Genomic DNA, 144179 nt, shown 5'->3' on the forward strand with positions numbered 1-144179 from the left:
AATGGCCTGGGCAGGAAGGGGGTTAAACAGTCTGTTCTTCAAGTAGGTAATGAATATTACACATATAAACCTGTTGAATGGAGCTGTAGCGCCCTTCTAGGTAGCTAGGAGGAGCTAGACACCAATGGCTAGATAGGGGCTGAGCAGCAGCCCAGGTATAATAGCCAGACTGGGATCAAATTATGGTAAGGGCTGAAAGGCTCTGCTGGTCAGCCCCTCTGGAGTTTCACCCTGCTTTGGATCTTTAGAGGAAGGCTCTAGAGGCAGCGGGTGGATCTGAGGAGTGGCTGGCTGCACTCTTGAGGGACCCCCGCCAATCCCCAACAGAAGGCTTGGCAAGGGACTGGGACACCCTTAAAGGTGTTGGAGCCTTCTTAGTAGCAGGAGGGTTGGAGGAGAAATGTGGGTGGAAGATGGAGAAGCGAGACTGAGATGCAGGGGCCTGGGAGGGAGCCCATGCTGGAAGGGGCTGGAGCAGGAGGGTTGGAGGAGAAGTGCGGGTGGAAGATGGAAAAGCAAGGCTGAGATGCAGGGCCCTGGGAGGGAGCCCAGGCTGGGATGGACTCACCTCTAGGCAGAGGGACCTTGAAAGGAAGAAAGCTGTGGACTTCATTGGCCCCCTGAGAGAGGACCACTTGGTGGCAGGGAAGAAGTGGCCCAGCTGATAGACCTGGTAGCAGCTACCTACCCAACAGCAGCACAAGAGAAGGACTCAGTGAGTACTCCTACACCCTGTTGTCCAGGAAGGGGAGAAAGCATTTGGGAGAGGAACCTGACTAGCTCTACACCTGGGACTGTTACATTTTAGGCTGATGTGGACTCCTTTGCCCAGGGATTACTCCAGAAATTTTAGTTAGGTCCACAGTATACAGTATTTTTTTGTGTAGTTGGCTAATTTGGATGCAGGGACACACGGACACACTGGATGCCTTTGCTGTCATTTTGGTATAGCTGGGCGTCATGTACGTCCCTGTACCTTTAAGGAAGGATGGGCTCCTCCAGGCACATCTGCCCTTAACATATCCATTGATACATGTGCTCCTACTATGGAAGCTTTGAAAATTTTAGTTAGGTCCACAGTATACAGAGGACCCTTGATGTGGGACTGTGGCTTACACATGTATTTGCAAATGCGTGCAAACAAAACCCTCTGATTTTAACGCAAACTGTTAGACAGGACCAAATTGGTTGTTTTGCAGGCTGGCTGGTAAGTGTTGCTGGGAAATCCTTTGTTTGTTTGCAATGTGTCCCTTACTGCTAAGGCTGATTAGAGGTTGGGATGGTTGCCATTTTTGTTTGTGCAGTTGGCTAATTTGGATGCAGGGATGCACTGGATGCCTTTGCTGTCATTTTGGTATAGCTGGGCGTCACGTGCGTCCCTGTACCTTTAAGGAAGCATGGGCTTCTCCAGGTACACCTGCCCTTAACCTATCCATTGATGCATGTGCTCCTACTATGGAGGCTTTGGAAATTTTAGTTAGGAAACACAGTATACAGAGGACCCTTGACGTAGGACTGTGGCTTACGCATGTACAGTTGCAAGAAAAAGGATGTGAACACCTTGGGATTACGTGGAGTTTTGCATGAATTGGGCATAAAATGTGCTCTGAACGTCAACTAGGTCACAACAATAGAAGAACACAGTCTGCTGAACATAATACTACACAAACATTAGATGTTGCCATGGTTTAATTGCACATAACATGTAAACATCCACATAGCAGGGAGGAAAAAGTATGTGAGGTCCTAGCTTAATGACTTCTCCCAGAGCTAATTGGAGCCAGGAGTGAGCTAACCTTGACTTCAATCAGTGTGATGATATTGGATGTGTTGCTGACAGCTGTCCTGCCCTTAAAAAACACTCACCTATTTTGGGTTTACTGGTTTCAAGAAGCACTGTCTGATGTGAACCATGCCTCGCAGAAAAGAGCTTTCAGAAGACCTACGATCAAGAATTGTTGACTTGCATGAAGCTGGAAAGTGTTACAAAAGTATCTCCAAAAAGCCTTGTTGTTCATGTGTCCACGGTAAGACAGACTGTCTACAAATGGAGAAAGTTTAGCACTGTTGCTACTCTCCCTAGGCGTGGTCGTCCTGTAAAAATGACTGCAAGAGCACAGCGCAGAATGCTGCATGAGGTAAAGAAAAATCCCAGAGTGTCAGCTAAAGACCTACAGAAATCTCTGGCACATGCTAACATTTTTGTTGACACATCTACAATAAGGAAAACAGTAAACAAGAATGGAGTACATGGGAGGACACCACAGAGGAAGCCATTGCTGTCCAAAAAGAATATTGCAGCACGTTTGAAGTTTGCAAAAGAGCACCTGGATGTTCCACAGCACTACTGGCAAAATATACTGTGGACAGATGAAACCAAGATTGAGTTGTTTGGGAAGAACACACAACACTGTGTGTGGAGAAAAAAAGGCACAGCACACCAACATCAAAACCTCATCCCCACTGTAAAACATCGCGGAGGGAGCATCATGGTTTGGGGCTGCTTTGCTGCCTCAGGGCCTGGACGGATTGTTGTCATTGATGGGAAAATGAATTCCAGAGTTTATCAAGACATTTTACAGGAAAACGTACGACCATCTGCCTGCCAACTGAAGCTCCGCAGAGGATGGGTGATGCAACAGGACAATGACCCAGAGCATACAAGTAATTCAACAAACAATGGCTGCAACAGCACAGAATACGCCTTCTGGAGTGACCCAGTCAGAGTCCTGACCTCAACCCGATTGAAATGCTGTGGCATGACCTTAAGAGAGCGATTCACACCAGACATCCCAAGAATATTGCTACACTGAAACAGTTTTGTGAAGAGGAGTGGTCCAAAATGACTCCAGATCGTTGTGCAGGTCTGATCTGCAACTACAGGAAACGTTTGGTTGCGGTTATTTCTGCCAAAAGGAGGGTCAACCAGTTATTAAGTCCAAAGGTTCACGTACATTTTCCTCCCTGCACTGTAAATATTTACATGTTATGTGCAATTAAACCATGGCAACATCTAATGTTTGTGTAGTATTATGTTCAGCAGACTGTGTTCTTCTAATGTTGTGACTTTGATGACGTTCAGAGCACATTTTATACCCAATTCATGCAAAACTCCACGTAATCCCAAGGGGTTCACATACTTTTTCTTGCAACTGTATTTGCAAATGTGTGCAAACAAAACCCATCGTTTTGAATGCATATTGACAGACAGGACCAAATTGAATGTTTCGCAGGCTGGCTTGCAAGTGTTGCTGGCAAATCCTTTGTTTGCGATCTATAATGTATAAACTTAACTCTCTATATTTACAGTAATTCAAGCATTTATTGTATATAGTGCCATCAGTTTACACAGTGCTGTACATTCTATTCATTCTCATCAGTACCTGTCCTTATGGAACTTACAACCTAAGGAAATCAATCCTAAAATGTCTTCTTTAGCATTAGATAAGATTTTTTACTGAAACATTGTCTTCTAATGAAGTTATTTATCAGCATGACTGCAAAACACATGGTCAATGTACAACTTTACTAGAGCTTTGCAGTATCATGTTATATGTCACCTAGCATGCAAGATGCAACCTAGCTTTTATTGGATGGAAGAGCTTGCCAATGAATCCTATTTCTGGCATCATCACGCAGAAGTCGTGCAGGTTGGGACCAATGAGTGCTGCATCCATGATGCTAGCTCCTCCTGCAGCCTCCAATCCTTACTCAATGGGAATTCTTGAATGAACTCGGGAGGGGGTAAAGCTGCTGTACCAGCTCAGAGCAGCAGAGAGAGTGAGTCTTTAGGCGGTCTGTTGCTATAGTGACAGGAGCTGCCCAGTCTGCTATGTAGTACTAACAAAGCTTCACTTCTCAGATGCTGATGGGGACAACACAGGGAGAAAAGGAGGAGCAGAGGCATCTGTGTGCAATTATCCTGCCGCTGCCCCAGGTAAAATAACCTTTTATGTTAATACCTGTAGCTTTTTTTTAGCGCGCTCTATTGTGGTACCTTATTACCGCTGCATACCGGCTACAAGTAAGTGGTTCCCTGTCAATACAATCTTTGTCATTGCAAGCATCTCTTGCTGCAGCCCTGGTATGCATTATATAGAGAGAATAGCTCAGTGCAGGCAGGTTTATGAATCAGATCAGATGGAACTGTCACCTGCCATAGTACACAAACATTCATCTGTTAGGAAATATTGATCAGTTCAGTCTTGAATTTGCATTAACAGAGGGCCAAGCTGTCCAGGTGTCAGTGATAGATATGCAATAACAAGGACGTATACTCTGGTAATGGTGTAAAGGTGTTAATATTGTGTAGAGATGGTTATTACTTGTGCTCCTGGGATGTAAGCTGTTTATAGAAATTGGAATTTAGAAAAGACTCCTTTTAGAGGTTCTTAATACTACCTTGAACAAAGGAAGCTCTGTATTCTTGCTGCCGCCACACTCCCTGAATGATTATTGCATTCATTATGATGTACACAAAGGGAGGTTTATATGAATTGCAATGCCAGATGTATGTCACTGTGCTTGTGCAATAAACCTAACAGAAAGTCACAATAGTCATTGTTCTGTGCCTGTAAATGTAATAACCTGTCATTTAAAAAAAATCCTCCTGTTTGGTGAGATAAGGAGGGATACTTGTGACCTGATGTGGTGCTGAAAGGAAAGCATCACTGCAATGTATGCAAAAGCTATTGACCTGTCAGGAGAGAAACACCAAGGCAAGCTGTTGATGACCGTTTCCTCTGAAAATGCTAAATGCCCGGCTGTCATGCTTAATGATCCACAACAAGTTTGCAGATGTAGACTGATGACTTTTCTCCAACATCTGACCTGCAAATCAGTAAATATTGAAGGGTCAGCATAGCAGTGCATTAAGTAGCATGTTCAAATTGAGGTCAGCAATGGCAGCCCCGTACTTCTCTCGTGATAGGTATGCTTTAAAGTTTAAAGCTTCATATTACACAGGGTGATAATGATCGGAATGATTTTCAGCAATTTTCATGGCCATCAGGTAAGTGAACTCCACAGCAGGTCCACATGTTGTATTAGACTTATTGGACATTATCATGATTTAAAAGCTAACCTGCCTAAAGTAACTGAACTGATAAGACTGATTTGTCCACCTTGTCAAGTGCAGTCAACCAGCAATGTTATATTTTGTAAAATATTTGTATAACAATAAAATGACAACCATGTGAATTTTCAAGAATACTGTATGTAAACTCATCATTACATATTCCTAATATGTACCTGATCTACCATGTACTTATATGAAAAAGTACCCTGTTCTCTTTGTATTGCTTTCTTTGTGGGAAATCCCTGGTGTTCCTCACAGTCTCCATGCTTTACTCTTAAAAACTGACTACCAGGGCCATCATTAATGCAGGGCAAAAGGGGCAGCTGCCCCGGGCCCAGTCATTGTTGTGGGGCCCAAAGCAGCTGACCCTTGAGCCCTGGACTGCCCGCAGTTTTCCTTGTGTAGCGGGTGCAGCTGATCCCCCCCCCCTTGCTCTCTCAGCCGAGATAATACAAGGGGCCACTTTGTGACAGGGGAGAGGCACAACTGTGGGCTGCATGTGCTGGAGCCTGCTCATCCCGCTTCTCCGTCTGTCAGGAGCGGCAGGACAGGTTAGCAGCATGGAGATCAAAGGCACACAGAGCGGGCCTTATGTGTATATTCTACTCCCTCATCCTTTTCCTGTCAATAGTGGGGGGGAGAGTAATAAAGCAGCAGCAGGACTGGAGCAGCTTGCAGAGGGAGGGACTGTGAGTTACAGCCAATCAGTGAGCGGTAATAAAGTGCAGTAACCTCTAGCAACCAATCAGTGAGTGGTAATGATGTGCAGTAACCTCTACCAATCAATGGATGATCAGTAATGATGTTTGGGAACCTCTAGCAACCAGTGAGCAGTAATAATGTGCAGTAACCTCTAGCAACTAATCAGTGAGTGGTAAGAATATGCAGTAACTTCTAGTAACCAATCAGTGATCAGTAATAATGTGCAGTAACCTTTAGCAACCAGTGAGTGGTAATGATGTGCAGTAACCTCTAGCAACCAATGGATTATCAGTAATGATGTTTGGGAACCTCTAGCAACCAGTGAGCAGTAATAATGTGCAGTAACCTCTAGCAACCAGTCAGTGAGCGGTAAGAATATGCAGTAACCTCTAGTAACCAATCAGTGAGCAGTAATAATGTGCAGTAACCTCTAGCAAACCAATCAGTGAGCAGTAATGATGCACAGTAACCTCTAGCAACCAATCAGTGAGCGTTAAGGATGTGCAGTAACCTCTGGCAACAAATCAGTGAGCGGTAATGATGCACAGTAACCTCTAGCAACCAATCAATGAGCCTGGACCAATCAGTGAGTATGGTCCAGTTCTTTTTGTTTACATTATTAAAGTTTTTTTTAGATAAGACTATGTGTGTGTTTGTTTTTTGGGAGAGCGAAATTGCAAGGGGAAAATGTTTGCCCAGGGTCCAATCATAATTAAAGATGGCCTTGCTGACTACACTAGGCAGGATAAGACACTCTGGTCAGTTCTCTAGCTATGCTGGGAACTCAGCCTGCTCTGCTCCAGTGATGAGACTTGTCCTGACACCCCTCCCCCCTGCACAGACTTTCGCTAGAAGGTTTAGTGTGCTGCTGTTTATTCTCCCCTAGCCTTTATGCAGCTGAGAACAGATGGAATGTGATCACTTATAAAAAAGGGGAAAAAAGGTACGTATCATTTTTTTTTATATCTAAGCACAAAGGTTTTGCCTTTCATTTTCCTTTTCTATTTTAAACTAAATTGATTGTTTTACAACATGAGGATTTTCAATCACTTAAATGTATTATGATCAGTTATGATTTGTAGCAGCTAATACTTGTCATTTAATAATATGAAAACAGTGTCTTACTTTTGTTCCTTGAAGTCAAGAGGAGCATTTTTAATCCATCTCCATTTGCTCTCACTGTAATAAAGTCATGAAAGAAAGCATCTTGGTTATCATGATGTAGAGTGCATTTGCTATTTGCAGTGCTTTCTTAAATAACCCACAAATCTTATTTTCTAAGAGTAGAAAGGCAGGATGACATTTGCTGCTGTTTTCTTACAAGGAGCAGAGGGAATTAGCAAGTGAAAAAACAGCCACATCTGTGATAGTCCCTATATAGAGCATGTCTCATAACTCTTGTTGTGTAAATGAAATCTCTACAGATTAGATGAGAATTTTGCTTGGATACAGATGCAACACACAGTATCGTAACACACCGAGGTGTGATGTGTTACTCCTGCTGTGCATAATCAGTCCTCAACACTTTTTTTCCATTTACTGAAATGGGAATCGGCAAGTGTCAAACATAGAAGCATACGGAGAGAACAGGGCACAGGAAAGATTGGGGGCACTATATTGTAACAGTAAACAGAAAAATTAATTTCTAGTGCCTGTGAGCTTTGTGTATGTGCCTGGCAGCTAAATCTGATAATTAAAATATATGTAAAACCCCATTCAAATATCCTATACTCTTAAAAAGCGAAAAAAAATTTGGCCAAGTTACCGTTGTCCCTGTCTGAAAATTAAAAAAAAAAAAGGCATACCCTCCAGTTCATGATGTCCAGTATTGTCTTTCTTGCTACTGAATTTTCCATGCATCCCTCTCCTAGAATGTCACCATCTTGAAATTTCTGTTTGCACATGCGCAAATGTGCTGTAGATCTCTGACAGATATTTGGAGCCTAGCAGAGAACTGTGGGGTGTCTGTGCTTACACATGGGATTTTGCGTATATATGCAGACACACTGCAGGTCCGCCATGTATTTGGGACCTGGTAGACCTGCAGTGTTTACCCATGCGCATGACCCCACAAATCATCCAGGTCCCATGATACTTTGTCTCCAAGTCAAACACTGCTTCCTGGGATGTGTGACGCGGACATCCCAGGAGGCAGTGAGGGCCGATGTTTACATCATCCTTACCTAGGTGACAAATTAGAAAAAAGTAGCAGCACAATCAAAATAAAGGTATATAGACAGCCAAACTGAAAAAAATAACCACTAAGAGGGAGGGGGCAGACATATCAGAGGAAGTCCATTTTACAAGTGAAGGTCCACTTTAGAGTAATGTTAAAGCCCCATGCAGGGGCGGACTGACCATTTGGGCACTCAGGTGCTGCCCGAGGGCCCGAGGTCAGTAGGGGGCCCCATGAGATGCATGCTAAAGATAGTTATTAAGAGGTTGTTAAATAAATTATCGTGTCACCCAATATTTGGTCTCCATTCAGTAGCCAAAAGAGGCATACAAAAAGGGGGATTTGTGAAAAGAGATTCACAGAAAAGCGGCTACATAGTGAACAGAACGTGACACTCAGAAAAATTTCCAAAAATGATGCTTTATTACACATATATAAATATGACATATGGGCAATCGCCCTGGTTTACCATCACCACAGTATGAGACAATACACACAGACCTAAAACCATATAAAATGACACCAAAACTGGTCTGAATGCATGTGCAGCAGAAAAAATGACTACAAGAGTCTAATGTCCCTGTAGCACAGACACATAGGTGAACACTTCCCAAAGGAGGTGTATCCAAAAATTATACCATAGGCATACCATAATATAAGATATAATAGATTAAGCTATTACCATGATGGTAAATCCCAATCAGGGAATCCAAAAATTATACTATGGATATGAATATCACATGTATGCAATGCAGCAAGCACAATATGCGTCAAAAAGAGAACATCAAGCCTCAGGCCTGTATGAAGGAAGACATAAATGTCAAAAATATAGTGCAATACATTCCTGTGCCGGCACAAGTGGTTGGGGCCCATTCATCTGTAATATAAACAGCTGTTTCCTAGAGCTCTTGAATGAGAATATGCCCCATTAATTCCCAGGATGGAAGAAAAGATGCACAAAGCAGCACTCTGCTTGAAATGGTTTCTTCACCACTATATGTGGACTACACACCACTTTTCGTAGGAACAACAAGACACATCCCAATAGATCTTCTGCCTGTTGAAATATATGTGGTATATCTTGTTTCCTATACAAAGCACCATGATGTCCCCATCCTGTAGTGAAACAAACAATATGTGGGAAGTCACTGACAGAGCTTACACTCTATATAGGATATATAGGTCATATAGATCACAGAGGACCATATATCTAATGTCCTGTAACAGTCCACTCACCACCTGTGCTGTGGATAATAGGAATGAAAGAGAAGTCCTTCATAGGTACTGCCATACAGGGCCAAAGAGGCCAAGGAACCACCGCTGACATCCGCCGATATACCGCGGGTTCCAGCCCCTTCTTGGCGCTTGTGCTGCTTAAGCTTGCCTCATGGCATGTGAAGATGGCTTCCTCCTTATGGGTCAGCGTGCGTTCCACCTAGTGCGCATGACCGGAAGTGACGTATCTGACATAGGACTGTTACAGGACATTAGATATATGGTCCTCTGTGATCTATATGACCTATATATCCTATATAGAGTGTAAGCTCTGTCAGTGACTTCCCACATATTGTTTGTTTCACTACAGGATGGGGACATCATGGTGCTTTGTATAGGAAACAAGATATACCACATATATTTCAACAGGCAGAAGATCTATTGGGATGTGTCTTGTTGTTCCTACGAAAAGTGGTGTGTAGTCCACATATAGTGGTGAAGAAACCATTTCAAGCAGAGTGCTGCTTTGTGCATCTTTTCTTCCATCCTGGGAATTAATGGGGCATATTCTCATTCAAGAGCTCTAGGAAACAGCTGTTTATATTACAGATGAATAGGCCCCAACCACTTGTGCCGGCACAGGAATGTATTGCACTATATTTTTGACATTTATGTCTTCCTTCATACAGGCCTGAGGCTTGATGTTCTCTTTTTGACGCATATTGTGCTTGCTGCATTGCATACATGTGATATTCATATCCATAGTATAATTTTTGGATTCCCTGATTGGGATTTACCATCATGGTAATAGCTTAATCTATTATATCTTATATTATGGTATGCCTATGGTATAATTTTTGGATACACCTCCTTTGGGAAGTGTTCACCTATGTGTCTGTGCTACAGGGACATTAGACTCTTGTAGTCATTTTTTCTGCTGCACATGCATTCAGACCAGTTTTGGTGTCATTTTATATGGTTTTAGGTCTGTGTGTATTGTCTCATACTGTGGTGATGGTAAACCAGGGCGATTGCCCATATGTCATATTTATATATGTGTAATAAAGCATCATTTTTGGAAATTTTTCTGAGTGTCACGTTCTGTTCACTATGTAGCCGCTTTTCTGTGAATCTCTTTTCACAAATCCCCCTTTTTGTAGGCCCCATGAGATGCCCCTGGTACCTTTTATTGGCTTTTTCATAAGCTTTTTTGGGTATGGTCGAGGACACAGGGGCCCCATGATCCCCTATTGCCCGGGGGCCCCATGAGTTGTCAGTCCGCCCCTGGCCGCATGTACACAGGACGTTTCTGAACGATGGAAACTGACTGCTGGAAAACGTAGGTTAAAAAATGTCTGTTTAGTAGCGTTTGCATAAGGCGTTTATGTGCGATTATGCATTTTTATGTGTTTGCATTTAGAAGCGTTTTTTAAAGATAAGCACAGGAGAACCTCCCAAATGCCTAGAATGTACTGAAACGTGGTAAATCATTAACTATTTCAGAGAAATACAGAGAGTAGAAGCAGAGACAGCAGTATGTGTTGAGATAATTAGGTGTGAGTTGCTCATTAACATTTCTTTTGTTTCCAAGGGTGGGAAAGGTGTCTGCTGGAGTGAGTCATTAAGGTCACCTGGCAGGGGGTCTTCATGAGGAATTTGAGGTGTGAAATGCATTAACATATCTTTTGTTTCCAAGGGTGGGAGAGGTCTGAGGTGTGAATTGTTCATTACAATGTGTGACAAGCTTGGTAGGAACATCCTGTTTTCAGTGTTTTGTCCATCTGAGCACCTTGAAAACTCTTTGCATACATTTTTCATGATGAAAAAGGCTCTGGACAGCATTGGGAACTGTAAGAGTTAAAAAAAAAATTTCAAATGCAAACGCTTATAAACGTGATTTGCCACTTTTACAAGCGTTTCTCATTTGAAACGCTGATAAAATTGACGTCTGAACGCAAGTTTGTTGTGTTCAAAAAAATGACTTTAAACTCAACTGCCTGTAAACAAAGATGTGTACATGAACACATAGGAAAACATTAGGGTGAGTTCAGGAGCTGCTGAAAAAAATGCTGAACAGCTCCTAAACGTGAGTTTAGTAGCTGTAGTGTACATGAGCCCTAAGTGTAATTTTCAATGTTTTAACATAGAATATTAAAAGCTTTCAATAAAATAATACTTGGTGATCCTGTCAAGTCCTTTTTCAGATACTTCCTGTTATAGAGTGACAACAGACTGCCCCATCTCCCAACTATGTTCCAGTGTTGTCACCCTGTCACAAGCTTTCCCAATGGAGATTAAAATCAGTCATACTGACATACATTGCACAGGCATAGGCTTAGGCTCCATTCACACTGAGCTGAGAGTTTTTCAGGCATTTTTTCAAGTGTTTTTTTCAGTCGTTTTTGAGCATTTTTTTCTAGCAGATTTGCAATTATAGGCATTTTTCAGGCATTTTTTCATTTAGGCAGTTTTTCTGAGGCCAATAGAATTAGAAATTAGCTGCTGTTTGAGCTGAAAACGCCAGAAAAAATGCTTGAAAATATGCTCATTCCCACTATTCAGGCGTTTTCCATTCAAGTCTATGGGGACAAAATGCGTAGATCTGCCTGAAAAGCAGTGGAAATACTTTTTTGAGCAACAGGCATTTTGCTACAGGCGACAGAACACTCAAGTGTGAACAGGGGCCATTGGAAATAATAGGATTTTACTTGTTGAGAGTTCCTGAGTGTTGAGCTTTGAGCTGAAAAATGCTCAAGGCTTCATTCACACTAGGTTTTTTCAAATCACAAGCGGAATTGCCGATTTGAAAATGTCCTGTAAAAGGCTGAAAACGTGTGATCGCGTTTTCAGATGCCATTCATTTCAATGGCACCTGAAAAATGTAAGGTGTTTCTACCACAATCGCAGCACATTTTTCCGTGCGTTTTCACACTTTTACAGCACGTTTTCAAATCACAGGCAGGATCGCAGTGATTCCGCATGCAATTTGAGAAAACCTAGCGTGAACGGAGCCTTAATCAACCCAACAGTGCTTTAGCAAACTAAACGCAGTTCAGTTAGTGTTTCCATCTACTTTAACATTATAATTTGTATTTTACAGTAATGCTTCAGTCTTATTAAATTCCAAAAGAAAGGGTGTTGGGTCCAAAGCTAAAATGGCCTGAACTTTCTGAGGGAGGGTTTATACCAAACTCTACCCAGTGAATAAAGGATCATTAGTTAGAGCTTCAACCAGGGGTAGGCAACCTAGTGCCAGTGGTGGCACACAACAGCATCAAGGACGGCACCCAAGGGGAGTCCTGGGACACCCATCTCCCAAACAAAGCTGGCCAGCGGCTGTATACAGAAGAAGCAGCATGGCTGGTGCCCGCCCACTTCTATTCCCACTGTTGTCGGTTCCTGCGATGCACACTGAAGCTGTGTCAAGTCAGATTCCCCAGGCTGCTTGTTACTTTGAAAGGGTAATTAAGTGTTCTTGCATGGCAAGACCACTTACTGTTATCTCACATATATATTCTTATTAGCCAAATTTACCACCCTAACTCCTCCCACAGTTTTTACACTACATAGATAGTAATATACCGAAACGTGCGGATTGTTCCCGATTGGTATGCTATTACTTTGTGGAACGTTTCGCTGAACAATTCACAAAATATCACTTGAATGAGGTATGAAGGTGCAGAAATTGGGGGTGATATGAGGCTTGGAGGTGCAGGGATTGGGGCTGATCTGAGGTGTGATGTGCAGGAATTGGGGTTGCTCTGAGGCCTGCAGGCACAGGAATTGTTGTTGGAGAATGGGGTGTGAAGGTGCAGAAATTCGGGATGATCTGAGGCCTGGAGGTGCAGGGATTGGGGCTGATCTGAGGTGTGATGTGCAGGAATTGGGGCTGCACTGAGGCCTGAAGGCACAGGAATTGTCCCTGTAGAATGAGGTGTGAAGTTGCAGGAATTGGGGTGAGCTGAGGTGTGAACGTGCAGGAATTGGGGCTGATCTGAGGCCTGGAGGTGCAGGGATTGGGGCTGATCTGAGGTGTGATGTGCAGGAATTGGGGATGATCTGAGGCCTGTAGGTGCAGGGATTGGGGCTGATCTGAGGTGTGATGTGCAGGAATTGGGGCTGCTCTGAGGCCTGAAGGCACAGGAATTGTCCCTGTAGAATGAGGTGTGAAGTTGCAGGAATTGGGGTGAGCTGAGGTGTGAACGTGCAGGAATTGGGGCTGATCTGAGGTGCGAAGGTGTAGGATTTGGGGTGAGCTGAAGTGTGAAGGTGCAGTAATTGGGGTGATATGAGCTGTAAGGGTGCAGGAATTGAAGATGATCAGAGGTGTAAAGATACAGGTATGTGCATTATCTAAGGTGTGAAAATACTGGAATTGGGGTGAACTGAGGTCCAGAGGTGCACAAATTGGGGTAACCTGAAGTGTGAAGGTGCAGATATTGGGACTGAACTGAGATGTGAAAGTGCAGAAATTGGGACTGATCTGAGGTGTGAAGGTGCAGGAATTGGGGTGATCTGAGGTGTAAAGGTGCAGGGATTGGGATGATCTGAGGTGTGAAGGTGCAGGATATGGGGCTGATCTGAGGTCTGGAGTTGCAGGAATTGGGGTTGATCTGAGGTCTGGAGGTGCAGGAACTGGGGTGATCTGAAGTTGGAAGGTGCAGGAATTGGGGTGATTTGAGGTGTGAAGGTGCAGAAATTGTGATCAGAGTTTTAGGGGTTCAGGAATTGGGGCTTATTTTAAACCTGAAGGCACAGGAGATATCGCTGGGGACTATGGTGTGAAGTTGCAGTAATTGGGGTGAGCTGAGGTGTGAAGGTGCAGAAATTGTGGCTGATCTAAGGTGTGAAGGAGCAGGGTTTTAGGGCCAATCTGGGTGTGAAGGTGCAGGAAATGGGGCTGATCTGGTGTGTAAAAGTACAGGAATTGGGGTGATCTGGGGTGTAAAAGTGCAGGCTGATCGGAGACATGTACAGACATGTACAGATGGGTGAAGGTGCAGGCATTGGTGTGAGCTGAGATGTGAAGCTGCAGGAATTGATGCTGATCTGAGGCCCGGAGATGCAGGAACTGGAGCTGATATGAGGTTTTGAGATGCAGGAATTGGGGTGATCTGAGGTGTAAAAGTGAAGGAATTGAAGCTAATCTGATGTGTAAAGATGAAGGAATTGGGGCTGAGCTGAGGCCTGAAGAAATAGGAGTTGAGGCTGTCTGGGGTGTGAAAATGCAGGAATTGGAGTGTCCTAAGTTGTGAAGGTGCAGGAATTGATCTGGGGCGTGAAAGTGCAAAAACTGAAGTTTATCTGAGGCCTGGAGAAACATGAATTGGGCCTGACCTGGGGTGCAAAATTGCAGGCTGATCGGAGGTGTGAAGGTGCAGAAATTGGGCTAATTTGAGGTATGAAGGTGCGGGAACCCAGGCTGATCTGGGGTATGAAGTGCAGGTATTGGGGTGATCTGAGGTGTAGAGGTGCAGAAATTGGGGCTGATCTGAGGTCTATTGGTGCAGGAATGGGGATGATCTGAGGTCTATTGGTACAGGAATTGAGATGTTCTGAGGTGTGAAGGTACAGGAATCAGGGCTGATTTAGGATCTGAAGGTACAGAGATTGGGTTTGATCTGAGAGAACTTTATTTGTGTGGCCACTATCACCTCATACTTCATTTCCAACTGTGCATTTCACAGAAGTCCTCGGTTGACATATTAATTTCAACTTTACCATACTTGCCTCATAGCACATGTGTTCTAAAAAAAAGGGTAAGTTACCATTTACCATCCTTGAAAGCTCAATGTTTTCTTACTATTATTCAAATAGTTTACAGCATTTACTGGATAAAAATTCCTTTTTGTGATTGAGTGTGTAAAGTTGACATTTTTTATATAACTGGCACTCTCAGTTTCTTCATAAACATTTTTCGGCACACCATGCTCAAAAGGTTGCTTACCCCTGGTGTACGCACTTGTTGCATATTGACAAGATGTGCAGCAGGCTACAGAAGGATAGAATAGATTCCATGTACACATCAGAAAATTGCTGTGCTAGGGGGATGAACACCTCCTCCCATTATGTTACTCTCATTACATTAATGCTTTAAATTGACTAATTCCATTTCACTCCACACAGTTGCCATTGAGCATGTGTATAAATACTGGAGGTGGAGAAGTGTAGTGGAGTTTGATATCCACAAAACAACAGTTAAATATGTCCTTTATTTTCTAGGCTGTAGTTGCATCATTGGTTGCATTGAGCAACATGGACTTTTTCACCTTCCTATTTGCTTTACATTAGTGTTAGAGATAAGAAAATTGACAGATTCACTTAAAGTGAAAATAATAGCAAAACTTTTCAGTTTTGGATAGAGTTAAGTAGGGTTAGGACCTCTGTTAAGATTGTATTGCAGTCTGTGTCCCAGCTGCAGAGATTCCCCCTCTTTATGTCCTGGTGACCACCGAGACAGAAAGTATCTGGAAATCCTACATTTTAGACTTGTCATGAGAGGGAAGAAATATTCCAATTGGGAGAAAGACCTAGTGGCAATTGTCTATGATGGGAATTCACCTTACTTTTGGGAAAATCTTTTTCACTTCCAGTTGCACCCTCACGACATTTTCCATCAGAATCCATCACATTCATCATGGAAGGAAAGGTTTTAAACAGAAGAAGAAAACTTCATAGTGTGACCCAGTAAACCAACAAAAAATGTATGAAAGCATTGCACTTACATAGATAAGGCATAAAGGCAGTGTAAGCATTTAAAATTCCTGCGGTGTCAGACCACCAGCCAGAACAAGGTTATGTCACAGAAAGCTCTGCCCAACGCGCATTTCTCCAAAAATGGCGTCCTCTGGGATTGGAGAATGTGATGGATTTGTTCAAGTGAACCTGCAGTTCATCTCCTTGATATGGCTACCTAGGGTGTCAGTGTGGGATCTGAACACAATCTGCTTGTTGATCTCTTGACTGGAGATCAAAGTGTCTGGTAAGAGGCTGATTTTTTTTTCTTTTGTGTCAAGCATTTGTGGACACCTATGCACTTTCCGTTGGAGGGTTATTGGATTTTTAATTATTTAATAAATGAATGTGGACTTATATAATATCAATTAATTTATGCATATTTTGTATGCAGCAGTATTTATTTGATTTATTATTGTTTATGACCGTTTAGTGTACAGTGCACTTGTATTTTCTGGTGATCAGGGAAGCGTAGCAGCAGTTCACTAACTGTTTCACTATTGTTTCAGAATATGTATTTTTTTCACATATTGTATTGTCTGGGGTGTTTTTCTCCTTTTTTTTCTGTCCTACACTTTAAAATCAGGCACAAGCTCAAGGAACCCCATTCTAAAATATAAAAAAACAAAATGAATAGTTTTATATATTGCAGCAGCATTCATACACATGGGCCACCCCACATAAGAGGTGATTTGTTCCCCCACATTTGCAAACTGGTACTGACTAGTTTTCTAGCTTTTCTCTCCTTTATGTCAGTTTCTCTCCCTTGCTCAGCTAACGTGACCCCAGTGCTGACAGAGAGGGGCAAACAAGGATGATGTACAGGCACCCACATCCTAGCTATTAACCAATGACTACATTGGTTGTTAAGATGCCAGTGACTGAACTGCATGGCATCCAAATTGTAGTACTGCAGAATAAAAACCTGTGTAAAAAAAAGGCAGGCTTGATCCATTTGCTGGTTTGTTGACAATTTTTGAGCAATTCGTGGCAATTTTTAGGCATTTTTCCAAGGCATCTTGAAGAACCCAGAAGGCACCCCAGGACTGAAATAGGTTGAACTACAAGCAGTCATTTCCACGTGCATGAGAGACAACTCTAATCAAAATGCCAACGTTTTATATTATATACGAATTTCACAAATTACTTGTGAAATTAGTATATTATTTCACATGCAAATAGAATTTCAGATATTCCAAAGTTGTGTTTGCTTTGATTCGGGAACACTGCCTTAATTGGTTAAACCTTCTTAGGCCGGTCATACATGATTAATTTTTTTTTTTTCAACCAGTGGGTTGAACGAAAGAAAAATCAACCAATTTGCATCTGCCTGCAGGATACAATGATCATTGCTTCAGATGGACCAGTGAATATTCTTAATCTGGTCTCTCCATCTGCCTTTTTGGCAAGGGTAGCCTTTCCAGGAGCCCATACCCCAGTCATCAGAGCTCTATGATTCACAGAGACACTCAAGCTCCTCCAACCTAAAGAGACAGTGATAACACAGGCCATAACAGTCAGCCCTGGTTCACACTGATGCAGTGCATTCGCACAGGAACCGCACTGCATTGCTGTGCAAATCACATGCGATTTATGTGCAGTGCGATTGGAGCCATGCTGCAAATCCCTTGCAGCAAATCCCTTGCAGCATTTTCAGTGCAATTTCTGCACCGCATCAGAATTGCACCCCATTCATGTGAACCGCTGCGGGTGTGTATATAAAGTTAACAACACCCCGAAAGCGGTCCGCAAAACACGGTGCGATAAGCAGAATCGGATCACATAGGTGTGAATACCCATGCAATCCGATTCTAGTGCGGACCAAAAAAAGGGTCCTGCACGTTTTTGGTGAAGGTGCGGTGCAATTAGAGCCATTCAAAATTATGGCTCCAATCGCACTGCACATAAATCGCATGTGATTTGCACAGCAATGCAGTGCGGTTCCTGTGCGAATCAGATTCAGTATATTGCACTGCATATATGTGAACCCAAGCTCAAGCAGATACTAGCTGTCTCTTACTAGTGTAGTAGGAGGTATTAGCGGATACAATTCCCTTAACCAACTCCTATTATAAACATAGAGTGCCATGGCCGGATCTAGGGGGGTGCTGGGGAGGCGTATGCCCCCCCCAGATTTTAGTTGTGTCCCCCCAAAGCCATCCCTAATCTGCCACAATACTGCCCTAACCTGCCACTATGGTGCCCTAATCTGACACTGTACCACCCAGGGGCGGACTGACCATTTGAGCACTCGGGCACTGTCCGAGGGCCCGGGGTCAGTAGGGGGCCCCATGAAATGCCCCTGGTACCTTTTGTATAGGCTTTTTTGAGTGTGGGCAAGGACACAGGGGCCCCATGATCCCCTATTGCCCGGGGGCCCCATGAGTTGTCAGTCCGTCCCTGATACCACCCTAATCTGATACTTTTCAGCCCTAGTTTGACACTATACTGCCCTAGCCGGACATTAAACTGTCCTTGACTGACATTATACTGATCTTAGTTATGCTTTGTGTGGGGAGGAGAAACTCTGCTGCTTGTGCCCAGGCTGTGTGCAGTGCAGGGATGGGAGAAGGAGCTGTGCCCCTGTCCTCTGCCCTGCCAGCAGTGACCCCTGTCCTCTGGCCTGCTAACCTCTGATCCTCTGCCCCCCTGAGAAATTTTTTAATGCACCCCCACAACGGACAGGCTGGATCCAGCCCTGTAGAGTGCTAACTTGAAAATCCTTGTCCATACAGGTGCTGGATGTAAAAGTTAAAGTTCATAAAGGAATTGAGCCACATAAGTGCATTAATGGGAGCGCACAGTGAAAGGAAGATGAAAAAAAATCACAACTGTGATCATGTCCTTTGCTTTCTCTAGTGGCTTTCTGACCCTCGAGACGCAGCTCCAGCTTTTATGGCTATTTAGTCTAGCATGATAATAATGTTTTTACACTGTATAGGTTCTCGCATGGCTTGTTTTGTCAACATAATATTTATTGTAATGGAGTGCACATAATAGACATTGAGCAATGGCAGAGCCCAGAAAGCAGCTGGGAAAGTGAAACACTGCATAATACACTGTATGATAATGGTGGATTACATGCAGTCATACAGTACTAGAATGTTCCCATCTGCCTCAATCTACACATTACCCTTTCTTTTTCTTTGCTCACTCCATAGGGAGTCCCACAACTGTTACTGAACTGTTCATAATGAGCTTATACATCTCTTGGGGTAATTTGTAATGATTACACAATTGTGAATGATGTAACCTACAGCCAAGTGTCAACCGACCATATTCAGTTTAACTTTACTTGGCTTGCAAGGAATTTTCAAATCTACAGTATATTCCTGGTGGACGGTATGTACTGTGGTTATTGTAGGGACCAGTAGTACATGTGACATGGCCATTGTGAGGACTAGCTGCATAACGTGTGCTGTGGACAGAGTAGGAACCAGCTGGACTCAGTGTAGCATGGACATTGCAAGGACCATGGATTCCTTTAGAATTTTAACCACTTGCCCTCCAGAGGATTTACCCCCCTTCCTGACCAGGCCATTTTTTGTGATACGGCGCTGCGTTACTTTAACTGCCAATTGCGCGGTCATGTAACGCTGCAACGAAATGAAATTTGCGTACTTTTTTCCCCACAAATAGAGCTTTCTCTTGTTGGTATTTGATCACCTGTGTGTTTTTTATTTTTTGGCTATAAACAAAAAAAGACCAACAATTTTGAGAAAAAAAACAATATTTTTGACTTTTTGCTATTAAACATGTCCAGTAAAAAAATTTTAAAAATCAAATGCCCTTATAAATTTAGGCCAAAATGTATTCTGCCACGTCTTTGCTAAAAAAATCCCAATACATGTAAATTAATTGGCTTAGGTGAAAGTTAAAGCGTTTACAAATGGCGATATATATATATATATATATATATATATATATATATATATACTAGAATTTCTTTTCTACTAGTAACGGCAGCAATCAGCGACTTATAACGAGACTGCGGCAGGCATTCTGATACTGGGGGGAACTGACTTGGTGTCACTGACATCCCCAGTGACACCAATACAGTGATCAGTGCTAATAAAAAGTACTGACACTCTACTAATGGCACTAGGCAGGAAAGGTTAAACATCTGGGGCAATCAAAGGGTTAACTGTGCTGTTCTACTATGGGGGCTGTGTGTGTGCTTCACTGTAAGCACACTACTTTGTACAGCTCTGCTACACAGAGCCATAAAAAGCAGTGTGCAGGAGCTGACGGGAGAGATCTGTGTTGTTTATACACAGGTCTCTCCCAGTGGTGTATTTAGGTTTTGTGCTGCCCTAGGCAACACAAAAATGGCCGCCCAACTCCCTCCGCGCAGAGAGAGCCTGACACCGACCAACACCACATCACCCTGCACCCCCTGTGGAGAGAGACTGACAACAACCACCACCAATCAACCCCCCAGCCAAGAGAGCCTTCTACTGCCCCCATACACCTGCCACCACGCCACCCCCCCTCCCCCCACCACCCACTCGGCAAGAGAGAAAGACAGCTTCACAGCTCTGGGCATTCCCACCTGGTCCCCATGCCATGTGTGTCCCTTCTTCTGTCCCTTCTTCCGCCACCCCTCTGAAAAATGCCGCCCTAAGAAAATGCCTTGTGGTGAATACACCTCTGGTCTCTCCCCTGTCGGTAATACTCGGCGATAATCGGGTGCTGGCGAGTAATCACCGGCCATGACCCGGTGATTGACAGCGGAGGCCGCAAATGACTGCACAGGTAGGGCTCGCGTACGTCCCCTACACGGTAATGCAAAATCATGTACTGTATATAGATCAGTGATTTTGCGCACCCCTGCCACCCTGTAGCAGTATTTCTGCTATAGGGTAGAGGGGAAGTGCATTTATAGAATATTCATCATTTTAGTCAAATGTCAAACAACAATTCACAAAAACACACCATAAGAGAAACATATGATTGATCATTTGTTCTGTCTGCCAACCACATTCTGCCGATCTCTATTTTCTAATGATTGAGGCAAGTTTCTTCTAATGATTGGGGCAATTGTCACAAATAAAAAAAGGGATTTGCACAAAGAACACCTTAGATCAGCCTTTCTCAACATTTTCAACACAGAGGAAACCTTGAAATAACTTTCCATTCTCAGGGAATCCCTGCTAAAAATTATTATATCTACAACTCATGATACAGTAGTGTGATAGTCAGTGGGAAGAATGCTCCTTACACTTGTGGTCATTGGGAAGAATTCCCCCCTTACAGATAGCTAAAAAGATCATTGGTGTCAGTGTGAACCTATCTGAGAGGCAGGAATTGCTCATTGCTCAGGGAACCCCTAACAACCTCTGGTAGAACCCTGGTTGAGAAACCCTGCCTTAGATTAATGGATGGCACTATATTACTTCGCTAAAAACAATAGTTAGCAGGTAAGACTCCCAGGATGTAAGTAACAAACAGAAAGGCTTACTAAAATAATCATCTTGTTTAGAGGTAGTTTGGCAATGAAAGCTCCATTCTGGGTGGGATTATTCTATAAAGCTCAATTCAGATGGGTTGGAAACACTCTACAATGTTATGTTCCATACGTGAAGTGCTTCTAAAGGCTTAAATTAACAAAAAAAATGACAAACATACTTACCTGCTGTGTGTAGTGGTTTTGCACAGAGCAGCCCGAAACCTCCTCTTCTTTGGTCCCCCGCCAGTGCTCCTGGCAAGCAGCATGCTATGGGGGCACCAGAGCATGTGCACTCCCCAGACGCTGCTCCATGTGTTCATTTACACACAGAGCCACGGCTTGGTCCCGCCCCTTTATCTTCTCATTGGTTCATGGGCTGTGATTGATGGTAGTGGGAGCCAATGGCTCCTGCTGCTGTCTCATCCAACGAGGAGAGGGAGTCACAGGATAGCCAAGACTCCTGTGCACATCGCTGAATAAAAAGGGGGCTTAAGTGAGTATTAGGGCAAGGCTGGGGGGGATGCTGCACAGAGAAGGTTTTTTACCTTTATGCATAGAATGCATGAAGGCAAAAATCCTTGAGCCTTTACAACCACTTTAAATAATTAAGTGAGAATCATATTCATGTAAAGGTGAGCTAAACTATGTCACTGAATCAATAATATCAACAAGTGTTACCACTGGCTGTATGTTATTTACCAATGGTGATGAAAGTAGACCATGCCTTCAAAATGTATGTTGAAGCTGACGCTTGGGAGTTGATTTACTAAAACTCGAGAGTGCAAACTATGGTACAGCTGTGCATCATAGCCAATCAGCTTCTAACTTCATTTTCTTGAATTAAGCTTTGACTGTGCTTAAGCTACACCAGATTTTGCACTCTCCAGTCTTAGTAAATCAACTCCTTGGAGTCTACATTGTGAGGCTGAATGTTGTCCCCCTACATCAGGAAGTACCTGAATAAGGACCTTCATGTCAGAATCCTCAAGTATTATTTTAATGAAAAGGGACATTTGGAATTACCATATTATAGCTTATGTCTCTCCACTTCCTCCTTTCAAGGTTTCAAAGCCAATAACCCATGGACAGGAAGTGCATACATAATATATTTACAGGCATATACAAATTCAGACAGTAGAGGGTAGCAGAGCCATACAGAGAATCTTGTGAAAGAAGCAGCAATGCATCTAGTGGATGAATAATAACCAAAACAGAAATGGATAAAAATTTATATAATGGGAACTAAAATGTGTAAATAACAAATTGTGCAGTAATTTTAAGGGCCATCAAAGTAAGGCAAAAGGATCTCTTTATAGAAAAAGTATCAACTTATTATTATTTCCTTCAGAAAGGATTATGTAACCAAATGCCTAAACTCTTGCATATGTGGCCAGCATTGCAAAGAATTTCAAGCAGCATTTTCCCCACAATAGATACATATTTCAGCCCTGCGGTATAGATTATCTTTAACACAGACCTTCAGCAAATTCATTTTTTACAGAGGGGATGGAGAAAATCATGAAAACAAACGATCTTAACAGCGAAACCTCTGGGCATCAGTTTTTTGCCAAGACAAAAGATATAAAAGAAGTAACAAGAGCTCTCAGCATGTGATGAACACTAGGCACACTAAGCACATGGAACCCTCAGGCTTTTATTAAAGAAAAAGGTAATGCCTCCTTATAAAAAGCAGAGTATTATTTATCAGCATAGATTGTAAGAACAGAGGATTACAAAGGCCCCCAATGCCTTATAGGAATGAACTTGATTGCTACCCCTTTAGCACATATCCTACATAATGCAGGATAGATGGGTACAGCATATTATTTGATTTAATAATCTTTATAGTGTTCATTAATAAGAATCAAGTCAGAGTATACCTAAACCTAAAGAATAAAAATGTAATATTTTTTATCTTACTAGTCATTAGATGTGATAGCTGCTTCAATTTTTTTTTCCTAATTTTTATCTGGCAATTTTGCCAGTAGCACCCCTCCTGATATACGAACTTTTATTTACCAAAACTGCATGGTGCAAAATCTGGTGCAGCTCTGCATAGAAACCAATCAACTTCCAGATTTTATTGCCAAAGCTTAATTGAACAAGCTGATGTTAGAAGCTGATTGGCTACCATGCACAGCTGCACCAGATTCTGAGTGTTGCAGATTTAGTAAATAACCCCCATAGTGACAGCATTCACTCACTGCACTGTGCCTATGGAGGAGTAGCATTGTTCAATTAGTAAAGAACGTTTGTTCGCATAGTTCCCAACTGTCCCAGGTTCGGAGACACTGTCTCTGGTTTGGAACAAAGTCAATCTGTCCCTCTTTCTTTCTTCCTCATTTGTCCCTCATTTTGGTCTGATGGCACTGGTGTCAAACTGGTGGCCCTCCAGCTGTTGCCAAACTAAAAGTCCCATGAGGCATTGCAAGATTGACAGTTACAAGCATGACTCCAAAAGGCAGAGGCATGATGGGACTTGTAGTTTCGCAACAGCTGGAGGGCCACCAGTTTGACGTCCCTGCCTTACAGATTCACCTATACCCTTTTTTTATCGGCGAGTACGAGTATTGATACTGTCGGTTAAGTACTCGCTGATACAGAGTATTGACACTTTATAAAATGTATGGACGCAAATTGCACTGCAAAGAATAGCATGTGATTTGAACAGGAATGTTATTCCTGTCCAAATCGCATGCGGTTTTTCCACTGCTCCTGTGTGAACCCAGGTTGTCATAGCCTGAGTTCACACAGGAGCAGAGCAGGGAGGTTCCCCACAGCAGAGAGTGGGCGTGTGGGGATGTATACTATGGTGGCAGATACTCCATATTCTCAGTGGTAGGAGAGAAGAGAAAGCAGTGGGGATTTGAAATCTCCACTTCTTTCTCTTCACTCTTTGCAGAGATGAGAGTTCAGGCTAGAGGGCTTTTGATTGGTCAGCATCTTCACGTGGACAGTGACCAATCAGATGCCGTCTAGCCCGTACTGTCATCCCTGCAAGGAGAGGAGAGAAAGCACAGGTCTGGGAATCTGAAATCCTCACCGCTTTCTCTTCTCTCCTTGCAGCGATGACAGTATGGGCTAGACAGCATATGATTGGTCAGCACCATCCATGTGATGGTGCTGACCAATCAAAAGCCTTCTGGCCCGAACTGTCATCCCTGCAAGGAGAGGAGAGGAAGTGGTGGGGATTTCAAATCCCTGCTGCTTTCTATCCTCTCCTACTGCTGAGAATATGGAGCATCTGCCTCCATAGTATACATCCCCACATGCCCACTATCCGCTCAGCATGGGACTCCTGCAGGGAGGTTTCCTGCACTGCTCCTGTGTAATCTCAGGCTATGACAAGCCTGGGTTCACACAGGAGAAGTGGGGAAATTGCATGCGATTTGGATAGAATTTGCATCCCTGTTCAAATTGCATGCTTATCTTTGCATTAATGCAAAGTATCGGTTTCTGGTATCGGAAGCATTTTCACAAGTACGAGTATTTGTGAAAATACTCGGTATTGACACTGATATCAGTGCATTCCTAGTATACCTGTATATAAAATGCACTATTTATCTATCAAAAAGTGTTTTACAGTGCTAAACCTTTCATCCCATTTTCAAATTGCTGTTTTTGCAAATTTCAAAAGCCAGTATAAAGGAATAGTAGTGGCAGGGTAGTTGTGGGTTTAACCAATCAATTTTAATGTGTATTAATTCTGAATGTAACAGGGATATGGCAGGGGTGTGTCTCTTGGCTACATATGTTTTGCTAATAGATGTCCCTCTTTCCTATCTCAGAAAGTTGAGAGATATGTGTTAGCAATACAGAACACCTCACTCTCTCCTCATCACCATAACACGGGGGGGGGGGTTGAGTTCTGGAGGTCACAGTGTGAACCTGGCGGGATTGAAAAGATCCTTTGGAATTTCAGTTCAGCAGAAGCATTGCATTGTCATCTTTTTACAGGAAATTCTGAGCTCATTGGATTTCTGGGAGGATCAAAGGGTAGTTTTAGACAATTATTGAACAGATAGCAAAACACTTTCAATTTTATATTTAAAATACCCAAATGGAGCAAATAATAGAACTTCATTAAAATCTACATACATTTTAAGGGCTTGTTTACATCTGCTTTGTCTCTGAAGAGCGATCCACATTCAGATGTCTCTTCATTCTCTTCAGAGAGGCTTTGACAGGTGGTGAGGAGATGTTGTATAGCTTCCCCATCGCCATTTAACCACTTGCCTATTGGGCACTTTTACTCCCTTCCTACCCAGGCAAATTTTCAGCTTTTAGTGTTGTCGCATTTTGAATGACAATTGCACGGTCATGCAACACTGTACCCATATGACTGTTATCTTTTTTTCACACAAATAGAGCTTTCTTTTTGTGGTATTTAATCACTACTGGGGTTTTTTATGTTTTGCACTATAAACAGAACAAGAGTGAAACTTTTGAAAAAAAAAAGTTTTTCTTTCTATTATAAAATTTCGCAAACAGGTAATTTTTCTCCTTCACTGATGTGCGTTGATGAGGCTGCATTGACAGGCAGCACTGATGGGCACTGATTGGCAGCATTGATGAGCACTGATATGATGCACTGATGAGGCAGCACTGATGAGGTGCCCTGGTTGGCATTGATGAGGAAGTACTGATGTTGCTGCACTAATAGGCAGCATTGATGGGCACTGATAGGCAGCATTGATGAGGCAGCACTGATGAGGCGGCACTGGTGGGCATTGATGAAGAAGTACTGATGTTGCTGCACTGATATGCAGCACTGATGGGCACTGATAGGCAGCAATGATGGGACTGATAGGCGGCACTGCTGGGCACCAATAGGTAGCACTGAAGGGCACTGACTGGCAGCACTGACTAACAGCACCGACTGGCGGTACTGATAGGCTGCACTAACGGGCACAGATTGGCAGCACTGTTGGGCACTGATGGGCAGCACTGCAGGGCACTGATAGGCAGCACTGTTGAGCTCTTTTGGGGCTGCACTGATAATCAGTGCCCTGATTATCAGTGCAGATGTCTCCTTTGACAGTTACCGGGTGTCCATGCAGTACTTTCCTCATGCTGTGACAGCGTGAGGAAAGTACTGCCAATAACCAGCAAGTGTATTTACATGGTGATTAGCTGTGATTGGACACAGCTGATCACGTGGCAAAAAGCCGTTGTGATTGGCCTTTTACCGTAATGTGTGATCAACTGTGGCCAAAGGACACAGTGATCACAGACAGTGCCGGGTGCACGCCGCTGGGGGCGAGTGGGGGGCGTGATCTGGGAGGATGCCATATGACGCTCTCCCAGAACTGGACGACTGCACTGTATCCATCATTCTGTTATAGCACTGTCAAGAAGTGGTTAAACCTCCTAAATACTGGACAACCACACAAATTGTGTGCAGTTGTGGGGCAGTTGCAGCACGGTCCTATTCCCCTGAACGGGTCACGCTCAGTGGGTGATACCGGCACATCGGGAGGTATAATTCCTGCTGGGGCTACAGCATATGTACACACCCAGCCTCTGCCTCTGCAGCAAAAGGGGTGGTGGCTGAAGGGAAGTAAAAATGTGGCTCAACCAATGTGTTTTATGGCTCCCCACAATTGTGTGTAAAGTGTAAATGAGCCCTAAATACATTAATTAGTGTCTACCACAGCTAAACGTATGTAGGCTGAAATATTTAAAAGTAATTTATTCATCCCTTCCATCTTTCTCAAGCTAACCTTTGAATTTAGGTAGATCTCAGGACCAGGGGCGGACTGACAACTCATGGGGCCCCCGGGCAATAGGGGATTATGGGGCCCCTGTGTCCTTGCCCACACTCAAAGCACACCCAAAAAAGCATATAAAAAGGTACCAGAGGCATTTCATGGGGCCCCCTACTGACCCCGGGCCCTCGGGCAGTGCCCGAGTGCTCAAATGGTCAGTCCGCCCCTGCTCAGGACAGAACTGTAGGTAGCAAAAAATGCAACGTGAATTAAACTTTTCTAAGATTATCTTCCCACAACTCTAGTACAGCTGGCTGTTTTCTGATGAAGTTGCCACTAGAGCTTTAAAGGTACATCTGACTCAGAGGCAGATCCAGAACATACTGGAGGAATGATGTTTCTTGTGTTGCATGAGAATGCCTTGGAAACTCCTAGGAATAGTCTATAGCTATGCAAAGGCCAGTGTCAGCTTTTCTGCTTAGCCAGCTGTTCCTGTGATCCCCCATAGGGTAAGTAGATCAAGAATGAAAGCGACGATCATCATGGGCACAGTGTCTTCCAATTTAAACATGTTTTTAAATTGTAATGAAGTCCGAGAACAACTTTAATAAAATAGTGTGATGGAAGTAGCATAACAATTTATAATGTTTACAACAAGATTCTAAAGAAAGAGATTGTTACTAGGATAATCTCACTAATCCTTTAATGCGGGACATTCATTATAAATGCATAACCAAGCCGTGAATGTATTTTTAAAAAAATTGATAACATGGAATTCACAGCTCACAGGAATGGATTGTTTATCTTCACACCATTTCCACAAATATATACACAAAAAAAATAAATAATTAGACTTCACATTATTAATGACTATTCTATAAATTTTTCTGCTTTGTATTACAAAAGTAACACAAAGTAAGCTAACATTTAGGTGACTCTTTAGAAACAAAAGCTGATGATAGGCACAATATATAAAGGACAGACTATCTAGAGGAGTTTCAGTGCCCTAGACCATTCTAGTTGGAAAAAGCTCCAACACTTGCTAGTCTTAAACTGGCCATAGATGGATCATATTTTGTCAGGTTCTGCAGGGATCAGCCAAGATTTGATCCATGTATGGGCTGTTTGTACCCAAGTTGATCCATCAATCGATTTGGGTACAACCAGCATGTGGGATTTTTAGCATGTGATTATTGCTAGCGGCTAAAACCACCAGCAGTAATCACTGTATTCTCCTGGCAGGGATGGCTCCTAGTCCTCCCCTTACCAGGAGAATACAACAGCTCTACGGGAGGGATTCCCCCATCAAAAGGCCAATGGCCTGCCTTATAGGAACTTGCCTCTACCTCCAGATTCCCAAACATTCTTATTGGCCCTTCATTGGATATGGGCTGCATCTCTGGCTAATAGAAACGTGTATGAGGCAGGAGTGAACGGACAATCTTTCATACTATATGAAAGGGCAAAATCTTTGCATCATCAGAATAATCTGGCACTCATAGTCATTTTAAAGAGTATGTAAACCCTAACAACAGACGTCTCTTTGTTTCTCCTGTTTGGTCTGTTAAATATACCATTAAAAATGTTTTGTTTTATCTGTTTGATAAGTGCAAGAAATACCTGTTGATCCTGTCAGAAATTACTTCAACTGCACCGAAATCTGAAACAATGTTATTAGCTCTTCCTGATTCATTTTTGAACTATAGAGTACCTACCCCTATATTATGCAGATAAGGAGACGAGGAGGTACTCTGTATTCTAAATTAGGAGGCAGCAACCTAAGGTGACATTGCTGGTAAGCGGCAACATACATTTTTAGTCTTGGGTTTAGGTACACTTTAGTTATTTTCACTGTTTTGGGTAGTAACTTTAGGAGGTTGTGCAGGTTTCTTTAAAAGACCTTTATATATACTCCTCTTTAAAGAAGCATCAGACTATGTTCCTCTGACACATCATCCTTGTACACTGTTTAAGCCAACGGCACTCACACTTCTTGAGCAGTACTGTTGTGCAGGTGGTGCATCAGGCTGCTGGAGACTGAGGCCTCTGCATTGTGTGTGAGAGCAGTAGTCCAACTTTCCACCATGCTGCCAGAGGAGTATACTGTATATGCAAACGGACTGCAAAAATAAATACTGACTGCATCTTTTTTTTCCCTAAATTTTGCTATTGCTTGGGAGAATTTTCTTTTTAATAACTCCATGCATATTTTTAGTAATTACAAAGATTTTCACAGAATCATTGAATGGAAAAAAATATAAGATGTACCACATTTGCTACATCTTCTTAAACAGCTGAAATGTTTCCATTTTATGTCCAATCACTTACTTTTCAAAATAACCTCATGAATAGTGATTGAAAGTGATCAAACGATGCTCACAAATGGTTCCAATTTTTTTATACACATGATTGAGCATATTTTCTTACAACATGCATAGTCCCTTCAACGGGAAAAAAAACAAAAGCTAATGATGGAATTGGGGAAATGGAAGCTGATGATTGAGGGCTAGGAGCTGATGATGGTGGTGGTAGAAATGGTTGGTGGAGCAGGATATGGGAAGATATGGGATATGGGAAGAGATGGTGGAAAAGACCTGATGGTGGTGGAGACAAGAGCTTATGGCAATGGTATTAGATGGAGGCTTGTAGGGGACTTGTGATTAGGCAGATTTATCAGTCCTGCACAACTCGTTCTTGAATAGAGCACTCACTTGCCTTTGTAGACAGGTTTCTCTTGGCAAGATACCTCCTCACACATTCCCCAGCCTGAATCCTAACACTTGAAATATCCACACTTGAATGCATTTTCAGCATTTCATGTTTCTTTCATAACACATCAAATACTACCAGAACCTTCAACATGGAATGCTATTAGCATGAATGGACATTGTAGCAGTCTTTCTTGTTGAGAGCACAACTCGCAAATTTAATCCATCTTCCCTTTCATTTCATCCACCACCGAGTCACAGGACATACAAATGAGGGTCACAGGTGACAAGGTCCTTCAGATAGTATACCAGTCTCTTCCAAATGTCCCTTCTTATGTGGCGCTCCGCCCATAGGAGCCACTGGATAGGATAGATCCTCTGTTCTTTGCCTTGACCTTCTTAAGAAATTCAGCCCCTCTGACACACCAGGTTGAGTGTACAAACATACACTATCACAGGAAAGCACTAAAAGTAATACTTAGTACCCAATAGTAGTGCTATATCAAAGAAAATAGGCACCAAACCAGGCAGTAAAGGCAAACTTAATACATTGTCACCCAATATGGTTGGTATCTAGGCAAGCATAAAATGGACTAACAGTGGTAATAACACAATTTAGCATACAAAGTGATTAACAGTATGGACTAGATGACATTTAGCATCCAGATTAGCATAAACTGTAGCAAGGCTACCTAAAGTGTAGCAGTGAGCAGTAGTAAATTTTAATCCACAGAGTGCTGATACTATACTGCCAGAACACATTTATGGCAACGCTGCTAGTCGTACATTGATTGGGTATGCACTGTTTAAAAGAAAAGGAGGAGGGGAACAATGTGGACTTGCAGAATAATTATTATGGAAGAGGAAGTCCTTTGAGATATAATTCTGCCAAATATCGCTGGGACCATTTAAGAGCATCAGTGCACTTAATGACAGTCGCAGTTAACCTGCATGCAGTATTGGTGAGTTATAGGTATGGTGTAGTCTCGGCACAGGTGCAAGGTATATTTAGCTCACATGCAGTAAAGGTTCAGTATAATGTAGAATAGGGTTGGTCTATCCCCAAAAGCCTCTGGTGATCAGTGGTGGGAAGCAGGGGGTAAGTGGACACTCCAGTCTCCCAGCGGCAGCGGTACAGGTGGTGTGATGTGAGTGGTATTGCCGCTGCCCCTAAATGTCTTCACTCCCAGTCTCTGTTGGTATGGTCTCCCACTGATAGGTGAATATCCAGACAGGAGGTACTCAATCTAACCCCCTAGGTGCCAAGAGGAAGAACTCTCCCAAGTAGTTTAATAAAAATCATCTCTCCACTCCTCCTACTGCACAGTGCCTATTGGGATCTGTAGTGTAAGGAGTCTATTCGTCCCATTATATAGCTGCTGTCTCAGACTACAACTCCCTGCATAGAAGTCTATGGGTTTGCTTGGCTTGATCCTGAGGAAGCCACGTGGGCGTGACGTAGCGCGTAGAGGCGGCGTAGTGACGTACTTCCGGTTGGCGCCATCTTTTGAACTCCAGGGTGTATACAGCACACATATCTTAATGATGATGAGAAGCCTGTATATTTCTGCTACAATGTAAGTGAGCACTTGGCGTTTTATTCTATTAAACCTATGGTTTTACACTATGGAGGCATTCTGTTTTATGGTTTTACACTATGTACTGGCCTGAGCGGATTTATTACCTATCGTGGATGGAGGCATCAAAGAGAGAGAAGGAGGTACTGATAAGGATTGCGAAGCCTGACCTTACCCAGTGAATACTAGCAGGATCCGGGGGATCCAAAAAGTGTTGTGGTCCCTTTGGGGTCGCAGTGGGAAGGTGAGCGCGCATGCCTGCCATTTTTGGATATTACTGCACCTATCACCAAACGCATGATCACAATTGAAAATTGCATGATTGATGTGATTTTACAGCAAATTGAATTATTGATGGACATTTTATTTATTTTGTTGGATCTATGTTTTAATAAGGTCTGTATGCACACATCACCTGTATGATTATTATTGTCCCTATTTAGGGAAACACTAAATGTTTAATTCCCTGAAGGGAATATATATTCTAAATCACTTTGTTTAGGTTCCATTGAACCTTTTTTCTGCACGTATTGCACTAAGTGATTCACTATAGCAGATTCTGTTCGTTTTTTATTTATTTGCTTGTATTAAGGTTATATATGATCCTACTGATTATAATGCTCTAGCACTGCATCAATAATTTGCTTGGCTTTAGCCCACCCTGCTGGCTGGAGCAAAATGGTACAGTGTGACATTATCTCAGTAGTGGGGGAGAAGAATAAAAGGTAAAATCTCCTTCTCCATATTGCTGCAGCCCAGCACCTGGCTACATATAGCTTTGCCCAGCCAGACACACTCTATGCTGACATCTATTCCCTGTTTTGAGCTACTACTCACACAAAAGAACTCTGTCCAGGCCCCCAAGGCCATACGCAGCACTCTAAAGGATCTGCAGAAGAAGGTCAGGGGTAGACAGGGCAAATTGTCTTCACATAATTTGTACCACCTCACCTGGGATTTCAGCCCTGCAGAGGGTCCTTTATATCAGCTCAGTGTAGGTCTACATCTTGGCAGCTCTAGGGGTGTCCTGCTCCCATACTCCTTCTCAGGTTTGGGTCCCACCCACAGCTGATACACATAGTGCATATATATATATGCACTAACTCCATCCATGACATCATTACAGGAGGGTTTTTCATAAAATAGAAGCTTTCACCTGCTTATACTCTTCCTCTTAACATGCCATAATGGCAACAGAGTCACCCGTAGTAGGCAAAATGATTGCACCTGCTTACAGGTTGATGGTAGAGAGCAAGGGGGCATAGAAGCCATCTGAATCTTATCTTGGCGGTGGACAGTGGAGGCATGCACGGATGGTGGAGACATGCAATGAGGGTGAGAAATATGAGATGAAGAGCAAAGGAGATGTGGTTTTCTGCTAGAAAGTGCATGTCTAAGTGTTAATGGGAATGGATCATGGATGAGTAGGAAGAAAAGTTCAGTGTGGGGGAACAGATTGTGGACTTGAGGGAGAGAAGAGACCATTAAATTGCATTTACATAAATATAAGATGGAGAGCAACTAGCACCCATGAGCAAGTCACAAAAGCAACATTTTATACAGTATTTACACCCAAAAACAGTGAAAATATATTTTTAATCAAACAGATATTCAGTTATGAAAAAGCAACCACATCACTATATAGAAATGAACAGGCAACACATTGATGCCATCACCGTGATTACACATCACTTTGTAAATATAAAAATGTGTATACCCTTTACTATAATTACTATGTGAATTATTAGAACATACTTTTTCTACAAACAGTGGCATAGATATTTTTTCAAGACAAAATATGCTCTTGCATTTAAAGAGGAACTGTTATACCTGTTATACCTGTTATGGGTCAGTTTAAATTTTTTTAAAGTCTATATTGCAGTCTATTTTACATTCATTTTTATTATTTTTTTTTATTTAAATATTTAAGAATTTTTCAAAGTAATTACAAGCACTTCCATCATATTCACAATAAATATACATAACTATTTCTTATTACCTTTCTTTTCCCTCTTAAAACATTTCCCTCTTCCCCCATTTAGCTGTGCCGTGTTTCCCATCCCCCCGTGAATCCATCAACCTTTCAAACAAATTCCAATCCTTTTTCATTCTCAGAGGTTTTGGGATATTTCCCACAAAACATTTTAATTGATAACACCACTCATCAAACCTAGAAAACTCCTCTCCCTTTTCCCTTACCAGATCTTTAAATGGCTTCAATTTCCCCTCCCCCATTATATCTCTCAGTTGAACATCTTCCTTTTTAAACCATCTACTTGTTATCTCCTCTCTGCCTGGGGAAAAAAGTTCTGTATTTCTTAGTGGCATTAATATAGAATTAAACTCCCACTTCATATATTTGTGTACTTTATCCCATTCCCTTAATACATTTAAAGTGTATATGCTTAAGTCCTCTTTTAATCCTCTATATTGTGCAGGTAACCAAATGATTCTATTCAAATTAGTTCCACTAAGTGCATTTTCAATTTTTACCCAACTTTTCCCCTCTAAATTAAACGTCCAGTCAAAAATTCTCCCTAATATTACTGCTTTGTAATATCTCTTAATATCTGGAACTCCCAAACCACCCTTCTCTTTGTCTCTACTTAATATTTCATAAGACACTCTCGGTTTTTTATTCCTCCAAATGTATCTTGTTATCATTCTTTTTATTACCTTGAAAAAAGCTTCTGGGAGTTTAAATTGGGATCATTTGAAATCTATATAAGATTTTAGGTACAATTATCATTTTTACCAGGTGGAATTCCTCTTTCTAAAGTTTTTAATTCCTCCTTGACTTCATTTAATAATGAAATATAGTTTAGTTTATACAGATACTTATATGCAGCAGTTAGTCTTACTCCTAAATATTTTATATCTCTTTCTTTCCAGATGAAGGGGAATTCCTTTTGTATTTTCTCTTTTTCACTTTTTGGGATATTTATATTTAGGATCTCAGTTTTTGTTGGATTAATTTTTAAATTTGATAATTCCCCATATTTCTTCAGTGCCTTCATTAAGTTTGGGAGTGTTATCCTGGGATTCCCCACATAAAATAACAAATCATCTGCAAAGGCCGCCACTTTGTGCTCTATAGCTTCTATCTGAATTCCCTTTATATCTCTATTTTTCCTTATTGTGGACAACAAGGGCTCCAATGACATAACATACAACAAGGGGGACAGTGGGCAGCCCTGTCTTGTTCCATTTGACATCCCAATAGGCTCTGTTCTTTCCCCATTTACTACAATAACAGCAGAGGGCTACCTATACAACTTTCTAATCCATTCCCTCATTCTAACTCCAATTCCCAGGGCTTCTAAGGTGTCCATCATGAAGCCCCAGTCTACTCTATCAAAGGCCTTTTCAGCATCGATCGAATGAACCACCGCCGGTACCACCCCTTTTCTACTTTTATGAATAAGCATCAGGGATCTCAACCCATTTCCCAATCTTCTGGGCAATATCCTTATCCAGGAGAAGTGCCTCATTCAACCTCCATATTACACCACCTGTTTTCTCTCTTCCCCATCCCATCTTCAATACAACAGGGGCGTGATCCGAAAAAGTCATTGCTTCTATTTCTACTTCAACCATTGACTCAATAAATCGATGTTCTATCAATATGTAGTCCAACCTCAAATACATCTCATGTGCATTTGAGAAGAATGTATAGTCTCTATCCTTCATATGCATAATTCTCCATGTGTCCACCAATTGGAACTCATGGATCTCCTTCTTTAGTAATCTCAGAGACCTACTCCCATCTCGCTGCACAGAAGAGGTTGCATCTTTTTGTGGGTCCATACATAAATTAAAATCCTCCGCCAAAATCAAAGGGCCCTTTTTAAAGTAGATCAGTTTTTTTAGCACACCTTTCAAATATATCTCTGGCTTCTTGTTTGGACAATATATGTTAGCTACTGTACACTTCACCTCCTGCAGTTTACCCTTCAAAAACAAATATCTCCCCTCTGGGTCCACTTTTCTATCCTCCAACTCAAACCTTATATTTTTTGCAAATCCTATTGCCACCCCTTTTGCTCTCCTAATCGGGGAATCTGCATGATACCATGTTGGATAATATCTAGATTTTAACTTAACCTTAGATTCTATCTCAAAATGTGTCTCTTGCAAAAAAACCACTGAAGATGCTCTATGGTGAAATTCTTTAAATAACCTAAATCTCTTCCCAGGACAATTCAACCCCTTTACATTATACGTGATAACTTGTAGTTCTTCCATCCTTCTTATATCACTCCTCTTCCCCTCCAACCCTCCTCCTCTTTTCCGTTGCTTTTGTACCTCCCTCAATCTTGCAGAGTGTTAACCCTAATACCCCCCCCTCCCATCCCCCCAACCGTCCCCTCCCCCCTTCCCATTTTTAGGCTACTAATATACCTATTAATCATTTGTGGGCCAAGATCCCCACCTTTGATTTAATACTTAGGGTCAAACTCCGCCCATGGACAGCTCCTCCTCCCTCCCACCTCCCGAGTACCCTCTAACTTTTAATTAACTCTTTAAAATTTCACATGCCCCCTGAAACAGAACTCTAGGTAACATACTATAAGGAAGGAAAATGGGCAAAGAAGAGAAAGAGAGGAAGGAGGAGGGAGAGTGAAAAAAAAAAACCACACACCCTCTCCCCCTCCCCACCCTAATTCCTCCCTCTAACATACTGTCAGTCCTCTTGTCTTATCACTCCTATTTCTCTCTCCTCTTCCACCCATCCGGCAATCTCCATTCTTTGCAACTCAAGTTTTTCACAGAATCTCTCAAGTCTTCTGGAAATCTCAAATAAGCTGTAACTCCATCTTTCCATCCAATTAGGCACGCTGGGGTCCCCCATCTATAAAACACATTCTTTTTCCTCATCTGCTCTAAAAGGGGTTTCAGGGATCTCCTTCTCCACAAAGTCTCCGGTGTAAGATCTGCAAATATCTGAATATCAATTTCTCCATATCTGATTGATGCTTTTCCTTTGATCTTCCTCCTTATCCCCCTTCCTTATCCCCATGTTTGTTAAATTTAACAATTATGTCCCTTGGTTTTTCCTTCCCCGTGCCTTGTTGGCTCTTTCCTATTCTCACGATATCTTCCAGATCAATCAATTCTAGGGCAGGTCTGTCCATTATGGAGTTTAAGATTTTACCTACTAATTCTTGCAGTGTTTCCCCTTTAGCATTCTCTGGGACTCCTCTTATCCTAAGGTTACTCCTCCTGTCCCAATTTTCTTGTACCTCCATCTTATATATTACTTTTTTCTGAATTTTCCCCATATTCTTTATTTTCTTTTCTAATTCCGAAATGCTTTGGGCCTGATTTTTAACTTTCTCCTCCGTTTCTTCCACTCTCACCAACACCTGCCCCAAATCATTTCGGATAGTTGCCATTTCTTGCTTTATTGTCTTCTCTACTTCTCTAAACATCTCTGCCATTTCTTTTTTATTCGGTACTTGTAGTTCACTTTCTCTCTCTCTCATCTCCATGGTTCCTATTGTTTGTTGACTACTAACATTTAGACCCAACGATAGTCTAGGGCTGCTTTCCAGACTGATATCCCCTTCACCCCTTCCGTTTATGCCTTGGGATCTTTCTGGAGTCACTTTTCCCTGGGATGTATATTGTTTAATCGTTCCCGTTTGGGGCCCTTTAGGCCCACTTCCTTTACTACTTTTGTTCTTCATTGCTTCTATGGGCCTTATTCTCCTCTATACCCTCTTGTAGAGACAGATGATTCACACAAATATAACAGTCCCAGTTTAGCCCAAATAGTGACCAATTTTCTTCCTCTTTTAAGTTGCTTAATCTTCTTCTCTTCCTTTTCCTCCTCTTCTTCTATTTCAAAGCCCCTGGGACTCCCCCTCCTCTCCCCCTCACCCCCTGCTCTCCTTAACAGCACATTTAGGGTGTAAAAGTTCCAGTCAGTCTCACTCACCCATGTCTCTCGTCCCTTGCTGCAAGGCAGGTGGGGGCTTCAGGTGTCCAGCTCCTCTGTACGGTTCTTTCCCTGGGGGGGACTCCACAGGGCTAGTTCTCCTGCTTTCATATGGGTCTTCCAAAAAAAAAAAAAGCCAGTATCCACATCCTCACCACTATACACTGCCAGCCAGGGAGCAGACTAGGGAGCAGAAAGGCGGGAGCAGAAAGCCGCCTTCCTCTCTTCTCGGCACGACGGCCAGCTTCCTCCACTCCCAGTGCTCCTTTGAGGCTAGACACGTGGCCACGCCGCTCTCCCGTCTCCCGGCAACCCGGCTTTCTGATTCGCCGGACTCCAGGCGGGCCGGTCTCCCGTCCTCCCCCCTTCACTACTCGGGGTCTCCGCTCCCTCGCCAACACCCCTGGCACTCAGGTAGGTCTCGAAACGGCTCTCATTCCATATAGAGGGCCCCTGGGGAGGTTAGTAGAGGAGCTTAGTGGTGAGCTCCTACATCAAGCCCTCCGCCACCACCATGCTCAGGCTCCTCCCTCATGTGGCGCTCCTTACCTTCATTTTTAAATCTGAGTTTTTATATCTATATAAAATCTATGTTTTACAAATAAACATTTATTAAAGGATGCACCTATGATGAAGGAATCACAAAGCATTATGTTTTTCTAAAAAAAATAAATAAATCACAGCAAAATCTCTTGTGTGTGATTGGAGAAGACAGGAAGTGGGAGGGGAACTCTGACATCCACTTGTGTGTGTATTTTGGAGCTTGAGATATTGAGCTCTGTAAACAATAGGCTCCTTCAGCCAACCAATAAGACTAGTCTAGCAAGCTGTGTGAAATATAGCCTGGAGGATCACTTCTATATATTTAGGGGTGTATTTTGTTTTTAGTACTAACTATAAAGAAAGAAAATATCTACAAAACCAATATATATTTCCAGGATTGAATCTTTAATAAATAGAGTAAATGTTGATCCCAGGCAGGAAAAAGAGAAAGCTATTATCGTTGCTATTATCATTGTCAGTGGATGGTCAGGTGTGAATACTCTCATTCACGTCATTAACAAGTTTCTGAGAGGAGATGTCGCTGAGAATTAAAGGTCATCCTGGATCAGAGGACATCTATTATAGCACTAAAACAAAAATAGCTTTGCTAGGACACAGGATGCATCACCCGTTTCAGGAAGCTACTCTGTTCCTTGTTGTTTTATTAACATAAATCTGCATAATTTATATACGGCAGACCTTTTCCATGAATTGAAATAAAACCAAAAGTCTCATACATGTTTTATAAATTCCAGACTTCCTTTATATTTAGTTCGTGACTTGGAAGTGCAAGCTAATTAGAAGAGGCAGGACGTGATGTATGTCCTAAGGACAAATTCTCAGCACTGTTTCCTTAATTTGTCCATGGTATTAGACTTCATTACCAGAAGCCAAAGCCAATTATGTGCAACATATTTCAGAACGGCTAAAGAGATTATATAACAAAGGAACAGAGAAGAGGACAAGGGTGCAATGTGGCTCAGGTAAAGCTGGATGATATTTCACATGACTGATCTCTAGGTATGTCCTTAACTTGTCAAGAATTCTAAACCACATAAAAATGGAGAAGCCACAATAACAGGACAAGGTAATATAAAAGGGGTCTCTTTCTCTCAGCCTTTCAAATACTTGAAGTGGCTAATTCCTCGCTATTATATCATAATTGCAGCGCTAAAAATAATGATAATATATCAAATAGCAAAATAAAGTGATAAGTGAAAAAGCGCTAACAAAAAGCGCAATAAAGTGACAATAGTGTCTTGTCCTATATACAGTTGTGACCAAAATTATTCAACCCCCACTGAAATTGAGTGTTTTGGCCAGTTTGACATTGCTTTTGATCATTCAGTCATCTTGCTTACATTTACATTAAAGAGGCACTTGTAGGTCAGACAAATATAACATAACAGTTATAATGAAATAACCACAAATGTCTTTTCTGTGCTCACAGCATTATAAGTTTTATTCAACCCCCAAGTGACATTCAATCTTAGTACTTAGTACAGCATCCTTTTACAGTTATAACAGCTTTTAAACGTGAAGCATAGCTTGACACAAGTGTCTTGCAGCGATCTACGGGTATCTTCGCCCATTCTTCATGGGCAAAGGCCTCCAGTTCAGTCACATTCTTAGGCTTGCGCACTGCAACTGCTTTCTTTAAGTCCCACCAGAGGTTCTCAATCGGATTTAAGTCTGGTGACTGCGATGGCCACTCCAAAATGTTCCAGCCTTTCCTCTGCAACCATGCTCTAGTGGACTTGGAGGTATGCTTGGGATCATTGTCCTGTTGAAAGGTCCAACGTCTCCCAAGCCTCAGGTGTGTGACGGACTGCATCACGTTTCCATCCAATATCTCCTGGTACTGAAGAGAATTCATGGTACCTTGCACACGCTGAAGCTTCCCTGTACCTGCAGAAGCAAAACAGCCCCAAAGCATGATTGACCCTCCACCATGCTTCACAGTAGGCAAGGTGTTCTTTTCATCATAGGCCTTGTTCTTCCTCCTCCAAACATAGCGTTGATCCATGGGCCCAAACAGTTCTAATTTTGTTTCATCAGTCCACAGAACACTATCCCACAACTTTTGTGGTTTGTCCACATGGCTTTTGGCATACTGCAGTCGACTCTTCTTATTCTTTGGAGACAGCAAGGGGGTACGCCTGGGAGTTCTGGCACGGAGGCCTTCATTACGCAGTGTGCGTCTTATTGTCTGGGCTGAAACTTCTGTACCCACATCTGACAAATCTTTTCTCAGTTCCTCAGCAGTCACACGGGGACTTCTCTCCACTCTACGCTTCAGGTAGCGCACAGCAGTCGAAGTCAGCATCTTCTTTCTGCCACGACCAGGTAGCGTTTCAACAGTGCCCTTTGCCTTGAATTTGCGAATGATGCTTCCTAAGGTGTCTCTTGGTATGTTTAACATCTTTGCAATCTTCTTATAGCCATTGCCCTTCCTGTGAAGAGAAATCACCTCTTCTCTTGTCTTCCTGGACCATTCTCTTGCCTTCACCATGTTTGTAACCACACCAGTAAATGTCTAGAAGGAGCTGAGTATCACAGTCATTTTAAAGCTGCCTAATTGGTGCTTATTATGCTTGATTGCTGCTCGGTGACATCCACAGGTGTTTTCAATACCTGATGGAAAGCACCTGTATGAACCTCTGTTCTTCAGAGTGGTAGTCTTTAAGGGGTTGAATAATTGTGGCAATGAAGAAACCACATAAGAACCATTTACTACTGTATTACATAAACAATTGATGTCATTTTAGTTGCATTTGGGTAGTTACAACGTCCTTGTAGGATTTGATTCTGAATACAATTCCAAATGTACACTATAGTCCCTAAACCCCTTTACAGCATTGGGGGTTGAATAATTTTGGTCACAACTGTAGACGAAAACCAGTGACATAAACGCACAATATAAACGTATAGTAGTCCACACAAATTCTTCCTTAGACACGTGCTAATATCATCAACTGTGTGCGGGTATTAATAGCTTCTTTATAAAATTCAGACAAATAAGGTGCTCGTGACTCCTTGTGGTTAAGGAAAATGAGGTGTGATTGCACTCACCGGACGCACACTCAAAATGTGCATGTAAAAGGTATTCTGTAGGGCATCTAGAAACCGATGGGGATATAGTAGTTCTCGGGTACTTGTTACACCCTGAATCGAACTCCAGACCTCTCCGTGGGACCCTCACAGCAAAAAGGACTTTTCCACCAACTCTCTGGATGAACGTCTCCGACAAGCTACTCTCTTAACATGAGTTCTGTCAACAGCTCAAGGATCAGCGCTGCTCTGTCCCCATGTACCGCTCTGCTCGCTGCTTCTACCGCTGCTCTCAGCCAAATGCTGCGCAGGTGCGAAGTCCTCCCCTTCTCTGTCTCTGTTATTATTAGTATTATTATTATTATTATTATTATTATTAATACCTTGCTATTGTACACGGAATCTCTATCCTTTCTAAAGTTGCACCCAGACCCTTATATGTACCTAATACCGCTTTGTATTATATTTAGAACCTTAAATCTTTCTATTACAGGTAGCACTTTACATATCATTCTTAAATGCAGTGGCTATGCATCTGGATTACACCCAGTATTCCTTGCTGTGTGCTTCTGTGTTACATGCAGAGCTATGCCTCTGTGTAACATACAGTGCCTAATACCTGTTACATACAGTGCCTTACATCTCTCTGTTAGATTAGGCACCTCATTCCAGGGCCGTTTTAATAGCATTATGGGCCCCTGGGCAAAGTAATGCACTGGGGCCTGTACCAGGGAGATGGCGACCTGCGGCACATGCAAACACTGCGATTAAAAGTGTGTGTGGATAAATCATGCTAAATATTGGGCTTGGCTGTTTAGTCTGATTTGAAACAAATAAAACACAACCAGGGAATTAGCTCAAATGAAATTCAATTAAATTCACCCCCTGTACACACCTTCCAGCCCTCTCTACACCCTGCCCCCCTGTATACACTGACCCTCTTTTCCCTGGTACGTACTGCTCCAACCATCTACCTATACACACGCGCCCCCCCCCCCCCCCCCGTCATACATGCCTCTGCCACCCTGTCAACGGCCTGTATTTATGTAGGTCTGTCTGATACTGTCAGGTCTTGTTCATATTTAAGCGTACACCTTTGTGAGGGCCATGTTTGTCCGCATGGGCATGAGGATGCGCATGTGTGCAATGCATCCTCATGCAGGCAGTCCCAATCATGTCAAATAGAATGCAGTAGCTGAGCAGCTCACATACATACATGGCACATGTCCTTTTCCATCTTTATAAAGTTCCATTACCTTGTTACGCAGGACTTTTGACAGTTCTTTTCTGATACCCATGGATCAGTATCTAGGCTAGTCAGTGTTTCCACATAAGAGCTAACAAACTCATGGACTATTTATACACTGACACTAATTGCAATTTAAAAAGCCACAGATGTGGGACATTAACCTCTAATTGGCATTTTAACCCGTGTGTGTCACCTTGTGTGTCTGTACCAAGGCCAAACATTCCAGGGTATGTAAACGTTTGATCCGGGCCATTTGGGTGATTTCTGTTTTCATTATGATTTAAAAAGGAGCCAAAGAACTATTTGATAATAAATGGCTTCATATGATCATCATCCTTCAATAAAAGAGCATTTTTTGGCATGATCAGTCGTATTTTCAATATCAATGTCAAAGTTTCACAATTTCTACCAGGGTATGCAAACTTTTCAGCACAACTGTATGTACATACATAAACTCACACACATATATAAGCACAAATATACATACACATTCACTCATATACAAACATAGCCTTTTGAAAAAGCACAGCTTACTATACCTGGCTGACCAGCGTTTGGTACCTGCACCACCGAGTAAGATGCCTTTGTAAAGAGTACTGTGTGGAAGGGGCGCAGGGCAGGTCGGGACTCAGGACGCAACTTTCCCTGTGCAGAGCTGTGCCCATTACTGCCCGCTCCAGCCCTGCAGATCAGTGTTTAAAAACAGCTGTCGAGGCTGTGCTAGAATATTACAAAAATAGTGGCTGCCTTCCCCTGCGTGGCTGCACTTTTCAGGACTAGGTTACACTGCTGCGCTTCTCCTCCTCCCTGCTGACAGGAGTAGCGAGTGACACTGCTGTCATGTCTCCTGTCAGCCTATAGTGGCAGAGCCTAATGCAAGATTATCATGGGGCTCAATCATGGCCTTGGGGCCCCTGAGCACTGCCCAGGTGGACCTATTCAATAAGATGGCCGTGCCTCATGCATCTGTTCCAGGCAGTTAGCGAAACCTTTAAGAATTGAGACACAAGGGGGTTCCCTACTGAGGCCTTGCTCCACCACCTACAGACTTTTTGTTAAACTATAGTACAGCAGCTGATACATTTTTTTGTTTATAGCTTTACTGTAGACATACACTAAAGAAAGAATAAAGAAAATGAATGCTTCTGGGGCTGATTTCCTGTAGGAGGTGACAATGTCCATGTGGCAATGTCAATTTTCACTTAGCGTAGCAAGTAAAGTGAATAAATGTTCAACTTAAATGCTCAGCAGTGTGGCAGGGTTTTGCCCTACACATAATTAGATAATCACAGTGAACAGAAGTTCACATTACTCACTAATATAAATGCACATTCATTGTTAAACAATCAAATTCTTTACTCTTTAAAGTGGAACTTTTTGTGTGTGTGGAGGGGGGATACGGGATGGTTTGTGAACAGTTGACATAGCATGCCCTCCTGCAATACTAACAATTCAGTTCTCTTACTAGCTACTCCGTTGCAGTTATCTTCTCTGTCATTTCTTCAGCATTCAGAATATACTTAACGTGACATTGGTTGGCAACAGATGAGCTAACCCCTCACACTGCACTGGACATATATGATCCAAGCTTTCCACTCTTAAGCTGAGCAAGTTTAAGTTTGAACAATAAAAATCTAATGGACTCCTTCATCCACACTGTACAGTGCACTTGAAAAATCTCCCACTGCAGCTATTGTATTTTGACAGCTTGCCCCACTGACTGCCAAAATACCCAAAAAACAAATTGCATCTAATTGGATGCAACCACTGTTCAGCTGACAATTTTTTGCCCAGCTTCTTTAATTCTTCAGTTGAGGAATGTTGAGCAGGATGCGGCCTACAGAGCCATCTGATCAAATCTCAGCTGGTTCATCAGGAACTGGCCAAAATTCATACAGTGTATGACCAGCTTTACTCCCAGCATCTTACATACACTGCAACAAAAGTTCCACAGACAATGCACATGAAAAGAAATTCTTAATAGAAAGGGAAGTAGTTTTTCTTTTTTTTTTTTTTTTTTAGCAAAGATATACATACAGAGATAAAAAAAAAAAAATAATTATCTCAGCTTTAGCATAAAATCATGTTGCTAGCTACAAACTAATGCAGAGGTACATTTAAAGTCACTTTTTGGTCACTATACATGGACACATCCATATTTGGTCAATGATGTTGCCAGGTTGCCCTGTCCCCTTGTGAGGTCATTGATCAAACATGGATGTGTCTTTGTATGGTCAACAATGTTGGATGGCCCCCGCCCACTCATGATGTAGTTGACCCCCTCCCCTTCTTTACTTAAATGGTGGGGGGACGCGGCCTGTCAGTTGGCGGGAGCCAAGCAACAGGGCAGTTGTCAGGCAGCATAATTTTTTTGTGCACGCAGCATTCATCGTAGTTGATTATTTAAATTTTTTTTTAAATAAAGGGCTTGTCAAAAACTGTGTGGTGTTTTTATTTACACTTGTAATTTTTTGCTGACGTTGGCTCCAGGCCGTCTGACTGATCCGCTGGCTTGACAGTTCTTAAATATGTATCACCCATGTGACCCTGCCCCCGTGTGAGATCATCGACCGGGGCATGCTGGGTCAATGATGTTACACGGGGCAGGGTCACATGCGTAATGTCACTGGGTGGCCCCTCCCCTTACATATTTAAGAACTGTCAAGCCAGCGGTGCGGTCAGACGGCCAGGAGCCAGCGTCAGGAGCACAGCCTTTCACATATGGGGAAGGCTGGAATCTGGGGCCCCCTTGTTAAAGGGCGGCTTCCAGAATCCCATAAGTCACCCCACATACCCCCAAAACCACCGGGCGAGGGTTGTGGGGAAGAGGCCCTTGTCCTCACCAATGGCACCACCACCCCGGCATGTTTTGTGCTAAACACTTACTCATTAGGCAGCCTTATGTGTAAGTTCTGTAGCATGAAACATGAAAAGATGTTCTCACTGCTGTATCTGGGGAATTCAATAAAGCATGTATGACAATTATCTAGTGATGGTTTCCTTTAAAACTACCTGTAAGAGTCAGACAAACATTTCTGCCAGATTCAGTAACAGTACCAACACGTGTGACATGTGTGAGAAAATCAGATTGTTCTGCCTCTCCAACCCAAGCACAGACGTGGGATCTCTATAACTGATCCAGTTGTGGCAAGAGAGCTGTAACGTACAGTCTCAGTAGAATTGGCAGACAGTTACTTGATCCAAATGACATCTTGCAGATCACAGAAATCTTTAATTCAAAACTTGTGCAGATCATAGATAAACATCAGGTCAAAAAATCATATGTCTAGACCTGGTAGTACATGTGGTTAGAACAAGAACTAGAATCTCACTAAAAAGACAGTGGAACTAACCATACAGAGCATCCCCTAACTACAAAGTGCCTTTATTTAAAGGCAAACAAACAAAAATGCATGTATAACATAATACAGATAGTTCTCATTACTGCCACTCTAAGAACCTGTCGCTATGACTGCAGTCAGAATCTTAGAAAGTTACCACCAGTTTGCAGATTATTAAACAGGCAGTAATTAAGATCATTTTTGAGCTGGCGTACAGAGACACATTTGAGTATGCGGTAGGACACCGCACAGCATTTTTTAAAAAGAAGTTTGAATTCACTAAAAAATGCTACTAAAATACCACGAGTTATTTTATCAAATCCCATCCAGATCCTTATCCGAGCATTCAGTCCGACAAGTCAGGAAAGGGGAGGGAGGGGCGGGCAAGCTCCCCCCCCCCATGTTGATGTCCAATGTCATCCGAAGTAGATCCAACATCAATCATGATGCCCTCCGCCGCTGACCCAAAAAATTAAAAAAAGGGTTCTGCTCTCAATGCTGGCTCTCGGCTGTCTGACTGCTCCGCTGGCTTGACCGTTCTTAACCCATGTGATCCTTCCCGTGTGACATAATCGGGGCATGCTGGGTCAATGATGTCACACGGGGCATGGTCACATGCGTGATGTCACTGGGTGGCCCCTCCCCTTACATATTTAAGAACTGTCAAGTCAGCAGAACAGTCAGACGGCCGGAAGCCGGCGTTGGGAGCGGATCCTTTTTTTTTTTTTCGGTGGCGGTGGTGAGCGCCATGGTTGATGTTGGATCTACTTTGGGGGGCATTCTTTTATTTTCCTTCTTTTAATAAAGGACTTGTCAAGGATTGTATCCTGTCTTTTTTCACACTACAGTTTTTTGTTTGTGAATGTGTAGCAGTACCATGTATCCCATACTCATTCACATGGGGGGGCAGGATCTGGGGGCCCCCTTGCTAAAGGGGGCTAAGAGATTTCGATAAGCCCCCCGCCCGCAGACCCCCACAACCACCGGCCAGGTTTGTGGGGAAGAGGCCCTTGTTACCATCAACATGGGCACAAGGTGCTTTGGGGGGGAAGCCCCCCTGCCCCAAAGAACCCCCCCTTGTTGAGGGCATGTGATCTGGTATGGTTCAGGTCCCCCCCTTTCCTGACCTGCTGGGCTGCATGCTTGGATACGGGTCTGGTACGGATTTTGGGGGGGACCCCACGCCATTTTATTTTTACATTTTGGCGTGGGGGTTCCCCTCAAAATCCAAACAAGACCCAAAGAGCATGATATAGATGGGGGGGGGGACCCCACGTTGGTTTTTTTATTACTTTTTTTAATTGCCAGCAATTTTTTTTTTTTTTTTCACATTCAGCTGTCAGTGGGGAACCCCACTGATAGCTAATGACTCATAGATTGTTAGGGACCCGGCAGCCACCCAATCCCTAACAACCCATGACAGTATTGACAGATACAGTACATACCAAATGCCTGGACCACTACTTAATTACCGTATGCATTTAATTATTTATTTCCTTTTGTGAATTGACTTTAAGATCTTTTTATGCAGTATTTACCGAGTGTTTTTGCTATTTTCGGTACATACCATATACTAGCAATAGTGAATTGACATTTTCAGTATCACATGAGATATGTGGTCATGTGACTGACTTAACTCATGCGATAAGCTTTAGTGAATTGTGCCCAGTATCTTTAAACATGTTCAGCTGCCTGTTTACAGATTCATGCATCATTTAGGTTCTGTGCTATAATACATGCATTTACTATTGTCTGTATACTGTTATAGAGCAATAGCAAACTAACACTTAAGTTACACAGGTGTGAGCAGCCTTCAATCTATACCAGCTTTGTCACTGGGGACCAGGCAGTTTCAGGAGTGGTGGCAGAACAGGGGACGTATCAAACAAAGTGGTTCCTCCAGGGGAAATGCCACATGTTTTTACATTGCTTGGAGTCCAACTTTAAAGGATGCCTGTTGCTACCTTGGGGGTTCTATGCACACTATAGCATTGTAAGGCAGGTATCAACCAGTGTCTGCTTATACCATTAGCCAGTGTTCATTTTGTTGGAGGAAATATTTTCATCAAAGTTTTCATCAGGGGCATGTTTTCAGTGCCAAAAACTAAACTAAAGTAAATTAGAATTTTCATCAATTGACTAAAACCATGATGAAATCCATTCCAAATTTTCATCAACCAACATAAACGGAACAAAAATGTGAGGGAGGGATATTTAGCCATGTGAATTTCCACTTTCCTCTGAGCTTCTCCTGTAAAGACACATGGTAAGTGCTTCCCCTCCCAGCAAGGTAGCAGTGCTGAGTGGCATTCTTAGCACTCTGAATTACAGCCTCCCCAGGCCGTCCAATTCTCTTTCCTCACCCTATGCACTCCCTCACGCCCATAAATAAATACATGCTATTAGATTTCTACTCCAGGAGTATATAATGAGTATGGAAATTCCAGAGAAATGCTTAAATAATGCATTACAATTTAACTTAAAGCGGAGCTCCAACAAAAAGGGGACGTTCCGCTTTAAGGACTGCTCCCCCACTCCCCTCAACCTCCCTAGTGGTCAGTATTTCTTTGCTAAAAGCGGTACATTTTTTTTGAATGGAAATATGTTGATTTTTAATTGTAGGCCTGTAATTCTTAGGAATAACTCACTGAAATCTGTCCGAACAAGAGTCTAGTAAACATCCCGGGTATGATAAAATCTGAACACGAAATCATAAATTATAATATAATAAATAATCATAAAAAATAATAATATAATACATTTAATTCAATAATGTAATCAAACCAAGAACACTGAAATTTGAAATAGAGCGCCAAGTTCGCACATCACTGAGCTTAGTCGCAAAATCGTTTTCAGTATCTGATGACAAATTTCCCCACGAATCATTATCACTCAATTCTGCAAGTAGTTCTAATTTACTATCACTGTTCTCTAGCTGGTCTAAAACCGCTTTTGGGACACGTGACAGGTCCCAGAAGACTACAGGACCATTCATGAAACGCAGCGCTACTCACGCATGTGCAGTGGGTACCCGGCTGTAAAGCCGCAAGCTGCACAGCCAGGTGCCCACACTGAAGATGCCGGCCTCCTGAAATACAGGACGGCTGGTGAAACAGGCTGCGGGGGATACACCACCGGACCGAGGGACAGATAAGTGGCGGTTTTTTAAAAGTCAGCAGCTACAGTTTTTGTAGCTGCTGACTTTCATTTTTTGACAGGAAGTGGAACTCCGCTTTAACCCATTATCTTTTCGTCGTACTGGAGATTTTAGTAGACTAAAATGTAGGAGATTTTACTTGACTAAAATGTACTGGAGATTTCAGTCAACTAAAATACAACTAAAACTAAAACAATTCAGATGACTAAAACATGACTAAAACTAAAATGGCATTTTAGTCAAAATACTATGACTAAAACGTAATTGAAATTTTATGTCAAAATTAACACTGCCTTTAGCTGCTCTCTTTTACAAGGAGGCCAGAATTCCAGTTCAACACCTTCTGGTAATAGTGGTGTAAATCTGCAGCAATAAACACCGGCTGAAAATGCAATTTTTTTTAAGATTACAGGATCACAGAATTCAGGCTCACAGACAGCAGAAGAGAATAAATAAAGATATTTGATTTAAATCTGACTGATCTGTGCCATATAACTGGAACACATTGGGGCAATATAAATTATAGATTACACACAGGAATGGATTTTCCTGTCTGCCCATGTAATATCCAAGATGGTATTATTTTTCTTTGAAATTCATGTTTATATCATATACAGAATGGTCAGGGTCAGCTCTCATGAAACTACTGCCTAGAACTGCACATCATGAAGCCTATGGATAAATAATGGCAACCTTTATTGGAGGCCTCTGGAACAGTTATTTCACTGTGTGGGGATATATTAGACTTTATTTCCGCCATTGTCTATATAACAGATAACATCTCCAAGCCATTACTTTAACAATTACAGCATGCTCAGTTACTACAGGGGTGTTACACAATTTCAAAGGTAGAATGTAACACTTTTTGATAGTTTTCATAATCATAAACTAGCATACACAGGCATAAAGTAAAAAAGACCTAATGGCACAATAATATAGCTCAGTAATGGTGGTTCTAAATAAGTGTCCATTTTTAAAACACAGTTAAATATAACATCAGAAAATTCAGAACAGAATTTGTAAATACAGTTTTACTAAATCTGTAAGATAATTTGATACTATGGGCAAGAACAACACCTGTTGAAAATCAGAACATTTTCTATGCATGAGTGGTCGCTTAGGGAAATTTTCTACACCAGGCTTCCCCTTGTTATAAGCGTTAATGCAATGTATTATTTTTGAAAAGTAATACTTTCCCTAATCACACACTGCTGGCTCACTTAAAACTTAATAAACATGTTCATAAAACATCTAAATGAAACTGATACAGAGCAAATAAAGGTCACTATTATGAATCTATGAACACAATTCCCAACACGAAGACTGAGTCACCATTACTTAATTCAAGCATTTTAATTCCCGCTGTCTCATAAAAAAATACCATTCCTTCTTAAAAGAGTATAGAAACAGCTGTTGACTCAAAGGCTGTGATACTTTTTGAGGAATAATGGTATGCAGCTGTGTGCAGGTGCAACTTGTTCTGTTAAATGTTCAAGTGAATTGCATTTTCCCAAATTTGCTAATAAATATGTTCCTTGTGCAATTATTAGTAATAGAAACCAATCATTTCAGAGTGCAACCCATAAAATAGTTATTAAATTCCTAATTTGGGAGTTTGCTCACGCAGAATGTGTTTCACACAATACACACCAACACAAATAAATAAAACTAAAATTGTGCAGCACTCACCTCTCCCTCTGACAAATATTTACCAACCTGCTAAAGTGATAATAATATAACAAATATCACAAATAAACCTTAAAGCATAAAATCAGAACATCGTACATCTGATATGCAATATAAAACTGTGAAAACAATCAATCTCTAGCACCTCCACACATGATGTACAATCATGCGCTCATCCTCTCGTGTGGCCCTCTTAGACTTTAGGAGGTCTATAACAACCTGTTGCGTAATCTCCAGAGTCTCATTTAGCCACCGACATATATAGGAGGAATATTTGCTCTCTGCTAAGTTGCCAAAGGAATGAATCCTCCACCTCACACACTGTGTCTCCAGACCAAGGAAAAAAAGAATATACAGTAAAGCAATATGCATCCACTTATATCAGACACCAGCTTGTTCCATCCACCGCAATACAACATGAATCTCACAGATTCCCACTGGGCTCCACCTACTTACATCACTCACGGTTGCCCTGCTTGATGTGTTGCACCCTGGGAAGGATGGAAAGGGAACCTTTGTAACTCAGCAATGTAGCAGTGCATGATGGGATATGAATTTTCCTGAATAATCAGATGATGATACAGGAAGTCAGGGTTTCAAAAGCATTTTTTTAAAATGTTGAACCAAGAGGTGAAGATTCATGGACTAGGTAAGTGAGAAATATGCATATTGGGATGGCTTGGACAGAAAAGACATTAGAAAACACTTCTATGTATTTTGAAAAGTGAATATCTGCCTGAAAAGGTGAACTTAAATTATAAGGGCTCCTTTTCATTTTTCAAATGTATGTAGAGATTAAATATGTATAAACATTAGCTTCTAATTAAATTGGTTCTCAGGGTTTCTTTAGAGGTAGGAATCCATTCAAGTCTTCAATTTGTGTCCCACGGCGGTGACCTCCAGACCACCAGAGCATTCAGCACAACTTTCTCATGAGGAAAAGGTTGATTTAGCCCTTGTGGAGACCAACTGATTTTTCTAGGTCAAAAGTGTCTATTTTCATTTAATGTTTAGTCAGGTATAATTTCTTCTGTATGTATAGACATTTTCTGTGTTATTGATAGAGTAGGAAAGGGATAAAACTCCTGAAAATTTATTTTTTATGTGTCCCATTGCGGAGACAAAACTCAACATGAGAGGAAATCACAAAATGAGGGTGAATCCCCTTTTTTACAGATGTCACTGGAACAGGTGTCTCTTTTGGGGGAATCACCTGAAAAAAGACTTGAACAGCAGACGTCTCACCCAATATATTATTAGTTCAAAAGTCCATATATCCTTTATTATTGACAGTAAAGTCACAACCAGTGGATAAATTATATCCAATAAGTTTTGAGGGCCAAATAAGTATAAAAACTGTATTTCATATTAGTTGTAAATTACCAATTAGCAACTCATAAGAAATACTATTTTATATCTATTTTACCAATAAGCTTTTGACAACAGTTTTAAATCTAATATTTGTTATCTGATGCCGTATTTATGATTCCAAATGCACTGCTCATTATTTATGTATGGATTCATGGTTTAAACCTGAAGGAGGATTCTTTGCCCCATGAAACAAGTTGGCTACCTTTTTTCATTGGTTGTTTCACTTCACTCTCAAGAATCCTTCTGTTCATTTATACTTTTAAAGTCCGGAGTATCCTGACAATGAATATCACACTCATGCAGTACTATCTCCCTACTTCATGTTTTCTTAGTGGCCGAGATCCTTTTTACAAGAACTACTACTAACCTGTATTCAAAGAAAGCCAAGCTTTGTTCCACCCAATATCCCAGCAGATATGAGAATCCTACAACCTGTTGATTCTCAGAGGCTGGGAGAGTCCAGCATGTTTCGTAACTGAGTTTCTTTGACCCATCGGGTAGTAGCCACTGCACAAAAAATCTGCCTGGGTGCTCTGCAGCAGAGTGACATCTATAAAAATGCATATAGTTGTGGAGGGGTCTTAAGAGAATATGTTCAAACATGGAGTTTATTGCATTCAATGTTTAGATGGAGTGCAGTCCATCTTTGGCAGGGGCCAACACCTTGGATAAAAGAAACACTTGTTGTTTGCACATATTCTCCAGTTTAAATACTTGAGAATGCCTCTCCAACTTTATTCATTAGATTATTTTTTCTGAAGTTCAGCTTTAGGGCCTTCATAATCACCTTTTTTGCCTACATAAGTACAATAGCCTTCTGCTTGCTTTTAAGTTGCTATGCAATGTCACTCTATACTTGTATTATTGTGAAGTTCATTGTCAGAAAATCCCTCTAATAAAACTCTGGCTATGTATAATCCTATTATTTGCGAACGTTTGTAGTGTATTTGTGTGTAGAAAAGGAGAACTTGTACTATATATAGTTTTATATTATACATCTGTATTACAGCAGACCCAGTGTCAAATGTATATTTTCATATTATATGACCACCATTGGGAAAAATATTGTATTTTGTTAATTTAACGTTTAATATATGACAGTATTCAGTATATGGATTTTTTTTTTTATATAGGTTTTATTTTTCTATATTTTCAAGAAACTAAACCAATGCCAGAAGCACTTACAACAGCTACCATTTACTCATATGATTTACAATAGATATGCTACTGTAACTGCTCAAACACCTTGCAGTGGTATAGTTTGTTCCAATCTTTGTCACTGTCACTGCCACTTGCTGGACAACTTTGTTGGGCAGCTTGGTCTGCATGTAAATGTGGGAAAAAATGTAACACTGATTATAATTGGGGTTGATTGATTAAACGAAAATAGATAAAGGTAAAAAAGGAATTCTCACTTTGCAAGGAAATTTTCCCATCGTTTAGTGAATGTGGTGAAGCTCTGCTGACTTCCATTATCCAATCAACTGTAAGCAAAAATACTGTTTTGTTTTTAATTTTCCTTGCACATGATTAGGTATTTTCAGCACATTCACTAGGCTAGGAGAAAACTCCCTTCCAAAATGAAGATACTGTATCTTGGCGTGCACTCAACTCCCTGCAAGTCTTATACTCACTTTTCCCCAATCAATCCAAGTCTCACCATGGAAGTCACAAAGCTGCTTGTTAAAATGTTTAGAACTGGGTTGTAATCTCTCTATTGAATCCACTGAACTCTGTAGGTTTGCAATAATGGTGTAGTTTTAGTAAAGTGAATTTTCAGAATAGTGAAATCTGAAGGCATATCATGACCAACTTCCCAGAAACAAAGTAACCTTGTGGAATTCGAGGATAAAGCCACCTAATCTTACAACAAACACCTATTCTGACTAACCTGTGTAAGAAAGATATAGATATGTACCTATTCTCAGTGGTGTATTTAGGTTTTGTGCTGTCCTAGGCAACACAAAAATGTCCGCCCAACTCCCTCCCCCTCTTCACAGAGAGAGCCTGACACGGACCAACACCACATCATCCTGCAACCCCCGTGGAAAGAGACTGACAACAACCACCACCAATCATCCCCCACCCACCTACCAAACGGCCAAGAGAGCCTTCCACTGACCCCATACACCTGCCACCACACTCAACTTCCCAGCTCTGGACATCCCCACCTGCTCCCTATGCCATGTGTGTCCCTTCTTCTGTCCCTTTTTCCGCCACCCCCCTGAAAAATGGCGCCCTAGGCAAATGCCTTGTTTGCCATGTGGTAAATACACCCCTGCCTATTCTTAGGCCAGTCATGTGATCTGGTTCCCCTGTGTCAGTCACTCTAGGGGGAAGGAGGGAATATGACAACAGAAGGGTCATAGTAAGCCTATTAATGACATCACTGCTCCTAGGTATTGCCAGTCATTGTTAAGTGCTCCCTCCTCTCCTTGGCAGCCAATGCTGGCTGACACGGGGGAGATCACTTGACCAGACCTGAGAGGCCTGAAAATAGGAAAGTATACATATCTTTTTTTACACAAGTTAGTTGGAATAGGTGTAAGAAGGGGGCAGGGAGCATATTTAACCAATACTTGTCAGTGCCGCCAATCAGTTCCCATCAGTGCCACCTATCAGTGCCCATCAGTGCTGCCTATCAGTGCAGCCTTATCAACGCACATCAGTGAAGGAGAAAAATTACCTGTTTGCAAAATTTTATAATAGAAACAAAGAAAAACTTTTTTATTCAAAATTTTTGCTTTTTTGTTTATAGCTCAAAAAATAAAACACCCAACAGCAAGTACATACCACCAAAAGAAAGCTCTATTTGTGTGAAAAAAATGATACAAATTTCATATGGGTGCAGTGTTGCATGACCGCGCAATTGTCATTCAAAATGCGAGAGCACTGAAAGTTGAAAATTGGCCTGGGCAGGAAGGGGGTGTACTGTAAGTGTCCGGTAGGTAAGTGGTTAAAAAACAATCAGTAAAAGGCTTAAAAGATGGAAAAACAATGGGAAATATATTCCCCTTGCACCGATGAGTTTACTAGGCCTCACCACAGGAACTTGAAAAGGCAGAGAAAATGCAGGTACCTACAGGAAATGGCCAGAACCTGTGGTGTAAGGTACTTTTGTATATTTTTCCTACAATATATATTTTTTATTATGCTCTTCCCGAGTATTTTTTAATCAGGAGGTCGGGGGCTCCTGGATAAACAAACCATATATTTTCATGAAGGGTCTGCTTATTATGTTCCTCACGACTCCACATATTCTCACAAAAGAATTACATATACACACACAAAGCTGCTCAAGGCAGGCTCACTGCATTCTCAAGAGAGCTCCTCAGTTGTGGCATATCACATAATACATCGTTTTTGAACAGTTTTGTGATTTTTTTCAGTGCTATTTAAGTTAATGCCTGCAAAATGTGTCAGTTAGATACTTCTAGGGCTATTTCACCAATTCTCCATAAGATTATGACTAGAAAATTGTATTTGTCTCACACTGAGCATAAATACAAATAAGTGCAGCTGCAAATCTCTGGATGTTACTCAGAATGTACAACTACAGTTGTGACCAAAATTATTCAACCCCCACTGAAATTGAGTGTTTTGGCCAGTTTGACATTGCTTTTGATCATTCAGTCATCTTGCTTACATTTACATTAAAGAGGCACTTGTAGGTCAGACAAATATAACATAACAGTTATAATGAAATAACCACAAATGTCTTTTCTGTGCTCACAGCATTATCAGTTTTATTCAACCCCCAAGTGACATTCAATCTTAGTACTTAGTACAGCATCCTTTTACAGTTATAACAGCTTTTAAACGTGAAGCATAGCTTGACACAAGTGTCTTGCAGCGATCTACGGGTATCTTCGCCCATTCTTCATGGGCAAAGGCCTCCAGTTCAGTCACATTCTTAGGCTTGCGCACTGCAACTGCTTTCTTTAAGTCCCACCAGAGGTTCTCAATCGGATTTAAGTCTGGTGACTGCGATGGCCACTCCAAAATGTTCCAGCCTTTCCTCTGCAACCATGCTCTAGTGGACTTGGAGGTATGCTTGGGATCATTGTCCTGTTGAAAGGTCCAACGTCTCCCAAGCCTCAGGTGTGTGACGGACTGCATCACGTTTCCATCCAATATCTCCTGGTACTGAAGAGAATTCATGGTACCTTGCACACGCTGAAGCTTCCCTGTACCTGCAGAAGCAAAACAGCCCCAAAGCATGATTGACCCTCCACCATGCTTCACAGTAGGCAAGGTGTTCTTTTCATCATAGGCCTTGTTCTTCCTCCTCCAAACATAGCGTTGATCCATGGGCCCAAACAGTTCTAATTTTGTTTCATCAGTCCACAGAACACTATCCCACAACTTTTGTGGTTTGTCCACATGGCTTTTGGCATACTGCAGTCGACTCTTCTTATTCTTTGGAGACAGCAAGGGGGTACGCCTGGGAGTTCTGGCACGGAGGCCTTCATTACGCAGTGTGCGTCTTATTGTCTGGGCTGAAACTTCTGTACCCACATCTGACAAATCTTTTCTCAGTTCCTCAGCAGTCACACGGGGACTTCTCTCCACTCTACGCTTCAGGTAGCGCACAGCAGTCGAAGTCAGCATCTTCTTTCTGCCACGACCAGGTAGCGTTTCAACAGTGCCCTTTGCCTTGAATTTGCGAATGATGCTTCCTAAGGTGTCTCTTGGTATGTTTAACATCTTTGCAATCTTCTTATAGCCATTGCCCTTCCTGTGAAGAGAAATCACCTCTTCTCTTGTCTTCCTGGACCATTCTCTTGCCTTCACCATGTTTGTAACCACACCAGTAAATGTCTAGAAGGAGCTGAGTATCACAGTCATTTTAAAGCTGCCTAATTGGTGCTTATTATGCTTGATTGCTGCTCGGTGACATCCACAGGTGTTTTCAATACCTGATGGAAAGCACCTGTATGAACCTCTGTTCTTCAGAGTGGTAGTCTTTAAGGGGTTGAATAATTGTGGCAATGAAGAAACCACATAAGAACCATTTACTACTGTATTACATAAACAATTGATGTCATTTTAGTTGCATTTGGGTAGTTACAACGTCCTTGTAGGATTTGATTCTGAATACAATTCCAAATGTACACTATAGTCCCTAAACCCCTTTACAGCATTGGGGGTTGAATAATTTTGGTCACAACTGTAACTCTGTATCCCCTATGGTGAAATCCTGATTGTATAAAGGGTCTTGTCTATGGAGAATGAGGTACTCAATATGCTATTGACATACAGTATGTACTCTATACTCAAATAAAATTACAGGGACTGAAAAACATAGTCTTAAATGCTTGTCTGTCCACGTCGTTTATTACATTGTTTTTTTTATGTAGTATGTGAAATATCATTATATATTTGTGACGGAGCGTAGGCAGGACAGAACACACCGAGAAGATGATAAACACTCAAAGCTTTATTGAATTATGACAATCACTCAATTTGGGTCTGAGAGTAGCATCCAAGTCTCTGGAGCAGGGGAGGAGCAGGGAAGGGCCAAAATAATTGTATTCCAGGCAGGAACGAGTAAGGGGGGAAAGTTCATGGACAGTCCATCCAGGGGAAAACAGGGGCAAATGACACTCACAGTTCTGGCCGGGATTTTTCCTGGCTCACAGCAGCCGACAGCTGGTAGCGATACTTCTCAGCCCACAGCAAAGGATCCACACAGCAGGTATTTCCAGCACACAGCAGCACGGGCAATCCTGGCCTCACAGTATCAGGCAGTGTAGTAGCGGGTACTCCTCCTGAGCCCCGTGTATTAGCAGAGTGCCCAGCAGGTAATAATCCTGAGTCTCCCAGACTATTATGCAGAGTGCTCAGCGGGTAACAGTCCTGATATCTCACAGGGTATTGTGTAGAGTGTCCAGCGGGTAATACTCCTACAATCTCCCTGGAGTATTATGCAGAGTGCTAAGCGGGTAATAGTCCTGATATCTCCCGGAGTATTATGCAGAGTGCTCAGCGGGTAATATTCCTACAATCCCCCGGAGTATTATGCAGAGTTCTCAGCGGGGTTGGCTGTGGGAGTCTGGCCTCAGTGCACACCTCCCAGCAGCTTCAGGCAGCGGACAAACGAAGAGTCCTGCGCCGGCCTTCTTAAAGCGGAGCAGGAAGCTTCCGGGTTGCCTTGGCAATGTCCAGCCCAGCGCCGCATTGCCGGGCAATGAGGCATGCCCCCTTGACATGGGCCACGCTCTCGAGAGCGTGGCCTTTGTCTCCGGCGGGTGCAGGGCGCGGGAAGCCTCGTGCCATCGCTGCAGCAGCCAGGGGGGCGTGCGGCGACAGGTTGGCGGCCACGCACCGAAATCCCCCAGTGGGGTGTCACTCCTCTCCCAGCTATATGGCCATAGAGGTGTGAGGTCCGCCACAGGGGTCACTTTCCTCCCATCCTGCGCAGCCTGTCTTCAAAGGCTGCGCAGGATGTGAGGAGGTGACAAGGGGCAGGGGGGGTGAGGTGACTCCTCTCATCCTGTGCAGCCTATCTTCACAGGCTGCGACAGGATGAGGAGAGGGTGAGGGGACACAGGGAAGACACAGGCACCGAAGTGGGGGGGGGAAGAGGAGGAGCAGGCACTCCGTGACAATATTCTTTGAACAATTATAGCTCAAAAGCCTTAGTGCCTATATTGCATTCTAAAACATACCTTCTGGATATCTGGATATATGGAGTGAGCAAATCCTGCTTTAAAATAAAAGATTGTTTGCTATCAGATATATACAGTATGATCACTGTGTCTTATCCAAGTGCCACAAAATATTATTTAGAATATTTCCAATTATGTTATTTACATTGTTTTATACATTTTTAAGATACGTTTTCTAACTGGCTATATAATGTTTTGTGACAACATTCCAATCTTTCATGCAGTCTGTAGATACCCTAGCACTTGCCCACCTCTCCCATTAAACATCTCAGGTTTTATGTCTGCTCTAAAGACCTTTGCCTAGAGATCTCCCAGCAGCTGTAATTCCCTTATATTCACCAGTTAGACACATTCCAACTTCTAGATTGGGTTCCCCTCTTTCCTTGGGGCATGCAGCTTTTCCCATACTCTGCATCCCGTCATGTGAGGTACAGTATATCTCAACTAGCATGATGATAGGGAACCCTATCCCAGAAATCATTCCAGTTTCTCATCCTGCAATTTCCTCTGTTTGAAATCATCAACTAGCCCTTAGTACCCTGCAGTTTATCGTTTGGCCTTGTATATCCCCTTCCTAATACCTTGGGTCTTGCACTCCCAGTGCACTCTTTGCAATTAGTTGCTTTTCTTCTTTGCCAGCTGTGACATTCTGTGTCCCTCTGGGGCTTTCTTTAGGTGCTCCTGCCCATGCAGAGCCCTACCCTTATATTCAAGGTCCTCCGTGAGACCAGAGCATTTTTCACTCTGTTGGTCCTAGCAGCTCTAGCTCTGCCTTGGGTCCCCTATTTTCTTCTTGGGAGCTCCCTATTTTTCCTATGTGAAATGGGGAATTAGCAAACTGGATCTGGTTCTTCTTGCTTCTCTAGTGCTCCTCTTATTGCCTTCTGTATCAATAGCAGTTTCATGCTTTTACTACAGAATGATGAGCTACATTCTTGGTCTTCCCTACATCTAGACTATGTGAGGGTGCTTATCCTTGAACACCGGGGGTCCATCCATGCTCCTTCCAAGTTAACATATGTCCTTGTTTACGCCATTTTCTTGGGAATTCGCATTGCGCATTCTGACCCGTTCATAATTGGGGGTCAACTTCTAGTAAGAGGCAGAGTTTTCTGGTGTTGGGGATGGTGGATCCCGTATATTTCCTTGACTAGATTGAAGCATATATGAAGTTATAAATGTCCCTATGAAGATCGGCTTATTACATTCTTAGTATATGCTAATTGGACTTTATTTCCACATGTTATAGATATCTTGAGCGCCGTACTCTTATGTAATTTATATTTCATGTATTGTTGCCTGCAATGCTGAGTTGGCTGCTTTATTGATTTATTCCATACTATAGCGCAGTTTTTTTTATAATTTTCTGTAGGAATGCCATTTCCTTCCTCATGTCTTGCCCTGAAGGCATGTCGATTAACCTTCTGGTGGGGTCAGAACTGTCATCTATGGTTACCTGCCATGTCTTCCTTTGGTAACTGACCCCTCTTCTATTCCCTCATGGGATACTCCCCCTATGGAATTCCTCCCTCCACTTCCATCCAGCTGGGTCATTATTTTGCCTTTTTTTTTAGGGCTTTTGCCATCAGAAGTCTTCCTTTACATTGGGAGTTTCCTACTTAGCATCAAAAGACCTCCATTAACATCAGAGTCCCCCTTTATATCAGGTATCCCCTGTACATCAGAGTTCCCCTTCACATCAGCAGTAGCCCTTTAAATCAGGAGTCCTCTTTACATCAGCAATCCCCCTCTTCACATCAGGAGACCCACTTTCACATTAGAGTTTCCCTTAATATCAGGAGTCCAACCTTAACATCAGGAGTCCCCGTTTACATCAGGAGTCCCCCTAATAAACATCAAGAGTCTCCTTTTATATCAGAGTCCCCCTTTATATCAGAAGTCCACCCTTTACATTAGAAGTCCCTCTTTGCATCAGTAGTCCCTACATATATCAGGAGTCCCCCTTTCACATCAGAGTCCCTCTTTACAACAGGAGTCCCCCCTTACATCAATAGCCTCCTACTGAACATAAGGTGTATCACTTTATGTCAGAATCCCTCTTAACATCAGCACCCTCCCCCTTCATAGAGGAGGGTGAGAAAGGGGGGGGGGATGAGAGAGGGGGAAAAAAAACTTCTGCAGAGAATGATATGTATGGCCAGATTTTGCCAAACAGTAAAGGGGCTTAAAGGGAGGTCAATAAATAGAATCTGTGCCTAGTTGCTATGTACACTGCACACATATAACAAAGTCCTTGCACCCCCAAAGAATAATACTCCTAATTACTGTACCAAGAATGACAGCCTCACAGACACATATAATCCTCAGAACAAAGGATCATTTTAAAAACAAATTCAAGTTACCATTACATATGCTTCTGTGCTCACAAAAAAAGGATATTATTTTGTCTGAACGAGCCTACTTTAAAGAAGAACTTCATTAAAACCAGCAAATGTTGAGACAATGAACACTTTAGTCAGGACTATGTAATGTACAACATAATGTATAGAGTGCAGGGGCCAGGAGTAAGTAACCTACCAAACAGCTTATAGAGTGCCCCCTTATATCACAGTCCCCAGAGTCCACAGTGTTCTCCCTTAACCCAAAGTGTCCAACTTACATAATAGTTCCCCTTTATATCAGAGCCCACAGAGTTCTCACTTAAATCAAATTCTCCCCAGCATTCCCTCCTTATATCAGAGTCCCCAGAATGCCTCTTTACATAACATAAGAGCCCCCCCTTTAAATCAGGGTTTGCAGATGCTCCCTTACAACAGGGTTCGTAGGGCCCCCTTTACATCAGAGTTACATTAAAGTCCACTGAATGCAAATAGAAAAACAAAAGAGGGCGCACTGACCCAGTGCATTATCGTTTAAAATATTTATTGAAAGAACAAGGTAAGTATTATACTCACAATGGACATAAAAACACAGGCATATAACACCGAACAAGGTAATGGATCCAACCTTGGTTGGCTCTGAGGAAGAGGTTGTGTCCTCGAAACGTGTTAGCCAGTTGGTCATCCAGGGTTCCATCTTATGGACTCAGATGCTGCTTGGATCTATTATCTTGTTCGGTGTGATATGCCTTTGTTTTTATGTCCATTGGGAGTATAATACTTACCTTGTTCTTTCAATAAATATTTGAAATGATAATGCACTAGGCTGATGCGCCCTCTTTTGTTTTTCTATTTGCATTCAGTGAAGTTGGACCACCCCGGTCTGTTGAGGGCAGCAAGCAGTGCATGTTTCAGAACATCCTTACTGGTTTCACCAAGTCTATTACCAGCGCAGGAGAAAAAGTGTTTTGCTGTGTTGGATTTACATCACAGTCCACAGAGCTCCCCTTTACACGGTAAGGGGGAAATCTGCAGACTCTGAGGTAAGGGGGAATGATGTAGACTCTGGTGTAAAAGGGAACTCTTAGGGGGTCTCTGGTCACCAGAGCACCCCTTGCACCCAAGTTTCCAAGGTCCCCTTACATAAAAGTCTGCAGAGATCCACCTTACATCAAGTTTCCCAGAGTTCCCCCTTACATTGTCATTAGTCTCCCACACTCTAGAGCACAAAGGGCACTGCAAGTCCCAGTATGGTGGGCTGCCATTCTTCACTGTGGTAGCCTGTTATACTGGGACTTGTAGTGCCCTTTGTAGGGGACTGAGGAATGACAGCCCGCTATGCTAGGACTTGTAGTGCCCTCTGTAATGGACTGAGGAATGATAGCTCGCTATGCTGGGACTTGTAGTGCCCTTATTGGGAACTGAGGTATGGCAGCCTGCTATACTGGGACTTGTATTGCCCTCTGTAGGTGACTGATGTATGGCAGCCTGCTATGCTGGGACTTGTAGTGCCCTAGACTATTGGGAACTAAGGAATGGCAGTCTGAGGGGGAACTCTGGGAACTCTGATGTAAAGGGGATCTCTGCAGACTCGGATATAAGGAGGACTCTGGAAACTCTGATTAAAGGGGGAGCTCTAGTCTAGTCCCAGCATAGTGAGCTGTCATTCTTCAATCCCCTACAGACTGCATTACAAATTACTGTAAAGCGGGCTGCTGTCAGTCTCCCAGACCCCCCCACACACACAAGGAGACCACAGTAGCAGTGGCAGCCTGCCACCCCCATGTGGTCACTTTCTGACTGCCATACATTGTGCCCCTATACACTCTTCGCTTACACCAGTGTCCATTCCTCCCATCAGGTCCCCCTCTGGTGTATGGGTAGCATGTCTCACTGCCGGCAGAATGGAGGCAGAGCAAGTCTGGACAGGAGGAGGAAATTACATCCTCCTCCTCTGCTGTGGGGCCTCTTCATTGGTTGACAGGATGCTATGTGGTCCTAGCAATCAATTTTGACAGGTTGGGCAGTGGGTGGGATTTGACACTGTGAAATGCCACGAAGACTTGATAGTAGACTTGTTTATCCGGCCCTGACCTCATCAGCTGTATTGAGGTAAGTGGTGCGGCCATTTTAGGGGCATCAGAGAGGCCCGGGGGGCATTTGCCTCCCTGCCCCCTGGCTCAGTCTGCCCCTGAGTAATTAACAGAAATGACATGCATTTACCTAGCAACAGTATATTAAGACATTCCTAACTTGATATAACAGTCCCAGTTTTATCCCACTGGCCAGTGATTGATAAAAAAAAGCAGAAAGCACAACAGTTCCCAGCAGACAACAGATTACTTTGTATGATGTTGGTTGCTTACCAGTCTCTGTGCACATGCTCTGATTCTGTAAAAGTCCAGTTCAAGTCAGACAGGAACAGAAGCTGCTAATGATCTCTCTCTTTCAAACCTGCTGAGACAGTCCCTCATTTCTCTCTTTACAAGTAGTGGGAGTGCTCTTGAGTACAATCTGATCTCACTAGGCATCCATATCCAGGGGCGGACTCACAACTCATGGGGCCCCCGGGCAATAGGGGATCACGGGGCCCCTGTGTCCTTGCCCAAACTCAAAAAAGCCTATGAAAAAGGTACCAGGGGCATCTCATGGGGCCCCCTACTGACCCCGGGCCCTCGGGCAGTGCCCGAGTTTCCAAATGGTCAGTCCGCCCCTGTCCATATCACACCCTCCCAGGGAGAAGGTTCTCAGTCACTTTTCTTTGCTAAGTTCTGACCCAATTGTGGTCAGTTATGTCAGGGATCTGTTCATCCAGCAGCAGCAGCTCGGCCTCTTTTCCACAAACCTGCTTGCTTCCAGGACTGTCCCTCCACATGCAGCATAGTACAGAGTATGATGACAACAGCAGTCTCTGATCAGTCCTCTTCTCCTGGGCAGCACAGCATCAGATAGCTCCAGCAAACTCTGGTCACAAACCACTGTTCCCACTTCGGTGCAACCTTATGGTGCTCTCTCAGCTACTCAGCACAGGAAAATGTTGCAGCAGCACATGGTTCTGCTGGCTGGTGACACAAACCATCTTCCTTTCTCCAGCATCCCTGTTCACTGTGCCCATGTTCTGTTGCATCAGCCAATCACTGTCCCCCAAACCCAGTCAAGATGGCTGCCATTTGCACTGAAGATACTCCAGAGATGAGCATTAAAACGTGGTCTCCTTAAAGATGGAGATGCACTTCTGCATTAATGAATATTCAGATTAACTCTGTCCATACTGCAGAAGGATATTGCAGAAGCAAGGAAATTTCACGGATGGACTTATTGCACAGGTGGCAACCTATCATGGTACCACACTTGAATTCATTGAGCTCCTGAGAGCGACTCATTCTTTCATAGATGTTTGAAGTAGCAGTCTGCATGCCTAGGTGGTTGATTTTATACACCCGTGGCCACGGAGGTAATTAGAACACATGAATCCAATGATTTGGAGGGGTGACCCAATACTTTTGGCTATATATACATATATATATATATATATATGTAAAGCAGACAGAAATAATATATAGAAATGTATACAACAGCTATGTTCAACAAAAATATAACAATGAAACGTTTGTAAAGCAAGCCGGTATCTCACAAAGGTGTAAGGTAATCATAAAAAAACCTTGGTATTTTTACCAAAGTGAAGGTCATTGTGGAAGTTAATGTAATTATGCATGATCATTTTATACTTGCCAATTGCGCAGTTCTCCACTGGGCTTTGTGCTCAGTATGAGACTCTTTTCAGCATTTTCAGTAAAATCACGTTATTTCCATAATGTTAACTGTGTACTTATGTGCTGTGCATTTCAATTAAACTATGAATACTCAGTTGAATTGTAAAAATTACAACTCATACTTGTAGTCAGCATGTTCAAGGCACAACATACATAAAATATACATAATTGTCATTATATTTTCTTTAAATTACAAAAAACGCAAACAGTTTTGTTAACAAACACTGAATTCAGAATTCCTACAGGACTGGTGTTAATAGAAAGAAGTAACTAAATTTCCTTTTAACAGTCTATGAGACCTAGCATTGAGCATTATATGTCAAATAGTACAAATTCGGCCACAGCAAGGGAATTAAAATGTTTTGATTCTGCAAAAAAAAATCAGAACATTTGTGAGGTGTTGTAAAATCAAATGCATGGTACTTTCTATCAATATAAGTGATAAGAAGCTTATCCTTTAGGTATATAATGACAATATATTTTTATCTTTCAACATATCTATTGAGTTAAATCTTAAACTATATGTGAAAGAGCACAGGGAAGAAAAATGTGTATTTAAAATAGCAGAAGTAAGCAAAAAATAAAGTACCTTAATGGGATTTAGAGACATCATTGATAAAACTCTAATGCCCTCCAGGTTAGCTAGATAGTTTTATTTCTCTATTTAGGCAGAGGCTTGTTAGGAGCCTGGGTGTGAGTCAGCCAGGTTACCTCAGGACAGGTTGAGCTGAGAAGGGGTGGAGCCCCAGATCAGTATGTTTGAGGGACCCTGTCCAATCCTCTGGCAGGAGGCTGGGCATGGTGTCCAGGGCAACCCTCAAAAGTGGCAGAGCCTGGGAGGAGTCAGGTCAGTTTCGGGTGGAACATGGAGTGAAGGTTGAAATTTGGAGCCAGGGAGGGAGCCCAAGGAAGGGGCCTACCTAGTGGCAGTGTGCTAGAAAGAAGTATCTCTTTGCCTCAATGTCTCCTAAGAGAGGACAGCCTGTGGAGCAGGGAAGGAGCCAGCCCAGCATCAGGCCTGAAGGCAGCCACCCGGCCACTAAGCTTGCAGGAGAGTCAAGAGTGAGTAATCTTACACCCCTTAGGCTGGATAAGGGGAGAGGGCAGGCAGGTGGAGAACCCAACTAGCTTCTCATCTGGGAATGTTTCAAGTTGGCAGCTTCTGGGTCCCCTTGCCCAGGGATTACCCTCAGTAAAGGTGGGTGAAGAGGATGATTTATTTGGGGTCTGAGGAGGTACGCCAGAGAGGTGGAGAAACTATTTTGTTCATATCTGTGCATAGTTGTTAAGGAGTTTGTCCTCAAGTTTGCAGTTTCCTTGGGCATCTCAAAAACCCCTTTAACCAGGGACGGACTGACAACTCATGGGGCCCCCGGGCAATAGGGGATCATGGGGCCCCTGTGTCCTTGCCCAAATGCAAAAAAGCCTATGAAAAAGGTACCAGGGGCATCTCATGGGGCCCCCTACTGACCCAGGGCCCTTGGGCAGTGCCCGGGTTTCCAAATGGTCAGTCCGTCCCTGCCTTCAACCATATCCAAGTTATCAACCCTTTAATGAAGTCATAAAACCAAGCTCAAAGACTGTTTACTGACTCTGAATGCAACATGTGGAAGAAAATGCATGTTGCCTGGCTGTGCAAAGATTTAGGGGGACCCAAAACTCAGCAACTCCTAAGGGGATAGTGCTACAAAATGCTGTGCAATTTTGAGTTGCTTAAACATAATATCATATATTTGTGTAGAATGTCTGTGTGGACACCTGCCAAGTGTGAAATCTAAGGAATACTTGGTCTTTTCAAGAAACTCCCTTAAAGGAGGTTTGGAGGTCTCTGTGTAAGACTACTTTCACAGTGATCTGTGGCAAAAATGCAGCAAAAACTTATATGCGTTTTTGCTGTGTTCTTAAGGGAGAAATGTCACCAGCACACCAAAGTTCTCCAACATGGGTCCAAGGCTTTAATAAGCCATCACAAAGTTACAGCAATGTTTTGGAGTCTCACAGAACCCCTTCATCAGGCGTGTGACCATAGCCGTATAGCCACTCTTTGATGCAGGAACGTGTGCGCTTTGGTTTTGGAGTTTTGCTGTGATCTTGCCACATTTGTAAATGCATTTGCAACCTGCATCAACAAGCACTCCAAAAATGCACCACGGGTTCTTTTTTGATGCATTTTTGCCACATTTTTCACTGATTTCAACTGGGCCGTGCGATTTGGTGAGGTTTTTTTTACCACATCAAACATGCACTTTGAAAATTGCACCAGACACGCAGCGGATCAGTGTGAAGAGTTTCATAGGAATACATGGTCACACGTTTTTCTTCTGCTCTTTTTAAGGCAAAAGCGGAAGAAAAACGGATCATTGTGAAAGCAGCCTATCAGGTCTCAACCCCTCTTTGACATAGGATGGGTTAAAAACAAACAAAACAAAGTACCACACTATCAACCAAGAAATGAGCAAAGAGGTCAAGTCAAGCAGCAGTCAGGCAGAATGGAGTCACAGACCAAAAGGTCAAAACAGATAGCAGGCAGACCCAAAGAAGCAGTGGAGGTTTGCAAAATACAGTGGGATACTATAGCTCATACGGTTTAATAGGAACATTTCTGCTGAAACACAATCTCAATGCACTAAAAATGTTATTGTGTCAATGGGTGCTTTCACAGACACAATGGAGACATTTTACAGAATGTTTAAGTGGTGGCTGCTCACAGGGGAGAGAAAGAGCCATGGTTCCTTATAGTTTATATCTTTAATAGCCCCATTCCAAGTGCCATTCCCACACAGGAGGCATTGGGGAAATGTGCAATCCAACCAAAGGCTGCTTATATCTTCACTAGAACACAAGACCTTTTTCATGGCTTGCAACCATTTCAGTCATGCAAATACATACTTTTTACCTTGGATACTTTAGAGTGCAGAATTAGTTTGACATACTATTTTATTTCTTTGTTCATCTGGACCAGAAGAGATGAATTCACAGGAATAGTTCAAATTAGTTCACATTCAAAGATTTTAACAGGGAAAACCAAAGAGGACAAAAAAAGGGACAGATCTTAAGTCAACTTACAAAGATACAAAGTTGTATCTTCTTTGTGGGCATCTAGACCTGTTCTCCAGGGGCTAAGGTTCCATTCAAACTTTGTGTTTCTGGAACACAGGACAAACACGCTGCAAACATATGTCGCACTTCAATTGCTAATGGTACTCCAAGTGCCAGGTAGAAGCTGAAAGTGTTACCGTTGTTTAGTGGTGTACACCAAAATACTGAGCTCCAAAAAAAGGGGTTTTAAGCTTCTTCAGCGCATTTCTCACACATAGGGCAGCCCATTCAAATGAATGGGCTGTTCTATGTGTGACAAACAGAAATGAGCAAAAAAAAGGCGAGCGGAAATGCAAGTTCCTACTACACCCAGATGTCAATTCAGCCTAAGTGAGAAGTTTGACATCAGTGCTGGTTGGCTCTGTTCTTGATTTGATGATTTAGCGTTGTGGATTTTCTCAATCGAGCTCTCAAAGCAACAGGGGGCAAGCTCTAATGATGAGCAGAATAGTTTTAAATGTCTTTTGGTGAGTAACACAGGCTTGGACAAATATAGCATTATTTTGGATCTGAAGGGGTTAGAATTTTTCATGAATTCAACAGTGAATTTGTATTATTGTTTAAAGTGGTTGTAAAGGCTCAAAACAGCAGTTGGGAAAAGGAACCCTTCCAATCTGAGAGACCTGGAGCAGTTTGCAAAAGAAAAATGTTCCAAAATTCCAGTAGAGAAGTGAAAAAAACTCATTGATGGTTACAGGAAGCAATTGAGTTCAGTTATTTTTTCCATGGGTGTGCTACCAAATATTAAATTGAGAGTGCCAATAATTTTGTCTAGTCCATTTTTGGAGTTTTGCATGGAATGTGTCAGATTTTGGATTTTTGTCATACCAATCCAAACAAAAGAAATAAACAAGAATGCCTAAACATTTATAATTGCAACAATTTTCTGGGCAAAGTGGTGTATTATCTGACAGAAATGCAGGGGTGTCAATATTTTTGGCAATGTATAAAATTTGAAAGTTGATCAATCCTGGTGTATTGACAGTGTATCTCATTTATTGAGGCCCTTAAAACGCCAGGACAATACAAATACCCACCCAAATGACCCATTTTTGGAATGAAGACAGCCCAAGGAATTTGGGAATATGAGGCATGGCAAGTTTTTTGAAATTGTACTTTTTGTTTTTTGGAAACTGAAGAAATTAAATAAAATTTGGCTTTTTCACAATGTCACCAGTGCAGTACAACATCATCATATGACTGGTGTGGCGGTGATGAGGGATACTGACTGGTGACAGGATATAAAAATAAATTATATATATATATATATATATATATATATATATATTTATTTATTTATTTATTTATTAATGTTGTAATTCAATTTGCTATATCTTTTTTTTTTTTTTTAACATTGTTTTTTTTTTAACATCTTTTTTTTTCTATACTGTTATTATTGGAGTAGTTCACCATAATGACACTGTACTACTCTGGGGGAGAAGGGGCTGCTCAGGGATTTTTTTTTTTTTTACACTGGGTTTGCTTATAACAGCGATGATATTATAAGAAATATTTGACTGTAATGAATGGCTTTCCATTCATGACAGTTTGCTTTCTGTTGACATGCTGTGATTGGCTACAGCTGTTCACATGGTACAGGGTGTCAGGTACCATGTGATAGCTATGGGCCATTCACAGATTCACAACACTAAGCAAGGAGTCATAAATAGAAACAATTCTTGACTGTTTTGTTTACATTGTAATCATGTGATCGCTTTGGTCATATTGATCACACGATACCCCAGCAGCTCACAGCAGCTGGGTATGGAGCATTATGCAAGGCAAAGTAATAGGTTCACCTCAATTTCCACTAGAAATACCCCTTCACTCCCCGGGCCCAAAATTTGACCACCAAGAGTGAAGAAAAAAAGCAAGTACTTTAGGGTATAGGGAAGCATGCAGCACTGTCATGTGAGGCTAGGGTGAGCGTTTTTAAGCCTGACTAAGCTTCAAGTTGCCACACTTACACAGATCGGCTGAACAAAGTTGCACAGAAGCAAATGGAAGATGGGCAAGTGCTGGGGGGGCTTTCATTAAAGTAAACCTGTTGTTCTGCTTACATGGGGAAAAAAAGGTTCACTTTAAGCTCTGCATAATTAGTGTACTAAAAAAATATATTTCGAATTGTTTTCCTTTGTCACCTTCTGACAGTTTATGACAAGAGCTATGTAAATTTATAGAGGTATGTAAATGTACAGGGTATGTACAGTTACAGAGAATGGATTTGCAAAATGTAAATGTATTTTGTATGGCACTAAATATAGCTTTTTCACGCTTCACATTTGATTGACTGTCAGTAATTTAGAGCAAATGCCTGTACTTGTAAAATCTAAAAATGTCACAGGTCATGGGTTTTTGTACAAATATAAAGTATGACTGCATTTTACTATATGGACCACTTTACAGCAGATTTTAACTAGTAAGCAACAATAAGGATTTGACAAATTCAAATAGATAGATATATTAGTAGATATATTATTTATATATTTTTATATCACATTCTGCCCATGTTCAGTGGCACAATTTGAGTATTTTTGGACATCGTTAAAGTGCTTCTGCGTGACATTTTAAAGCAAATCAGTCACAAATGAGCTAATGCAGTAGGCTGGATATTGTTTAATTCTGATTATTGCACACGTTGACTTCTTATTTAAAGGTTTATTCTTATTAGCTTTAGTTATTTTGTCAATGCATGGAGTGTAAAGTGGCCCAAGGTCACTTGAAGAGTTTGTGTCCATCAGCTTGGGTCCATATGCTGCACACAGTCAGCTGATAGACCAACCACTGTCAAAATTCAGGTGATATTCAACCCTCTTATGGACTCAAAATAGGCGACTCAAAAAAATTTTATCCCAAAAAGTTCCTTTTAATGTCTTAAGATTTGATCCAACAATGTTATGTTTTGAGGCCAGGCATTTGACAGAGCAGCAATTATCAGTCTTCAAATGACCTTTCACCTCAGACTTATTGAAGACTTGTTACTGAGGAGATTGGTGGGATGTAATTTTTTCTTGTGGTATATTGGTTCCTTATATTCCAAATTTGCAAAGCTAACACAACAGGGCAAAAATCCATCTTTTTAGCTGAGTCAAATTACTTTTAAAAATTACAGTCAGATGGCTAAAAATAAAGATACGTATTCATGTGTAAAGCTTCAAAATATTAGTCCATTATTTCCCTATTGAGCACAACAGTGTAACACAACAGAATGTATATTACTACAAGTGATGGGCCAAGCACCCCCTGTTCAGTTCACGGTCGAACATTCAAACCCACTGAAAGTTTGACCTTAAACTTCAAACTGGGACAATTTTCTAAGCAGTATCTGAACACATCTGAGTATTTGGTAAGATACTGCTCAGCTACTAAAACACCTCATGAGTTATATTATAAGTTCATGCGGTATTTTAGTAGTTAAACATTCTTCAATGTTTCAGCTGTCAGTGGGGGTTCCCCACTGACAGCTGAATGTCAAAAGAATTGTCAATGCCAGACAATTCTTTTTTTTTTCTTTTTAAATGGCGTGGGGTCCCCCCTCCCATTCATACCAAGGCTTTCAGGTCTGGTATGGATTCTGAGGGGAACCCCCACGCAGTTTTTAAAAAAAATGTTGATGGGTACAAGGGCCTCTTCCCCACAACCCTGGCCGGTGGTTGTAGGGGTCTGCGGGCGGGGAGTTTATCCGAATCTGGAAGCCCCCAGATCCCGGCCCCCCTGTGTAAATGAGTATGCGGTACATTGTACTGCTACCCATTCACAAAAAAAATGTAGTGTAAGAATGATAGGAGACAGTCTTTCACAAGTCCTTTAATAAAAACCAAAATAAAAAAATGCCCCCATGAAGTAGATCCGATGTCAGTCACAATGCCCGCTGCCACTGCCGGCCTGAAAAAGAAAAAAAAAGACAAAACACTCCACTGTCGACGCTAGCTCCTGGCCATCTGACAGCTGCACCACAATGACAGTTCTTAAATACTATGATGACATCACAAGGGGGCGGCGTTACCCCCGCCCCTTTGTAACATTATCATACACTGTGACTGGCCAAAGCATTGCATCTGACCTTTTGGCAGGGCGCAGTACATTGTGGGGCATGGCGAGCGAACAGCCCGCCAAAAGCCCTTACTGTTCGTGTGTTTGCTGAATTTTGGAGTCGCACTTACGATCGTCTCGTACATAAAGCCCATCACTAATTATTAGATTATAGGTACTGGAGCTAAGAGACAACATGTATTATCTGCATGGCTCCTTGCAGTTCACAAGACATCATTTGTCAGACCTCAAAGTCTTTCAGCTCTGCACTTAAAGTCCACAATATTCACCTCTCCTTCAACAGTCCCTTGTTGGCATCTCGTACCTGGCTTTTTTCAGGTGCCAAGCTATGGCCATCTTGACTAGCCAGCTCAGGATGATTTCACTACTATGTATGCACAGCTCAGTGTACATTTAAAAGAAGACTGTGAGCAGGCAGGTAGGTTTTTTATTTCTGAAAAGACATTGCTTATCTTTTTGCAATTTTTTCTGTTCACAGTTTTCCAAATGGAGACTTTAGTTTTGTTTTAATCCTAGAATCTCTCTCAGAAAAACTAAGTTGAAAGAATATGTAAACCCAACATTTCATATTCCTGATATGTGCGTGCTGTACAATGTACTTGTTTGAATGCCAGTCCCTCTGCTTTCCTAATAAACACTGACTACACTAGGCATGAGAACAAAATGTGGTCAGTTATCTAGCTGTGCTGTGAACGCAGCCTGCTCTCCTCCAATGATCAGACTTCTGCTTACACAACCTTCCCCCCAATCACCACACAGCCATTCACTGGAAAGTTCAATGTACTGCAGTTTCTCCTTTCCCAGCTCTCTGTTCTGAGCTGCATAAAGCTCTTAGGGGGTTTGTGATCACTTATAAAACAGGAGAAAAAAGGAATTTGCAATTTTGTTTATATCTATACACAAATATTTTGCTTTCCATTTCTATTTTAAACTGAATGGGTTTGTTTTACAAGGTGAGGGTTCATATATACTTTAAGAAACAGGTACATATTTAATAAGCAAGCCTCCAGAACTGTAGGTATTTAAAGTGGAGCTTCACCCAAAAGGTGAAGTTCCTCTTTAGGGATTTAAAGCGGAGCTCCCCCATTGGCACCTTTGGGGGGCAGGGAGCAGGTACCCGAATTTGACAGATACCCACTCCCACTTCCGGTCCAATCGCCTAGCGGAAAGTGTTCTCCCTCCCTCCCTCTAGTCTTTTGGGACATGTGACAGGTCCCAGGAGACTACAGGGCCATTCATGAAACACAGCGCTACTTGCACATGGGCAGTGGGTACCCGGCTGTGAAGCCGCAAGCAGTCACAGCCGGGTACCCACACTGAAGATGCTGGCTTCCTGGAATACAGGACGACTGCGGGGGACACACCGTAGGACCGAGGGACAGGGAAGTGGCTGTGTTTTAAAAGTCAGCAGCTACAGTTTTTGTAGCTGCTGACTTTTATTTCTTGACAGGGTGAGTGGAACTCCGCTTTAAGATGAAATGTTTAATGTTTTGTGTGTAAACCAAATTGTAACTGGTTCTTTTTAACAAAAATTAAATGGAGGATAATCTGGGAATCAAAAAACAAATATGATGCACAGAAACATAACATAGCCAAATAAGTCATGATTATAGGTTAAAACTACAAATAGAAATTCTTAGGTTCTGTGAGAAAGTTTTATCAGATTTCTTAAAGTGCACTTGTTTCTAGCCTATGAATATTAAAGTATTTGGGTATTTACTTTGTTGTTGTTTTACTGCTACTGCTCAGGGTACGCAAATACTTTAGTGTACAAAGTCCGGACAGAGATTCACTTAAAAAGAAATCTGTTATAAGAAAATGATGCAGTTTGTCATTGCTGACGTCTACATTAGGATTTAGTGCCTTCTTCAACCTGCCAGATACTGCCCTAAGCAGCAAACAGTAGCTGATGCTACTGAGAAAAGTTGCGCCACTCACCTGCCCCCATTTGCCCTTTCTGTCATTCACAAAACTCATGTGACTATTCTCCCACAATGCATTGCATTCTGTGGTGGAGATCCTGTCATTTAATTGCTTCTCCTCTATTTACAGAACACGATGCATTTTGTGAGTAGTAAGAGCAATATGAACGTCAGAGACAGCAAAAATAGGCGGGTGAGCAGTGCAACTATTTTCAGCAGCTGCTGTTGACCTTCCTAGTGCCGGAAGACAGATGCTCAAGGCAGTATCTGAGAGCTCTGAAGGAGGCACTGAACAGGTTTTTACTAGAAGTATCTTCCTGCAGGCAATGGGATAAACATCATTACAGATAACTAATCTGTTTGGTGCTGTATCCAAAATAAAAAGTTAGAGTCCCAGAAAATTACGGTATGGACACTTAAATCCACACCACTGTACATCCCAGAAGGTTAGGGTATGGGCACTTAGATTCACACCACTGTTCATTAATTAAAAAATATTAAAACATAGAAGTAATCAGAAAAAGTGCGCGCCATACAGTAATAAAAAAAAAAATACTGCGTGTGCATCAACAAGCTTGTAGTGTGTTTTTGATTAGTTATTATTATTACATTATTTATTACCTGATTATGACCTTTCAGTTATTAAAATTATGTAAATTATATTTACTTGAGTGTCATAGTTAAATGCTAAATTCTTGGTTCATGTGAATATTTCATTCTGCTTGTTGTATTTAGCACAGAGTAGTCAGAAACTGAGAAAAAAATGCCATTCAGCCCTTTCTGTAAAGACAATTGTGTCAGTGTCATTGCGCTGCCTAGAAAATGCCAGCAAATCAATTCAGTTCCTGGCTTTACACATGAATCTAACAATGTAAACTGTTCTGTTCCAGAATCCTGCAATGCGACTGCAGCTGAAGATTGTGGAAAGTGGAGAAAATGTGGACTAGAGGAGCATTTTCAAGTAATGAAGCCTGAAGCTCTTAGGTGTCTTATATTTCACTTTGATTGTACTATGAGTACAGTTAAGGTGGATAAAAATCTGCACACTTTGACAATCATCCCATGAGGCCCATTGATTTTCTGGAAATTCCTACAGAGATTCCTGGCAGACACAATGACTGGGCAAGTAGCTGAAGATACATCTGAGTCTCCAAACCTAAACTCAGATGAGCTGGAATGCAAGATATGTTACAACCGATACAATTTAAGACAGAGAAAACCAAAAGTTTTGGGCTGTTGTCACAGAGTATGTGCCAAATGCCTGTACAAACTTGTGGACTGTGTGGAGTCTCCACAATGTGTGATCGTATGTCCATTTTGTAGGTTTGAGACTCGACTACCTGAGGATGAGGTTAGTAGTCTCCCTGATGACAACAATATCTTACTTAACCTCACATGTGGTGGCAAAGGAAGGTGTTCTGGAGACAATCCTACAGAGTTGCTTCTAACACCAAAACGCCTGTCAACTCTAGTCACTCCATCACACAGTTCTACCAACTGCCTTGTGATCACCATAATGGAAGTCCAGAGGGAAAATTCTCCATCCCTCAATGCTACTCCTGTGGTAGAATTCTACCGGCCTTCAACATATGACCCAGTCTCAATGCCTCAGAACTGGACAGTGTGGAATTGTACATCACTCATCTGCCAAACCTCAGTACGTGTCTTTGTTTGGTTGCTAGGACTACTTTACTTTAGCTCGTTGCCTCTGGGGATCTATTTGCTGGTATCAAAAAAAGTAACCCTTGGGGTTGTCTTTGTAAGCCTTGTTCCTTCTAGCCTTGTTATACTTATGGTATATGGCTTCTGCCAGTGCGTATGCCATGAATTTTTGGATTGTATGTCCACGTCCTGACCTATAAAGAGGAAAACAGGAGAAAGCAAACATGTGTTATTTACTGTACCAGCTGATGAGAGAAGGAAATCCTGCAATCTGCCCAATGGTGCATTTACAACCCAAATCTTCATTGGTCTTCTTAATCTCTTGTGCTAAGCTGAGTGAAACACATTGAAGTCAAATGAAAGAAACATCTAATATATTCAAGAAGGGTATTTTTTGACATTTTACCTTTAAATTCAGCAGCCAATCTACTCTACTACTGTCAATCTACTTTACTATGAAAAAAACTTGTTGAAATTGATGTTTTAACTGAACCTTCATTTGTAAGTTCAGATTGTGTACTAGAAGTGTTAGTAAATTAATTCAAGTTTGTATTTTGAAAAAGATTTAGATTTTTTTCTTAAACTGATGTTGTCGAAAAAGATGAGACTGCAATGATAGCAGGGTACACGCTATAGTATCACATTATCTAAAATTGTGTGATGTTGATATCAGTAAGACAACTCAGGGAAAATAATGTCCATTCCTAATCTAGGAAGTGTGATATTATTTGCTCTAATTGAATAGAGCTGAGTGAATTGTGGCCTTAGATATGTTCTAAAAAATTATTACAAGCAGCAATGATTGTACACCTATTCATAAAATGAATTGGCATTAAGACTAACTATTTCAAATTTGTGTGTTTGCTGGCAAGTTTACATACGGGCTTTTACCGTCTTAGTCCACTAGTTCAGATCAACTACTGCAGCCAGTCATGGTATTATGCTCAATCTGTGGACTCTCCACAATGTAAAACAATTAAATAATTGGGGAAAACTAGCTGGTTAGATAATTAAAATTTTGTTACAGTCTTTTGAGAGAAAGTGGAGACAAACTGCTACTGAAAATCTTACTGGAGATTCAAGAGAAATTAGTAATTTGGTATCAGACATTTCAGGGGGTTTGGCCTTCATCAGATTTCATGCCATGGATATGAAAAACTCTCTTATTCATTTTGTTTTATGTAAGGTTGCAATTTGTTACCAACTTCTCACAAATCTAAATAAAGTTATTTGTACCCATTCTTAAAAAAATTGCCTTGGTTACATGGCACTAACATCTGAATTGGTTAAAAAGCTAGCTTCTTATAATTTTTTTTTTTGCCCACAGAATGTATTTCACAGTTTGTAGACATTTATACATTTTTGGTTTTATTTAGCAAAGCTCTACTGTGAAGGGTAGTGATGATGTGCTGTAACTCACAGCCCTCAAATTTCAGTTCAGATCAGCCAGTACAAGATGATGAACACTGTCTAATTAAAATGAGTTACTAAGCCCATTTTTTCACTCTAATTAACAAGCTTGTATAATAGTAGTTTGTGACCATACTGTAGATTCCAGATTTTTTTTATACTTTACTGTTAGCATTTTTATCATTCTCACTGAGCAGGCTGGTTGAAGAAGCCTGTCCATGTTTTGACTCAGAGTTGTTTTAATGTTAGGCACAATGGCAAACATTCTTAATGAACAGCATTGGATAATATGCAGAATAGTAACTTTATGTTTCTAATACCGGTTGCAAAAGCCTGACCCATTATATGGCAATCTTACCACTTGGTTCTGTGTCATTCGAAGTCATTTCTGTGTGCAGACTGTTTTATAGCAATCTGGCACTGGCCCAGAATCATACATGCAATCATTCGTACTAATCATTTGCTAGATTCCATTGCTGTCTGGATAAATAATTCTGCAGCCAGATGGTGTCATCTACGCCAGTGTCCGAAAGCAGTTTCTTTTTAACAGCCATAGATATAGTCACAGCCATTTTAATACTATATTTTTCATTTCATGTTACACAGTCTTCAGATGAGGAGAACAAAACATAATTTTATATCCATGTCTTATAATGCCATTTAACCATTTGACCTCCAGAAGATTTACCCCCCTTCCTGACCAGGCCATTTTTTGTGAAAGGCACAGATTGCAGGAGTTGGGTTTGTACATTTACACAGAAAATGTTTTGCGACCAACATTTGCACCAAACAACCCCCACTTATTTCAGATAAAAAGATCAAGCATCCACCTAGCGTTAAGCGCATAAAATATTCAGTACAGATTTTGCTATGCTTTTAATTACTCAACTGGGTATTACAAATACTTGAACTGCTATGACAAAAATGTCATATTGTTGCAACAGAACACATTTATTTAAAGATAAACTAAAAGAAAACTGGTATGTACACAATGCTTTCTAACATAGATATACTAAAGCTTTCCAAATGGCAAAATAATTAATTCAAAGCTCAGGATTTTCACTATATGCACATAGTTGTAAGATACAAAAAAGCATGTAGCAAAGTGCAATAGCCAATAAGAATTAAACTTGACCACAAGACTGAAAGAGACTGTTTTTTCCACAAAAGCCAATCAGTTTTTCTCTTTTATGTCTAAATTCAGAAAAAGTTAGATACAGCAAAGGAGCAAAGGTCACTTCACTTTTTTTGGACATAATCAGACAAAAAGTAAACTTTTACCTGCTATAAACAGAGAATTGTTATCAGTGAATGCTCACTTTTGTATTCTATTGCTAAGTCCCAAAGACACTATTCCCTAGTACATTTATTTGACTGCATTTTTGCTACATCGAACCTTAACACCTTCGCTGCTCATGGACTTGTGGCTCCCATCCTCAATTTCCCCTTCCCTTGTGGCCGTGTTATGCAGTGAGAGTATTACTGCAATGAACAGCTCATGCAAACCCATGGTAGAAGAAAGGATGACCGTTCACAGTCCATATACACTTGCAGCCTACTGTATTATAGATATGAGTATATAAGGGGAAAAACATTCTTAGCTCATGATGGGTCCTCTACTGTGTACAGGAAATCAATACACTTCATATTACTATCAATAACAGAAGAGATGCATTTTATAGCACCTGTTCTTCACGCAAACCTTTTTAAAATAATAAAAGTATATGAATAAGACCATCTGAGTTATAAATAATTAGACTAATTTTTCATTCTCCAATTTTAATAAGACATATGAAGTCTTTATGGTGTAATTGTTTGTGAGAATAGCATTATGTACTAATGGGGTACTAATTATTTGCAAGTAAACCACCTGTTTTGCTATTACATGTACTTAATTCAAATAACTGATTATCCCCCTAGAAGCATGACTGATACTATTGCTTACATCAATGTCTCTTTCAGTCTGGTCCAAATGTTTTCAGTGGGGTATCCCAGTAGAAACTTGCTTCGATGCTTCAGGTTGTGTAGAAGCTAGAATTGTCATATGCATTATAAACTGCAAATTCATCAAGTAAACTTCAATTCCAGTACGTAGCCTGTGTACACAAGTTAGACAATTGAGCAAACCTTTAAATAGCAAAACTGTGTACTACGGATGCTGATTCACTTTATAATTAAGCAATGAATGTTGTGTGGGATTCATAGAGCAACTTTCCCCAAAGGAGCATTATTGAGTTTATGCTAGAAGCCTAATTCTCAAATGTAGCACAGTTCAGTATAGCACTCATCTGTTTTGTATGTATTGACTTTTGTCTGCACTAGTATGAGAATAGGATCCTGTTTAACGCTGACGTGTGGTGCTAACATTGAACTTGTGATATGAAGTATGTGATGCAGGTCCAGTGCTAATTGACAATTTGTGTGTGACGTCTTACATTCAGTTGTAATATTTGCAGTTAGGTCTATCTGCTTTTGTGTCTATTCTGTGATTTGTAAAGAAAAAAACGTATGTATATTACAAGTAACCCAAATGAATGTGTTAAACATTTACATAAAATATCTATTTATTGATCCCTGTTGTGCTTTGTGATGTATTTGTGTGACTGTGAGCAATGTGTATCTTCAATTTGTTGACTAGAAAATCATTTGTTTCTCCAGCAACTGGCACACATAATTACTGCAGTTTCCTCTCCCTGGGCTTATAGTCATAGGCACATTTATAGAGTGCAATATGCTTGGCCATGTACAAGCATACCACATTGAGTAGCATCTGTCAGACGTAATTGCACTGAGAAGATGAATGTTGCATCTCTTGTACCAAAGGGTAAGCTTCAAAGCAAGTCAAAGAAGCTGGATCAAGGTTATTTATGCCCTCCATTGTGTTGAAAGTTGATTTGTGTGTAGAGAAAATATGATCGCTACCTGTCAAAACAGTCAAGTGGGCCAGATGTAATGTGGTGCACTTATAATGTACAAAGTATACCATCTTAAAATGCATTTTGGGAGTAGAAAAATGAACCTTTATGCATTACTGCCAGGTGGTGAAATGGGGGCCCATTAGGGAGGTTGTTGAAGTCAATTAAAGAAAGAAAAGCTGTGTGCATGTGAAGATAACACATATCCAGTACTGTATCATTTAGGCCTGCTTCACACCTTTCCATTTTTACTTACCCTTTGAAATGCACAAAACCACATGTGTCATAAAAATACATTGAATCTAATGAGCCTCTTCATATCTGTGTGCTACATTGCACTTTGTTGGTAAAAAAAAATGTCTGAGTTTCTGTGCATTTTCATGTGCTGTCATGTCAAATAGAATAATGAAAACAACTGTACAATCCATTACAACACATGGTATAAAATGCAGTCTGATGTCGGAAACACAGGAGGAGCCTTTGGGATCTCGATGTTGCTAGTCACAGCTCTTCTTTGCTTCCTCATGACTGTAAGTAGCTTTATCATCTTCAGAGCCTATGGTCATCCTGGCCAGGACTCTGTAACCCCAGAATGTTTCCTCAGCTAAAGACAGATAAGCCAAGGTTGTATACTCAAGTTAACCTCCCTAGCGGTCTAATTATGTCCATATTTCTGTGCTCAAAGCGGTACATTTTTTTTCATGGAAATATGTATTTTCTTTATTGTAGGCCTGTAATTTTTAGGAATAACTCACTGAAATCTGTCCGAACAAGAGTCTAGAAAACATCCCGGGTTAAAATTTGAAACACGAAATCATAAATTAAAATTTAATAAATAGTCATAAAAATAATAATATAATAATAATAAATGTAATTCAATAATATAATCAAACCAAAAACACTGAAATTTGAAATATAGCACCAAGTTCGCACATCGCTGAGCAAAGTTGCAAAATCGTTTTCAGTGTCTAATGACGAATTTCCCCACGAATCATTATCACTCAATTCTGCAAGTAGTTCTAATTTACTATCGCTGTTCTCTAGCTGGTTTAAAACCGCTTTTGACCTAAAGGGACGCTTCTTGGATGCCACGGACGTTTCTCAGTTTCCAGGCAGAAAGAACAGTAAAAATGCAGGCAGGGCACAGGACAAAGCACTCGGGACATCGCGGGAACGCAGGACAAGGTAAGAGAAGAATAGATCACAGAGCAGTACCACATGGTAAGCCCGAGTGTAGCACTAAAACTTTACCCCGAGCTACGATCGGGAATGCCGACAGGGAAGCTACAGAAGTTTGTATTAGCATTATAGAGCAAATGAAGAAGCACAAACACTTGTCATAATATAAACTAATACTAAGGTCATTAATTAAGCACTTGTTTGCCGTGGTGGTAAAAGGGAAGGTTGGTTTGAAATTTATACCAAGGCTCTGATATCTTATATTCCTGAAATATCAAATCTATGCAAAAAAAAAAAAAAAAGAGTGGAGAGTTACTGAGGACAGAGTAGTAGCTGTCAATATTTGGTTAAAAAGGTAATGCTCTGCTGCTCTTTCCTTGCTATTTCTACCCACAGCCCTGGAACCTAGTAATGTACTGACAGCTCTCCAGCTACCTGTCCTGGATTTAGACATTTTTAAGATCAACTAACACTAACTGATCCAGATAATCAACACTGTACCATTTGTTGGAAAGTAAAATTGTGGGTGATATATTTCATGAAAGGGGGTTTGAATGGGTGGGTGGGAACTTCAACACACTCACCCGCCTGCATGGACACCCATTCACATGTAGAAGTTCTCCCTTCTCTAGTGAAAAACACAAGGACATCGTTACAATAAAACATTATGGCAGCAGGATCATTTTTATCCTTTCACTGCCCACTATAGCACAGCTAGGGTGTTGGATGTGCAAGGGTTAATCATGCCCATGATTTGACCCCTCATAAATTGAGGCCGATCAATCCACCTGGCCCCCCACTGTAGTGTATAGCTCCCTCCTAGATATCAGAATGATCAAAAGAGGGTGCAGCAGCTACAAACGCTGAAAGTACATAAATATACCTGCCAGCAGGGGAACCTTCTGGGAGGACTTTATGTGCAGATGGTGGACAGGGTGGGGCAATTCCATATTAAATTATATCCAAAGGAAACTTTTTTTTTCAATTTGGATATAGTAGGCAATGGTTAAAATCACCGTTTTTTTTTTCTTTCATCTTCTTCTATTAGAAAGATTCCCCTTCACTTTGTGTCCTGTAGATTCTACAAGAAAGGTGAGGCAATGTTTTCTTGAACAGTTGCCACTAAAACAAATGTCTCTTAAATAGTGTGAATCTGCCTAACAGAGACATAGATCATAATTACAACCTGACATTTTGGGGGATATTTACTAAAGCTGGTGCACTCAGAATCTGGTGCAGCTGTGCATGGTAGCCAATCAGCTTCTAACTTCAGCTTGTTCAGTTAAGCTTTGGCAATAAAATCTGGTAGCTGATTGGTTTCTAGACAGAAGTGCACCTGATTTTGCACTCTCCAGCTTTAGTAAATAAACTCCTTTGTCTCTAACCCCTCACCACTAAATCCAAAGCTAAAAAACTTTAGTTACACTTTTAGTCACTCGGTATGCAGACAAATGATGTGATTGGTGCAGTTATATAACTTTTCTGCTTAAGTAGCTTATGCATGGGAGCAGAGGTAAAACCCGGAACCAAAACTGAAAGGATAATGTGCATATTACCGATCACAGGATCTAGAATTTTTCAGCAACACATCAAAAAGAACCACCTCCATCAACGAGGTAAGCAAGAACAAGCTTCTATTACATATGTCACCTTTCAGATTTCTAGCTGGTTGCAGCCTCTCTGCTCTACACCCATATTACCATTGTGCATGGTTCTATGGTTTCACTGTGGAACTGAACTGTAGGAAATTTACAACAAAAACAATGGGAGTTAATTGAATTTTTTGTGTCACTTTTTTTGGAAAATTAAGACTTTTTTCTTTTACATACTGTCACCAGAGCAGTACAGTGTCATAATATGAGTGGTGTGGCAGTGATCAGGGATACTGAATGTTGACAGTATGTAAAAATACATTCAAATACTTTATTTACATTTAACAATTTTGTTTTTGTTTTACAGTTTCTTTCCTTTTTTTTTTACATACTGTGATTGTTACCAAAACTACTCTGAAAAAGTGATCAGGATTTTGTTTTACACTATGATTGCTTATAATAGTGATGATAACGGTTATAAGCAATTATTGTTATGAATGGCATCCATTCATTCACAGCCATTGATGAAGTATTATTATAATTAGCTGTGGCTGGCCTCAGCTATCACATGGCACAGATGCTCTGTGATTGGCCCTGTCTGTACTATGTGATCTCTGTGACTGAGATCATTAGAAAAATACACAATGAATGGCGACGAATGAAAGCCATTCATTGTGTACAATTATCATGTGATTACTGTGATTGGTCACACTAATCACATGATACTGGGATCAGTCTAGTACAATGATCTGTCATCCGCTGTGTCTGGTGGACAGAGTGGGTGACAGATCACGCTGCAGTGCGGCCTTAAGGGTGGGAGAGCTCTTACTCAGCTGTCATTTTACAAAAGACTGGGTGGGAAGCAATTAAAAACACTGCAAATTGAGAAACACATCACTGGATCCTGCCAGAAATACAGTGTACTTCCTGGCCACTGAACATGACATTACTGGGAGAAGCCATGTACCAGCAGGCTAGGCCTTCTTGGCTTGGGTGATTTGTGTGATACACAAGATAAAATGTCCAGTACATAATCTGTCCAAACAGTGAAAAAGTCTCACACATACAGTATGTTATCCCCATACTCAGGAAGAATAAATAAATGTATTTTGGATTGTAATTCTAAGTATACCCATACTATGAGTGAGGAATAGCTTATTAAAATGACAACTTTGTGTGCGTGAAAAAAATTCAGCATTTTCCAAAAACTTATGGCAAAAAAATTAAGTCTTCAAAAGACTCACCATGACTCAGAAAAAACATTGGGTTGTGTTTGCTTTCCGACATGTGATAATTTTGTGGGTATTTTCACTATACTGTTTCTCCAGAGCATCCAAAAATGTGATCAGTATTCAGGAAGTTACATGCCCAATTTATGCCGCTGGAACACCTGAAGGTACTCATTGGATTTTAGGCCCCTCAATGTGTCTACTCTGTTACAAAGTCTCACACATGTGGTATTGGTATTTCTATACTCGGGAGGAGTAACCAAATGTGTTTCAGGGTGTAATTCAAAGTATGCCTATGTGTGTTAGAAATATCTTATAAATTGATAACTTTGTGTAATAAAAATACATTTTTGTTTTCTTTCCTGCATTTTCCAAAAACTTGTGACAACTAAAATTTTCTAAAGACTCATTATGCCTTTCAGAAAATACCTTGGGGTGTTTACTTTCCAAAATGTGGTTATTTTATGAGTGTTTCCACTGTCTGGGTGTTCCAGGGCCTCCAAAAATGTAATAGGTAGTCAGGAAATCAGATGTGTAATTTATTCCCCTTGAATGCCAGAAAGCGTTCCTTGAATTTTGGGCCCCTTTATGTTTCTAGGCTGTGAAAAAAGTCTTCCACATTGTGGTATCCCTATATTCTGGTGGCAAAGCAGAATGTGTTTTGAGATGTAATTATAATTATCCCTATGCTGTGTGTGAGAAATAACTTGCTAAAATGACAATTTTGTGAAAAAAAACTTTAGTTTCTAAATTTTCCAAAACGTTCTCCCAAAAAATTACCATTCCAAAAAACTCACCATGCCTCTTAAATACCTTGAATTTGTCAGCTTTCCAAAAAGGGGTCATTTGGGGGGTATTTGTATTGTCCTAGCATTTTAGGGCCTCAATAAATGAGATAGGCAGGACTGGTCAATTTAAATATATAGTTTGTAGACTCTATAACAGGGATGAACAACTTTTTGAAGAGCAAGAGCCACTTAACTGATTTGGTAACATGCCCCGGCCACAATGAAATGGTTCAGGATATCAATTTTTTTTTAAATGTTGAATAGCATAAAGAACATTTCCCTCCTGCAGCTGCTGAATGCTAGCAGCAAGGAGAGGGAGAGAAGTCTGCTTTCAGCTGTTGAAGGAGGAAAATGGAGAGGATTGGATCCTGTATAAAACATGACAGGGAGGCCGCACGGAACCCTTGGAGCATGGGGCAGGGTCACCATTGTAGGCATGGTGCACTTTCTAAAAGAGAAGCCCCAGAATATAATAGAACTCTATTGGTCAGCGCAGTTAACCTGCAGGACAGCTGCAGGTGCACTGCATTGCAGCCTAACAACCCTTTTTTATATGTGCTAATATCCCTTCTGCAAATGTGCAGTGTATATGATGTTTAAAAACACTGACCTTTTCCTCTTCCAGCTTCTGCTGGCATCCCTCTCCAGGCTGCTAGAAAGGTCCCAGGCAAAGTGCACTTGGTACCATTCTGCCTGGGACAGGAGTCGGCGCTACAAAGGAAGAATCGGCTTATGTGGCTCCTACTCCCTCCGCCGCCGCTTGCTTCCTCTGCTGCCGGCAGACACTCCATGCATTCTGATGTTCTGGAATGGCAGGTCTGCAACCTGTTTATTGCGACCTGAGCTTGTCGACCTGCCATCCCAGAGCATGAGGTCGTGGGCCACATCAGCTCCATGTGGTTGAGCATCCCTGCTCTATAACTTCCACGTATACTAAATAATATACATTGGATTTTTTATTTAGAAATGTAGCAGAATGCATTTTAAACTACATTTTTTAAGAAAAATTATTTCTTTGTAAAATTTTATATCAGAAACTAAAAAAACCTTTTTTTTTATATTTTGGTCTTTTTTCATTTACATAGCAAAAAATAAAAAAACCCAGTGGTGATTAACCAATTCAATACCAGGCAATTTTACACCTTCCTGCCCAGGCCAGTTTTCAGGTTTCAGCGCTCTCACACTTTGAATGGCAATTGCGCGGTCATACAACATTGTACCCAAACTAAAATTTTATAATTTTCTTCACACAACTAGAGCTTTCTTTTGGTGGTATTTAATCACCGCTGGGGTTTTTATTTTTTGCTAAATTAAAAAAAGACCAAAAATTTTGAAAAAAAAAAAACACACGTTTTTCTTAGTTTCTGTTATAAAAGTTTGCAAATAAATAATTTTTCTTCATAAATTTAGGCCGAGATGTATTCTGCTACATGTCTTTGGTGAAAATAACCCAAATTAGGATGTATTTTTTAGATTGTAGGAAAGTTATAGAGTTCACAAACTATGGTATAGATCTGAATATTGATCAATCCTGAAGTACTGACAGCCAATCTAATTTCTTGAGGTCCAAGAATGTCAGAACAGTACAGATATCCCCCAAATGACCCCTTTTTGCAAAGTAGACAGTCCGACGTATTTCATAAGAGGCATGGCAATTTTTTTGAAGTATTTTTTTTTTTCATAATTTTTTGGAAAATGAAAAAAATGTAAAAAAATTAGTTTCACTATTTTTTTTTTACATATTGTCTCCAATGCAGTACAGCGTCATCATATAACTGGCATGGCGGTGATCAGGGACACTGACTGGTGACAGTATGAAAAAAAAAATGTATGTATATATTGTGGGAACTCGCTTCAAAGTGGTAGAGCTTTTAAACGCACACAGCTACTCGCTTTCTTTAAGGGCCTTTTTAGCCCACTTTTATTTAAATGAAACAGTTCAATAACATAAGAGGTTCCCACGCAGGGGTATCCACCATCACACAAAACAAAACTCAGCCTCCTGGCTTATACTCCGCTTGATGTCTGCCTCCTGCAGACTTCTTCAAGACACAGCTCTTGCACACCGCTGGCCACTAGCACACAGCTAGTCTCTAGCAGCCCCTTGCTGCTTTTGGCTTCCACCTCCCCTAGGTGAAGCCCACCTGACTCCTAGCTGCCGGGGTGGAGCCCTGCTGACTCCTAGCTGCCGGGGTGGAGCCCAGAACTCTGATCCTGACTCTATCTAAAGCCCTGCTCACACCTGTGCAATCAGTCTCCCGGCCTTTCCCAAAACCTGGTCCCAGGATTGGAGATTTCATCCCTCCCAGATCTCTTTGAAATCTCCAAGCTCCAGATCCCAAAACAGACCTTACAAACAAAGGAGAGTGAAAAGCCACTTTCCTCCATATCAAACATTTACCCTGGAGCCCCTCAACCTGCCTTGTTGAGAATCCTGGGTGACTGCTTACCACACTGTCACATATCCCCCCCCTTTGTTTTGACCCCGTAGGGGACAGAACACAAGACTTACAGCTTCTGGCACCTCTGTGCCAGCTCTCACTTACAGGGGTCCAATCTGGTCTAACCATACCTTTCCTAAAGGGGAACTCTACCCAATGACTCCTTTGGTGTCTCTCCCCAAGCCCCATTGTCACTCTGCTATGGGCTCTACTCAGACCTTCCCTATTCTTTTTCCGGGTGCATTTCCATAACCACTTTCTCTCCTGAGATCTTAACGGGGTCCCCCGGGCCTTTCTATTGACCTTTCTGCCCCTTTGTTTCAGGTTCCAAGGTTTCCTAATACCTCTCTCAGTATTACTGTCCCAAGGCTGTAGGGGAACTATTTCTACTGTATTTGTACCAGGACCACCCCCCTGATTTCTTGTACCTTTAGCTATCAAAGCTGCATGACTCATTACCACAGTATTCAGTTTACCATGAACAGATATATTCCAGTCAATATTACACCTTTCAATATCTTTTCCAGCATTTGTTAGGACAGTGTCTGTAGAGGGCACACACACCATAGGGCAGCCATCACCCACGTGAACCTCACAAAATGCCACTTCACCTGGTGTCATGCACTCTGCAGGCGGCTGTCCAACCATTTTAACTTTTCCTACACCCCTTAGATCTGTATCCAAATCCTGTACAGATGAGCTCTCTTCTGATCCATTTTGCCAGTTTTCACATACCATTGGTTCCTGTATTCCAGATGTCTCATCAGACCTGCTACATAAACCTCTTTTTGGCCCAATGACCCCGATTTCTTTATGCACATCCGTTTGAGCCCTGGTCAGGATCTCTACTGTTCTCTGGTCCATGCTCGGCCCTTCCAACTCATGTGGTTTGTCCAATGGTGCAGTCAACACGCCCTTAACTGACAACTGACCAGCACCATCCTGGACCATAGCAGCAGAAATGCTGCCCACCTGGCTGTTAGGAGGTGAAACCTTTGACTCATTTTTCATTTCTCCAAAACTTCTCTCAAATACATTGACAGGTAGTCCAGCGGCATACCCTGATACAACTTTTAACACCATCAACAAATTCAGAAACAAACGATTTTCTTGTTCCCCTTTGATCTGTACAGCCAGCCATTCGGTGCTCCACCTAGTGGTACTCCGCAGTACCAGACCATCTGACTGTGGAGGAGACACCCCAGTATACATTGGTTGTACATTCCAAAGTTCAAGCATCTCCTTTAATACTTTGGTTACAACCCAACCATTTGACTCTATACCCAAGACCTTCCTGACCATATTTAGGACACTGGGAACGCTGAGAGACTCACCTGCTGAGACTTGAGAAGCTGAAACTTTTAAAGGGACCTCCTCCAAGCTGGAGATAACCACAGCCTGGCGCTCCACCAGAGCGCTGCCATGTGCTGGGCTCACTCTCAACGTCTCAGACTCAGTATCCACAAGCTGCCCCTGATCATTCCCAGTGACAACATCATTTTGACACTCCATGCCAACATCACATTTGTGGGTCACAGACAAAGTCTCTGCTGTATGCACGCCCTTATCTATAGGCCGTTCTATAGATCCTCCTGCTGGCACAGCAGAAACAGTGTCCACCTTATTTTTTTGCATAAAAGCCTCATCCAACAACGAGATTAGCCTTTTACCCCAACTATCCCAATCCATTGTATATGTGCTCAATTCACCAGTGTTCCTCAGCACCGATCTATCCGCCCAAGGAGACACACAAGAATAGACGGGCTTAGTTGCAGATCCATTGCACAAATCACTCTGGATCACGTCTGACTTGGGTAACACCTGTTTTCCCACTGCAGGTTGCAATACCTCACATCCACCACTTTGCTCTGGTGATACTTCCTGAATTACACCCACATTTGCATTTTTCCCAGGCTGCATTAACCCGCTGTTCACCTGAACACTTTCTGTATTGTTAGACTGCACCAACACACTCCTATTACAAGGTGCAGTTCCACTCTGCTCCACCAGAGTGACATCGCAGTTGTCCCGGGCAACCTCCGGCTCCAATACACAGAGACCCCTGGAGATGTCCAAGGACACCTGTGCTGTCTTACCACCAGTTGATATGGGAAATGACCCATCTTTAATTACAGCTTTTGCACTGCAAGAGCTCAGGGTTTTCCCAACAGCAGTACATTTCACATCAACATCATCAGCATTTGTAGCTCTTGTGGGCTGTACTAGCCTACTACCAACCTGTGACTGGCACACATTAGTAACATCACTTTCTTTTTGAGAACCAGGCACAGGTTTTACTTTAACCCCTAACTCCCCACTGTACAAGGCACTGCACAGGGAAAAGTCACTCTCAAAAGCACATTCAGTGGGCCAACTAACTGGGGTCACTCCTACATCAGAATGGACAGTCTCATAACCAGTCCTTCTCAACATGACAGTCCCAGCCATGGTTTTATCACACACAGTCTTACCCACCACAGTAGTAGGTGTCACCATCTTCATTTGAGTGCGTCGTCTTATAAACGCATCCTCAACTGCACTTTCCTTGGAAACTTTTCCCTTGCCCCAAGGTGAAGTAACAGACGCCATCATAGGCTCCATGGACTCTCTGGCACCCCCTGCAGGCCCAACAGGAACTTCCTCCCTGTTGCCAGAGGTGGCTGCTGACATTTGAAAACAAGAATCTGGACTTGCAGTTGAAGACATTTGCCCAGTAGCAGCGGTATTCCAGAGTCTGGGACAGGAAAAGATCCCATGCCTCCACTGACCACATTCCACGCAGGGTATATTTCTACAACTTTCTTTATTGGGATACTGAGCCACATCTCCAATGCGGCTCCTCCTTCCAGGCACTACTTTTTCTCCGGTCGCCATGGGAGATTGCACTCTCCAAGCAGTACTTTGCTGGTTCTTTCCAACACGCTGTATTGGCTCCTCTTGATGCCACTTGCCACGATCCTTATACGACATAGCCCCCTGTACACAGACAGCCCAACTGGCCTCCTCTGTGTTGCTATGGGCCTTCACTCTTGGTCCTGGCCTCTGGTCAGCTCCTCTCCTTGCACACAGCATAGGCTTCTCTCTGCTGGACCAACTCTCAAGCCGTGATACATTCACATTTTTCACAACAGCTACTGGTTTAACTGCAGCAGCGTTGCCATGGGCAACAACACCCCTCTCCCAGGTACGGACATCCTGCAGATCTCTCCTTGCACTGAAGGTTGGCTTGCTTTCCTCTGTAGGTTGGTTCAATGCTGCCAGGTGCCGCTTGCACCAGTCCACAGCAGACTCACCCACATCTAAATGTCCCGGCTTGGCTGGGGCATGCGGTATATAATCCCCTAGCCACAGGGCTCTCTCTCTTATCTCAGCAAACATTGCCTCCTTTTTCTGCTTTGACCTCCCCATCTTTGCAGTCATGCACACAGCAGTGTGTTACACAGTTCAGCAACACCATGGAACACTGTCTCTTTAAGGCAAAGTCCTTTTCTTTAGCAGGTTCTCCTCACCTGCACACACAGATTGGTGCATAAGTCTGCACTAAACAGTTCATATAACTGATGAACTTACTTCAAATCGCTGGGATCTCCAATTCTTCCCGCATCCTCCACCATATGTGGGAACTCGCTTCAAAGTGGTAGAGCTTTTAAACGCACACAGCTACTCGCTTTCTTTAAGGGCCTTTTTAGCCCACTTTTATTTAAATGAAACAGTTCAATAACATAAGAGGTTCCCACGCAGGGGTATCCACCATCACACAAAACAAAACTCAGCCTCCTGGCTTATACTCCGCTTGATGTCTGCCTCCTGCAGACTTCTTCAAGACACAGCTCTTGCACACCGCTGGCCACTAGCACACAGCTAGTCTCTAGCAGCCCCTTGCTGCTTTTGGCTTCCACCTCCCCTAGGTGAAGCCCACCTGACTCCTAGCTGCCGGGGTGGAGCCCTGCTGACTCCTAGCTGCCGGGGTGGAGCCCAGAACTCTGATCCTGACTCTATCTAAAGCCCTGCTCACACCTGTGCAATCAGTCTCCCGGCCTTTCCCAAAACCTGGTCCCAGGATTGGAGATTTCATCCCTCCCAGATCTCTTTGAAATCTCCAAGCTCCAGATCCCAAAACAGACCTTACAAACAAAGGAGAGTGAAAAGCCACTTTCCTCCATATCAAACATTTACCCTGGAGCCCCTCAACCTGCCTTGTTGAGAATCCTGGGTGACTGCTTACCACACTGTCACAATATATATATATATATATATACACACACACTTTTTTTTTAAGATTTTTTTTCATATTTCACTATGACCAAAGTAGTACAATGTTACCATAGTAACATTGTACTACTTTGGGGAAGTGATCAGTATTTGTTTGTTTGTTTTTTTTACACAATTTGCTTATAGCAAAGAATTACTTTGCTATAAGCAAGCATTTACCTGAATGACATCGATTCATTCAGGGGTTTTTTTTTTTTTTGTGCTTAGCTGTGATTTGGCCACAGCTAATCACATGACATCTGCATGTGATTAGCTGTGACCATTCACAGCTAGACACTAGTATACAATGGATGGCATGAATGAAGCCATCCATTGTATACAACTATCATGTGACCTGCTGTGATTGGTCACAGCAGGTCACATTGTACCTGCAACGGGGGCCGGTACTCAGACCTGTCATCGGCAGTGTCCGAGGTACACGGCCGATGACAGATCGCGCCGCTGCATGGCTCTGCAGGAGCGCGATCTGCGCATGTGCGGGAGGATGCCATATGGCGTCCACCCGGAACGCTGATGACATTTGCCGGCCGCCATTCGGCCATAGGGCGGGTGGCAAATGGTTAAATAGCACCAAAAGAAATCTCTATGTGTATAAAAAATGATAAACATTTAATTTGGGTACACACTGTGCATTCCTGTGCAATTTACATGCAACCGGGTGCAGTGCGATGTCAGTCCCTTAACTTGAACAGTCTGAAATTGCGCTGGAACGCATAAAAGTATTGCATGCACTACTTTATAAAGCACACAGGACCTGGAATGCATGGTACTACTATACAATGTGATTTTCTGCAGGCTAATACACTGCATTTTCAAACTGCATTGGGGTATCATTAAGTTACATTGACACCCACTGCAGATCGCAACTACAGTGCGTTTTGAACGCGGTTCAGGAAACACGCATATAACGTGGGTTTCCCGCACCGCATTCTGGTGTGAACTCGTCCAAAGAGGAAAACGTGGAAATATGCATGTGATGTAGAGATATACTGAATATGTTTTTTTCATTATTTTGCCCAAACATACAGGTCAGCAAAGAAAATAACATAAATCTGATAGGAAGCTGAATTGGCTAGGTACTTTCCTCAAACATGTTTTCCTGCTTTTCCTCCCTCCTAAGCAGAAGAGGCGGCTGTGATCTGACTTTCTAGGGGTGGCTATGCTTGTTCTCCATGGTCCCACTACATGTAGGAACATAGCCACTCTCTCTCGTAAGTTCACGAGATGGACTATTGCCTATGGGATTTGTAGTGTACACAGAGCAGTGCACTTGACTGAAACTAACGTGTACTACTTGTTGCAAAAAAAAACAGACGTGAGAGGGAAAAGGAGAGGTTTGGGAACTCACAGAGGACATTATGAGAAGGTATAAAAACACATCCTCTAGTGTTGATAGAGAATTAGGTAAAAGTAATGGCTCACTCAGTAGTTGGAATAAGCATGTCTGAGTAGGGATCAAGTCCAGGTCAGTCCAGGTCCAGTCCAGGCTGGATGACTAAGCAGGTTGGGCCTCTATCTCCTCCACCTGGTTCTGGAAGTCTATGGAACCTTCCAGAAGCTAGTTGGAGGAGAGGTGAAGACATATATCTACATATTCATGGGAGTCTCGGGCAAGAAATCCCAGGCTGGAGGTCCGGGTAGTGTGGCAGACGGCCCCTGGATATAAGGAGCCCCCTCCAGCAGGGGTCTAGAGTTAAGTGGAAGATTGATTACTGAAGGTGCAGCTGTGTAGCCTGGGAGGGGACCCAGGAGAAGGAGGGATTCTGCCTCCAGGCTGTAGGCAAGGGCAGGAAGCTGACAGAGGGAGCTCCACTGCCTAACAGGGAGGGAAAGTACATCCTGCAAACGGGGACAGAATTGGCTCAGTGAGAGGTCTGAACACAGTTTACCCAGAGCTACAGGATACAAGGACAGTGTGAGTACCTCTACACCCCTGGGACCTACAGGAGAAAAGGTTGCTGGGTGCAATACAACATGCCCATCTTGGAATCCCTTGCTCCAGGGTACTCTTCAAAAGACAACCAGGTGGATGGGCATTTCCTAGCTGGTGTCTGAAGAGAGTTCACTTAGAGGGGACTAGGTGCTAATCGCAGAGACTGTGATATTGATTCTTTAAGAGACTGTGCCACTCCAGCTGGAGTAGAAAGTTCAGGATCTACCTTTTTGTACATAAATTAGGAAGTTTGTCTTCAGAGCTGTTACTGCAAGTCAAGTTGGCATCCCATATACCCCTAAACCCTATCCAAGTTGTTTATCCCCTAAATAAAACAACAAAAACAAGCTTATGGACTGGTTGTTGACTCTGAGTGGAAGTCTGAAAATGTATGTTGCTGGGCTGCGCAGGATGTAAGGGCGACCCAATACTCAGCGGATCCTTCGGGGGTGAGCGCTTCAACAGTAAGAAACCATTTAATGAAAAATAGATTACAAGGCAATTCAGTAGTGAACACGTATGATTATTTTTGTAGAAAAAGGATATTGATTAGTGTCCCTTTAATCTAAAGCAGGGTGGAATGGTTGTGCGCATTAAGCACATGGAGGCTGTAGGTGAAAGCCATCTTGTCAGGTCTCAGCCATTTATTTTTTCATGAGCCCAGTGATCTTATATTCTCCCTCCTCCTGCAAACTTACAGAATTAATAGTCTTAACTTTCTTTTTTTCCTAAGCATATGATTTTCAATTTATTGTTACATTTTTGTGAAGACAATCACAAGAGTAATATGCCTAATGCATATTATTTTGTATTTCAATGGTTTCTATTATTTTTAACAGCTTAATACAGGAACAACAAATCATGGCCACACAGGGGCTATCAATTGCACATACAAATTAGAAAAAACAGTGCTCTAACACCAACAGAGCAAAAAGGTGCACCCACACAGGGGCTATCAATGGCACTTAAATGACAAAACATTAGTATAACACCTATAGTAACTCAAACTAAAGGCAGCTATCCATTGCCACACCAAAAACAAACAAACAAAAAAAAAAGGAGGAGTACAAAAGAAAAAAGATAACAAAACCAAGAGCAGGGGTCCATGAACTTCAATACCGAACAACATCACATCCCCAGACAAGGTGGAGGGAGCATGGGAAAGGCATATTGCAACCATGGCTTCCATATTTTCAAGAATTTATGTTGGGAGTCATTCCAGATACTCGACATCTGCTCATTGAGCATCATAGTGGTCATACGGTCCTGAAGAGGGACAAACAGGCTCTTCCAGGCCTCAGCAATTGTTCTAGTGGCTGACAAAAACAAATAGGAAACTTCTGCTGATGAGCCAAGAGGCCCTGTATGGGACAATGAAGCAAAGCATACCGAGCAGGGGCGGCCTGACAACTCATGGGGCCCCCAGGCAATAGGGGATCGTGGGGCCCCTGTGTCCTTGCCCAAACTCAAAAAAGCCTATGAAAAAGGCACCAGGGGCATCTCATGGGGCCCCCTACTAACCCCGGGCCCTGGGGCAGGGCCCGAGTTTCCAAATGGTCAGTCCGCCCCTGATACCGAGCAACCCGGCCTATGGAGAGATGAAACAAGGTGAAAAGGAGGCCAAACACATGAGACCAAAAGCAAAACAGTCTCGGGCATGACCCCCAGATATGCAATACATCACCACGATGGCCACAACCCCGAAAGCATCGATCACTGCAGGCAGGGTTCGCTTGGGCCAAACGAGCCGGAACCCAATACCAACGAAACAATACTTTGTATGCCACCTCCAGCGTGGTCGTATTAAATGAACATTTAGCTATAAGCAACCAGGCCCTATTCCAGTCCTCCAGATTCACGACTGCCCCCAGGTCGCGCTTCGACTGAACAACATATGAAAGAGACGTATGCGTCGTGCATCTGTTCAAAGCTGCATAAAGAAGGGAAATAAGGCCCAGGGCACCCGGACGCTGTTGGCAAAGCAGTTCAAAGGCAGATTTCTGTATTGGGAAAGCAGAAGTGTCCCGCAGTGAGATCAGCCAATGCCACAATTGAAGGTAACGAAAAGATTCCACTGGAGGGACATCCCGTGACTCCCGAAGAGAATTCCAGGTAGGGATGGACTGAGAAGTCAAAAAGTGTCGCATCTGCGAAAAACCATTGGCCAACCACCAAGAAAACGCCCTTGGTTGATCTAAACCCGGTGGGAAGAGAGGGTTGTTAGTAATTGGGAGCAAAGGCAAGAAAGGTGACATTCGGCCACTGGAGTAACGTACTGAGTCCCACACTCGTAAGCCATGAAGCAAAATCGGACTCAGTGCCATAGGGCGCAGGGCAGGGGGAAGCCATAGAAGCATTGATGTCACAATAGGGGCACAATTAGGTAGTTCCAGCAGGACCCAGAGAGGAACATCTGAGGAAGCGTGCAACATAGACAGCGGGGCAATCTGGCTTGCCTGATAATACTTAGTTACATTAGGCACCCCAAGACCACCCTGGAGTCTATGAACAAAAAGCATAGTTCTGGAGACTCTGGGGCACTTATTGGCTGAGATAAAATGCATAATCTTCACCTGAAATAGTCTTAACTTTTAACACATTTCAAAAGAGCCTGTTATCTCAACTTAGGGACAGCAGACACCAGCACACAGGTCTTTGTCAGAGCTGTAAATTGCTAATTGAGGCCTGGCAGGATGTCTGTTACAAAGGACCATAAAACACTCTACAGATTAACACTTCCCTTTGACCTGTTGTAAAACAGTGACAAAATCCATCCGTTTACGGTCCTTCAGACTTTAGGGAGGCTGGACTGTGACCAGTTGTAGAAAATAAGGCCTCATCTTTGGCAATAGGGGGAGAAATACTGTCTTATCATTGGAGTTAGTAGGAGGAATTATGCTCCATTGTTGGCGTCAGTGGGAGGAATAATGCCCCATCATTGGTGTTAGTGGGATGAATAGTGCCCCATCGTTGGTGTCAGTCAGAGGAATGTGCCCAGTTGTTGTCAGTGGCAGGAATTACGCCATATTGCTGGTGTCAATGGCAGGAATAGTGCTTCAAGGGCTGGATAAAGGCAAGCAAAGGGACACAGTTTTGAAACCACTGAACTAAAGCATTAGCCTTCTTGAGGTCTATAGAGTACGATGCAATCTCTTATCACAGGAAGGCAGTAATTACAGAATTTACCACAGGACGTGTGATACATACAGGAACTAAAGTATATGTAATCCCTAACAATGAACTTCTCCTTTTTTGCTGCCAATTGATTTGTTAAATATACCATTGAGGGTATTTTTATATCTGTTGAATAAGGGAAAACAATATCGCTGATCATGTCTGAAATTCAGAGCTGTCTTTCTGTTATCTCATGAGCTCTCCCAGTTCTTAGGGCCATCCACTGAGTGAATTTCAGCTGGTTTATGGCAGAGTGTATGACCAACTTTAGTCTCTGTGTTGTGGAAAATAGGATTGGGTGGAGTGCTTGGGTAGTTTAGCAAAAGACTGCTGGGCAGGGCTTATAATGCTCTGTCCACAAAAATGCAGTGTATTCTCAGTCAACAACAGGAGGACTTAATGTGTATTGCAGAAGTGCGTGGTACATACTGTACACAGTATACTGTATATCCTGAGATTTTTTCTGACACCTTAAAAATAAAAATATTAAAATTAATTTTCAATAAAAAAATATGCACTCCCAGAAAAAACAAAAATCAATTGAGAAGTGTCACAACCTACAAAGCCGCTTTTGTGTGTGTAAATATAACGTACACACATAAAACAACACAGGGACCCCCAAATGCTGATATACAGATAATGGTAACACTTCTAACTGTGGCTAGTACAAACGTTTACAAGAGCATAAAGGACTCAATCTTCAGAATGTCATTGTGATTTATGAATTATCACCTGCTGCAGTTATTGGAAATGTCCATCTCAGCTGCACACTGCAGGTAATCAGTTTAGGAGCAGGGGTGGCATCATCTTCAAGATGAAATTATTGTTGCTGTTCTAAAAATGATAAATTTGTCAGCACAGATAAAATAATTAGATTCTGCAGATAGCAGCCAATGCCACGCAAGAACAATGGTTTTCGCTACTTGTGTGCTGTGATTGATGCTTGCCAGACTACAGTTCACACTGAGAATACAGTAAATGGATTATGCAGATTTTCAACATCTATACAAGCTTTAACAAGCGACGTTTCATGTAGATCTGGAGTATGGCAATATAACCCATTACTATAAAAAGATAAGGAAAGATAGGTGTATGAGAGAAAGGAGTACAAATTATATTGTAAAAGTAATACAATTTTTTTTTGTTCCAAATCGTTATTGATTATAGCATCTCCAGTAGCCAAAATAACTTTCTTGGGACATCATTAACCATAGTTCCGAACTGTCCATTGCTTGGAGGCACTGCCCCTCTTTTCAAACCAAATCCCTCTGTCCCTCTATCCTTCTAAGTTGTCCCTCTTTTTGACCTGATATATTGACCAATTGGACCCCTTGAAAGCAAGCATATGCACATATGCAGCCTCACAGAAGTGGGTCATTTTCTTTGGTCCCGCACATATGTGCCACTGTGTTTGCTCTGAGATCACACTGCACAGTGGGTTCCCAGCACAGAGACCCAGCTCTCACCAAGAGTTCTGAGTCTTGTACTGACAATAAGGTTCCTAATCACCTGATTTCTGTGATAGCCTCTGTTTGGCTATCACAGCAATCATTCACTGTTCAGCCTGCTCCTGTGGTTTTTTTTCTTTTTTTGAATAGAGAAAAACATGTGTAACGCCCTCCTAGGTAGCTAAGGGGAGCTAGATGATTATTTTTTGCTACAGGCTCACAGAAGCTAGTCAGAGGGGTCAAATTTTGGTCAGAGTTGAGTGGCTCTGCAGATCAGCTCTCTGGAACTTCCCCCTGATCTAGAGACTTTGAGAAGTCTCCAGAATTCAGTGGGCAGGAGTGAGGAGTGGCTGGTCTGCACTCTCAAGGGATCCTGGCCAATCCACAAGCAGGAGGCTTGGCATGAGGTCAGAACAGCCCTTAAAAGTTACTGAGCCTGCTCAGAAGCAGAAGTGTTCAGGTGGAAGATGGAGTGAGCAGAATTGTGTGTGGAGCCTGCGAGGAGGTCCAAGAGAAGGACCTACCTACAGACAAAGGAGCTGGAAGGGAGGATCTCTCGGCCTTACCGTCCCCTGAGACAGGACAGCCTGGGAAGCAGCCAGCCCAGTGTAAGACCTAAAGGCAGCCACCAACCCACAAGCTTACAGGAGAGACTGAGTGAGTAAACCCACACCCCCTGGGCTAGATAAGGGGAGAGGGCATTCAGGTGGGAAACCTGACTAGCCCCCATCTGGGACTGCTTTCATTTAGGTGGCAGCTTTTGGGACCTCTTGGCCAGGGATTCCTTCGGACAGCTGGGTGAAGAGGAGATTTCATCTGGGGTCTGAGGAGGTACACAAGGACAGGCTGGCTAGCTCTCCAAGAAGAGAAGAGAAAACCCTTTCTGGCTACTTGTACATAGTTCCAGGAAGTTGCCCAGTTTTACAGTTCCTTGGAAATCCCATGTACCCCTCATCCCCATCCAAGTTATTTACCCCTTAATAAAATCCAAGAAAAAAAACAAGCTCAAGGACTGTTTACTGTCTCTGGAGTGCAAGTCTGGAAGGCAATGTGTGTTGACTGGCTGTTAAAGGACTATAAAGGGGGACCCAAATCTCTAGCTACTCCTAAGGGGGTAGTGCTACAAATGCATTGTATCTTTTTCACTGTGCTAGAGGAGAAATTGTTAACAAAGAAAGGTGTGTGTAAAAAAAAATAAACAGATAAAATAGCTAGATCAGGGTCAAGAGTCGTGGTCAGAGTCAAAGGTCAGGGTCAAAGCTCAGGGTCAGTGGGGTTATTTACTAAAACTGGAGAGTGCAAAATCTGCTGCAGCTCTGCATAAAAACCAATCAGCATTCAGATTTTATTGCCAAAGTCTAATTGAACAAGCTGATGTTAGAAGCTGATTGGCTACCATGCACATCTGCACCAGTTTTAGTAAATCTACCCCAGTATATTTTAGGCAGGAAAAAAGCCATTTTTAATTTTGTATTAGTGTCAGTTAGTGTCAGTCTCAGCGTGTTTTAGGTAGGATAAAAAAAAGCAAAATGCTCACTATTGTTTCTAGGCTCTACTATGGGTACAAGCAACAAATAGCAAACATATATGTGGTATTGCTGCGATTTTCAGGAGAAGGTGAACTTTATTTGGGTTGTCCTTTGGTGCCAGGTTATGGTAATAGCAATAAACATACAGCTAAATTTAAAAAAATACTGATTAGTGCCTGCTTTCTTTGATAATAAAGAAAAAAATCTGAAAATATCCATTACCATTTTCCACCAAATGAAAGCCTAATTTGTTCTGAAAAAAAACAAGGTATAATTCCTAGATACGGCTTTCCAATCCCTACCTCAGCTTTCCAGTCCACGCCTGTGCTTTCAAATACGAGGCCTCTCGCCAATGAAGCCCACCCACCGAGATGCCACATAGATGTGTACCTCTGGTGGGAAGAGGTTAATGGCCCTGCAAATGATCAAAAAAATATTGATTTGATCTTGAAAGAAAATTCAAATTAAGCTTTCTTAAATTGTTTACAAAAGATAAAAAAATAATCAGCTCAAAGAACTTTACAACTTAAAGAACTCAAAAACTTTACATTAAAGACTAAATTAAATGAAAACACTGTATTAATGCAATGTACCCAATAACAACTTAATTACATAAACCTTAGACAGGGGTAGCATTGGCAACTATCATCTTGGCTAAAGTATTGATCATGGCTTAAGTATTGAGCATTACACTTCGGCTCTCCATCATCTGAATAACTCTATTCCATCACAGGTAAATGTCTGCAAGCAAATATCCATCTGTACTATCACCCATGCCATGTATGAATGCTAATTCACCCTGCACTGCTATATGGTAATCTATAATGCTTTTAAAATCCACCTCTAACTGAAGTTGAATCATAACTATCAGTGTTCTTATCGGTAATTCTTACTGCTTCCAAAATTTCTAACTCTGTCCATATTACTGTGGTCTTTATTTTGCTCTTATTGTCTAACCCAAATTCATGAGCTGATCCTAATCTTTACAACTGCCCTTATGCTCTCTTGTTGTCTCTTGTAGTCCTCCTTTGCTGTGAGAAGTTTTCCCCGCTAGCCATGTGTCTCTGCTATGCATTCCTAATTGATTAATTGGCAATACCCCCACCCAACTCAGTATACATTTAGGCCTTCCTTCTCTGTCCAAACCTCTTCAACATCTCCGGAATACACTCCTTTTTAGCCAATGATACAACAAAGCTGCTAATTCACTCCCTAGTTATCTCTCGCCTCAACTACTGCAACTCCCTCCTCATTGGCTTACCTTTACATAGGCTATCCCTCCTCCAGTCCATCATGAATACTGCTGCCAGGCTCATCCACCTTACCAACTGTTCAGTGTTTGCTACCCCTCTCTGCCAATCCCTCCACTGGCTTCCACTCGCCCAACGAATAAAATTCAAAATACTAACAACAAGTAACAAAGCCATCCACAACTCTGCCCCCAGCTACATCACTAACCTGGTCTCAAAATATCAACCAAACCGCTCTCTTCTGCTCTCTAGTTCCCTTGTCACCTCCTCCCATGCTCATCTCCAGTACTTCTCCCGAGCTTCTCCCATCCTATGGAACTCCCTACCTCAATCTGTCAGGCTATCTCCTAATCTTTCCACCTTTAGACAACCCCTGAAAACTGTTCTCTTTAAAGAAGCCTATCCTGCTTCTAACTAGTAAACTGCCTTTTATTTCCTCCATCAGCTCATCACCCACAGCTATTACCTTTGTATCACTCAACACTTTCTCCTAGATTGTAAGCTCTAAGGCAGCGGTTCTCAACCTGGGGGTCGCGACCCCTTTGGGGGTCGAACGACCATTTCCCAGGGGTCGCCTAAGACCATCGGAAAACACATATTTCCGATGGTCTTAGGAACCGAGACACCGCTGCAGTCTCCGGCGATGTGTGGGCGGGATGATACGCTGCTGTCACCCGGCCACACCTCCAAGATCGCTCAGCAGCTCCGCCTCCTCGCCGCTGATTGGCCACCGGAACTGTAGCTCAGGAGAGGCACACAGGCGGCCAATCACCGGCGAGGAGGTGGAGCTTGGAGAGGAGGAGCCAAGCGGCAGCGCGCGGACATCAAAGAAGACCGAGGGAGCGAGTGAAGAGGAGAGCGGCCAGAGAAGGAAGACAGCTGACAGGTAAGTGAGAGAGCGAGCCCAGGCTGGAGCAGGGGTCAGCAAGGTAAGTATCATTGGTGTCAGTGGGAGGAATAGTGCCCCATCATTTGTGTCACTAATACCAACGATGGGGCACTATTCCTCCCCCCACTGACACCAACGATGGGGCACTACTCCTCCCCCCACTGACACCAACGATGGGGCACTATTCCTCCCCCCACTGACACCAACGATGGGGCACTATTCCTCCCCCCACTGACACCAACGATGGGGCACTATTCCTCCCCCCACTGACACCAACGATGGGGCACTATTCCTCCCCCCACTGACACCAACGATGGGGCACTATTCCTCCCCCCACTGACACCAACGATGGGGCACTATTCCTCCCCCCACTGACACCAACGATGGGGCAGTATTCCTCCCCCCACTGACACCAACGATGGGGCAGTATTCCTCCCCCCACTGACACCAACGATGGGGCAGTATTCCTCCCCCCACTGACACCAACGATGGGGCAGTATTCCTCCCCCCACTGACACCAACGATGGGGCAGTATTCCTCCCCCCACTGACACCAACGATGGGGCAGTATTCCTCCCCCCACTGACACCAACGATGGGGCACTATTCTTCCCCCCACTGACACCAACGATGGGGCACTATTTTCCCCCCCCCCCCCTGACCCCAATGATGGGGCACTATTCTCCCCTCCACCACACTGACATCAATGATGGGGCACTATTCCTCCCACTGACACCAATGATGGGGCACTATTCCTCCCCCCACTGACACCAACGATGGGACACTATTTCCCCCCCCCCCTGACCCCAATGATGGGGCACTATTCTCCCCTCCACCACACTGACACCAACGATGGGGCACTATTCCTCCCACTGACACCAATGATGTGGCACTATTCCTCCCACTGACACCAGTGATGGGGCACTACTCCCACTGACACCAGTGATGGGGCACTACTCCCACTGACACCAGTGATGGGGCACTACTCCCCCCACTGACACCAGTGATGGGGCACTATTCCTCCCACTGACACCAATGATGGGGCACTACTCCCCCCACTGACACCAATGATGGGGCACTACTCCCCCCACTGACACCAATGATGGGGCACTACTCCCCCCACTGACACCAATGATGGGGCACTATTCCTCCCACTGACACCAATGATGTGGCACTATTCCTCCCACTGACACCAGTGATGGAGCACTACTCCTCCCACTGACACCAGTGATGGGGCACTACTCCCCCCACTGACACCAGTGATGGGGCACTACTCCCCCCACTGACACCAACGATGGGGCACTACTCCTCCCACTGACACCAACGATGGGGCACTACTCCTCCCACTGACACCAACGATGGGGCACTACTCCTCCCACTGACACCAACGATGGGGCACTACTCCTCCCACTGACACCAACGATGGGGCACTACTCCTCCCACTGACACCAACGATGGGGCACTACTCCTCCCACTGACACCAACGATGGGGCACTACTCCTCCCACTGACACCAACGATGGGGCACTACTCCTCCCACTGACACCAACGATGGGGCACTACTCCTCCCACTGACACCAACGATGGGGCACTACTCCTCCCACTGACACCAACGATGGGGCACTACTCCTCCCACTGACACCAACGATGGGGCACTACTCCTCCCACTGACACCAACGATGGGGCACTACTCCTCCCACTGACACCAACGATGGGGCACTACTCCTCCCACTGACACCAACGATGGGGCACTACTCCTCCCACTGACACCAACGATGGGGCACTACTCCTCCCACTGACACCAACGATGGGGCACTATTCCTCCCACTGACACCAACGATGGGGCACTATTCATCCCACTGACATCAGTGACGGGGCACTATTCCTCCCACTGATACCAACAATGGGGCACTATTCATCCCACTGACATCAGTGATGGGGCACTACTCCTTCCACTGACACCAATGACATGGCACTACTCCTCCCACTGCAAAATTACAGTTATGAAGTAGCAATGAAAATAATTTTATGGTTGGGGGTCACCACAACATGAGGAACTGTATTAAGGGGTCGCGGCATTAGAAAGGTTGAGAACCACTGCTCTAAGGAGCAGGGCCCTCTGTTTCCTCTTGTACCAAATTGTATTGCAACTGTTATGTCTACCTTCATTTTGTAAAGCGCTGCGCAAACTGTTGGTGCTATATAAATCTTGTATAATAATATTAATGAATAATCAGGTTTACATTACAGTTTAACTCCTAAAAGCTCATCCTTTTTCAGCTGTCAGTGTGTAAACAATTTCCGTGCAATCTACATACATGTAATGTACAGTAGTGTTGGTCATCTCATCTAGTGGCTGACATGCACACTGCTTCGTTCAATGTTATCCCACTGAAGCACACACACTAGAAACCTCCAGAAACCAGCAAGGGGGGCCCCAAAGTGTACACTACCTAGGGGCCTCCATAGAGTTTAATCCAGCACTGCCTGGATTATGAAGGAAAAGAAGTGGAAAAAATAAATACTTGTGGGTATGGCCAATACATTTTTGGATCTTGTGGTCCATGACACTTGGAGCATGCCAGGGATGTGTTCTTTCCTGATGCTCTGAATAAAGCCTGTTTCATACCATTTTTTTTTTGGTAATGCATAAAAACATACAGTATCTGTCTTATAAATACATTGAATCCAATGAGGCCATTCACATCTGCATGCTGCATTGCACTGCATTGTTTAAAAAGATGCATATCTAATTTAAGATGTATTTACTGCATATGCATTTTCTGGCCTATTGATGGAAGTACATGAAAATGCACATATTGTGCATTTTCATACACTTTTCATGCATTTTCAGCTTGTTGTGGGTGAGTACCAGGCAGCCTTTCATCCCATGGTTATAAGAGCCTTCCCTGGATACCTGCCATGTGCTCATCCACAATTAACATTGTGAAAGTTGCATGGCAGCTGAAAATAGCAGTGTAAAATCAGCCATCTTTCCTCATTACCAAACACAGAAAACCTCATGATGTCACTGAAGACAAATCATTCTCATTGGCTAAAACCAAAAATTCACAATGCGTGTAAACCATGTGTACTGTAAATTCACAAAAACCACCATTAAGGGCTCATGTACACGGGGCATTTGGAAAACTCTTCTGAACGATGGAAACTGACTGCTGGAAAACGTAGGTTAAAAAATGTCAGTTTAGCCGCGTTTGCATACTGCGTTTATGCGCATTTATGTTTAGAAGCATTTTTAAAAAGATAACCTCAGGAGACCTTCCCAAATACCCAGAATGCACTGAAAAATAGTAAAAAGTTAACTCAGACATTTTGAGAGGAATAGAGAGAGCAGAAGCAGAGAGAGCAGTATGTGTTGAGATTACCTATCTTTTCTGGTTGTATTCACTATGGATCCCATCATGAGCATAATGCAGCACGTTCTACCATTTTTTCCTTCACGCGAAACCTGGAATTGACTGCACTGGTGTACTAGGTCCATTTGAATACATGGAAAACGCTTTGCATGCATTTATGATGATGAAGAAAGACTCTGGACATGGAACAGTTAAAAAACGCTTCTAAAAGCAAACGCTTATAAACACGGTTAACCGCGTTTACAAGCATTTGGCGTTTGAAACGCCAGTAAAATCTACTCCAGAACACAAGTTTGGTGCGGTCAAAAAAACGACTATAAACTCAACTGCCTGTAAACGACGATGTGTACATGGACACATAGGAAAACATTAGGGAGAGTTCAGGGGCTGCTGAAAAAAATGCTGAACAGCTCCTGGATGTCAGTTTAGCAGCTGCAGTGTACATGAGCCCTAAAAAGGTAATGCATGACAGTGGAAATGGATAAATGTGAACAGGGCTCTGTGTTGGCCATATACCCTAATATTTGTTTCCTTCAGGCAGCGGGTTTCTCTATCCACACAAAGTAGATGAGGGAATCCCCCTGCCAAACAAGAACCTCTTCTCCACAACCCTGACCTGATAGTTGTGGAGTGTTTGTTGGTGGAGAGGTATAAGAATCTGGAAGCCCCTGATGTGGGCGCCCAGATACCATCCCCCGCCATGTGAATGAATAAGGGGTATATAGCCCTACTCATTCACAAAACAATAAACAGTAAATAAAAATACAATGTAGATCCTCGTTAATCATGATGAACTAAACCCACTGAAAGTATAAACTCCACGACTTTTACGAGACAACGACCACTTGATAATGACAGCTACCTTTGGCAATATAAGGGATGGGGTGAAATAGCGAAGACATAATTGGCCAAATATGGCCCTGTAGCCTTATTTAGGCAATTATGTCACCTCCCCCTTCCTAACCCACTTCCTTATGTAGCTCCTTTTTTGTTGACTGAGTAGTTGTGGAGTCTGAATTTAAAGTGGGTTCAGTATGAGGTCAGGGTGGAAGGCTCTGCAGAACATAAGAGAAAAGAAGTAGCCCCACTCCAATATATGAACAGCAGACTTCTTTATTATTCAATCCATGAAGATAAAAAGACAGCAATACAGGGCTCTGGAAACAACAGTAGACGCCTTTCACACTCCTTTAGTGCTTATTGATTATATGAACACTCACTCTTTTTGATCCTACATCAACAGGTGAAATAAATCAACCTAGATGACCCCCCCCCCCCCCACATGAAGTGGAGTGAATATATGAAGAAAGTGCTTTACATAAATTGGTAATTAAATGAATTGCTTATTCATATGATATTTATATGTATATATTTTTATATTTTGTCTTGATGATTAGTTTTTTTTATTTCTCCATTACTTCTTAATTATTATTTTGGTGGTTGGTATACAGCTTTTTTGTTTTTGTGTTTTCCTTGGGTGTTTGAGTTAGTACATGTCGATTATATATTTATATATTGATTGGTTTATTTTGAGTTATATTTCTTAACACAAAAACAAATGGACACTGCTCCTTTGAATACTCCTATTGGTCCAAATATTTGTCATTGACAAGTTAGCCCCTCCACTTCATGTGGGGGGGGGGGTCATCTGTGTTGATTTATTTCACTTGTTGATGTAGGATCAACAGGAGTGAGTGTTCATAAAGCTTTCAGTAATGAATAAGCACTAAAGGAGTGCGAAAGGAGTCTACTGATGTTCCCAGAGCTGTGTATTGCTGTCTTTTTATCTTCATTAATTGAATAATAAAGAAGTCTGCTGTTTGTATATTGGAGAGCCACTACTTTTCCTCATGTTCATTGATTGTGGTTGCGGACCAAGCAGGCACAGAGACACATCCAGCAGCACAGGATCTCTGGCAGGTCAGCCTTGAGCAGTGTGTACCCTGTACGCTGTTTTCTTGGAAGGCTCTGCAGACCAGGCCTCTATCATCTCCCCCTGGTTCTGGAGGTTCATGGAAACTTCTAGAAGCTAGTGGGTGGAGGGAAAGAGGCAGGGTCTGCATACTTAGCAGAATCTGGCCAATCCCCAGTCAGGAGCCCTGGCAAGGTGGCTAAGTCAGCCCTTAAATATCAGAAAGCCTGGCCAGCAGGGGAGTTGAGTGGAAGATGGATTGTTGAGTTGCTGTCGTGTGGCCTGGGAGGGGGCCCCGAGGAAGGGGGGCTCTGCCTCTGGGAAAGAGGCTGAAGGAAAGAAAGCTGAAAGAGGGAGCTCCGCTACCCCGCAGTCTACTGGAAAAGTACAGCCTGCTTAGTCTGGAAGAAAACTAGCCCAGTGAAAAGCCAGAAAGCAGTTTTATCCACAGTTGCAGGACAAAAAGGGACAGTGTGAGTACCTCTACACCCCCAGAGCCTACAAGAGAGAGGGCTGCCAGGTGCAATACCCAGAACTTCTCCCTGGGACAGTGCTAAACACTGTTCTGGAATCCCTTGCTCTGGGATACTCTTCAAGGCAGCCAGGTGGGTAGGTGGTTTCCAGCTGGGGTCTGAAGAGATTCATCCAAGGGGACATAGTGCTCCTTGAAGAAAAATGGTTACTGATTCATTAGGCGATTGCTGCCACTCCAGAGGGAGTAGAGTCCAGGATCCATCCTTTTTTTGTACAGAAAACAGGAAGCCGTCCTCAAAGTTTGCGTTCTACTAGTAAACGCAGGCATCCCATATATCCCTTGACCCTTTCCAAGTTGTTTCCCCTAAATAAAAAAACAAAACAAGCCCATGGACTTTATATATATATATATATATATATATATATATATATATATATATATAGTGCAGCGCTGTAATGTGATTAAAAAATTATAAAATCATATAAAATAGTTCATAATAAAATCAAATATGTGCAGGCCTCCTCCTCATTAGGTGACTGGAATCAAATAGAAAAAATGCGCACTCACCGACCCCACATTTTAAATGCGCCTGTGTGTGATTTAATCCAGAAGACCAGCCAGGCATGCAGCTCCAGAAAACACATGGATCATCCCTCTTACATACTGACATCAGCCTTGGGTGCAGCAATACCTCCAGATCCAGAGACCCTCTCGCCCTAAATGATAGGTAGACAGGGATCCCCCTTCTGGTTCCAGGTACCCCAAAAGTGGTAGGTATAAATCTGAAACCCTCCAACAGGAGAGTCAAAGAAAAGAGGGAACGCCAATAGAGTAGTAGGTTCAAAACTTTATTAGAGCAACAATCATAAAGCCAGGGTCACATGTGCATACAGATACCATTAGCCAATATGCAGGCCGGTAAGTGTGAAAGAAATTGTAAACCATGTACTAACCCGGCAGAGGTAAAAGATCAGAGACCACTGGACCTCCTCATGGTCTCAGTGGTCAGGAAGTCACACTTGCTACTGGTTACTGACTCTGAAAGAAAGTTGGAAAATGCGTGTTGTCTGGCTGTGCAGAAAATAGGAGGACCCAAAATTCAGCGGCTGGTTAGGTAGCACTACATTTATGTGGCTGGAGATTCCTCTCCATGTAAGCAAATTGGGCTGCGTGGCATCATTGGTTGCTGAGGTACCTGAAACTGCGTTCTTAGCAACAACTGACATCACCAGGTTCATTCACTTACATGGCTAGGGATTCCATGTAAGTGAATGGGCCAAGTGACTTCAGTGGTTGCTAAGGACACAGTGGATGCAAGTGTCACGATCGCACGGTCGCCGCCACCAACATGCGACAATCACACGACTGCGACTAACAGTAATACGTCACCTCCGTGGCGTCAGACCCCAGACCTTCTCACCAAACTCGTGACCGAAGGACCGGCCGATCTAAAACCGCGGTGTGATGCGCGTAACAAGGCCACACCCAGCTGCACCCTGCGATTATCCAGCTAATGGACTACAATCGGTGCCTGCAGCCTGAATGCGCTTGTTACTGGGTCAGGTTAATTACGCAACTAACTCTTTCAACCTGCCACCACCGTCTTTTGTACAGAGAAGACGGAAACTCTGTCAGAAATACACTATAATGATTGAAAAGTCACCTGTCCAATATGGTCACCTACAGGCCAATTGGGCAGGGAGTAAACAAACACAGTAGCGTCTCTTCAAAAGGCAGGAATTCTTGAATTGCAAATAAGCGCTTAAAAACAGTTTAACACTTTCAGAAAGAAAGATTTATTACTAAAAGAGTCAAACAGGTGCAATACAATATTTACAAAGGGATGTCACTAAAATATATATATATGTATATAAAGATACAGCAAAGAGATAATAGGAAGGAAGTTACAGGGTTAAGTTACTTGCCCATATGCCTTGTTTTGCAGATCCAAGTTGCAGAGCACGAAGGTTCTTTGATCTCCTCGTTCGATGTTAAGCTGAGGAGATGTGTTAAAAACTTAACTTTCAGGCTTGCAGCCTGTCCTTTTTAAAAATCCCTCTGAAAGGGGGGTTGCTCTGACTACGCTGTGTTGGGAGGGGTCAGGAGAACTCTGAATTGGAACCAACATCTGTCATAATCCATGACATGAAACATCGGGGAAAAGCCGGACTTGAGAAATGTTCAATTTTCTTTCAAGTCCGGGGAGAAGCTGTCTTATCTGATTTTAGGATGGGTGAGCCTACACAAGTTTCTCAGGTCAGTGCTTTTAAGTGAGAAAGGTTACACTTCCGCAGACGGCCTGGCACAGGACTGAGGATGCCTTAACTTGGGTTGACCCCCGCCATCTGTCACTCAGGAAGGGAGGGGGTAGGGAGTGAATGATTGAGGAATACCTCAAATAAAAAGAAAAAGGAAAAGGGGAACTCCGCATCCAACTCTGATGAGCAAGTTTGCTACAGCATACACCTGCTCCTTCCTTAGCAACCATTGACAGCAGAATCAATACAGCAAATGTTCTGTATGAACTTATGTTTGAAACAAACACTCAGGATATCCCTACTGATTAAGTTAATCTCTCTGTCACATTGTTCTCCCCTCTTATAGGCATGTTTGTGGTTAGCATTGCAGAACAACGGATTTCTCTCACATACTGACTAGAGATGAGCGAATTATTCAAAAATTCGATTCGGCTGATTCGCCGAATTTCAGGAAGAAATTCGATTCGATGCGAATTTATTCGCTACGAAGTTAACTAATAAAAAGGGTTTCTAGGCTTCAGAGAGCCTTTAAATTAGTGCAGAACACTGTACCTTTAATTTAAATGCCCTTGGAGATGAGGAAGGAGAAGGAGAAGGAGAAGGATGAGAAGAAGGAGAAGGATGAGAAGAAGGAGAAGGATGAGAAGTAGGAGAAGGAGAAGGATGAGAAGAAGGAGAAGGATGAGGAGAAGGAGAAGGAGGAGAAGGAGAAGGATGAGAAGAAGGAGAAGGATGAGAAGATGGAGAAGGAGAAGGATGAGAAGAAGGAGAAGGAGAAGGATGAGAAGAAGGAGAAGGAGAAGGATGAGAAGAAGGAGAAGGAGAAGGATGAGAAGAAGGAGAAGGATGAGAAGATGGAGAAGGAGAAGGATGAGAAGAAGGAGAAGGAGAAGGATGAGAAGAAGGAGAAGGAGAAGGATGAGAAGAAGGAGAAGGAGAAGGATGAGAAGAAGGAGAAGGATGAGAAGAAGGAGAAGGAGAAGGATGAGAAGAAGGAGAAGGAGAAGGATGAGAAGGAGAAGGATGAGAAGAAGGAAAAGGAGAAGGAGAAGGATGAGAAGAAGGAGAAGGAGAAGGATGAGAAGATGGAGAAGGAGAAGGATGAGAAGAAGGAGAAGGAGAAGGATGAGAAGAAGGAGAAGGATGAGAAGAAGGAGAAGGATGAGAAGAAGGAGAAGGATGAGAAGAAGGATGAGGAGAAGGATGAGAAGAAGGATGAGAAGAAGGATGAGAAGAAGGAGAAGGATGAGAAGAAGAAGGATGAGAAGAAGGAGAAGGATGAGAAGAAGAAGAAGGATGAGAAGAAGGAGAAGGATGAGAAGAAGGAGAAGGATGAGAAGAAGAAGAAGGATGAGAAGAAGAAGAAGGATGAGAAGAAGAAGAAGGATGAGAAGAAGGAGAATTCCAAGCCGGCAAAAAGTGTACTGTATCTGCAGAGCTCCGCTATTTCTTAGGCTATTTCTGACAGTTCTGTGACATTCACTCCATACAGCGGTTTCAACCGCTGTATGGAGGGAATGTCACAGAACTGTCAGAAATAGCCTATTTCTGACAGTTCTGTGACATTCACTCCATACAGTGGTTTCAACCGCTGTATGGAGGGAATGTCCCAGAACTGTCAGAAATAGCCTATTTCTGACAGTTCTGTGACATTCACTCCATACAGCGGTTGAAACATTGTATCTATTTGATTCCATAAATGGATCCATTTATGGAAACAAATAGATACAATGTTTCAACCGCTGTATGGAGGGAATGTCCCAGAACTGTCAGAAATAGGCTATTTCTGACAGTTCTGGGACATTCACTCCATACAGCGGTTGAAACATTGTATCTATTTGTTTCCATAAATGGATCCATTTATGGAAACAAATAGATACAATGTTTCAACCGCTGTATGGAGTGAATGTCCCAGAACTGTCAGAAATAGCCTATTTCTGACAGTTCTGTGACATTCACTCCATACAGCGGTTTCAACCGCTGTATGGAGGGAATGTCACAGAACTGTCAGAAATAGCCTATTTCTGACAGTTCTGGGACATTCACTCCATACAGCGGTTTCAACCGCTGTATGGAGGGAATGTCCCAGAACTGTCAGAAATAGCCTATTTCTGACAGTTCTGTGACATTCACTCCATACAGCGGTTGAAACATTGTATCTATTTGTTTCCATAAATGGATCCATTTATGGAAACAAATAGATACAATGTTTCAACGGCTGTATGGAGTGAATGTCACAGAACTGTCAGAAATAGCGGAGCTCTGCAGATACACTTAGAGGAGCTCTGCAGATACACTTTTTGCCAGCTTGGAATTATTCTTATTTTCATCCTACTTCTTCTTCTTCTTCATCCTCATCCTCATCCTCTTCTTCTTCTTCTGAGGATGAGGATGAAGAAGAAGAAGAAGTAGGATGAAAATAAGATTAATTCCAAGCCGGCAAAAAGTGTATCTGCAGAGCTCCTCTAAGTGTATCTGCAGAATAGAGGAGCTCTGCAGATACACTTTTTGCCGGCTTGGAATTATTCTTATTTTCATCCTACTTCTTCTTCTTCTTCCTCTTCTTCATCCTCATCCTCAGAAGAAGAAGAAGAGGATGAGGATGAGGATGAAGAGGAAGAAGAAGAAGTAGGATGAAAATAAGAATAATTCCAAGCCGGCAAAAAGTGTATCTGCAGAGCTCCTCTATTCTGCAGATACACTTAGAGGAGCTCTGCAGATACACTTTTTGCCGGCTTGGAATTATTCTTATTTTCATCCTACTTCTTCTTCTTCTTCATCCTCATCCTCTTCTTCTTCTTCTTCTGAGGATGAGGATGAAGAAGAAGAAGAAGTAGGATGAAAATAAGAATAATTCCAAGCCGGCAAAAAGTGTATCTGCAGAGCTCCTCTAAGTGTATCTGCAGAATAGAGGAGCTCTGCAGATACACTTTTTGCCGGCTTGGAATTATTCTTATTTTCATCCTACTTCTTCTTCTTCTTCTTCTTCATCCTCATCCTCAGAAGAAGAAGAAGAGGAATATGAAATTCGTATCGAATTCCGGTTCGCCTGGTTCGATTCGCTCATCTCTAATACTGACCATCATTCTCATTCTCAAGTGAATGTAGTGCATGGAAATTCCAGGTGGTCAGCAGTTTGAGGTTCTGCTACAATTGTTCCTGATACAGTCAACTCTAAAGGTCTCTAAAGTCCCCTTTTTAACAGTTGGTCAGGCAACAACTGAATCTCCATGTGCACTGAGCTACAGCCATGTGACTTACTGTTTGCTATTTTGTTACTAAGCATTTAGCACAAGGGTAAGGCCGTGTTCTACTCATAGCTGGGATACTCTCTGCCACATCGGTGACCTGTTGGGCTCTGCCGGATTAATGTTGGCCAGAGGCCTAGTAGCAAAAGCACTTTTCTACTTAACTCACTTTCACATGAAAAATGGTCATAGGTTCATGTACTGGTTCTAGGAGATAGCAATATCTTCCTTGTAATTAGCACACCACTATTATCAACACCATTTAGCAAAACACAATAGATTGTTTTAGGGTGCTTAAACCTCTCCACAGTAGATCAATCTGTTAGTACAATAATTTTAAATATATAAAATATATAAAGTATAAAATAAGTACAAATTTCCAAGTATGTCATATCAAATCAAGCATAATACAGCATAGTTAGTCACTGATGAATCACACCATATATCACACACAAAAATACATGCATGTACTGTATATAGGCACAGTGAGCAACACTAAGAACATATAGCAGCTGATGTTCAGAAATACATACAGAAGTTCAGTGCTGAAAATAGAGTAATGAAAAGGACAGCTGAGACAGATTCTGACAAAAACAGCTTCCTCCACATGCCAACACAAGCACTTAACCAGTGCTCTGTCCCTGCACAGCCCAACCAGTCTGTCCACCCACAGGACAAGAGGAAGCTGATGAAAACTTGGAGGGAGTGAATTCGGGAAGGATTAGCCCACTGCGGGGATGAAGTAACAGTAGAGCAGAGATGTCAGGCTCTGTCCTGCACCTTGACAGCTGAACAATTCAGAGGCAGAAGAAGCTCCCACACCAGATGTACCCTCCACAGCATGGCATTCTGTCTTTGTCTCAACCCAAATGTGACACTCAGCAGGAGTGCAGGATGTGGCCGGATCTATGAGACGCCGAGATTTTATTAAAATCCCAGGACTGTCCTGTAGAATCTGGAATGGTTGGGAGGAATGCCATATCACATAGAATGCCAAGGACTTTAAGGACTTTAAACTTCCCCCATTTTTCGCTATAAAACTAACATTTAGGTCTCACCATGGTTTATACAAACTTCATCCAATTCATCTGAAACATAACTTACCTATAATTATGCCTACTTTTACTAACCATCACTAATTCTGTAGCATTAGATTAGCAATGCCAGAAAATAGAAAGTTGAACCTTGTTGGACTTTGTTTAGAATTGTACTTAAAAAATGTCTGCATTTAAAACCCAAACTTCAAATTGGGGTGATTTCACCTGTTTGTCCTTGTGAGGGAAGTGATAACCAGAAGGTCAGGAAGAAGCATACAAGCAGTACTAATAACTAATACTTCCACATAACTGTATTGTTGCAGTCTGTGTACCCAACGAAGTGATCCCTCATCACTTGTGCAAACAGTAAGTACAGGAATTAAGAACAAATCTCCCAAATGGGGACACAGATCACAAAAATAAACTGACAGTTCTATATCGTTATATTACTCATCAGTCCAAACCTTAAAAAAAATTGCATTAACAAATATTTTAGTGTTTTAACTTAATTTTTTGTGTTGTGCTCTTTAACACGTTGTTTGAATGCAGCTCTATGCACTTGTTTATGGTACATTTTGTATGCAATACTGTTCATTACTATAAGCAAGTGACTTCCAGCAAACCACTGGCAAACTGCAGCATGCATGAATTGTATATACTGCAGCACATAAAACCACATTTTTTGTACCAAAGAAAAATGGAAGACAATTAATCATGCAGTTTCCAGAGGATGAAGTAACATTCATTAATTTCAGCAATATAAGGTGCCAAGATATAAACAAAAGTTTAAAACTATGCTATATAGGCAACTATAAAAGGCATGCATGGATCTGCTGCTCTCTATTGTCTGTAGTTGTAAAATGGCTATTCTTTGTAATTCACTACAGAGTTAGTTGGTTATAGACAGGTACTTCCTGTAACTTCTAGCTGGGTCAAAAACCCCAATTGGAGGATGGTGACATCTATAAAGAGAGTGTTTCCAGGAACTAGACACAGAAATGAGTAACATGACCTGTTGTTGCTGCTGTATTTCACCCAGACCAGAAGCACAGACTATTAGGCAATTATTCCTATGTTCTAGCAGCTTAACTGCAGCTGCCCATAGCTTCTTAATAGAGTATCTGAATCCTTGTAACAGACGTATCTCTGTCCTATTGTTATCTCACATGCAGAGTACATAGCTAGGTCAGTGTTACAGTATATGTGTAGTTGTCACCTTGCTGTATGTTAGTAGGTAAACCTGTTTATTGTATTAGAGCTCCTGTTATTTTAGTTAACCCCATAGCTTCTGGTCTGGGTTTCTATAGCTTTTTTTAGCTCAGGGCTCATTAACCAGCATAGGCTAGTGTCAGGTTAGGCATCCAACAGCCACTTGGTAGTTAGAGGTTTGGTTGCATAACAAATTAGAAGCTACTAGGGACTAAGACATAGAGTAGACTCTATAGGTTGACTGAGTTCTGCTGGTGAGAAGCTGCGTTTCAGGCAGGTTGGACAATGGTTGGAGGATCTCCCATCATTTAAGTCTTCAGCATCAAGATGTATGTCCCATCACAATTGTCCTCAGGAGCCTGTGCAACTAAATTTTGCTATAACATTCATCTGGAGGTATCTTTATTAAGAACTACCTTGTTTACTGGAGTCTAATGCACCATCTAATCTAATACGCAGCTCTATTTTGAAAGGCTTGAAATTGAAAAAAAAAAAAAAAAGTTTGATGGCGATTGTAGTGTGCATCTGCATACGACAGTGGGTTAAAGTTATGGACTTTCATTTTATTGCTGGTAATTAGTGAAAATACAGTAATAAAATGTGACAGTGTGCTTGTGTTAAGTTTTACTTTTGGTAATTACAGTACTTTAGACAGCAACAATAAATTCACCATATGTTATGGTACATTTTTATTACAATACAGTAAACTATTAAAGCAAATACTGACCTAAAACAAGTTTTTACATAGAAACTTTTTAATAAACGGTAAGTTTAAGAATAGCTTGGAATGACAACTTAAAATCACGGTATGTAACTATGGTAATCATTTGTCAGTACTGTTGCCTCCTTTGTCGGAAAACTCTGAGATGGTACTTGCGTCAGTGGAGGAATCATCCTCCTTGTCATCATTAGATATGCTCCAGAGCATGTCATCTTCGTTGCCATCTAGTGCGTTGGAAATACAGCATTTCTTAAATGATTTTTGAACTAGAGATACTGGAGAAATGTAGCCAAATCGACCACAGTAAATTATGCTTATCATAGGTATCGTTGGCAAATGCCAGTATTTCCTCCATACACATGGTATCATTAAGCACAGAAACCCACAACGGAAGAGGTGGGGGGGGTGGCCATTTTCTAAAAGAGGGGTATCAACAGGCGGGCCACAGATAGTATACAGTATATTTACAGGTCATGTTTTATGATGGCTGCAGTAGTACCTCTGCTCCCAGTTACTTTAATTAGAATACTGATTAATTTCCCAAAAAAGGAGATCCTCTCTATTTAGAGGCCCTGACCTCAGTGGAGGCACTGCTAGCTCTATTATCAAATCCACTCCCTTTCACTTTGCGAAGATTCTGTTTCTCTTATTTACCTACAGGCTTAGAGCAATATCCTGTTTGGGGAGGGCCATTTCTCATAACCCCTTCTTCCCAATAGAGCACTACAGACACAAATTATTGCAGCTCTGTAATCAGGAATACATCATTAAATGTATTTTTCAATACAAACAGTGGAAGTGCCTGAATTCGACATACTCCTATTTCTTGTTCTTAGGAGGGAGGTCCCAAGCTCTTTACTACTTGTTATAAACTCCCTGCAGTTCCTGTATATCATTGTTGGAGTGTTAGAGAAAAAGCAATATAAGCAGTCAGTCAGTTCACATTCTGACATGAAGCATGCTTTCACTGTGGGTCCAAGATGGCATGGGCTCAGAAGAAGTGAACTGAATGATGACCATCAGACTGAGGACATCTAGTGGCAGAACAAAGTACTGTGTGGGAAATCTCTGAACTGAAAGAGCTTGTTTTGTTATGTTATCTTTAACGGGTTATTTATTTCTTTCCGTTCTTTTTGGTTGGAGTTCAGAGGTCCAATAACTGCCATGACGCAAACATACATAAAAAGAAGTATTGAGATACAGGCCCATTTTTTGGTGATATGGGGTGATTAACACAGAAAATTAGTGATGGCATTGCAGTAAAAGGTTTAGATGAGCATTTGTTGAAAAGATTAATTAGGTATTTAAGAAGAAAGCAGCCACTATTCACATAGATTTATTTTTTTATAATTAGCTCTTTTTTTTTTCAAAGCTCCCAGGTATGACATTCAAGCTGCTATTCTGTTCCAGTTCTGTTCATGCTGAAGGTCAAAGGCAATTCTAGCACAAAGCAACTAAATTGCCCATTGAAAGAATCCTGCTCAGGAAAAGAACACAGAGATGCTGAGAACTTTTCTATAATGTAACATTAATCATCCCCATTCACTTGTTTCAAGAATTGGTTTTAACCTTGTGTTTCTTTAAATTGTTCCTCTCTGTGCTCTCAAAGAAACAACTTGTTACAGATATTTCATACCTTGAGAGGCAATATCCTGAACTGGATGATCATGTGAGCTTCATTGTAATTATTAATATAATAATTAGAGATGAGCGAAGTATTCAAAAATTCGATTCGACTGATTCGGCGAATTCGTGGAAAAATTTCGATTCGAGTCGAATATATTCGCTGTGAATTTAACTTAAAAAAGGGTGTTTCTAGGCTTCAGAGAGACTTAATATTAGTGCAGAACACTGTACCTTTAATTTAAATGCCCTTGGAGTCTGCTGGGGAAGAGAAATAATACTGTCAGTCAGTATGACATGCAGATGAGTGCCGTCGATCTTAGAATCACCGCACACTTCACTCATTTGGGCAGTCACGGGGCCAAAACCAGAGTGTGGAGCCACAGTGTGGCGGTGGAGGCAGCAGCAATGGGAGGCCATACAGCACCCTATGACAAAAATGGAAACCACCAGCAGTGTGAGGAGACCTGAAAGTGGCACATGGCAGAGTGTGGCGATAGAGACAGCAGCAATGGGAGGCCGTACAGGGACCCATGACACACTCTGGACCTGGCAGCAGCATGAGGAGGCGGTACAGGGGCCCATGACAGATTACGGGCCTGGCAGCAGCATGAGGAGTCGGTACGGGGGCCCATGGCAGATTACGGGCCTGGCAGCAGCAATGGGAGGCCGTACAGGGACCCATGACACACTCTGGACCTGGCAGCAGCATGGGGAGGCGGTACAGGGGCCCATGACAGATTACGGGCCTGGCAGCAGCATGAGGAGTCGGTACAGGGGCCCATGACACACTCTGGACCTGGCAGCAGCATGAGGAGGCGGTACAGGGGCGCAAGACAGATTACGAGCCTGGCAGCAGCAACTTGGACAGGAGGACGTTCAGCTTCTGCACCGTCGGGTGCGTGCTCGCAAACTGTTGTCTCTTGGAAACGGATTCCAAGAAAGACTGCTGACGGAATCCTTGAAGAGGAGTAGCAGGAGAAGGAGCATCTGAACGAGCGGAATATGCCAACAAGCGACAACAGGGGCCCATGACAGATTACGGGCCTGGCAGCAGCATGAGGAGTCGGTACGGGGGGCCATGGCAGATTAGGGGCCTGGCAGCAGCTATGGGAGGCCCGTAATCTGCCAGCACCCTATGACAAAAAATGGAACCCACCAGCAGTGTGAGGAGACCTGAAAGTGGCACATGGCAGAGTGTGGCGATGGAGACAGCAGCAATGGGAGGCCGTACAGGGACCCATGAGAGACTCTGGACCTGGCAGCAGCATGAGGAGGCGGTATAGGGGCCCATGGCAGATTAGGGGCCTGGCAGCAGCTATGGAAGGCCCGTAATCTGCCAGCACCCTATGACAAAAAATGGAACACACCAGCAGTGTGAGGAGACCTGAAAGTGGCACATGGCAGAGTGTGGCGATGGAGACAGCAGCAATGGGAGGCCGTACAGGGACCCATGAGAGACTCTGGACCTGGCAGCAGCATGAGGAGGCGGTATAGGGGCCCATGGAAGATTAGGGGCCTGGCAGCAGCTATGGGAGGCCCGTAATCTGCCAGCACCCTATGACAAAAAATGGAACACACCAGCAGTGTGAGGAGACCTGAAAGTGGCACATGGCAGAGTGTGGCGATGGAGACAGCAGCAATGGGAGGCCGTACAGGGACCCATGAGAGACTCTGGACTTGGCAGCAGCATGAGGAGGCGGTATAGGGGCCTATGGCAGATTAGGGGCCTGGCAGCAGCTATGGGAGGCCTGTAATCTGCCAGCACCCTATGACAAAAAATGGAACACACCAGCAGTGTGAGGAGACCTGAAAGTGGCACATGTTTGGGGCATGATTCATGGCGGATTTAGTCAGTTGTGTCAGGAACTGGTGGTTTGAAATCCAGACTAATCCACGCCTGATTCATTTTCACAAACGTGAGTCTCTCCACACTTTGGGTGGACAGTCGTGTCCTCCGCGGAGTTGCAATACCTCCTGCCGCACTAAACACGCGCTCCGATGCCACGCTACTGGCCGGGCATGACAGCCTTTCAAGGGCAAATTCAGCTAGTTGGGGCCAAAGGTCAAGTTTCGTTGCCCAGTAGTCAAGGGGATTGTCTACCTCGGTTGGCAGGGTGCTGTCCAAGTAGGCCTAAGCCTGTTGTTTGAGGTCCTGCTCCAGGTCCACCTGATGCTGCTGCTGCTGCGGCTGGTTAGTAGTTTCCTCACTGCGCTGGTGAAGAAAGCTACTCATCATCGACTGCAGACTGAGGCAGCCGCTGCTGGTGGAGCTGCCACTGCTCCTACCACCCCACCCCTCCCCTGCTGCCATGGCAGCGGAACGCGAGCGCACAGGGCCCACAGTGTCTGAGGATGGACGTTGGCGCAGACAGGCAGAGACCAGCTGACTACATAGGTGGTTTTTATAGTACGTTATTTTGGCCTCCCTCTCAGCAGGTGTGAAAAAGGCCACCATTTTTGAACGGTAGCGAGGGTCCAACAAGGTGGACAGCCAAATGTCATCCCTCTGTCTGATGGTTATTATTCGGCTGTCGCTACGCAAGCAAGCGAGCATGCTATGGGCCATTTGTGCCAAGGAATGCGAGCGACTCCCTGCCTCCATCTCCACAGCATACTGCCACGGTGCGTCTGGGTCCTCTGTCTCCTCTTCCTCCTCCTCTACCAGATGCTCCTGCTCCTCCACTCCTGTCCGCTGAGTGGAAAAACCACCCATTTCACTCAATAATTCCTGAGCACCAATGTCCTCCTCTACCTCCTCCTCTTCTTCCTGTCCTGCCCCCACAGGGGTCATGTGGCGTTGAGATCTGTGCGCCACGTCTACCGCACCCTGACCAGCCATTGTTAACAGCATTTGTTCCAGGACGTGCAACAGAGGAATGACGTCGTTCATCCCATAGTCCTGCCGACTCACGAATAGCGTGGCCTCCTCAAAGGGCCTGAGCAAGCGCAGGTGTCACGCATGAGCTGCCAATGGCTGACATCTAAGTTACACAGGGAGTACCTTTATCCGCTTTTAACATCAGGAAATCTGTGATGGCCTTTTGATGTTCGTAAAGGCGGTCTAACATATGTAGGGTTGAATTCCACCTTGTTGCAACGTCACAGCATGAGGAGTCGGTATAGGGGCCCATGGCAGATTAGGGGCCTGGCAGCAGCTATGGGAGGCCCGTAATCTGCCAGCACCCTATGTCAAAAAATTCAACACACCAGCAGTGTGAGGAGACCTGAAAGTGGCACATGGCAGAGTGTGGCGATGGAGACAGCAGCAATGGGAGGCCGTACAGGGACCCATGACAGACTCTGGACTTGGCAGCAGCATGAAGAGGCGGTATATAGGGGCCCATGGCAGATTAGGGGCCTGGCAGCAGCTATAGGAGGCCCGTAATCTGCCAGCACCCTATGTCAAAAAATTCAACACACCAGCAGTGTGAGGAGACCTGAAAGTGGCACATGGCAGAGTGTGGCGATGGAGACAGCAGCAATGGGAGGCCGTACAGGGACCCATGACAGACTCTGGACTTGGCAGCAGCATGAGGAGGCGGTATATAGGGGCCTATGGCAGATTAGGGGCCTGGCAGCAGCTATAGGAGGCCCGTAATCTGCCAGCACCCTATGTCAAAAAATTCAACACACCAGCAGTGTGTGAGGAGACCTGAAAGTGGCACATGGCAGAGTGTGGCGATGGAGACAGCAGCAATGGGAGGCCGTACAGGGACCCATGACAGACTCTGGACTTGGCAGCAGCATGAGGAGGCGGTATATAGGGGCCTATGGCAGATTAGGGGCCTGGCAGCAGCTATAGGAGGCCCGTAATCTGCCAGCACCCTATGTCAAAAAATTCAACACACCAGCAGTGTGTGAGGAGACCTGAAAGTGGCACATGGCAGAGTGTGGCGATGGAGACAGCAGCAATGGGAGGCCGTACAGGGACCCATGACAGACTCTGGACTTGGCAGCAGCATGAGGAGGCGGTATATAGGGGCCTATGGCAGATTAGGGGCCTGGCAGCAGCTATGGGAGGCCGGTAATCTGCCAGCACCCTATGTCAAAAAATTCAACACACCAGCAGTGTGAGGAGACCTGAAAGTGGCACATGGCAGAGTGTGGCGATGGAGAGAGCAGCAATGGGAGGCCGTACAGGGACCCATGACAGACTCTGGACTTGGCAGCAGCATGAGGAGGCGGTATATAGAGGCCTATGGCAGATTAGGGGCCTGGCAGCAGCTATAGGACGCCCGTAATCTGCCAGCACCCTATGTCAAAAAATTCAACACACCAGCAGTGTGTGAGGAGACCTGAAAGTGGCACATGGCAGAGTGTGGCGATGGAGACAGCAGCAATGGGAGGCCGTACAGGGACCCATGACAGACTCTGGACTTGGCAGCAGCATGAGGAGGCGGTATATAGGGGCCTATGGCAGATTAGGGGCCTGGCAGCAGCTATAGGAGGCCCGTAATCTGCCAGCACCCTATGTCAAAAAATTGAACACACCAGCAGTGTGTGAGGAGACCTGAAAGTGGCACATGGCAGAGTGTGGCGATGGAGACAGCAGCAATGGGAGGCCGTACAGGGACCCATGAGAGACTCTGGACTTGGCAGCAGCATGAGGAGGCGGTATAGGGGCCTATGGCAGATTAGGGGCCTGGCAGCAGCTATGGGAGGCCTGTAATCTGCCAGCACCCTATGACAAAAAATGGAACACACCAGCAGTGTGAGGAGACCTGAAAGTGGCACATGTTTGGGGCATGATTCATGGCGGATTTAGTCAGTTGTGTCAGGAACTGGTGGTTTGAAATCCAGACTAATCCACGCCTGATTCATTTTCACAAACGTGAGTCTCTCCACACTTTGGGTGGACAGTCGTGTCCTCCGCGGAGTTGCAATACCTCCTGCCGCACTAAACACGCGCTCCGATGCCACGCTACTGGCCGGGCATGACAGCCTTTCAAGGGCAAATTCAGCTAGTTGGGGCCAAAGGTCAAGTTTCGTTGCCCAGTAGTCAAGGGGATTGTCTACCTCGGTTGGCAGGGTGCTGTCCAAGTAGGCCTAAGCCTGTTGTTTGAGGTCCTGCTCCAGGTCCACCTGATGCTGCTGCTGCTGCGGCTGGTTAGTAGTTTCCTCACTGCGCTGGTGAAGAAAGCTACTCATCATCGACTGCAGACTGAGGCAGCCGCTGCTGGTGGAGCTGCCACTGCTCCTACCACCCCACCCCTCCCCTGCTGCCATGGCAGCGGAACGCGAGCGCACAGGGCCCACAGTGTCTGAGGATGGACGTTGGCGCAGACAGGCAGAGACCAGCTGACTACATAGGTGGTTTTTATAGTACGTTATTTTGGCCTCCCTCTCAGCAGGTGTGAAAAAGGCCACCATTTTTGAACGGTAGCGAGGGTCCAACAAGGTGGACAGCCAAATGTCATCCCTCTGTCTGATGGTTATTATTCGGCTGTCGCTACGCAAGCAAGCGAGCATGCTATGGGCCATTTGTGCCAAGGAATGCGAGCGACTCCCTGCCTCCATCTCCACAGCATACTGCCACGGTGCGTCTGGGTCCTCTGTCTCCTCTTCCTCCTCCTCTACCAGATGCTCCTGCTCCTCCACTCCTGTCCGCTGAGTGGAAAAACCACCCATTTCACTCAATAATTCCTGAGCACCAATGTCCTCCTCTACCTCCTCCTCTTCTTCCTGTCCTGCCCCCACAGGGGTCATGTGGCGTTGAGATCTGTGCGCCACGTCTACCGCACCCTGACCAGCCATTGTTAACAGCATTTGTTCCAGGACGTGCAACAGAGGAATGACGTCGTTCATCCCATAGTCCTGCCGACTCACGAATAGCGTGGCCTCCTCAAAGGGCCTGAGCAAGCGCAGGTGTCACGCATGAGCTGCCAATGGCTGACATCTAAGTTACACAGGGAGTACCTTTATCCGCTTTTAACATCAGGAAATCTGTGATGGCCTTTTGATGTTCGTAAAGGCGGTCTAACATATGTAGGGTTGAATTCCACCTTGTTGCAACGTCACAGCATGAGGAGTCGGTATAGGGGCCCATGGCAGATTAGGGGCCTGGCAGCAGCTATGGGAGGCCCGTAATCTGCCAGCACCCTATGTCAAAAAATTCAACACACCAGCAGTGTGAGGAGACCTGAAAGTGGCACATGGCAGAGTGTGGCGATGGAGACAGCAGCAATGGGAGGCCGTACAGGGACCCATGACAGACTCTGGACTTGGCAGCAGCATGAAGAGGCGGTATATAGGGGCCCATGGCAGATTAGGGGCCTGGCAGCAGCTATAGGAGGCCCGTAATCTGCCAGCACCCTATGTCAAAAAATTCAACACACCAGCAGTGTGAGGAGACCTGAAAGTGGCACATGGCAGAGTGTGGCGATGGAGACAGCAGCAATGGGAGGCCGTACAGGGACCCATGACAGACTCTGGACTTGGCAGCAGCATGAGGAGGCGGTATATAGGGGCCTATGGCAGATTAGGGGCCTGGCAGCAGCTATAGGAGGCCCGTAATCTGCCAGCACCCTATGTCAAAAAATTCAACACACCAGCAGTGTGTGAGGAGACCTGAAAGTGGCACATGGCAGAGTGTGGCGATGGAGACAGCAGCAATGGGAGGCCGTACAGGGACCCATGACAGACTCTGGACTTGGCAGCAGCATGAGGAGGCGGTATATAGGGGCCTATGGCAGATTAGGGGCCTGGCAGCAGCTATAGGAGGCCCGTAATCTGCCAGCACCCTATGTCAAAAAATTCAACACACCAGCAGTGTGTGAGGAGACCTGAAAGTGGCACATGGCAGAGTGTGGCGATGGAGACAGCAGCAATGGGAGGCCGTACAGGGACCCATGACAGACTCTGGACTTGGCAGCAGCATGAGGAGGCGGTATATAGGGGCCTATGGCAGATTAGGGGCCTGGCAGCAGCTATGGGAGGCCGGTAATCTGCCAGCACCCTATGTCAAAAAATTCAACACACCAGCAGTGTGAGGAGACCTGAAAGTGGCACATGGCAGAGTGTGGCGATGGAGAGAGCAGCAATGGGAGGCCGTACAGGGACCCATGACAGACTCTGGACTTGGCAGCAGCATGAGGAGGCGGTATATAGAGGCCTATGGCAGATTAGGGGCCTGGCAGCAGCTATAGGACGCCCGTAATCTGCCAGCACCCTATGTCAAAAAATTCAACACACCAGCAGTGTGTGAGGAGACCTGAAAGTGGCACATGGCAGAGTGTGGCGATGGAGACAGCAGCAATGGGAGGCCGTACAGGGACCCATGACAGACTCTGGACTTGGCAGCAGCATGAGGAGGCGGTATATAGGGGCCTATGGCAGATTAGGGGCCTGGCAGCAGCTATAGGAGGCCCGTAATCTGCCAGCACCCTATGTCAAAAAATTGAACACACCAGCAGTGTGTGAGGAGACCTGAAAGTGGCACATGGCAGAGTGTGGCGATGGAGACAGCAGCAATGGGAGGCCGTACAGGGACCCATGACAGACTCTGGACTTGGCAGCAGCATGAGGAGGCGGTATATAGGGGCCTATGGCAGATTAGGGGCCTGGCAGCAGCTATAGGAGGCCCGTAATCTGCCAGCACCCTATGTCAAAAAATTCAACACACCAGCAGTGTGTGAGGAGACCTGAAAGTGGCACATGGCAGAGTGTGGCGATGGAGACAGCAGCAATGGGAGGCCGTACAGGGACCCATGACAGACTCTGGACTTGGCAGCAGCATGAGGAGGCGGTATATAGGGGCCTATGGCAGATTAGGGGCCTGGCAGCAGCTATGGGAGGCCCGTAATCTGCCAGCACCCTATGTCAAAAAATTCAACACACCAGCAGTGTGAGGAGACCTGAAAGTGGCACATGGCAGAGTGTGGCGATGGAGACAGCAGCAATGGGAGGCCGTACAGGGACCCATGACAGACTCTGGACTTGGCAGCAGCATGAGGAGGCGGTATATAGAGGCCTATGGCAGATTAGGGGCCTGGCAGCAGCTATAGGAGGCCCGTAATCTGCCAGCACCCTATGTCAAAAAATTCAACACACCAGCAGTGTGTGAGGAGACCTGAAAGTGGCACATGGCAGAGTGTGGCAATGGAGACAGCAGCAATGGGAGGCCGTACAGGGACCCATGACAGACTCTGGACTTGGCAGCAGCATGAGGAGGCGGTATAAAGAGGCCTATGGCAGATTAGGGGCCTGGCAGCAGCTATAGGAGGCCCGTAATCTGCCAGCACCCTATGTCAAAAAATTCAACACACCAGCAGTGTGTGAGGAGACCTGAAAGTGGCACATGGCAGAGTGTGGCGATGGAGACAGCAGCAATGGGAGGCCGTACAGGGACCCATGACAGACTCTGGACTTGGCAGCAGCATGAGGAGGCGGTATATAGGGGCCTATGGCAGATTAGGGGCCTGGCAGCAGCTATAGGAGGCCCGTAATCTGCCAGCACCCTATGTCAAAAAATTCAACACACCAGCAGTGTGAGGAGACCTGAAAGTGGCACATGGCAGAGTGTGGCGATGGAGACAGCAGCAATGGGAGGCCGTACAGGGACCCATGACAGACTCTGGACTTGGCAGCAGCATGAGGAGGCGGTATATAGAGGCCTATGGCAGATTAGGGGCCTGGCAGCAGCTATAGGAGGCCCGTAATCTGCCAGCACCCTATGTCAAAAAATTCAACACACCAGCAGTGTGTGAGGAGACCTGAAAGTGGCACATGGCAGAGTGTGGCGATGGAGACAGCAGCAATGGGAGGCCGTACAGGGACCCATGACAGACTCTGGACTTGGCAGCAGCATGAGGAGGCGGTATATAGGGGCCTATGGCAGATTAGGGGCCTGGCAGCAGCTATAGGAGGCCCGTAATCTGCCAGCACCCTATGTCAAAAAATTCAACACACCAGCAGTGTGAGGAGACCTGAAAGTGGCACATGGCAGAGTGTGGCGATGGAGAGAGCAGCAATGGGAGGCCGTACAGGGACCCATGACAGACTCTGGACTTGGCAGCAGCATGAGGAGGCGGTATATAGGGGCCTATGGCAGATTAGGGGCCTGGCAGCAGCTATAGGAGGCCCGTAATCTGCCAGCACCCTATGTCAAAAAATTCAACACACCAGCAGTGTGAGGAGACCTGAAAGTGGCACATGGCAGAGTGTGGCGATGGAGACAGCATCAATGGGAGGCCGTACAGGGACCCATGACAGACTCTGGACTTGGCAGCAGCATGAGGAGGCGGTATATAGGGGCCTATGGCAGATTAGGGGCCTGGCAGCAGCTATGGGAGGCCGGTAATCTGCCAGCACCCTATGTCAAAAAATTCAACACACCAGCAGTGTGAGGAGACCTGAAAGTGGCACATGGCAGAGTGTGGCGATGGAGACAGCAGCAATGGGAGGCCGTACAGGGACCCATGACAGACTCTGGACTTGGCAGCAGCATGAGGAGGCGGTATATAGAGGCCTATGGCAGATTAGGGGCCTGGCAGCAGCTATAGGAGGCCCGTAATCTGCCAGCACCTTATGTCAAAAAATTGAACACACCAGCAGTGTGTGAGGAAACCTGAAAGTGGCACATGGCAGAGTGTGGCAATGGAGACAGCAGCAATGGGAGGCCGTACAGGGACCCATGACAGACTCTGGACTTGGCAGCAGCATGAGGAGGCGGTATATAGGGGCCTATGGCAGATTAGGGGCCTGGCAGCAGCTATAGGAGGCCCGTAATCTGCCAGCACCCTATGTCAAAAAATTGAACACCCCAGCAGTGTGTGAGGAGACCTGAAAGTGGCACATGGCAGAGTGTGGCGATGGAGACAGCAGCAATGGGAGGCCGTACAGGGACCCATGACAAACTCTGGACTTGGCAGCAGCATGAGGAGGCGGTATATAGAGGCCTATGGCAGATTAGGGGCCTGGCAGCAGCTATAGGAGGCCCGTAATCTGCCAGCACCCTATGTCAAAAAATTCAACACACCAGCAGTGTGTGAGGAGACCTGAAAGTGGCACATGGCAGAGTGTGGCGATGGAGACAGCAGCAATGGAAGGCCGTACAGGGACCCATGACAGACTCTGGACTTGGCAGCAGCATGAGGAGGCGGTATATAGGGGCCTATGGCAGATTAGGGGCCTGGCAGCAGCTATAGGAGGCCGGTAATCTGCCAGCACCCTATGTCAAAAAATTCAACACACCAGCAGTGTGAGGAGACCTGAAAGTGGCACATGGCAGAGTGTGGCGATGGAGACAGCAGCAATGGGAGGCCGTACAGGGACCCATGACAGACTCTGGACTTGGCAGCAGCATGAGGAGGCGGTATATAGAGGCCTATGGCAGATTAGGGGCCTGGCAGCAGCTATAGGAGGCCCGTAATCTGCCAGCACCCTATGTCAAAAAATTCAACACACCAGCAGTGTGTGAGGAGACCTGAAAGTGGCACATGGCAGAGTGTGGCGATGGAGACAGCAGCAATGGGAGGCTGTACTGGGACCCATGACAGACTCTGGACTTGGCAGCAGCATGAGGAGGCGGTATATAGGGGCCCATGGCAGATTAGGGGCCTGGCAGCAGCTATGGGAGGCCCGTAATCTGCCAGCACCCTATGACAAAAAATGGAACACACCAGCAGTGTGTGAGGAGACCTGAAAGTGGCACATGTTTGAGGCATGATTCATGGCGGATTTAGTCAGTTGTGTCAGGAACTGGTGGTTTGAAATCCAGACTAATCCACGCCTGATTCATTTTCACAAACGTGAGTCTCTCCACACTTTGGGTGGACAGTCGTGTCCTCCGCGGAGTTACAATACCTCCTGCCGCACTAAACACGCACTCCGATGCCACGCTACTGGCCGGGCATGACAGCCTTTCAAGGGCAAATTCAGCTAGTTGGGGCCAAAGGTCAAGTTTCGTTGCCCAGTAGTCAAGGGGATTGTCTACCTCGGTTGGCAGGGTGCTGTCCAAGTAGGCCCAAGCCTGTTGTTTGAGGTCCTGCTCCAGGTCCACCTGATGCTGCTGCTGCTGCGGCTGGTTAGTAGTTTCCTCACTGCGCTGGTGAAGAAAGCTACTCATCATCGACTGCAGACTGAGGCAGCCGCTGCTGGTGGAGCTGCCACTGCTCCTACCACCCCACCCCTCCCCTGCTGCCATGGCAGCGGAACGCGAGCGCACAGGGCCCACAGTGTCTGAGGATGGACGTTGGCGCACAAAGGCAGAGACCAACTGACTACATAGGTGGTTTTTATAGTACGTTATTTTGGCCTCCCTCTCAGCAGGTGTGAAAAAGGCTACCATTTTTGAACGGTAGCGAGGGTCCAACAAGGTGGACAGCCAAAAGTCATCCCTCTGTCTGATGGTTATTATTCGGCTGTCGCTACGCAAGCAACCGAGCATGCTATGGGCCATTTGTGCCAAGGAATGCGAGGGACTCCCTGCCTCCATCTCCACAGCATACTGCCACGGTGCATCTGGGTCCTCTGTCTCCTCCTCCTCCTCCTCTACCAGATGCTCCTGCTCCTCCACTCCTGTCCGCTGAGTGGAAAAACCACCCATTTCACTCAATAATTCCTGAGCACAAATGTCCTCCTCTACCTCCTCCTCTTCTTCCTGTCCTGCCCCCACAGGGGTCATGTGGCGTTGAGATCTGTGCGCCACGTCTACCGCATCCTGACCAGCCATTGTTAACAGCATTTGTTCCAGGACGTGCAACAGAGGAATGACGTCGTTCATCCCATAGTCCTGCCGACTCACGAATAGCGTGGCCTCCTCAAAGGGCCTGAGCAAGCGGCAGGTGTCACGCATGAGCTGCCAATGGCTGACATCAAAGTTACACAGGGGAGTACCTTTATCCGCTTGTAACATCAGGAAATCGGTGATGGCCTTTCGCTGTTCGTAAAGGCGGTCTAACATATGTAGGGTTGAATTCCACCTTGTTGCAACGTCGCAGATCAGGCGATGCTGTGCAATTCCGTTCTGCCGCTGCAGCTCAAGGAGGGTGTGCTTTGCGGTGTAGGAATGGCTGAAATGCATGCAAAGTTTACGTGACATTTTAAGGATGTCTTGCAGTGGGATGGTGGATTTTAGGAACCGCTTGACAACCAGATTGAACACGTGAGCCATGCATGGCGCATGGCACAACCTTCCTTGACGCAGAGCAGACAACATGTTCTTTCCGTTGTCGGTCAACATGGTTCCGATTTTGAGTTTGCGCGGAGACAGCCATCTGTCGATTTCTCTGTTCATTACACTGAGAAGTTCCTCCCCTGTGTGACTACGTTCGCCAAGGCATACCAGGTGCAGCACAGCGTGACACCGTTGCGCCCTGCACATGTGATATGCCGGTCGGGTAATGGGACTTGGCACGGGGGTGGCGGCTGAGGACACGGCGGAAGAAGAGGTGGTAGAGGCGGACATCTTTGCCGGACCAAGGACGTGCAAACGTGGAGGCAAAAGCGGCGTGACCTGTCCAAGTTGCTGGTGCGGCTGTGACGGCACCACGTTCACCCAGTGGGCCGTAAATGACATGTACTGTCCCTGACCGTAGTTACAGCTCCACACGTCGGCGCTGCCGTGCACTTTGGCAGAGACCGACATGCTCAAAGACTGGCCCACCATCTCTTCTACATGTGAATGCAGGGCTGGCACTGCCTTTTTGGCGAAGAAATGACGGCTTGGCACTCTCCCCCGCGGCGCGGCACAAGCCATCATTTCTCGGAAAGGTGCTGAGTCCACCACTTGGAAAGGGAGGGACTGCAGCACCAGCAACTTGGACAGGAGGACGTTCAGCTTTTGCACCGTCGGGTGCGTGCTCGCAAACTGTTGTCTCTTGGAAACGGATTCCAAGAAAGACTGCTGACGGAATCCGTGAAGAGGAGTAGCAGGAGAAGGAGCATCTGAACGAGCGGAAGATGCCAACGAGCGACAACTCCCCTCAGCAGAGGTGTTGGAGCCTTGACTGGCTGATGGAGGGCGAATGACGTCAGGTGACGGAGCAAGTAACGGAGCGGGTGATGGAGCGGGGGCTGGGGCGGGCAGAACCGCCGTATCTTTATCACGGTTTTCCCAGGCCACCAAATGGCGACGCTGCATATGCTGCCGCAACGCTGTAGTCCCAACATGGGCCCCCTGGCCACGCTTGACTTTCTGGCCACATAGTCGACATACGGCTACGTTTACTTCCTCGGGCGGCTTGACGAAAAATTGCCACACCGCCGAGTAGGAAACTTTGCCCCCGATACTCCTCACTGGCTGACTGCTGCTTCCTCCGTGCACACCGGCACCACTACTGGCCGTGGTGGTAGGCTGCAGTGGAGCTGGTGCTCTACTCCGTGGCCGTTTGGCTCCACTGACACTGCTGCGACCCTGCTGCTGTCTCCTGGGCAACCCACCGACTGTTTTGCTCGCTGCCAAGCTGCCACCCTCTTCTCCTGATGATGCGGAAGTAATTGCCTGATGACGACGAGGCTGCCAAGTGCGATCAACCTCCTCATCATCAAGTAGGGTCTCCGCCTCACTACTAGCCCCCTCGGCTGCGTCTGGGTCAGGAGACAGACCTGTCTCTAGACCGGCTACCGAGCCACTCTCCTCGCCACTACTTCTTCGCCTGGCTGCTGAAAAGGCGGATGTCTCCCCCCGTTCCTGACCGCCCTCTGTTAGCTCTTCCTCACTGTACAGTGGGGCTGAGCCCACAGCATGCGATACTTCGCTTGGTGAGGGAACACCAAAGGACAGGGGCAGGTAGAGGACACGTGATTTCAGTGGGCTTGGTCCCGGGCCATGCCAACTAACGGTTGTGTCTGACGTACCCACCGACCGTTGGCTGTAGGTGTCAGAGGTGACCTGGGAAGAGGAAGACGACCGAGCCAACCAATCGACGACGGCAGGGTTGTCGGTGGAGACACGACCGCTGGATGACACCGGGAGCACTGGCCTCTGGCTGCGAATAGTGCTGCCTCGACCCCTTCCTCTGCAGCCACGTCTGCTCGCTCCTAAAACATTGCCTCCTCTGCCACTCCTCTGCATGTTGTCTGACATACTCTTTAATTCAACGATTCTGTGTCCCTGAGTAACAATTCTGTGTCCCTGAGTAACAATTCTGTGTCTGTCCCTGAGTAACAATTCTGTGGCCCTAAGTAACGGTTCTGTGGCCCTCAGTAACAATTCTGTGTCCCTCAGTAACAATTCTGTGTCTGTCCCTGAGTAACAATTATGTGGCCCTAAGTAACGGTTCTGTGGCCCTCAGTAACAATTCTGTGTCCCTGATTAACGTTTATGTGGCCCTAAGTAACGGTTCTGTGGCTCTCAGTAACAATTCTGTGTCCCTGAGTAACAATTCTGTGTCTGTCCGAGTAACAATTCTGTGGCCCTAAGTAACAGTTCTGTGGCCCTCAGTAACAATTCTGTGTCCCTGAGTAACCTTTCTGTGGCCCTAAGTAACAGTTCTGTGGCCCTCAGTAACAATTCTGTGTCCCTGAGTAACAATTCTGTGGCCCTAAGTAACAGTTCTGTGGCCCTCAGTAACAATTCTGTGTCCCTGAGTAACAATTCTGTGGCCCTAAGTAACGGTTCTGTGGCCCTCAGTAACAATTCTGTGTCCCTGAGTAACAATTCTGTGTCTGTCCGAGTAACAATTCTGTGGCCCTAAGTAACAGTTCTGTGGCCCTCAGTAACAATTCTGTGTCCCTAAGTAACAAATCTGTGGCCCTAAGTAACGGTTATGTGGCCCTCAGTAACAATTCTGTGTCCCTAAGTAACAATTCTGTGGCCCTAAGTAACGGTTCTGTGGCCCTCAGTAACAATTCTGTGTCCCTAAGTAACAATTCTGTGGCCCTAAGTAACGGTTCTGTGGCCCTCAGTAACAATTCTGTGTCCCTCAGTAACAATTCTGTGTCTGTCCCTGATTAACGTTTACGTGGCCCTAAGTAACGGTTCTGTGGCCCTCAGTAACAATTCTGTGTCCCTGATTAACGTTTTTGTGGCCCTAAGTAACGGTTCTGTGGCCCTCAGTAACAATTCTGTGTCCCTCAAGAAACAATTCTGTGTCTGTCCGTGAGTAACAATTCTGTGGCCCTAAGTAACAATTCTGTGTCCCTGATTAACGTTTATGTGGCCCTAAGTAACGGTTCTGTGGCCCTCAGTAACAATTCTGTGTCCCTGATTAACGTTTCTGTGGCCCTAAGTAACGGTTCTGTGGCCCTCAGTAACAATTCTGTGTCCCTCAGTAACAATTCTGTGTCTGTCCCTGTGTAACAATTCTGTGGCCCTAAGTAACGGTTCTGTGGCCCTCAGTAACAATTCTGTGTCCCTGATTAACTTTTATGTGGCCCTAAGTAACGGTTCTGTGGCCCTCAGTAACAATTCTGTGTCCCTGATTAACGTTTCTGTGGCCCTCAGTAACAATTCTGTGCCCCTCAGTAACAATTCTGTGTCTGTCCCTGAGTAACAATTCTGTGGCCCTAAGTAACGGTTCTGTGGCCCTCAGTAACAATTCTGTGTCCCTGAGTAACAATTCTGTGGCCCTAAGTAACGGTTCTGTGGCCCTCAGTAACAATTCTGTGTCCCTGAGTAACAATTCTGTGGCCCTAAGTAACGGTTGTGGCCCTCAGTAACAATTCTGTGTCCCTCAGTAACAATTCTGTGTCTGTCCCTGAGTAACAATTATGTGGCCCTAAGTAACGGTTTTGTGGCCCTCAGTAACAATTCTGTGGCCCTGAGTAACGTTTCTGTGGCCCTAAGTAACGGTTCTGTGGCCCTCAGTAACAATTCTGTGTCCCTGAGTAACAATTCTGTGTCTGTCCCTGAGTAACAATTCTGTGGCCCTAAGTAACGGTTCTGTGGCCCTCAGTAACAATTCTGTGTCCCTGAGTAACGTTTCTGTGGCCCTAAGTAACAATTCTGTGGCCCTCAGTAACAATTCTGTGTCTGTCCCTGAGTAACAATTCTGTGGCCCTAACTAACATTTCTGTGGCCCTAAGTAACAGTTCTGTGGCCCTCAGTAACAATTCTGTGTCCCTGAGTAACGTTTCTGTGGCCCTAAGTAACAATTCTCTGGCACTCAGTAACAATTCTGTCTGTCCCTGAGTAACAATTCTGTGGCCCTAAGTAACAATTCTGTGGCCCTCAGTAACAATTCTGTGTCTGTCCCTGAGTAACAATTCTGTGGCCCTAACTAACGTTTCTGTGGCCCTAAGTAACAGTTCTGTGGCCCTCAGTAACAATTCTGTGTCTGTCCCTGAGTAACAATTCTGTGGCCCTAACTAACGTTTCTGTGGCCCTCAGTAACAGTTCTGTGGCCCTCAGTAACAGTTCTGTGGCCCTCAGTAACAATTCTGTGTCTGTCCCTGAGTAACAATTCTGTGGCCCTAACTAACGTTTCTGTGGCCCTAAGTAACAATTCTCTGGCACTCAGTAACAATTCTGTCTGTCCCTGAGTAACAATTCTGTGGCCCTAATAACGTTTCTGTGGCCCTAAGTAACAGTTCTGTGGCCCTCAGTAACAATTCTGTGTCTGTCCCTGAGTAACAATTCTGTGGCCCTAACTAACGTTTCTGTGGCCCTAAGTAACAATTCTCTGGCACTCAGTAACAATTCTGTCTGTCCCTGAGTAACAATTCTGTGGCCCTAATAACGTTTCTGTGGCCCTGAGTAACAGTTCTGTGGCCCTCAGTAACAATTCTGTGTCTGTCCCTGAGTAACAATTCTGTGGCCCTAACTAACGTTTCTGTGGCCCTAAGTAACAATTCTCTGGCACTCAGTAACAATTCTGTCTGTCCCTGAGTAACAATTCTGTGGCCCTAACTAGCGTTTCTTTGGACCTAAGTAACGATTCTGTGACCCTCATTAACAATTCTGTGTCCCTGAGTAATGCTTCTCTGTCCCTAAGTAACGTTTCTCTGTCCCCAAGTAACGTTTCTGTGGCCCTAACTCTGTCCCTAATACAGAGCGGTCTGCCTCTCTTGAATGACTGGAGGCAAATGAAGAATTCTAAAATGGCCGCTATTTATAGCTCGACCATTACACAGTGCTGGCTGCCTGGCTGCTGATTGGCTAATGCGATCACATGTCATTAAGGAATGCATTATGGGTCAGCGCGCCTTGTCTGCGCGCCTTCCCAGACATCCCCGCTCCGTCGCCGCACATGTCCGCCGCCATTTTAGGAAAAATTTCGATTCGCGCGTCCGAAGTAGGCTATTTTTCGGATTCGCCGCGAATCGAAAATTTTCCAATATTCGACTCAAATTCCACTTCGCCTACTTCGATTCGCTCATCTCTAATAATAATGTGCTTATTATTTCAAAAATTGGTTAGTTAGGTGTGTTTCAGAAAAGTGTCTCTAAGGTGTCTAGTTATCAAACATTTACTGGGCAATTGACCCAGTGAATGTTCATCAAAAGATTCCTCCAAAAAGTTGAGGAGATGCATCTATTGATGGTTTCTGCCATCATTCACTCTATTTTTTATCAGAGAAAATCTCAAATAATCAAATATTGCTGAGGTGAACGTCACTGACAATCTAAAGCACATTCGATATTATTTTCATTGTTCTAGTCAAATCTTTGAGTTAACCTTGTTAAATTATAGGAATCCTTTCACTGATCTCCTGCAATTACTGTCCATGGTGCTAAAACTGTGTATAAACCCCTTCATGACCAGGGTATTTCTTGCTATTCTGCACTTTAACTGGCAATTGCTCAGTCATGCAACACTGTACCCAAATGAAATTTAAATCATTTTATTCACACAAATAGCTTTCTTTTGGAGGCATTTCATCACCACTGTTTATTTTATTTGTAGCTATGTAAACAAAAAAAAATCAAAAATTATGAAAGAAAAACACGTTTTTCTTAGTTGCTGTTATACAATTTTGCAAACAAACTTTATTCATACATTTAGATCAAAATGTAATCTGTTACATTTCTTTGGTTAAAATAACCCAAATCAGTGTATATTATTTATCTGTGTGAAATTTATAGAGTCTACAAACTATGGTATATATAGTATATTTGAAAATGTATCAGTTCTGATATACAGTTGTGCTCAAAAGTTTGCATACCCTCGCAAAAATTGTGACATTTTGGCATTGATATTGAAAAAATGACTGATCATGCCAAAAAATGCTCTTTTATTGAAGAATAATGATCATATGAAGCCATTTATTAACAAATAGCTGTTTGGCTCCTTTTTAAATCATAATGATAACAGAAATCACCTAAATTGCCATGATCAAAAGTTTACACACCATGGAATGTTTGGTACAGACACACATGGATTAAAATGTCAATTAGAGGTTACTGTCCCACATCTGTGGCTTTTTAAATTGCAATTAGTGTCAGTGTATAAATAGTCAATGAGTTTGTTAGCTCTTATGTGGAAGCACTGATTAGGCTAGATACTGAGCCATGAGAATCGGAAAAGAACTGTCAAAAGTCCTGCGTAACAAGGTAATGGAGCTTTATAAAGATGGAAAAGGACATAAAAAGATGTCCAAAGCCTTGAATAGGCCAGTCATCACTTCCACTAAGTAGAAAATTCAGGGACCTCTTGATACCAAGCCAAGTACAGGTAGACCATGAAAGATTGCAGCCACAACTGCCAGCAGAATTTTTCAGGATACAAAGAAACCCATAGGTAACCACATTATGATTTAAAAAGGAGCCAAACAACTATTTGTTAATAAATGTCTTCATATGATCATCATCCATCAATAAAAGAGCATTTTTTGGCATGATCAGTCATATTTTCAATATCAATGCCAAAATTTCACAATTTCTGCCAGGGTATGCAAACTTTTGAGCACAACTGTACTGATGGCCTATCTCATTTCTTGAGACCCTAAAATGCCAGGACAGTACAAATACCCCCTAAATGACCTTTTTTTTGGAAAGTAGACAGTCTAAGGTATTTAGTAAGAGGCATGGCAAGTTTATTAAAGTTGTAGTTTTTTCTCACAATTTTTTGGAAAATTGAGAAATTCAATAAAATGTGTTTTTTTCACAATCTATTTTAACATACTGTCACCAGTGCAGTACAGCGTCATCCTATGACTGGTGTGGGGGTGATTAGGGATACTGACTGGTGACAAAATGTACAATAAACAATTTTTTTTTTTTTTCATTTTTAAATAGTTTTTTTCCTAACTGACACGGGGGAAGGTGATCAGGGTTTTTTTATTTTACACTTATTGCTTATAACAGTTATGACCACTGTTATAAGCAATAATTTTACCTGTTATGAATGGCTTTCATTCATGACAGCATGCTTACTATTGTGGTGCTGTGATCGCCTACAGCTAATCACGTGATACAGGGTGCCAGGTAACATGTGATAACTGTGGGCCAATCACAGCATCACAACAGTAAGCGAGCTGTCATGAATGGAAGCCACTTAAGACAGTTTTGCTTACTTCATATGATCATATGATCCCCCAGATGCTCACAGAGGCTATGTACAGAGAACCGTGATCCACTGTGTCCACCATTCACAACATTCATGGGATTGCGCCACTGCACGCCCCAGGGGCATGTGACAGGGTGCATGTGCGCTGAGACCTACCAGTACATCACGGTGCCAGCAGCTGCCGCCCACTTATAGTAAAAGTACTGTGAGCAGGCTGCAAGTGGTTAATTACTATGCCGCAAGTGAAAGTCTCACAGACACATAAATCCTTAGCATAATCATTTTTAAAAAATTAAACCTTTCTATTACACGTTTTTCTGGACACAGAATATATACAGAGAGCTAGAACTTTGTTTGCGCCTAACTTAACGCCTTCGTGCCGATGCCTCCTGGCCCTTTAAGGGATTTCTGATGCTGGGAGGCGGGACGGGGTTTAGGGTTATGTGACCACTGTGATTGGCTGCCACAAAAGTTACATGATTGGAAAGGTCCTGATTGCAAGGAGAGATAAGGACCTTTCCGTGGGATGCTGACACACGTACTGGGAGCGCGCAGGGTGCAGAATCTCAGCACATGTTTGTTTACAAATGGTACGCAAATATGCAGCTGCTTGGCATCAAGGCCCAGCTGCTGAGAGGCTGCATATTTGTGTACGGTTGGTGTGAAGAGGTAAAAGGAGAACTTCAATAAAACTTTTGGAGAATACTTAGCAATCAGAAACTGTTGAGGCCTTGAACACTTTGGTCACGTGTCCTTTAAAAAAATGCCTATGCGCTTTTGAGGCATTTTTACTGTGCAGTGTGAAAGTAGCCTTACCCTTGATCCCTGTGCTCTGTGCATTACTTACTATAGACCCCTGCGCTCTGCATCTCTTACTAATGACCCATGTGCTCCGTGCATTGCTTACTATTTACCACTGTGCTCATGTGCATGAGCTCCGTGCCCTAGATACTCCTGATCCCTGTGCTCCATGCCTTACATACTCCTCCTGACCATTGCGTTCTGTACCTTACATATCTTACCCCTTCACTATGTGTTTTACATACTCCTGCCCCCTGCACTCTGTGCATTACATATTCTTGACCCCTTCACTTTGAGTTAACCAGTTTCCTGCAGCCCTATAGCAGAAATACTGCTACAGGGCGGCAGAGGTGCGCTCCATCACTTATATGTACGTGATTTTGCATTTCCAGGTCGGGGGCCTCACCTGTCGATCACCAGGTCCTGGCCGGTGATTCCCTGCCGGCACCCGACGATCACCGTGTGTAATGGATGGCGGAGAAACCTGTATGTAAACAAAACATCTCTCCCTTGTCAGCTTCTACACACTGCTTTGTATGGCTTTGCATAGCAGAGCCATACGAAGCAGTGTGCTTACAGTGTAAAATACACACACAGCACACAGTAAAACAGCACACAGATAACCCTATGATTGCCCAAGATGTTAACCTCTTCCTGCCCAGTGCCATTTGTACAGTGTCAGTGCTTTTTTTTAGCACTGATCACTGTATTGGTGTCACTGGGGATGTCAGTGACCGTTAGTCAGTTCCCTCCCTGTGTCAGAATGCCTGCCGCAGTCCTGCAGTTCTGCTATAAGTCACTGATCGCCACCACTACTAGTATATAAAAAAAAAATCCATTATCTATACCACCATTTGTAGATGCTATAACTTTCACATAAACCAATTAATTTACACGTATTGGGATTTTTATTTAGCAAAGACGTAGCAGAATACATTTTGGCCAAAAGTATTATTTTTTTCTCAACATTGGCAGTCTTTAGTCTATAGCGCAAAAAATAAAAAACGCAGAGGTGATCAAATACCACTGAAAGAAAGCTCTATTTGTGGGAAAAAAGGACGCAAATTTAATTTGGGTGCAGCATTGCATGACCGCGCAATTTTCAGTTACAGTAACGCAGCACCGTATCACAAAAAATGGCCTGGTCAGGAAGGGGGGTAAATCCTCTGGAGGGAAAATGGGTTAAACATACTTCTAAACCCTGTCTTACATACTCCTGACTATGGTCATTATTAGAGATGAGCGAATCGAACATGACGAAGTGCAATTCGTTCCAAAGATTTGGAAAAATTCTATTCGTGACGAATCCGAAGATTAGCAAACTTCGGATGCACGAATCGAATTTTCCCAAAAATGGCGGCGACATGTGTGGCGACAGGAGAAAATGGACAGAGAAGATGGGGCGGGGATCTCTGGGAAGGCGCGCAGACAAGGCGCGCTGACCCATAATGCATTCATGAGTCATGAATCATGACATGTGATCGCATTAGCCAATCAGCAGCCAGCCAGCCAGCACTGTGTAATGGTGGAGCTATAAATCGCGGCCATCTTAGAATTCTCCATTAGCCTCCGGTCATTCAAGAGAGACAGACCTCTGTGTATTGAGGGACAGAGTTAGGGCCACAGAGACTTTAGGGCCACAGAATCGTTACTCAGGGACACAGAATTGTTACTCAGGGACACAGAATTGTTACTCAGGGACACAGAATCGTTACTCAGGGACACAGAATCGTTACTCAGGGACACAAAATCGTTACTCAGGGACACAGAATCGTTACTCAGGGACACAGAATCGTTACTCAGGGACACAGAATCGTTACTTAGGGCCACAGCTATTAAAGAATCGAAAATTTAAAGTGACATACACAATTTTTTTTTTTGGTGGCTGTCGTGCACAGTTGGTGCTGCAGTTTGCCGATTGTGCAAAATAAACTGACTTTCTGCTTCACAACCACTATTGTACGTTCAAAGAGTTAAATCCATTTACACGCCGGCTGGCGGTAATATTTTTTGGGTGATTAGTGCATTCCAGTGACACAAACGTACAGTTTCCAGCCAACGGCAAGCTGCAATTGACCGATTGTGCTAAATAAACTGACTTTCTGCTTCACAACCACTATTGTACGTTCAAAGAGTTAAATCCATTTACACGCCGGCTGGCGGTAATATTTTTTGGGTGATTAGTGCATTCCAGTGACAGAAACGTACAGTTTCCATCCAACGGCAAGCTGCAATTGACCGATTGTGTACAATAAACTGACTTTCTGCTTCACAACCACTATTGTACGTTCAAAGAGTTAGATCCATTTACACGCTGGGTGGCGGTAATATTTTTTGGGTGATTAGTGCATTCCAGTGACATAAACGTACAGTTTCCAGCCAACGGCAAGCTGCAATTGACCGATTGTGCTAAATAAACTGACTTTCTGCTTCACAACCACTATTGTACGTTCAAAGAGTTAAATCCATATACACGCCAGGTGGCGGTAATATTTTTTGGGTGATTAGTGCATTCCAGTGACATAAACGTACAGTTTCCAGCCAACGGCAAGCTGCAATTGACCGATTGTGCTAAATAAACTGACTTTCTGCTTCACAACCACTATTGTACATTCAAAGAGTTAAATCCATATACACGCCGGGTGGCGGTAATATTTTTTGAGTGATTAGTGCATTCCAGTGACATAAACATACAGTTTCCAGCCAACGGCAAGCTGCAATTGACCGATTGTGCTAAATAAACTGACTTTCTGCTTCACAACCACTATTGTACATTCAAAGAGTTAAATCCATATACACGCCGGGTGGCGGTAATATTTTTTGGGTGATTAGTGCATTCCAGTGACATAAACGTACAGTTTCCAGCCAACGGCAAGCTGCAATTGACCGATTGTGCTAAATAAACTGACTTTCTGCTTCACAACCACTATTGTACGTTCAAAGAGTTAGATCCATTTACACGCTGGGTGGCGGTAATATTTTTTAGGTGATTAGTGCATTCCAGTGACATAAACGTACAGTTTCCAGCCAACGGCAAGCTGCAATTGACCGATTGTGCTAAATAAACTGACTTTCTGCTTCACAACCACTATTGTACGTTCAAAGAGTTAAATCCATTTACACGCCGGCTGGCGGTAATATTTTTTGGGTGATTAGTGCATTCCAGTGACAGAAACGTACAGTTTCCAGCCAACGGCAAGCTGCAATTGACCGATTGTGCTAAATAAACTGACTTTCTGCTTCACAACCACTATTGTACGTTCAAAGAGTTAGATCCATTTACACGCCGGGTGGCGGTAATATTTTTTGGGTGATTAGTGCATTCCAGTGACATAAACGTACAGTTTCCAGCCAACGGCAAGCTGCAATTGACCGATTGTGCTAAATAAACTGACTTTCTGCTTCACAACCACTATTGTACGTTCAAAGAGTTAAATCCATATACACGCCGGGTGGCGGTAATATTTTTTGGGTGATTAGTGCATTCCAGTGACATAAACGTACAGTTTCCAGCCAACGGCAAGCTGCAATTGACCGATTGTGCTAAATAAACTGACTTTCTGCTTCACAACCACTATTGTACATTCAAAGAGTTAAATCCATATGCACGCCGGGTGGCGGTAATATTTTTTGGGTGATTAGTGCATTCCAGTGACATAAACGTACAGTTTCCAGCCAACGGCAAGCTGCAATTGACCGATTGTGCTAAATAAACTGACTTTCTGCTTCACAACCACTATTGTACGTTCAAAGAGTTAGATCCATTTACATGCCGGGTGGCGGTAATATTTTTTGGGTGATTAGTGCATTCCAGTGACATAAACGTACAGTTTCCAGCCAACGGCAAGCTGCAATTGACCGATTGTGCTAAATAAACTGACTTTCTGCTTCACAACCACTATTGTACGTTCAAAGAGTTAGATCCATTTACACGCCGGGTGGCGGTAATATTTTTTGGGTGATTAGTGCATTCCAGTGACATAAACGTACAGTTTCCAGCCAACGGCAAGCTGCAATTGACCGATTGTGCTAAATAAACTGACTTTCTGCTTCACAACCACTATTGTACGTTCAAAGAGTTAAATCCATATACACACCGGGTGGCGGTAATATTTTTTGGGTGATTAGTGCATTCCAGTGACATAAACGTACAGTTTCCAGCCAACGGCAAGCTGCAATTGACCGATTGTGCTAAATAAACTGACTTTCTGCTTCACAACCACTATTGTACGTTCAAAGAGTTAGATCCATTTACACGCCGGGTGGCGGTAATATTTTTTGGGTGATTAGTGCATTCCAGTGACAGAAACGTACAGTTTCCAGCCAACGGCAAGCTGCAATTGACCGATTGTGTACAATAAACTGACTTTCTGCTTCACAACCACTATTGTACGTTCAAAGAGTTAGATCCATTTACACGCCGGGTGGCGGTAATATTTTTTGGGTGATTAGTGCATTCCAGTGACATAAACGTACAGTTTCCAGCCAACGGCAAGCTGCAATTGACCGATTGTGCTAAATAAACTGACTTTCTGCTTCACAACCACTATTGTACGTTCAAAGAGTTAGATCCATTTACACGCCGGGTGGCGGTAATATTTTTTGGGTGATTAGTGCATTCCAGTGACATAAACGTACAGTTTCCAGCCAACGGCAAGCTGCAATTGACCGATTGTGCTAAATAAACTGACTTTCTGCTTCACAACCACTATTGTACGTTCAAAGAGTTAGATCCATTTACACGCCGGGTGGCGGTAATATTTTTTGGGTGATTAGTGCATTCCAGTGACATAAACGTACAGTTTCCAGCCAACGGCAAGCTGCAATTGACCGATTGTGCTAAATAAACTGACTTTCTGCTTCACAACCACTATTGTACGTTCAAAGAGTTAAATCCATATACACGCCGGCTGGCGGTAATTTTTTTTGGGTGATTAGTGCATTCCAGTGACAGAAACGTACAGTTTCCAGCCAACGGCAAGCTGCAATTGACCGATTGTGTACAATAAACTGACTTTCTGCTTCACAACCACTATTGTACGTTCAAAGAGTTAGATCCATTTACACGCCGGGTGGCGGTAATATTTTTTGGGTGATTAGTGCATTCCAGTGACATAAACGTACAGTTTCCAGCCAACGGCAAGCTGCAATTGACCGATTGTGCTAAATAAACTGACTTTCTGCTTCACAACCACTATTGTACGTTCAAAGAGTTAAATCCGGTTTTATTTTTGGGGTGCTTATTGAATTAAAGAGTATGTCAGACAACACGCAGAGGAGTGGCAGAGGAGGCAATGTTTCAGGAGCGAGCAGACGTGGCAGCAGAGGAAGGGGTCGAGGCAGCACTAGTCGCAGCCAGAGGCCAGTGCTCCCGGTGTCATCCAGCGGTCGTGTCTCCACCGACAACCCTGCCGTCATCGATTGGTTGATTCGGTCGTCTTCCTCTTCCCAGGTCACCTCTGACACCTACAGCCAACGGTCGGTGGGTACGTCAGACACAACCATTAGTTGGCATGGCCCGGGAGCAAGCCCACTGAAATCACGTGTCCTCGACCTGCCCCTGTCCTTTGGTGTTCCCTCACCAAGCGAAGTATCGCATGCTGTGGGCTCAGCCCCACTGTACAGTGAGGAAGAGCTAACAGAGGGCGGTCAGGAACGGGGGGAGACATCCGCCTCTTCAGCAGCCAGGCGAAGAAGTACTGGCGAGGAGAGTGGCTCGGTAGCCGGTCTAGAGACAGGTCTGTCTCCTGACCCACATGCAGCCGAGGGGGCTAGTAGTGACGCGGAGACCCTAATTGATGATGATGAGGCTGATCGCACTTGGCAGCCTCGTCGTCATCAGGCTATTGCTTCCGCATCATCAGGAGAAGAGGGTGCCAGCTTGCCAGCGAGCAAAACAGTTGGTGGGTTGCCCAGGAGGCAGCAGGGTCGCAGCAGTGTCAGTGGAGCCAAACGGCCATGGAGTAGAGCACCAGCTCCACTGCAGCCTACCACCATGGCCAGTAGTGGTGCCGGTGTGCACGGAGGAAGTAGCAGTCAGCCAGTGAGGAGTAGCGATTTTTCGTCAAGCCGCCCGAGGAAGTAAACGTAGCCGTATGTCGACTATGTGGCCAGAAAGTCAAGCGTGGCCAGGGGGCCAATGTTGGGACTACAGCGTTGCGTCAGCATATGCAGCGTCGCCATTCGGTGGCCTGGGAAAACCGTGATAAAGATACGGCGGTTCTGCCTGCCCCAGCCCCCGCTCCATCACCCGCTCCGTTACTTGCTCCGTCACCCGACGTCAATCGCCCTCTATCAGCCAGTCAAGGCTCCAACACCTCTGCTGAGGGGAGTTGTCGCTCGTTGGCATCTTCCGCTCGTTCAGATGCTCCTTCTCCTGCTACTCCTCTTCATGGATTCCGTCAGCAGTCTTTCTTGGAATCCGTTTCCAAGAGACAACAGTTTGCGAGCACGCACCCGACGGTGCAGAAGCTGAACGTCCTCCTGTCCAAGTTGCTGGTGCTGCAGTCCCTCCCTTTCCAAGTGGTGGACTCAGCACCTTTCCGAGAAATGATGGCTTGTGCCGAGCCGCGGTGGAGAGTGCCAAGCCGGCATTTCTTCGTCAAAAAGGCAGTGCCAGCCCTGCATTCACATGTAGAAGAGATGGTGGGCCAGTCTTTGAACATGCCGGTCTCTGCCAAAGTGCACGGCAGCGCCGACGTGTGGAGCTGTAACTACGGTCAGGGACAGTACATGTCATTTACGGCCCACTGGGTGAACGTGGTGCCGGCACAGCCGCACCAGCAACTTGGACAGGTCACGCCGCTTTTGCCTCCACGTTTGCACGTCCTTGGTCCAGCAAAGATGTCCGCCTCTACCACCTCTTCTTCCGCCGTGT

General features: G+C 43.7%; 1 protein-coding gene across 1 annotated transcript; it reads left to right on the plus strand.

The window, feature by feature from the left end:
* The first annotated feature begins 3764 nt into the window (after nucleotides 1–3764).
* RNF182 (ring finger protein 182) lies at nucleotides 3765–79186 on the plus strand. The gene is made up of 2 exons (XM_089682297.1): nucleotides 3765–3937; nucleotides 74434–79186. The coding sequence occupies exon 2, from the start codon at nucleotides 74658–74660 to the stop codon at nucleotides 75396–75398; it is 741 nt and encodes a 246-aa protein (XP_089538423.1). The 5' UTR covers nucleotides 3765–3937; nucleotides 74434–74657; the 3' UTR covers nucleotides 75399–79186.
* The last annotated feature ends 64993 nt before the right edge of the window (nucleotides 79187–144179 follow it).

This window comes from Staurois parvus, unplaced genomic scaffold, assembly GCF_062004578.1.
Source record: "Staurois parvus isolate SC_StPar_1 unplaced genomic scaffold, SC_StPar_1.0 ptg000287l, whole genome shotgun sequence".
Taxonomy (NCBI): Eukaryota; Metazoa; Chordata; class Amphibia; order Anura; family Ranidae; genus Staurois; species Staurois parvus.

Coding starts and splice junctions, on each gene's coding strand:
- RNF182 (XM_089682297.1), top strand. CDS start 74,658: ATGACTGGGCAAGTAGCTGAAGATACATCTGAGTCTCCAAACCTAAAC.